Genomic DNA, 127,229 nt, shown 5'->3' on the forward strand with positions numbered 1-127,229 from the left:
TGATGGACTTCCTCTTCGGCCTCCATGTCCACATACAACTCACACACAGAGACATATACAAATAAGAATTTTAAAATCCCAAAAGTAACAATCAGATTAGAAAAATTAAGTAATAGAGGAATGACAAATTATGTAATATAGAAATTAGCAAAGTGTGATGGGTACCTCAAGGAACACACAGAACAAGTCTGTACTTCTAACACATTGATGGGACAAATAAATTAATCTAAACCAGAAGGACTTTAATCCCATTCACTGAGTGCAGTAGTCTTGTGAGAAAATGAAATTTAAACACTCTCCTTTTTTTCGTGATGTATAGGTACACAGATGATTTTAATGAAAAACAGACTTATCTCAACAGAGAAGGCTCAGAAGAGAAGAGCTTGTGCTTGCAGAAAACCCGGGTTTTATTCCCAGCACCCACAAGGCAGCTCACGACCATCTTTAGCTCCAGTTCCAAGGGATCCACTGCCCTTTTCTGACCTCCTCAGGCCCAGGTACACACCACACACACACACACACACACACACACACACACACAAACACACACACACACACAAACACACACACAAGTAAAACACTCACATACATAAAAAATAAAAATAAATCCAGTTTGATGAACCAATAGGTTTTGTTGGAGTTATTTACATGAACATGGGTGAGGGGTTAATTACAAGAACATAAACGACTCCAAGACATAAAACTCTCCAAGGGCTGGAGAGTGCCCTTTCCAGGTAACACAGGTCTAGACGTCTATCAGGCAGCTCACCTGGCCTCAAGAGTCTTCGTTGCAGCTTGATTTGTCTAAGAGTGTTCTTTGCTGCTTTCATTGCTTAATCTAATAGGGTGGGGCCTTGTGAATCTGGTGAGTTTCGGGGACTTCCTGAAGTTATTTTGCGTTGTTTACCTTCATGCCTAATGCACTTCCCTGCAGGATGGAATCCATCTTGGAGGAAGTTGTTATACAATGGTGGCTCAGCCCCTTCTAATAGTGACACCTAACGAAGTGCTTAGTTTCACTGCAACTTGATATGCCCTGGGAGGCCAGCTCTTTCCTTAGGGGAGCTAGGAGGAGTGAACTGGGGGGGAAGGGGGAGAAAGGAGGTGAGGGTACTTTTAAAAGTGCCTCACAGGTGTGTCCTCCATTTCTGGGTTCTAATTAATTACAGGTGTTGTCAAGTTAACAGCCAAAAAAGTCATCACTATTGGGGGCTGGAGAGATGGCTCAGAGGTTAAGAGCACTGCCTGCTCTTCCAGAGGTCCTGAGTTCAATTCCCAGCAACCACATGGTGGCTCACAACCATCTATAACAACATCTGGTGCCCTCTTCTGGTCTGGTGGCATACATGCAGACAGAACACTGTATACATAATAAATAAATCTTTAAAAAAAAAGTCATCACTATTGTAAAAATAGTCAGGAGGACACAATACCAGAGACGACACATGGTGACCAGAACCCAGTGACATCACTTGCTCAAGATACCCAAAGGACCAGAGCTCCCATAAGAGCCTGCTCCCACAAAGTCAGCTAGGGCTCCTGGAGCAGGGATCTTTAAGGCTGAAGGAATGTCAGATGAAAGAAGCTGAGACAGAAGACAGAGTAGAATCAGGAGGTCTCTTCGGTCATGTCAAAACAGCCAAACAGCCCCGAGTTTATTTCAGAACTTGCTTGTATACAAGAGCAGAACAAAGCACAGCACAGACGGTCTGTCAGGATCTAACCACAAAACCATTCCTGTCCTTGAGTGAGCAGCCTCCTCTCCAACATGCGCTTGCGGCCCGGACGCAGCCTTACTTCCTATCTTGATGTTTCTGAGGTTTGGCATCAGAAGTATTCTTTCTACTAGATACAGTGTTCTTTTCTCATGGGCAAAATGCTCTTTCCCTTCAGCTAAATCAGAAGTCTCTCACAGCCCTCAAGGTTATTGGAAAAAGAAGAGCAGGCAAGCTTGAACTCAAATGACTTATAAATCAGAATGGACTCCAGATGGAAACTGAGTCACACATGGGCTACCACAAACTCCAGGGCACCCACTGGCAGTATATCAGCAGAGATCAAGAACAATGAAGGGCTATTCACATTTTTATGAGTACTGGAGAGATACCACCTTGATCTGCCCTGCAGGTGAAGGGTCTCTTTGGCATCGCACTCTTGAACCAGAGACTACTATGACAGATTGGACCCCATCTTTTTATTAAATTACTTTTTATTTATTCTATGTGTCTCTCACATCATGCATCTTGATCCCATTCGTTTCCCTGTCCCTTGATATCCGCCCTCCACCCCCGCCATGCAACAACCACCCCCCACCAATAAAACAAAATTTAAGAGAGAAAAAGGCAAAAACTAGGAGGCTCATCATGAAAGTTACAGGGTGAACCAATGGGTTACAAAGTAAATCCCTCAGTCCATAATCTTTACTTGCAAGTGTTCATTGCAGAGAGTCTCTGGTCTGGTTGGAGGCCTCTGGTTTCTGTTTCATTATCACTGTTGGGCCCTCTCTGTGACTGACTTCTCTTGGGTATCCTATTGTTGCCCTGTGTTCTGGAGATCCCGCAGCTTTGGGTCTGCAGGGCCACATTCTTCATGTTCTCCAGCAGATCATAGATGGGTGGATGTTGGGGCATGTCACATCATGCATAGCTCTCATTCTGGGCTTGAGAGGCTGCAGGACTGGTCAACCTGCCAGTTCTCCTCGGTCCTCACCAAAGGGTAAACACTCCAGCATATGGCAGAGCCAGCTTCCAGGATCCCAGCACTCTGGAGGCAGAGGTCGGAGGATCTCAGAATTCGAGACCAGCCAAGTCTACAAAGCAAGTTCCAGGATACCCAAGGCTATTAGAGAGACTGTCTCAAAAAACAAACAAACGAACAAAATTTAATAGTTCTGTGAGGGCTATGCCTGGTTGCAAACTTGACTATATCTGGAATGAACTATAATCTAGAAATGGAGGGCATGATTGTGATCCAGATTTTTTTTTTTTTTTTGAACAGGATTTCTCTGTGTTACAGCCCTAGTTGTCCTGGAACTAGCTCTTGTAGACCAGGCTGACCTTGAACTCACAGAGGTCTACAAGCCTCTACCCTGGGAATAAAGGCGTGTGCACTGCACACCAACACCACTTGGTGTGCTCCAGATCTTGAGGCAGGAAGACGTGTGCCTTTAATCCAGACCTTAAGGCGGGAAGGCACACCTTTACTCTGGGCCCCACCTTCCGTTGGAATACTACATAAAGACTATGCAACCTCGCTCAGCCCGTCCATTCTTCCTTCAAGACCCCAGCAGACCAGCTGAAGCACCCAGCCTCCTGGGACTGAGTAGCACCTAGATTCTTGAACTTTGATTCATAACTAACTATTGGTAGACAGCCTGTAACTCATCTCAATAACTTTCCATAAATATGGAAATATATATCTATATATGGACGTGTATATATATGTATCCATATATATATATATAGAGAGAGAGAGAGAGAGAGAGTTAGAGAGAGAGAGAGAGAGAGAGAGAGAGAGAGATTGATTCTGTAAATTCTGTAATAACAGAGAACCAAATGCGGTCAGGGCTAGAACAAAGGCAGTAACTAAAGAGCTCTGACAGATGGATCTGTACGAGCAGCTTGGCACTGAGGAGAAGGCAATAAACAAAAAGATAAGGCATACAGGCGATGAGCGCTGTCCTGCCACCCAGACAAAAATCCAGATAACCCCAGAGCAGCGGAACTCTTGCACTAGCTTTCCCCAGCCCTGGACCTTACTGATGCTGCAGCCAGGGCTGCATATAACAAGTCAAGGAGCAAGCAGCAGAGAGAACCCAGAGACTTGATGAGAAAAGGAAGAAAGTGAAACTTGTCCTGGATGTCCGGGAGCGGCAGGCCTGGGCCCGGGGGAGTGAGAAAGAGGAGGAGAGCCAGAGCCACAACACAAGAGTAGAGGCTGAGAGGGAAGAAGAGAAAATATTGAAGGCAGGGGAACCCCCAAACTAAAGCTCAAGTGGAAATGTGAGGAAGGAGGATCAGTCCCAAGATGGCTACTCCAGAGATGTCCTCCTCAAGCTTTTAGAGAGGTACGGGAAGTTCTCAACCTGGTGATTTCCCAAAAGAAGGCAGGCAGCACCATAGAGGAGTTTGCAACTGTAAGGGCCGCGGAACCGGCTGTCAGAAGTGAAGTGGGCATGGTGGACAACCCTCTGAAGCGAGTATAGCCATGATGCGCATGCGCCAGCAGCTGGTTGCCCAGAAGCAGGAAGATGAGGGGCAGTCCACACAGCGGCCTTCCCACCCCACACACTTTTCTGAATCGTCACCAATAAACTTTCTCTTATTTTTTTGTTTGTTTGTTTGTTTTGTTTTTCGAGACAGGGTTTCTCTGTAAACTTTCTTTTTAAATTAAATCTTGTCTGGCTGCAGTTAATCTTGTGGTTAATCAGATTCCTCCCACACCTACTTCTTGCATCTAAACAGTTGCATAAATTGAAGTCTCTAACTCTGCTCTTGGGACCCTTTTCCTTCTACTGGGCTGCCTGGCCCAGCCTTGACATGAGGCTAGGCTATGTACCAAGTCATAGTTGATATCTCTGGGAAGTCTCTCTCTCTCTCTCTCTCTCTCTCTCTCTCTCTCTCTCTCTCTCTGAAGGGAAACAGGGGTGAATCTGGGGGAGAGGGGAAGTTGGGGGGAAGACTGGGAAGAGTGGAAGTAGGGAAACTGCAGTACGGATATAATGTATGAAAGAAGAAAGAATAAAAGAAAAAAATTAAAGAAAAAGGGCTTTTTGGAACTGCTCAGTCATCTATACACCCACTTACCCTCACCTTTAGGCGGGCCACTAAACCCATCCATCGTTCACCCCAGGGGTGTAACAAGAAAATCCCTGGGTCATTCTCTGCAGGGAACCAGATGAGGTGAGGACTGGATATGGGGGACACCAGTGAGGGGACACTACGGTCTGGATATAAGGGAATGAAAAAAAAATATCCCTCACAGCTGTGCCCTCCATTTGGGGGCATTAGTTAATTCCAGGTGTAGTCAAGTTGACAACCAAGAATAGCTATCACACATGTGAAAACAGGCCTGACAATTAGAGTTTGATCCTCGAAACTCATGCTAAGGAGGAAAGAGAGAGCAGACAACATAACATTGCCATATGACCTCTATCTACACAGTAACCGTGGCACGTATATGTGCATATACATGCATCATATATATACACATACATATCATACATATACACACATATGTACACATCATACACACATATACATATCGCACACACACACACACACACACACACACACACACACACACAGAGGAAGTTCTGAAATTCAAGGTCATCCTCAGCTGATAGGCACTTTAAGGCCAGGGACCAATGAGATACCTCAGCAAGCACAGATGCTTGTTGCCTAGCAACCTGAGTTTGGTATCCAGGGCCTGCATGGTAAAGAACACTGACTCCCACATGTTGTGCTCTGACCTCTACATGCATGCCTCTGCACACACACGGTAACACATACACCCATATAAATTAATGTAATTTTACAAATTGAAGAAAAAAGAAGAGAATTGGAGAAAAAAAATCCAGGTGGCTTACTAATCTAAATGGGAAAAGGAAATCTATAAATAAAAAACACTTCATTGGAAAAAGAAGATATTCATAACTTTGAGACTACAAAGAATTTTTTAGACATGGCACAAAGAACAAATTATGAAAGAAAATATTGATAACTCATGTTGCATTTAGTTACACTTAGGAGCTTCTTTTCTGCAAACAATGCCAGAGTGTGGACGGGAGCTTCAGAGCATGAGAAGATAATGTGTACACTACTGCCTTGTCTCACTTTTCTTTTAAGTTGGATCTCCTTCCATTGCCCAGGTTGGCCTTGAATTACTATGTCGCACAGGTTGTCTCAAATTCATGCTCCTCCTACCTCGGCCTCCTGTCACCATAGATAGAAAAATATTAGAAAGAAACCAGAAAAAGAAAGGATATACTAAAAGATATGCACAAATATATCACAAAGACCTTGCCTATGTGGCAGAAAAAGAAAGAAAAGAAAGAAGATCATTAGATATTTGGGAATGATGAATTTAAACCACCGCTCAGCCCACAGGAAGATAATACTTCTTTAAAATATATCAGTAGTAAAGATGGACACAATTGTGGGAAACCTGAGTCTTTAAACATTGGTGGGAGTACGGATTGGCGTAGCCTCTTGGGAAAACTGTTTGGCAATAGCTCTTAGTGGCAAACATATACTTACCCCATGACCTAGCAATTCCATTCCTGGGTGTGGGTAAATGTCTGTGTGTATGCACCCAGCCATGGGAAGATGTATAGTCATTTTATTCCTAAGAATCCTCTATTCCTTTGGCTGCTATAAGAACATACTACCAGCTTAGTAACTTAAAAACAAAGCGATGTATTCTCTCCCTGATGTTCAGGAGATTAGCGCCCTAAAGCCAGGCAGGGGATGTAGCCGTAGTGCTGAGCCCATTCTAGGAACTTGGCAAAATTTTACTCCTTGTCTCTTTCAGCTTCCAGTTCACAGACACGTGTGTCAGTTTTCCATTGCTGTAACAAAGGATCTGAGATAATTAACTTAAAAAGAGGGCGGGCTCATTTTGGCTGATCGTTTCAGATGTTTCCTTATTGGTCAGCCCACTGCTTTTGAACCACTAGTAAAGTAGCTCATCATGGTGGGGGTGTGAGGCAAAGAAAACCCTCATCTCACGATGAGATAGACGCACAAGAGAGACGGTGGAAGAGGCTGGGGTCCTGGTAGTCCCTCCGGGATGTCCCCTCCTATGGTCTCCCACTACCCCTCACCTCTTAGAGGTAATGCCACTTCACACTAGCTGCTGGGCTGGAGACTAAGACATTAAGACATGGGCTTGGGCAGGGATGTTACATGACTAAGCCTTAGAGCAACAACAACAACAACAACAAGACTGCCAAACCTAGCTTTGGTGAGCCAATGAGCTGACTAGTGTTACCTATGGGAGCATGGCCAGGGGTCACTTAGAAGAGAATGAATGACTCAAAGGCAGCTAGGTCACAAAAAGACCACTGCACTCAGGACAACTTCATCCCAGGTCTCTCCTCGCCCCCGGCCCTGCTACTGCCTTAATAACTTTGGCAACGGGCTTTGTGGATCTTGTAGCTTTCTGACCTTCTTGAGCCTCATAAATTGCTGAACCTTGCGGACTCTCATAAACCTCCCTCCAGGAGGGAATGCTTCAGTTTGAAGCTCGAATCTCAGCCTCTTTCTCCTGGGTTCCCCTTTTCTGTCTGTGTAGTCTCCCTCCGCTTCACTCCCATGCTCCACCCTCCACTCCGTGTGTTGGGGAAGGAAGAGTTTGCACATAAAGTAGGCAAGCCTCTACCCCTTCCCTGATCTATACCCTTCTCCCTAGTGTAAGGAGAAATTCTTCTCCAGCTATCTTGATGGTTCTAGAAGACTTTAGTGTCACTGATTTTAACTGATGAGAGCTTGCTGCCACGTGAAGGTGGGGGGGGGGGGGTTGAGAGAAAGTCATTCTAGGAATAGCGTACATATCAGGAGAGGTATACTTCCTAGCAGAAATAAGAGGGAAGGATTCCCCAAAGTGGACTCATATAAAGGATTATTCGGATGAGGGTTATCCTCGGGTTAAAAGTTAACATACTCCTACACGTATAGTGGCATCCAAAGAGAAGAGGAGTCAACAGGAGGTAAGGCAATCCACACCTGACCCTTGGCCAGCTCTGCCATGCAGAGGACTATGCCCAGGGCTCCCAGCAGATGAAAGAATAAATGCTAGCGGCCGATGTAATAAAGGCTGGGAAGGGAGCAAGCCCCTAAGGGGTGGCTTTTGATGGGACAACTCAAGGGGTTTGCTCTGCAAAACTTCTGCCTTCTCTGTTATGCCACAAATGGCTCTAGAAAAGTCAAGTGGGGCTTGCAGCTAGAAATAAAGAATACCCACTCCTCTGTGGTCCAGTGTTCTGCTCCTGATATACACCCCGCTTTACTTTTATAATAAGAATAAATAAATAAACACCGAATGAAAAAAGTGTTTGTACAGGGTAATGCTGTGGCAGCTGCAGAGATTTAATGGCTGAATTTGGGTTTGAGAATCATCTGTATCTCTTCTACTCAGCCGTTTTCTACTCAGAAGCAACTGGAAGCCCTAGCTAGCCAGAAATGGTGCCGCAGTGGTGAGATGCCTATTTCCTGTGCACAATAGAATAAAACAGTGTTCCATCAAAGTGCCAAGAGACAGACTAGGAAATAGGAGATGCAGGGAAGTCTTTGGTGTAACGGATGGAAGATGGGGTACATTTGTCTTATGGCCTTGGCATTAAAGAGGGGTCTAAAGCTTTCTCTGAGAGGTCTTGACAATACCTTCATGTAATCTATGACGCAGCCTTGTTAAAAAAAAAAGGCAATAGCATCAAGCTTACAAAAAAGACCTATGGGCATTATCTCTATCTGCTTCTGCCAGTTTTTTTATTTCAAAATTTTTGGGGGTGTTTGTTTCTTCTTCTTGGTAGTACTGTGCAGTACTTCATGAATAGCAGACAAGGGCTCTACCACTAAGCCACGCAGGGCAATGGAAAGAGACCCTGATGTGGGAAACCCACACTTCCTCATCCCTCAGTGAGTCAGCCCGAGAGACTCTTGTCCCTTCCTCATCATAGTTAGCTTTCGATTGCTGTAATAAACACCACGTCTAAAACAACTAGGGGATTCATTTCCATTTTACAGCTTATAGACAATCACCAAGGGAAGTCAGGCCAAGACTTCAAGGCGGGCATTGAAGCAGAGGACATGGAGTAGTGCTGCTGACTGACTTGCTCCCCATGGCTTAATCAACCTGCTTTTTCATATAACCCAGGCCTGCCTGCCCAGGGCTGGCACCATCTCTATGAGCTGGATCTGTCATGTCAATCATTAATCAAAAAAATGCTTCACAGACATGCCTGCAGGCCAATCTAATGGAGGCATTTTCTCAATGGAGAGTCCCTCGTCCCAGATATATCTAGGTTTTTGTCAAGTCGGCAAAAAAAAAAAAACCCAACCAGCTCTGAGTGGTTGTGGCTAATACCTTCAATCCCAGAATTCAGAAGGCAGAGGCAGGCAGATCTCTGTGGGTTCGAGGCCAACCTGGTCTACAGAGTGAGAACCACAGCAGCCACGCAGCCAGGGCTACACAGTGAAATCCTGTCTCAAAAACCAAAACCCAAACCAAACCAACAAATAAAAAACCAAAACCAAAAAAAAAAAAAAAAACAACCCACACATTCCTGAAACCTTCGCAACAGAAGGCAGGCAGTCACAGCCAACCTAGTGGGCAGGTGCCAAGGCAGCTGGACACAAGAGGCTGGCCAGCTATTTACCGGAGCTGGGTGAATGAATCACTCTGGGTGGAAGTCTGTCACCACCACACCCTGGAATCTTTGGAGAATGAGAACGGACAGCCATCATTACCAGACTCTTCCAGCCCCTCCCCTGGACTGCCACATCAGCCACCTCAACTCCATAGACGTCTTTTTTTGTTTGTTTGTTTGTTTGTTTGTTTGACTTAAACCTCCGTGTGGCAGCGACTGGCAACTGGGAGGGCAGTGACAGTGTCCTTTTGCTTGAATAGTTCCTCTCCTCCCCCATCTTAGAGGAGGAAGCTGCGGGCTGGCCACTACAAATCTGCATTCCTGATCGGAGCCCATCCTGGTCCCTGCCCGTAGAGAGGCCCCGGAGCCTTCCTGCTGTTGGCTGTGCTTCGCTTCTATTGCAGGAGGACAGCTGCTGCCCTGCCTGTCCAGTCTAACCTGCCGGGCACCAGGTCTGTGTGCTCAGAGTTGACTGAAACTCTTCCTCTTTCAGTTGGAACCAGGAGTAGGCGGGGCAGAGTGGGAGGAAGAGCTGTTCTCTCTCCCTCTCCACCCGGGCCAGCGCGGGAGGTATTTACAAACACTCCCGAAGGCCCGGGAAGGTAGCTGGCCTGCCTTTAGGACAACCAGCTGCCTAGGAGTGAAGCTGCAAGCGGTGGGCAGCCAGAGCCCCTAGTCTGTCCGCCTTGCCGTAGCCCTTGCCAGCGTGCTTGTGTATCCCTAGTCAGGTTACAGTGTTGTCAAAATGGGAGCAGATACATTCTCACTCAGTCACTCACTGAGTCTTGGGGACTGTGTGCTGAGGTCCCAAGAAAAAGAGAAAAATAACGACCCTGTAGGTCTGCAACTGACTAGGAAGCATCCAATTCCCTCTTTATTGACAAAGGTCTAATTCCCTCAGTCCTGACTGAGCCTAGCCCAGGGCAGCTCACTTGACCCCTGCTGGGAGTCCACTGTCAGAGAAAAATGCACCTTACCGTGTGGGGTGGTGAGGTGGCACTGCCCTCCCCCATCCTGTCAACCCTGTTTAGTCGGCCTCTGTGTGACAGAAACTCAAACACACAAGGTCACGATTGCTTAGGATTTCACAGTCCTAGCTCCATCTCACTCTCCTTATCCCTGTCATGAGTGAAGAGATGCTGTCCCCTGCTCCCTGCTCACCCTGAGAAACTGCCCAGTGCTGATTTAATCTTTGCTCTCTCCCTTGTGGAAGCAGCAAATAGATAGATAGATAGATAGATAGATAGATAGATAGATAGATAGATAGATAGATAGATAGATAATAAAAATAAAAAAATTTAAAAAAGCGTGGGAGCTCAGCAACATGGCCCACGTCTATAATCTTCACCCTCAGAGGGTGAGACAGGATAAAGAGAAGTTTGAGGTCAGCCTGCTGTACATATAGATACCTTGTTTTCCTTAAAAATAAGTAAATAAACCACTAGTAAAGATAAATGTTTAAAATTATTTTTGTTTTATGTGTATGGGTGTTTTGCCTGCGTGTATGTGTACCACATACACGTCTGGTCCCTGTAGGGGCCAGAAGAGGCTATCAGAGCCTCTTGAACCTCAGACAGTTGTGAGCTGCCGTGAGGGTGCTGGGAATCACACCGGGGTCATCTGGAAGAACAAGAAGTGCTCTTAACTGCTGTGCTATCTCTCTAGCCCCAATAATTTTGGAGGAAATCAGAGTTGAAAACTTCCTTCCAGAGCCAACGTGGGTGTCAGACCTAGACACTTGAAGAAGCAGGACAGCCAACTGAGTATAACCAGCAAGGATGGGCAAGGGGCAGGCAGATGGTACAGGGGAAAGAGCGTCTCCAGGGAGAAAAGAATAAAGGCAAATGGCCGTCACCTGCAAGTCTGGCACTGTCACAGCTGTCTGGTCACACTTTAAGGATGCTAATGCTAGCAGTTCTCCAGGGGCTAGCTCGCCTCTGGGTATAAATTCCCAAGACTGGTGTTGATAATCTATCTGCATGACCCTGCCACCTTGGCGGTCTTATGGTCTTATTTTTGCTGCCGCCACCTCCACCACCCTCCCCCTGCCTAAAGACTGAGAAACAGGGAAACAGGGGAGTTGAACAAGTCACCTGCCTTCAAGGTAGCTACAAACCTTGGAGAAATCTTTGTGCAGTGTTGGGGAGTATTTGTTTGGGTAGCTAGGACAGTCAAAAAGACAATGGAAGCAGCTCAGGCCTGGAGGGAAACTGTCTGGGCTGCAGGCTTGTTTATCCAGAAGTCAAGAAAAACGTAGGGGTGGACCCAAAGAGGAACGCCTTCAGGTCTCCAAGTGAGAAATTAATGCAGCTGGTGGTGATGCAACGCTGCAGGGGTTCCAGATGTTAGGAATGCTATTGACAGGTCGATGGGCACGGGCTGGAACCGAGAGGAGGGGGAGGGAAGCCTGGGGACCATGGCGGACCTGGTATCCTGAGAATGTGGTAGAGCAAGAGGCACAGTAAAGTCTAGCCCGGGAGGCAGGACACCAGGGTTCTAGTCCCAGCTTTAATGCAGGACACTTGGAAGTGTCACATATTTTCTCCTGAACCTTTCCTTAATCCTAAGACCTAAAAGACCTAAAAGCCTTCAGAGCTCCATTTCCAGTCTGAAGACGCGCCATGCCACAGGAGACTTCAGCCTTGGAAGGATGATGCCCTGAAACACACAGGGAAGTCACCAATCTACTAGACACCGGGAACAAGAAAGGGGGGGGGGGGCAGAGATGGAGCCCAGGACAGACGTAAGAGGCTAAGTAGGAAGAAATGGGGAACCGAGGGGATTAGTTTGGCAAACCCATTTCCAGTTCCCCCTTCTTGCTCTTCCTAACCGAGTCTCACCTTATTTGGTGAAGGCAGGTAGCACAGGCGGACCTATCACATCACTTACCCTCCATTCCCAGTTCCCCTGCTACCGTCCCTGGCGCCTGTCTTCCGTCAGAGCAGTACCCAGGGGACCAGAGCAAAAGGAGCAGTGCTTGCGGTCGTCTCATTTATCCTGACCACTTTCGGAACCTTCCCCACGTGTACGCAACTGTGCCGAAAACTTAAATGTATCACTTTCTTTACAGCAGTCCAAGCGATGACTGTTGCCTTTGTTTCACATGAGGAAACTGAGGCAAAGTTTTAAGTGATCTACACAAGGTCACACACCTACAGTTTGCCGATGCACGCTTGGTAATTAAGCATGATTCCCAAGCCAGAGTTTCCGCCTAGCTCCCGTAGCATCCTATGGACTCGGGCAGCTGAGGACCCCTTCTAGCATCGCTACCTCTCAGATCCAAAAGCGCGAGCCCACGTGACCTTTAGGTCCCCGCCTTCTCCAGGTCCCGCCCCGCTCTCGTCCCCCGCCCCCCCGGCAGGTGGCGCGCGGGCGTGGGGGCGTGGCGGGGGGCGTGGCCGGAAGCCTTAAAGCGGCCCGGGAGCCGGGTGGGCGGTCCAGATCGACGGCCGCGGCTACCTTGTGGCCTCCCAGCTGGGAGCGGCGTCGGCCACCATGTCCCTGGGGGCCTCAGCGGGTCGGGGTCTGGGGACCATGTGGTCCCCTACACACGTACAGGTGACGGTGCTACAGGCGCGGGGCCTGCGGGCGAAGGGTCCCGGGGGCACGAGCGACGCGTACGCGGTGATCCAGGTGGGCAAGGAGAAGTACGCCACGTCGGTGTCGGAGCGCAGCCTGGGCGCGCCTGTGTGGCGCGAGGAGGCCACCTTCGAGCTGCCGCCACTGCTGTCCTCGGGGGCCGCGCCCGCCGCCGCCGCCACCCTGCAGCTCACCGTCCTGCACCGCGCGCTGCTCGGGCTCGATAAGTTCCTGGGTCGCGCTGAGGTGGACCTGAGGGAGCTGCACCAGGACCAGCGCCGCAGGAAGACGCAGTGAGTAGGCGTGGGGCATCGAGGGGCGCAAGGGCGCTGGGGCGGTGCTGCTCCTGGCGGGGCGAGCGTGGCAGCCACCGCGCGATGGCTTCGCCCGCAAGTCTCACCTAACCCAGCTTCTCGTCCGGGTGTCACATCCCAGTTCTCCCAGTATGGTGAGCTTTTGGAAGGCAGGAGAGGTTTTGAATCCTCTGGGCGCCTCGAAATGCACAGTACACAGTAAGCACTAGATGAATTTTTGATGAATTGAAACAATATGCGGGTAGGAGAATTCCTATTAGGTTGGGTAGTGTGCGCCTGATACGCGGCGTTAGCTTAGGTAGAAGGCCCCTGGGTATTTTGTTAAGCTTGACGTTTAGAGCTGAAAACCCTTGGGGCAAGGACCAGAGAAAACTAATTGGAATGAAAACCCCAACACCGCAGAGCTGAGCGATTGCTGGGCGAATGGCTAGAGGAGGGGTGGGGAGAACAATGAGGGGGGGAGCAAAACAAAACCCAAAAAACCCCACCAGTCTGGTGATTGCTGACTCACATTTGCCACCTGGAATTGCCCCTCAGCATGAAGTCTAAAACAATTTGGTGTTTTGCTCGGGGTGTGTGTGTTTGGGGGGGGGGGGTCCTAATTAGTGTTAGGTGATGGTTCCAAGATCAGTAGAAGCGAGCATTGTGGCGCTCTGGAATTAGGTAAACTCTGTCTGGTAGGTGACTACTCACTAACCCACCTGTTGCTCCTCAGTTAAAGGTACTGACAGGGAGGGCATCCTAATTCTGCCGGAAAAGCTGGGTAAACCCCAGTTCACTTTAAAGTCTTACGGATTTATTTGTTCTTGTTCACTGGTCTTTGAAAGGGGCAGCTTAGCCAGTGGAGTATTTGATTCCGTTCATCTCATGTACCAAAGAAAGCTTAGGTTCGCCTAGCTGGTTCCTTTGCTTGTTTATGAGACGCACCTGTTCAGGCCCACAGATGTACAAGTGTTTTAACTTTTCCTTGGGGTGGGGCAGGAGGAGCCAGAGCAGCTTCAGTTGCCAGGCGAGGGTTGTCCAGCTTCAGCGTGCATGTGTCCAGTTGAAATACCTGATTCGTTTTTGTGGCCACAGATGAATAGGCATCGCTGAACTCAAAAAAGGAGAGCCTTGATGTGAGGCTGGATGGGGTGCCCCAAAACAACCACTACACGCCGTACTGTGCCTGTGGAGCGGAAGCCGAAGCCATCCTTATTTGCCATCTTGATTAAATGGCATTTGAGGGTTTTGAGTTGTTGACTGTTGACTCTTCATATTGCCCCTTTCCCAGATGAATGTTCGCGTCTCTGTTCGCTATCTGTTTCTTATATGACGATTTCATCCCTTTGCAAGATAGATTGTACCTTCCTGCCAGAGATGATGGGGTTTCCAGAGTCCTGGGCTCACATCTCCTTGGTCCTGACTCACATTGGGTTGCTCAGGTTCTAAACACCCCAGTTTCCCTATTTACAAATGGAGCATGCTGCTCCCCTTAATTGATGTTTGGAAAGGGCTGCAGCTTCCTGGGAGAATGAAGCCAGTGTGAAGGTTCAAAAGGTCCTGCGCTGCTGGCTGGGTGAGGGACAAAAACCTCCTTAAGCTCTCCTTCATCTCTGTATCGTTTTCTCTCATTTTCTCCAAGGTAATCCCCTAAGCCTACATGGTTGTTCCTGTTTCTGTCACATGAGCGGGTTACCACTTAGTCACAATATTGACTAGCTGGGAAATTGTGCTTACTTTGTGGGTTTTTATAACTGCCACGGACTGTCTTTGCTTTTCAACAAGAAGGTGATACTGCAAAGTTTCCGTCTACCGCTTTCTGGGGCTTTCCTAGCTTCTGGCTAAGCCTATCTGATCCCTGGAATAACAACTCCAAGGTGCCCCAGGTAGCTGAGAGTTGAAAAATAAGATATAGTCCGAGAGGTGTCAGTTTTAACAGAAAGAAATAGTTATTTATGGTTTGATTCCACCTTATGTGCAAAACATAGAAACAACAAAAAGCTAAAATCTTGGTCTGCTCTCTGTCTGTTTTGTGTGTATATGTGTGTGTGTCTGTATGTAGCAAAACAGTTACTGAACAAAGGGTAGGTTTTTTTTTTGTTTCAGACACAGAAATTTGAGGTCCATTATGTTAAGAGACAATTTACTAATCATTCTCTTGACAAACCCCTGTACAGCAAATTTATTTGCAGACAAGAGAATATGCTTTTTAGCACGATTCTGAATTTGCAGTCCTAAGTTTAGTGTGATGATACACACTTTTAAAGCAGCCTAATATATAGGCAGGATGCATTTAGTAGCAGGGAATGTATGGCCTTCAGTTAGGAATAGTAGAAAGGAATTGATTTTACTCTGATGTGTGTTAAAGACCTGATATTTCAGTGGATGTTGGAGCCAGTTAAGTACCCTGACAACAGCAGGCATGAATCCAAAGTATGGTCAGGTAAGCAACATGTAAGACCCTCAGCCCAGTTTTCTTGTCTCCTGTAGTAGATTGGTTTAAAACAAAAACAGACAAACCTTCTTAAGGGGCTAAAAGCAACAAAATTTGGGAAATAATCTCTTCGAGTAGGGCCGTTATGCAAGTAAACGCCATAAGATTTAGGATTGCCTTAATCTTCAATTGAGAGAGGAGAGAATGGTGGAGGGGCCATTTCCTGTATCAGTTGAGACTCCGATGCCTGTCTATGAAAGAGTTTGGATAGTGTAGCGGTGAGATGGTTTTAAAAGTTGTAAACGATAGTGAGATGCTGGAAAAGATGCTGTGAAAGAGTCTGGACTATTGGAAATGAGTTGAGGAGTTGTATTTCAGAGAGTCTGAAGTGTAGAAAAATGGCTTAGCTGACCATCAAGGTCTTGAAGTCACAAGGAAGCCGTTGGAGGTGTGCTTTGGGCTTCCTGTGCACATTTAAATTGTTTTATAGCAGGGTATATAAATTTTAAGCAATATTGTTACTGGTTACTACCCACCCCTCCTTCTTTCTAGAATTTCCCTTAAAGATAACGTTGGGCCTTCCTGGAACCATCCATCTCCCAGGCAACAGGGCCACCTCCTACACAAGTGTAGAAAACTGAGCTCCTGGCTGTCTGTAGATCTGTGATAAACACCCCTCCCTCATCTTGGCTATGGGATGAAATGACCACAGGAGGGGGCTACATCAAAGGTGTCACTAGGTGAGGATGGCATTCATTGTGATTTCTTGTGTCAGACGTTCAGTAAGAGTGGAGGAAGTTCTGCCTGCTCCACCCCCTTCTCATCTCTAAAGTATATCCGTTCTTTTAATAAATATTGATTTCCCCCCCGCCCCGATGCTAGGAATTGAACTCAGGGCCTGCTCTAAGCCACTGAACTCTATTCCCAAACCATCTAAGATACTTTGTGTGTACGTGTGTTAGGCTTGTGTGCATGGCTCATGTGTGTGGGTGTGCTTACGTATGTGCATGGGTGCGTGTAGAGGCCAGAGACTGACATCAGGTGATCTCAACACTGCTTTCTATTTTATGTGGCAGGCAGAGTCTCTCACTTGAACACAGAGTGTCTAGCCAGCCTGCTTGTTCTGGGGATCCCCTGTGCCCATCTCAGATTGCAGCTGGGCCTCCACACCTCCCTGAGACTCACGTGGATTCTGGGGATCAGAACTTCGATCCTCAGGGTTGTGAGACGAGTGTTTTACCTATCTCCTTCCACCTTGTTATTTGAGATGGGGTGTCTGGATGAACCTGGATCTTATTGATTTCCTTGAGTTGGCTAGCCAATGAGCTGCAAGGTTCTACCTCCTCATAGTTGCCCCAGTGCCCAGGTTGTAGACACTAGCTGCTTGTGCCTGCCTTTTGCATTGTGTGGAGATCCAAACTTGGGCTTTTATGCTTGCCTGGCAGGCACTTCACCAACTGAGCCCAAAGTACCTTTTAGGACCGTTGTGTGCCAGATGCTGGGTATAAAGTGCCAGAGGTGCATGGTGCTTGCTTCCAGGAAGTTGAGAACCTTGTTGGGAAGTAGATCGTAAACAAAGGAACACAAGAAAGAAATAATGTATTGTTCTCAGTCATGGAGAACGAAAGAACAAGCTTTCAGGAACCAAAGACTGGCACTGGACAGACATCTGGCAGTTAAGAGCATTGACTGCTCTTTCAGAGGACTTGGGTTCCATTCCCTGCACCCATGTGGTTCCAGGATTTCCGACGCCCTCTTCTGGCCTCTAAGAACACTGCCTGCACACGTGTGAACAAAACAAAACAACAAAAAAACTCACACACATAAAATCAAAATTGTAAAAAATGTCTTAGAAAAAAGATTCGTTAAAAAAAAAAATGAATAAAGCTAGAGAGGTGGTTCAGCAGTTAAGAGCACTGACTTCCCCTTTAGAGGACCTGGGTTCCATTCCCAGCACCTGCTTGGCAGCTCACAGCTGTCTGTAGCTCCAGTTCCAGGGGATTTGATGCTCTCTGTCCTCCGAGGATACTGCATGGACTTAGTGCTCTTACATGCACGCAGGTAAAAGACCCATACACATAACACAAATAAAAGGAAATTAGGTTTTAAAGAAATGATCACTAGAGTATGCTGTAAAGAAGGAGATTGGACAGCAGGACATAATGGCAGCTCTCATCTCAGTTACTAGGGAGGCCGAGGCAGGAAGGTTGCTTGAGCCTGAGAACTCAAGACTAGCCTGGACTGTGTAGCAAGAGCCGAGCTCATAACATAATAATAGGTAAGCCTTTGTTTTATGCATCTGGTGCTGGGAATTAAACTCAGGGCTTCTGCATGCCTAGCATGTACTACTGAGCTGTATCCCTAGCTATGAATGTTAGTGAATAAGATGGCCCTGGGGCAGGCTGAGAAAGAATCAAGAGGAATCCAAAGGGGACTGGGCAGAGGCTCTGAGGCAGACAGGTGTTCCTAGGAAGCTGGAGGACTGATTGTGTAGGGTAAGACGAAAGAGAAAGGAGTAGCTTAGCTTGAAAGAAATAGGAAGCCACCAAGTGTTAAATGCAGGATGGTGTGACCCAGTTTGAACATGGCCTAGTCTGGAATCCCACAGGGGAAATGGAAGGCCGTCGCAATAATTGAAGCAGTGTGATTGAAGCAGTGTGACGGCCATCCTTACGGAGATGGGAAGTAGTGGGTCCTTTCAGGAATGTTTTATAGGTTTAATTGCTCTGCCTCACGGTAGGGGTTGGGGGGGGAGTGATAAGATGAAACAAGTAAAATAAAGGGAGGTACATGCTGAAAGTGAACCAGGAAATCGTTCTGCTTCCTTACCCCAGCAATCACCCTGGTACCAGGGTGAGGTCACCATGACAAGGACAACTTTGGGCCGTGCCACTTGTGTTGAGTCTTCTGTTGAAATGACTGACTCGGGCATGCTGTTGAAAGCAGGGTGTGGCTGTGTCTGTCTACAAACGCCGGCTGTTCCAGAGCAGGCCAAGTGTGGTATTGTGTGACTGGTGTAACCTCATTGGTGTGCCCTGCGACGTTGATGATGTCATGGTTTCAAGGAAAACCCAATATAACACAACAGTGGAGAGAGCAGCCCTGTACAAAGACCAAGACCGCGTAAATGAGCCGTCTGTTTCACATCCAAGATGGCGAGTGTTGAAAAGCCTCGGGCTTTGCCATCTTGCTAAGTTCCTTTGCCGTGTTTCCATAGCTACCATCGAGGAAGAGTTTTATAAGTAGTGTCTGATAGGTCACTTGAACTGTAGCTCTTAACTTTGAAATATAATAATTATATTATAAGCAGTATGTGTACTCGTTAAAAAGGCATCAGCTCCATCATATAGTTGCTTAGTTCATTAAAGCACTCTGTCCTGGGAAGTGCTGCTTTTCCCTCAATCCTCCAGGAGGTACAACTAGCTCTGATTTAGCTCTAGAGGGCTAGGGAGTTCAGGACTGAGATGGAAGACAGCAATAGGAGGCTATTTGATCTTTTCATCTTAAAGCAATTCCCAGCGTGACCTTTTGTTCTGGACCCAGTGCAGGCCTCTAAATCTCAGGGCCTTTGAACTCCAGCAAAACTATGCCCAAGCCTTGTATTGGCAAGTGACTCTTTGTCCTCCACAGTGTGCCCTGAGTCAGACAGAGGTCATGCCTCCCCCCCAACCAAGAAACCATGCCTGAGGTATCTGCTTTCACCTGACCACTCCTGTCTTGTTTATTGTGTGATAAGGGACTTGGTCATTGTCCAGCCGCAGTGAGTGGCTCGCAGAGTGAATAGCTGAGGTACCTGCGGTCATGGTAGATGACATTCAAGGCTTTGGTTTGTTTGGCGAGTGGGTTGGTTTGAAACACGTAGTCCAGTCGGCCTCCAACCCTCCATCCTCCACCTCTGCCTCCTTTGAACTAGAGTTACAGGAGGGTGCCGTCACACCTGACCGAGAGAGCCTCTTTTCCTGAAGGAATGTGTTGATAGTCTGGTAAAGAAAAACCAAGGCTCTGAGTGTCCAGGGTGTCCCTGGGGAACTTGAGGAATGTGCCTTGGAAAAGAAGAAAGGCAGCTGTAAGGATCTCGCCTGAATGCCGGCCTTTGAGATACCCCAAGGGAAGGCATTTACAAGCAGCCTTAGGGAAGTATTGCTAGAGATGGGGCCACTACAATCTTCTGCTTTCTTTTTGGTTTTTCAAGACAGGGTTTCTCTGTGTAACAGTCCTGGCTATCCTGGAACTCACTTTGTACACCAGACTGGGCTTGAACTCACAGAGGTCCTCTGCCTCTGCTTCTCAAATGCTGGGGTTAAAGGCGTGCGCCGCCACTCCCAGGCACACTTCATTTCTTTGTGTGTGCTCTTCTGAGATCAAGAACGTCGCTAACCTTCAGAAGAACTAGAACTTCCAGAAAGCCTGGTCCGAAAAGGCCTCTTGTTATCACCAAGAATGTCTGGTTTGAAGGGCAGGTACAGCAGCCTGAGTCCTGGGGTGTTTGCTCAGGGCTGGGGTCTCTCAGCTCCGTTCTCTCGTGGTCAGTGAACGTGACCTGCAGTTCACCAGCATGGAATCTTTCACTTTTACTGATCATTTGTTATTAAGATGAGATTTTAAAATAAAACTCTTTGGGTATGTTTTCTTCCTGCTTTGAACTTGCCAGTGATTACAATATAAATCCCAGATCCTCTGCTCCCTTGCCAGGAGCTCAGAGAGGGGAGCGCATTTCACTTGTGTACAGGGTGAGGGGCGGATGGAATGGTCTTTGATGTTGGTCCCTGAAGTTTGTTTTCTTTTGTCTTGGCCAAGGCACGGGGGTGGGGAGGTAGGAGCATCAGACCAGGCTCTTTCTTCTCCCACTCTTAAACTCTTTTTGTGAGGGACATCACTGTCATGATAAATTCCTTTGCCAGGCCAAATGTTGATACTTGGGTGGCCGTTGTATCCCGGCGAGAGCTGAGGTCCCGGGTCTCATCATACAGTGGTGCCATTTGTGGCTTTCTTAAATACGATCAACTTCATAAGTAGATAACTTTAGAAATGATAAGTCAGGGTCTCTTTTGTAGCCATGACTGTCCCTAAACTGGCTCTGTAAACCAAGCTAGCCTCAAACTAGGAGATCTGCCTGCCTCTGCCTCCCAAGTGCTGGGATTAAAGGCATGTGCCACCACCACCCGGCCGAGTTAAAATTTCTAATTCTTAGAAAATATTTTAATAAGGGTGCTTGAATTATTGTTGTCTGCTTAGAAGCACCCTGACCTATATGTGCTGAAACCAACTGTGGTGCCCCTGGCACTGCTAATCCCAAGAGCCTCTGGGTCCCACCCACCCACTGGTATAAAAGCCATAAAGCCTTCAGTGATGATCTTCACATCCCCAATAAGTTCCAGAACATATACTTCGATCATGTTATTTTTAAGTTCTTCCGTTAAAAAAAAATCCTTACGGAAATTATGTATTACTAACTATATAGGTGAATGTTTTCCTACATCTTCAAATGCAAGTCCATCAATACTTAGGTTAGGTGGGCTTGTTTGAGTATTTGGTAACATACTTGGAACTGTTTGTCTTCCCCCATTTTAATGTCAGGAACCTCATGACCGGTCAGTTGTAGGGTACTCAGGGGTAGGATGTCATGCAGCCATTGGAATTGGTGGTATGATGATTATAAGGTGTGTGCCATACATAGGCTGCAAATAAAACTGCCCATGCATTCTGATTTCAGCTGAGTAGTAATTATAGCTAAGACTTACAGCAAGCCTTCTTCTAGGCACTTACATATAGTAAATCATCTAAACTTTATAACATCCTTCTGAGACAGGTACCCTCAACCTTGTCTCAGGGGGACCTGGAACCAGAGAAGGGGTAGGTCAGTTTGAAGCTGTTAACTGTACAGGAAGTAAATTTAGGGGGCGGAGGGTGAATGAAACAGTAGTTGTTGGGTTAGCACGGGATTGAGTGAGCTTCTAAAAACATACCTGATTTTTCTTTTTCTTGTAACATGCCTTTTGTGTGTATGTGAGGGGATGATTTTGTTTTTGCTTTTGTTTGTTTTTGGGACAGGATCTTGCTATGTAGCTCAGGCTGGCCTAAAACTCTCTCTCAGATCCTCCTGCCTCAAGTCAAAGTACTGGATTCCAAGTAAACTCCGCCATGCTCTGTTGGTTTGATCACTTTCTAAGAGAATTTCTAAAGACCAGACAATAAAAGTACCGAAAGCATTGTTTTACTTTAGTGTGTGTGTGTGTGATGTGCACATATAAAATTCAGAGGACAACTTGAGTCAGTTTGCTTCTCTCCCCCCATATGAGTCCCAGGGACCTAACTCTAGTCATCTAGGCCAGCCACAAGTGCCTTATCTGCTAAGCCGGCTCACTGCTCCAAATCCTTCCTCACCTGCCCTTCCTATGTTTTCTTCTTGTTGTCACTTACCAGCTCTTGGGACTGAGTTTGGTGACTCATAGTAAGTAGATTTTCAGTGCTACTAAAACGGCTGTTTTAGAGGGCGGAAATTAAAGCAAGAGCAGGAGCCGTCCACTGCTCGGGGTGGACTCATTCTTCCGGAGACTGACAGTGGGCAGGCAGAAGGAAGGTTCTGGAGTGGACAGTTAGCCAATGGGTAATTCTGTAATCAAAGCCGGGCCCTGTTACCACCTACCCACCTCATTCCACAACAAAACTTGCTGAACTGCACGGTGACTGTAGAGTACACACTGCCAACGTGATACAGGTCATAAGCGTCCCCGCCCTGCTGTCCGCACGACTGCTCCGCACAGTTGCCGTGCTATCCAGAGCACAGATGTTTGGATCTCAGCAGCCCACGGCGTGGCATTCTGCCATACTTATAATCCCCAGGGAAGACGATTTCTGAGCTGCTTCACAGGACACCTCCATCTAGGAAAAGACTGTCTTGCTTCCTGACACCCTTAGGGAGCTGCTCTGTTCTTCCTCCTGGAGGAGCCGTAACCCTCAGGGTCCTGATGCTGCTGGTTTCCGTGGGGATGACACTGACTTGTGCGGTAGTTGAGATTTGGCCTGAAAAGGGAAGTGTGTAGTTGTGCTGACCCTGAAGTCTAAGCCAGACCCGGAGACCTTGAAATGAACTCTGTGTGTCTAGAGTGGCAGAGCTGGTGGTGTTCTCTGCCTTCCCTTTTCTGGACCCTTCTGAGGTTCAGAGTAGATACACATGTATTAATTTTCCAAGACAGGTGTCTCTGTAGTCCGTGGGGCCTTAAGTGAGTCGAGAGTCTTGTTTGTGCTGTAGTAGGAGTTCGTTTTACATAGAGTATTTTTGCATGCTTCACAGTGAGGAAATTTCCAGAAGTTGGCAGCAGGTCTATTGGTGAGGTTCAGAGAGTAAAGGGACTTAACTGCCAAACCCTTCTGTACCCAGGAGCCCCTCCCAACCAACTCCTGTGATGTGTGCTCACCATGACACGATTGCCCCCATACATACAGTGTGTCCACACAAATAATAAATAAATGTAATAAATAAATGTAATTTTCAGATTTTTTTTTTTATGAAATAGAAAGAAGGCAGTCCCTGGCAAATCATGGGCCTCTTCTCCCCTGTAACTGCTATGCTAAGCGTATAAATATGCAATATATAAATATAATATATATAAATATAATATATATATATATAATATAAATATGCTTGCATGGGATCTTGAAGACCATAATTTCTGTACATCTGGTCACCTTCTGGAATGTGACAAGCATGTTCGCTCCAGCCCCAGGGTGATTCTGAGGCACTCCTGGCAGCCCTTTACCCCCTTCCCCTGTGTGAGCTTCATGTGTGTAGGGCTGTGATGGGAGAACTCATATTTTCCCTCATCTGTGGAGGAAGAGCCTGTCTTCAGCATCCCCTAATTCATCCTCCCTGTCCTTCCAACAAGAGCAGGGTTTGTTCACTGTGTGCCCAAGACCAGTCTCTCATGATCCTCCTGCCTCCATCTCCCCAGCGCTAGATTATAAATGTGATTGCTTATCTCCTTGAGAAACCACTGTGTTTATCTAGGAAACATAATTGACAACTTGAGTATTTTTAGCTGTCTTGTCTTATCTTGGAATCCTCACCTACCCACCCACCCCCAAAAAACCCTACATAAACACCATGAAGTAGATTATTTGGATAACTTATGTTTTTCAGTTGGGAGAATAGAAAAGGGGGCATTATTTCTAGGAGAAAGGCTAGGCATATAGCTTGGCGATGGAACCCTTGCCTCATATACAAAAATCATAGGATTTTATTTTTTATAGGTGAAAGACTTTTTTCATATTATGGGCTTACAAATAAACTTCTTGTGTGGGATTATGGCTTTCCTGCTGCACTCTGCCCTTTGGACAGAAAAATGAGCCCAACCCTGATCGAAAGATTAATGAACACTTCCTGGCTCTATGTGAAAGGTAATGCTGAACACCTACACTGCAGCCCTATGCTGTGTGGCCATACTGGGTCCGAGGTTAGTTATTAACTGCTTCTCGAAGGGGGACAGGAATTAAGTGAGTTAAGGAAAAATAAAAAAGACAAAAACACCAAAAACTCGTGTTGATAGTAATGTTGAAGCCCACAGCCGTAATCCGATTTGGGATTCCAGAGGACGTGATTCGTGAACTTTGTTAAAGGAGTTTTCAGGCTCAGAGCCTCAGCTCTGGCAGATCAAAGGCTTGCCCACTGCCCCAGTGTGCCCCTAAAGAGACAAGTAGTGCTGAAAAGCAGAAAGGGGGTGTATTCAACACAGCCACAGTGGGAAGAGGTCTGGCAGCCCTCAAGTCTGACCTGAGGTGGGTTTAAATACAGGGCAAATGGTATGCATAACTAAGCAGTCCCGTCATGGCGTGACCCCTACCCCCACCCCATCATCCATCAGCATTACCAGGCTCCAGTGTTCCCTGTAAAATAGTCATATGGTAAGTTGCCAGAACTCTGTGAAATCTCTTCCTTGGGAGAAGCTTCCTCCTCTAGCTGGCACCAGACTTCTTCCTTTTTCTTTCCTCACCGTGAGATTCCTGAGGAAATTTTAATATTTGGGACACAAGTTTCTTAGACTATCTTGTCTGTCCACAGAAACAACTAAGCAGGCTCATAGGCAGCCTGCATGGGTCTGAGCATGTTTGTATGCTTTCTGGTTGCGTAGTTTGGTGGTCTTGTGGGACACAGTGTGTGTTTTGGGGGGTGGGATCTCTGATTTTGCCTGCGCTTGGGACCCTTTTCCTCCTATTGGTTTGCCTTGTTCAACATTAATTGGAGGGTTTGTGCCTAACTTATTATAATTTGTAATGCTGTGCTCAGTTGATAACCCTGGGATGCCTGCACTCTCCCTCTGGGAAAGGAAGAGTGGATCTAGGGGAGAGAGAATAGACGGTGGGCCACTGGGAGGATGGAGGAGGCAAAACTTGGTCAGGATGTAATGCATATAAAGAATTTTAAAAAAATTAAAAGAACGAAACAACAACAACAAAAAAGAATATATTGTCTGCTGGTTGCCAGGCGATTTCACAGTGGCTTCTGGTTAGGCTGATGTCAAGCATCTCTTGGTTGCCTGGCTTTTTAGCAGGAGGGTTGTATTGGCAGAAACATTCCTTTCTTTGCTGTAGTGGGAACACTCTTGATGGCGTTCTTTGGATGCTTGCTCTACCTATGATTCAACTCTGCTTTTCACACCCCTAAAGGGAGGGAGCCCTGGAGCTTCCTTGGCTCCGGGCTGGTTAACTTCAGGTTTGCTTGTGAAGATAAGCAGCAAGAACAGCTGCTCACCTGTGGTGCTGGAAGTTTCCAAAGCCAGTCCCACTCCAGTGCTTGGGCGGCGGGTAATAATTGGTGGAGAGCATTCTGGAGTTGGCTACAAGGTTGCTTAGGTCCAGGTAACCTTTAGAAAGGCAAGCCTGCTATCAGGAATGGTCAGGTGGCATGTTCTGAAGGCTTTGAATGCATTTGCATGCCTCAGAAGACCAGTGGAGAAGCACGGGGGTGGGGGCAGGGGTGGGGCAGCCCCTTCTCCCTGGGTGGCCCTGATGCCCGCAGCCCCTGCTGTGGTCAGCTGAGCTTTTACATTCAACTTTCAGCCACTTCTCCTTTTCAGGTGCCTGCTAGTAATATTACAAAAGCCAGACACCTTTCATCGCCAAGGCAACCGTGTTTACCACGTGACTATCAGGGAAGAAAAACACAAATAATCCTCTGGACCTCTTGACAAATATGCAAAGTATTCCAGGCCGGGCCTTGCCCTAGAGCACTGTGCTGGAAAGATAAGGAGGCTTGCTGGGAGAATGAGGTTAAAAGACCCGCGTCTCCCAGCTGCCTCTGGTCCTCCCTCACTGCTCCTTTTCCTTGCCAGTCCTGCCCGGCATCTCACTTCCCTTTGCTGGGTCTTGGCTGCGTTTGTTGGTGCAGTTCGAGTTCTTCCTGGCAGTTGTGTGTGGTCACCTTACGGGTTATGACAGGTGGCAAGCTGTGTCTGAGTGTCCCCTCTTTCCTTTTATTTTGGGATATTTAAGTTGAAAGTAAATGAACTGGGCTATAGCTCTGCAGTAGAGCACTTGCCCAGCACGCAGGAGGGCTTGCATTTTCATCCCTAGCACCCCAGCAGCCCCTGCACACATACTCACTTCTGTGCATGTGCGCGCGCACACACAAAGGGGGAATAAATCTTAAACCCTCCTCAGAAAGGATTTGAAAATGAATCAGGAAATTAGCAAGCCTCCTAGCGGAGGAGAAGGAAGAGGAGCTCAGAAAATGGAGAAGCCTTGCTACTCTGCACCAGCATTGGGATCATAGCAATATCTAAGCCTCCTTTCCCTCACCTCCTGTGCGGCTCAAGTGCACACGCTGCAGGGCATGCTGCAAGTGCAGCTTCACAGCTCGGGGTTCTACTTCCCTGTGTGCAGGGTAAGCCAAATAGCAGGGGGAGGTTGGCCTCTGCTGAGCTGCTGCAGTTGGAGGCGAGAGAGGAAGTTGTGCTCATTTGGACAAAACCATCATTTCCTTAAAGTCTCGGCCCTGGGCTCTTAAGTAGGTCACTGAAGAAAAAACCAGAAAGTTCTCCATTTGTGAGATGGCCTGTGGCTGGCTGGCTCCCGGGAGGCCAGGTATTTGAGGTTGCTTGTCCCACATTGCACCTGCAACGAACTGGGCTCCCAGTTCACCAGAGATCAGGTTTCCAGACGGAAAATGAATGTCAAGGAGATGCCCCTTTCTGAAGTTTGCAGTCTGAGTACGTCTGGTACCCTGTCGTTTGCCGTGTCTTCAAGTAGCTTGCAAAGGGCCATGTAAAACACTTGAGTGATGTTTGAAACATTCTTTTCTGATAGCCAAGTCAGATGTGAGTGCTTTCCGGTCAGTTTTTCATTACTTCCAATTGTGGCAAAATGTAAAATTTAGCTTTTTATTTCTTATGATGCTGGGGATTGAACACTAGGCATCTCATAATGCTAGGCAAGTGTTCTACCATTGACCTACATTCCCAGCCTAAAATTTATCATTTTAGCCACCTCAAGTGTACAGTTATGTATCCGTTCTGTTCACATTGTGTAACCAACACCACCATCTGTCTCCAGAATGTTTTCATTTTTTTCCAGTTTAAACTAGAGTTTAGTACCCTTCGGGCATTGTTTCTCTGTTATGCCCGTCCCCCAAGCCCCTCAGCCACCATTCCACTTTCTATTTCAATGAATTTGACAGCTCTGGGTATCTAAGTCCCTCATGTAAGTGGAAGCATAATACAATATTTGTCATTTGTAGCTTTTTTTTAAAAAAATCCTCTTTTTGATTTTGAAGCTGTATTTTGTATTTTCTCTTTCTCGCTGCCAGGCTTTATTCCTTTCTGTAAGCTTTAATTTTTTTTCATAAATGTTATGTGTATTTGTGTTTTGCCTGAATGTCTGCTTGTGTACCATATGCATGCAGTTCCCGTGGTGGCAGAAGAGGGTGTTGGATCTCCTGGAACTGGAGTTACAGATGGTTATGAGCCACCATATGGGTGCTGGTAGTTGAACCAGGATCTTCTGGAAGAGCAGCCAGTGCTCTTAACTGCTGAGCCGTCTGGTGTTTATGTATAAATTTGTATAATAACTTAACTGTACTTGCTGAAGGAAAATATGACATTGGAATTAATTTGATAGAATTCTTCTCTTTATTTTGAGGTGGGGTCTTGCATTTTGTGGGTAGGGATTTGAGTGTTATTCTTTTTCTTGTTAAAACTAATTTTTATACAATATATTCTGGTCATGGTTTCCCTTCTCCCAGCTTCTCCCAGATCTTCTTACCCACCCAACTCCATGCTTTTTTCTCTCATTAACAAGCAGGCAAATAAAACAAGCACGTTACAATTCCCCCTCCCCCCAGAGGGATTTGATGGCGACATCCCACTTAAGACTGAATGTTTCAAGGTCTCTCATTCTCTGCATATTGTGCAGTTGTGGGTCTCTGTTAGTTCCTGTCCCTTTTTTTCTGAGATCGGGTCTCATTATGTATCCCTGGCTGACCTGGAACTGGATATGTAGGCAGGGTTAGCCTCAAACTCAGAGATCTGCCTCCTTTTGCCTCCCAGGTGCTGGGATTAAAGGTGTGTGCCACCATACCCGACTAAGGTGGGGTCTTGTATGTTCTTAGCTGGCCTCAAAGTCGTTTACCTCCCCCTCCTCCAATATCTGGGATTCTAAGCTGCGTCACTGTGCCAAGTTCTTTATTTTTAGAAAAATCTTTATTGGATCATTTTTCTAGATGATTATAAGAGTTGAGGATAGAGCTCAATGGTATAGAACTTGTACGGTATGCTCAAAGCCCTAGGTCCAGTCCCTAGTAAGATGCATTGGCTACCCTTGTGTAGCATATAGGTTTAAAAAAAAATCCTCAAAAATAAAAGTACAGGGCTAGGGATGTGGCTTGAGGGCAGAACATTTGCCTGTTATGCTCAATGCCCTTGTTCCGTCCCTTGCACTACAGAAATGAATGGATAAATAAAAACGTCTGTGTTATCCCCGCTTCCTGCTTCTCCCTGAGACAGTGTAAAAGAGCGTTTGTATGTGAGGTTGGAGCTGCTCTGATCCAAAGGTGACCTCTCGTCCTTTCCTCCTCTAGATGGTACACCTTGAAGTCCAAACCAGGAAAGAAGGACAAAGAGCGGGGAGAAATTGAGGTCGATATCCAGTTTATGAGGAACAACATGACTGCCAGCATGTTTGACCTCTCCATGAAGGATAAGTCTCGGAATCCCTTTGGGAAACTGAAGGACAAGATCAAAGGGAAGAACAAGGATAGCGCATCGGACACCGCTTCAGCCATCGTCCCCAGTACGACACCCTCGGTCGACAGCGATGAGGAGTCTTCCTCAAAAGACAAGAAAAAGAAGTCCAAGATCAAGACTCTGTTTTCCAAGTCGAATTTGCAGAAGACGCCGCTCTCCCAGTCCATGTCTGTCCTGCCTACATCCAAGCCAGACAAAGTGGTGCTCCGTCCCGGAGACTTGCAGTCCCGGTGGGATGATGACGAGGATGAGTCCTCCTCCACCTCGGATGGTGAGTCCCGTCTTTGCTCACTCACCCGCTTCCCTGGGCTCCCTGACTTTGCTCTAAGAAGGAAGAGGCGGGTCTTTGGGATTTAGTTACCACAGCAATAATGGTGATGAAGTTCACTAAGGCTTTCTTTCCTAAGAGAATACAAATGTCTTCTCCTAGGGTTTGGAGCTCACAGAATTAGTGCATTTGAGGGTTTTGTTGTTTTGTTTTGTTTTTTCCCTGCTGTTTGTCTTCTCACAGTCCTGGAGATCTGGCCCAGGACCTTGAGTATTCTGGGCAAGTGCTCTAATACTGACCCATACCCCCAGCACCTGTTGTATATGAAAAAATAAAACTATAGGACCGTCCATATTATAATAGGACCATGTCATATGTCTGATACTTCGTTAATTCCTTAGATGTCTGCTGAGCTTCTATCGTGTGCTTAACTCCCATGTGGTACGTCCCTGATGGAAGCTAAATAGTCCAGTCTCCTTAACCCGAATTGTGTATTTTGAACTCCAGCTTCAATTACTGAATCCCCTTCAGTCGCCAAATTCTGTTACTCTATCGAGAACGTTGCCTTTTCCATTGGTTTGACACAGAATATCTTCACTTCAGCATCACTGGCTGACTGGGCTGATAATTTTTGTGAGAAATCATCTTGTGCGTTGTAGGATGCGTAGGCAACACCAGTACCTTCCTATCGGTTACCATGATTAAAGATGTGTGCAAATGCTGATAGATTGACAAATGCCACTGCCCACTGCAACTACTTATTACCACCCCCACGTTCACGCCTCCCCTCTTCCTGTCTTTGCAATGCTGTTGGCATCATACATGGCTTATCAGTAACTCATCACCGAGCTGTGCCCCAAATCCCTCACTAATGGAGTTTCATTTCTTTTTCTTCCTTCTTTCCTTCCTTCCTTCCTTCCTTCCTTTGTTCCTAGAGCCTTGGGCATGATGACAAATGCTTTGCCTCTGAGCTCTATCCTCAGCTTCATTTTTTTGTTTAGTGTGTGTGTAGGTCAGAGGCTAGCTCGTAGGGGTCAGTTCTCTTTTGACTGTGGGGGTCCTGGGTATTTAACTCAGGTCACCAGGCTTTGTAATCAATACCTCCACTCCCTGAACCGTCTCTCCAGAACTTAACCTTCTGTGGTTTACTTTCTTCCCAGTCATGTCCCACAAGAGAACACCCAGCATGGATCATGCACAACTGAACCAGACCAACTTCAGCCTTCCCAAGAAAGAGGGGCTCTCCTTCCTCGGTGGCCTCCGCTCTAAGAACGACTCCCTTTCAAGATCTAACCTCTGTATCAACGGGAACCATGTTTATATGGAGCAGACAGAGGCCAAGAGTGAGGTCAGGGACAGCAGCCCTTCAAATTCCCCATCCCCGCAGGGCTTCCGGAAGAGACATTTATTCTCCTCCACTGAAAACCTGGCTGCCCGGTCTCCTAAGGAACCAGGGGAAGGAGGTGGCGGTGTAACCTCTGACAGACAACTGTCTGACTCCTCCACCAAGGATTCTGTGAAGTCCATGTCTTTGCCATCCTACCGACCTCTGACCAGCGAGGATGGTAGAGAGAGCTTGTCTCCAGCAAATGCGGAGACTCCGAAAGAAACGAAAGAGAGCAAGAAGCAGGAGAGCAAGAAGTCCTCTTTGCTTTCTCTGGTGACAGGAAAGAAAGATGCGCCTAAAGGTGGTGAAGGCGAGCCTCTTCCCACTGTCTCAGAGAAAGAGAAGGAAAGGCAGGGCACACGTGTGGAAGCCCAACTGAGGGAGGAAGACCCTGGGAGACGGTCAGAGAGAGATGTCATACCTGCTGCCTCGCAGTGGGGCAACTCCCTGAACCGCTTTGAAGATGTGCAGATCTCAGCCCCAGAAGCCGGCCTGGAGCCTAAGTCTGAACCGAAGCCACCAGTTCCCGCTGCGAGGAACCCCCAGACCAAAGCTGTGAAGCCTAGGTAAATTAGTTTTTTACATATGGGATCTTTTCTCTGCCACTGTCTGGCATTTAGCAATCTCCACTAGAGCAAACCTGGTCAGTTTCAGGATGTGTATGCAGAAGTCTGCTAGTCTTAAGTCATTTGAACCAGTCACCTCTGCTGACCTGGCTCGCCAAGCACAAAGAGCAGAGGTGTTTCTGAGCCTAAAGCCACAGCTCAGCCATATGTGGGCGGGGGTTGTTTTTCTCGGTGAGCTAACCAGACTCTAGTGAAAGGAGAGAGTCTGTGGCCGATTCTGAGCATTCATGGTTGCGGTGGGTATATGGGCAGAACCTGGGTTTAAGGTTTCACCGCACGCTGCCCAGTGGAGATGGCTGCCTTTCCTCCTGGCACTTGGCATCCGTTTGCTGGTGCCAGAGACCCTTGGTTCCCCCTTTAGTGTAGCTGTGGTCGTTCTTTGTGTCCTCTGTACCTGGTCATAAGCACCAGACTCATCACGAAGGAGCAGCCTCTGAGTGACATTCACGTTGACATTTCTCTGGTGTGGGGAGGGGGGCAGAACTCTTTGTAGATTGTGCACAGGTGTACTTTTCTCTTCCACATCCATACTTGTCACTTTGTCTAAAAGGAACTGTAGGCTGCCTGTTGTTCCAGCTGAATCTTTCCCTTGTGTGACAGATGTGCTTGGTGCCCAGCAGTGTCTCTTCCTGTGGGGAGAGTGTGTCTCAGTTGCGGAGTATTTGCTTAGCAAGTATGAGGCCCAGGCTTTGGCTCCCCAACACTGGAGAAACACAAAGCGATCGATCCGTTTGTATGTCAAGAATCACTGTTTGTATGTCAAGATCCTGTCTCAATTGTAAAAAAAAAACCTATCCCTCTCTATTGAGTATTTTTATGTTTCTTGAAATGCATCTGCAACTGACCTGCAGATTTTATTTTGTCCTTTTTGCAGACTGGACGTACCTCCAGAGACCCAACCCAAAGCCAGGCTTCCTTCCCCTGACTCTGCTCTCTCTCCTACCCTTCTTTCCAGCTCTCCTCAGGCCCCTCTCTTTTCTGACCTGAGAGGTGACTCAGAGACACAATCCTCTGAAAGTCCTTCTGCCTCCTCCTCTTTCTCATCTCCCCTGGCAGCTCCCCTCTCCACATCCACCCCAATTGAACACTGGCCCCCCACAGGCAAGGGGGAGGTTGATGCTGAAGAACCTCCCTTGCTCCTCAAGGCTGTCTCTCAGAAGGAGAGTGTAACGCCAGCTCCGAACACTGGTTCTTCTGCCTCGGGACCACCTTTTAAACACCTGACCATCCCAGTGCAGAAAGGAGCGGAAGAGTCTTCAGGGGGCGAGACCAGGGAGATAGGCACAGGGAAGGAAGCCGGCAGTGATGAGTCAGGAAAGAACCCCATGAGGCAGCACGAAAGACACGTGAAGGTTCCTGTCCCAGAGCAACACTGGGCCCCCTCACTTGAAGAGGTCCCGGACGTACCCTCTGGGCCTTCGCTCAGGAGTGGCAGCAGTGCAGCCCCTGCTGAGAAGTCCCCCACAGGGGGAAAAACAGACTCTGGGCATCAGTCTAGGTTTTTTGTGGAGAAGGGTCATGATGGTGGAATGGCTCGTGCAGGCAAAGAAGCAGCACCCCCTCTTCAAGAGGAAGAGGCGGCCTCCCTCTTTGATAGCATAGCAAGGAAGCACAAAGAGATCCATTCGAACGCCGGTGGAGGTGAGAAGAAAGTCAAGAAGCGTGTGTCCTTCTCTGAACAACTCTTCGTGGAAGAAGAAATAGAAAAGCACACTGAGTGTGAGGAGGAGGAGGACGAAAGTCATCCCCAGCAGCTGACACGTGAAGGGCCTGTTGCTGGAGGCAGGCTTGATGCGGACTCTCCTGAGTGTCCCCACACAGAAGGCGCAGGACAGGAACCTGTGACCACGGCAGCTCAGCCCATCATTCCTGCTGAAAGCGGGAGTTTCTCAGAAGATCCCACGAGTGAAGCCAGCCCAGCAAGAGGCACCCGACTCTGGAGGGTTGTGGAGAATGATGGCCTTACGACTCAGTATCAGAGCAAAGCCAGCGATCATGAAGGCCTGCTGTCTGACCCGCTAAGTGACCTCCCATCTGCCTCTGATGTGAAATCTCCTATCATGGCTGATCTGAGCTTGTCTCTTCCTTCCATTCCTGAAGTGGCATCAGATGATGAAAGAGTAGATGAGGCTGGAGATGGAGGAGAGGCAGGAGAGCTGGTTGATCCACAAGCAGGAGTTTCATCCATGAACATGTCACCTTCCGGTCTGGAGAAGGCAGAGGGGCTGAGTGGCAGGACATGTGAGTCGGTGCTTGTGGAGAATCTACATGACTTCAGGCCAAAATCTCCCAGAGTGGCTCCTTCCGAGCAGACAGCAGCACTAGGAATTGCTGAGCCCCGTCTTGGCCAGCGCTCAAGTGTGAATAAACAGTTTTCAGGCCCTGGTTCTGTCGAGGAAGAGGAACTGGAGCAGAGTGGGAGGCCAGGCTCGCCTCTCCGCACATCCCAGGGCTCTCCCACGCCCAGCTCCCCACCCTCTGAGATCTTTCCTGCTCCACACTCTTTGCCTAGCCCTCCGCATTCCAATGACCACCACACGAGTGTAGCAGAGTCTCAAATAAAAGCAACCCCAGAAGGCTCCGCTGGTAAAGTTGAAAATTTTGGCAAGAAGAAGCCACTTCTCCAAGCCTGGGTCACACCCTCAGAGATACATCCAGTCTCGGCTCAGCCAAGCGCTGGAGCTGGGGCAGCCAAGCACAGGTGAGAGCCAGTGGGGGAGATTGTCTGTGCATGGGAAAGCTGCCCTCTCTTTGCTTTTACCTGCAGAGACCATGTCTTCAAAACGAACGGATGTCCTGATGTCAGAATTTGCCCGTTTCGCTGGCAGGGCTTGTCACTGCAGGGCCATGTACTTTGTGCTTGGAATAACTCAAGAATCCAGCCGCGCGTGTAGCAAGGACTTAGTAGTCTTCAGAGATAACCTAGGAATGCTACCGCAGTGTGATGGAGCTCTGTAGCTGCGGAAGCGTGGGGCGCTTGTGTCTCCAGGGGCTCAGAAGCCCCCTGAGGTGGAGCGGCAGAGCAGAGCATGGCTGAGGACGTCCTCTCAGGACCGCTCAAAGAGCAGCTCGCGTGATCTGCGCTCTCCCTTACTGTAGCCACCTGCAAGGATGAGAAACTTCCTCTCTGTCTTCTGTATTGTTAACATTGTTTTGTTTGTTTGTTTTAAAAACATTTTTTTTACAGCACTGGGGATGGAACCTGAGGCCTTTTGCATGCTGGGCCAGTACTATGCCACAGAGCTACATCCCAGCCTGAGAGACTGTCTTAATGCTCTTGTCTCTGTAAGCAGACTGAGGGACTTAGTGTCTGTTGGTACCCCCACCCCTACTCCCCAAGCCAGAGATGAGCTTTGGTGGTTGTGTGTGGCTCTCTGATCCATTTGATGTTGAATTCCACAGGAGCCAAGGCGTAAGCTGGATGTTGGGCCAGAGATGATTCCCCCCACCCCCTGCTCATCTTGCAGGCAGTCACCTTTGAGTAGTTCTCAGCTTTGTGGTTACTGAAAGTTGAAGGATCCTTTTCTTGTCTTTCTAGGCTTCATCCCGTGAAGCCGATGAACACAACAGCCACCAAGATTGCAAACCCTAGCTTGGGCACTGCTGCCATCATCAGTGAGAACCTGATCAACGAAGCCGTTATAAAGGTATGAGTTCTGAGAATTTGGCATGTTTGCTAACATGGGCAGAGCTTGCATGTATAGAGTCACCATGACAGCTGGCCTCCATCTGTGCAGCTAGCAGGGGTCTGATGGGAGGAGAACTTAGACCAGCCTGGGCAACACAGCAAGATGCTATCTCAGAACAAACAACAGCAGAAGTTATAGACTTTGGGCGATTCTGGGAATTTCTTATGCAGACCTCTGATGCGTCTGGAGTGTGATAACCTCTAAGGGCCCCCAGACTGTCCATTGAATGGATAATTGCATTTCCTTATAATTATTCATTTTTCACTACATTCTTTTCTTGTCTCTAGCAACATGATTGCCACTGGCACTGTATGTTTGTTGAGTATGGTGGTGGTTTCTGTTTGTTTTGTTTTGTTTTTCTTAAAGACAAAGTTTCTGTAGCCCAGACTGACCCAGGCAATCCTTATGACTCAGTCTCCCGAGTGCTGGGGTTACACAGGTGCCCCCACCATGTTCATCTGGCAGTTCTCTTTAAAGAAAAGATTTCCTTTTCATTTCCTTCCTTCCCTCCCTCCTTCTCTCCCTCCCTCCCTCCCTCCCTTCCTTCCTTCCTTTTGTTTCTCGTGTAGCCTTAGCTATCCTGGAACTCACTCTATAGACCAGGCTGTTCTCAAATTCACAGAGATCCACCTGCCACCGCATCCTGAATGCTGGGATTAAAGGCGTGCACCACCACATCCCAGCTTCTTTTTTATCTTTAGGCAAAAATATAAAATCCTTGATACAGGCGTGCTGGGTTTTATCACTGTGTTTTAAAATGGTTTCCAACATTTACAAAGTTGCAGCAACAGCACAAAGAACTCCTGTAGACTGTCATCCGGATTCTCCGGTTCACATCTGACCCAGTTTGTGTCATCCCCTCCCGTCCCTTCCCCTCCCTCCTGCTCTTTCTCTATATACCACTGCAGTTGTAGTTTTAGGGGTTTTGTTTGTTTTGTTTTTTATTCTGACCCATAAACAAATTAAGTTGTATGTACTGTGTCTTTTTTTAGTTCTAATTTCTTGAGTGTGAATTATGTGCCCAGCTCTGGGTGTTTGTGTGGGTGTGCACATGTGTGTGTGGCGGGCCCAAACTTGTAGTCCGGTGTCTTCCTCTAGAACTCTTCATTTTTTTTTCTTTTAAAACAATTCTTTTTCATATAATATATTTCGATCATGGTTTCCCTCTGTCCCAGATCTCCTCCCAGATCCTCCCCACCCATTCAACTCCATGCCTTCTTTCTCTCTCTCTTTACAAAACAAACAGACAAGTATAAACAATACTAAAACCCAAAGAAAAAGCACATATGCAGAGACGCACACATCCACAAAATTGAAGTCCATAAAAACACAAAATTGGAAACAATAATATACAAGCAAAAGATTAATAAGATTAAAAAAAATCTCCAAGCAAAGCAATATGAGACAAAAAAATTCTACAAAAATACCATTGAGTCTGTTTTGTGTTGGCCATCTATTGCTGGGCATGGATGGGGCCTGCCCCTAAGTGTGGCTAGTATCCCCTGACACTCTCTTGTAGACACTAATTTTTTCCTTTGCAAATGGTTGCCAATTGGGGACGACTTTGTGGTTAGGGACAAGGACTTGAATCCACTTTTCCTCTTAGCACTGGGACCCCGTCTGGCTTAAACTTGTGATGGCTCTGTGAGTTCGTTATGTCTCAGTCCTGTTGTGTCTAGAAGGACTTGTTTCCTCGGTGTCAGGGTTGTTTTAGTTATCCTGGATTTTTGTTTGTTTTTTTGTGTGTTTTTGGGTTTTTTTGTTTTCCAAAACAGGGTTTCTCTGTAGCTTTGGAGCCTGTCCTGGAACTAGCTCTTGTAGACCAGGCTGGTCTTGAACTCACAAAGATCCGCCTGCCTCTGCCTCCCGAGTGCTGGGATTAAAGGAATGCACCACCACCGCCTGGCTATCCTGGATTTTTTGTGTGACCATATGAAGCTGAAATTGCCCTTTCAGTTTCTGTGAAGAGTTGTGCTGGGATTTTGATGGAGATTACACTAAATCTATAGAGTGCTTTTGGTAGGGTGGCCCTTTTCACTGTTAATCCTACCAATCCATGAGCATGGAAGATCTTTCCATCTTAGGCCTCCGATTTCTTCTGTGTCGCAAAGGTTTTATTCTACAGGCCTTCCCTTGCTTGATTAGAGTTACCCCCAAGATATTTCTTTTGTGACTGTTTGGAAAGGTACTGCTTCCCTGGTTTCTTTCACAGACTGCCGTTTGTATATAGCAGGGCTACATTTTGTTTGTTTGTTTTTAAATCTTATATTTTTGAGATACGGTCTTTTCCTAAGCCTGGCACACTGATCCAGCTGACCTGGCTGTCCATCAAACCTCGGGGATCCTGCTCTCTCTTGCCCTCCAGTCCTGGGGTCACAGGCACCTGCAAGCACACTCGACTTTTTCTCTGAGTCCTGGGAATCCAGACTCAAGGCCTCGGCAATCATTTTACTCACTGACCCATCTCCCAGCCTCTCCTAAATTCTTGAGTGTGTAGCTCCTGAGAACAAAGGGATTCTTCAAAATCCAGGAGTTTACTGCTGTTAACAGCCTTCTCATCTCTAGCATTTATTTCACGGTTGTCCCAACAAGGGAACAACCCTGTTCAGTTATTTGTGCCATAATCCAGGCACCAATCCAGGCCTGCCCCTTACTTTTTGTTTGTTTTGGCATGGTTTAGTTTTTGTTTGTTTGTTTTTTGAGACGTGTTTCTAACGTAACAGCCCTAGCCGTCCCGGAACTGGCTCTGTAGACCAGGCTGGCCTCAAACTCAGAAAGATCTGCCTGCCTCTGCCTCCCAAGTGCCTGGATTAGAGGCAAACCACCATGCCCTGTTATTATTTTTTAATCAAAAGGTTTTGCCAGGCATGGAAGCAGAGGCGGGAGGACCTCTGAGTTTGAGAATAGCCAGGACTATGCAGAGAAATCCTGTCTTAGAAAAAAAAATCAAAAATAAAATGTACTCCTTGTATCCTGTCACTTGTGAAAGATTTTCTTGTATGTATGTGTGATACTGGGCATGCTAGGCCACACAGTCCCAGCCCCCAAAAGCATTTGTTTTAAAGATTGTGTTTTTATTATTGTTAGGGTATGTGTGTCTCTGTGGGTGTGAATGCAAGTGCCCTAGGAAGCCACAGTCATTGAAGTCTCTGGAGCTAGAGTGAGAGGTGCTTGTGAGCCACCTCAAGTCCTGTGGACAAGCAGTGCGTGCTCCTCGTCACTGACCTTTATCTCCAGCCACTGCAAGTGTTCTGCCATGCTTGGTGGTGGTTGCTTTCCTTCCACCTCTGCCATCAGGAGCTGGATGAAGCGTTCATGAAGGGTTTTGGAGCTCGGAGTGGCTCATCAGTGATAATTGTTGCTGGAAACCATTGAGCATCTCCTAGCTCCATTCTTGACCTCTTGTAAAATGGGCCAATGAGGTAGCATTGCCTTCAGAGCCACCACCAGTGTCAGAACCATGTGCCTACAATGACTTAGCCCTGACAATTTGTACCTGCTGTAACTCCATCTACCTGCTTGATTCGCTGGCTTCTGTGTGGTAGTTGCTGATAGACACAGCAGCACTCTCTCCCAGGAGGTTTTTTGTTTGTTTGATTTTCTGCCGGGAAGGTTTTTTGGCTTTTGTTTGTTTGTTTTGCTGATATTTACTAGGAAGTTGGGCCAGAGGACAACATAAAGATGATATAATTAAACCTAGTCATCTTGCAGTTCCCCCTTCCCACTTCCTTTTAGTGCAGAATGCTTAGCGACTCTGATTTTAATTATTTTTATTTCATGTGCAGGAGTGTTTTGCCTGTGTGTATATTCACATTAATATGTGGGCCTGGTACCTAAGGAGGCCAGTAGAGGGCACTAGGTCCCCTGGAACCGGAGTTAAAGATAGTTGTGAGCCACCGTGGGGTGTTGGAAACCAAATCTAGTCCTCTACAAGAGCAGCAAGAGCTCTTAAACTGGTGAGCCGTCTCTCTAGCCCCTTGTCTGCCTGCCTGCCTATTTTTGATTGGTTGGCTGCTTGACTTGACTGATGTACTAGGCATTGAGCCCAGAGAGAAGCAAATGCCTCTTTTTCAGAAAGTAAGCAAGACCCTCGATTCCCATTTTAAGTCCTCTTCACAGTTCATTTAATCAAGGGTTTATCCCCGGGGACTGAGAGGGACAATAACTTAGAAAAAAGGCGCCCTTCTCAGTTTGCCTCTCGGGTGTGCCCACTGCTGCCCCCTCGGCCTGCCATAAATCTCTTGGTCTTGGACCTTCCCAAGTAAATATTCTAGGTAAACACAGAAAGCTCCTTGGAGACTGCTGTTGGCTTTCTAGAGAAGAGCAGCTTTGTGCTAAGCAGAAAGCAGCATTTGTAAAAATAACTTCAAAATAAGAGCGTTTGGGGAGAGGAAGCACAGAGCTAAAGTAAATGAAAAGCCTGTAAGGTCATCGCAACAGTGCTGTTTATTTGGGTTTTTTCCCTTGACTGTTGTTTTAAGGCCTCCATTAAAAAATCATTTTGTGTGTTTGACAGTTTCTCACGACTATACAACGTACTGAGATTATTTATGGTTACCTCCTAGTTCTCTTTCCCCGACCCGGGCCCTGCACTTGCCCCCGCTTCTGTGGCTCTCCTTTTTCTTCCTAACTAGTGCTTCTCCTACCGTATGTCCCGTCTGCCTGTAAACTGCCACTGATGTGTATTCGTGAGTGCAAGGCCATGTCCTCCCGCTGGTCTTCAGTAACACATAAACGGGCAGTAGTAGCGCTCGCTTATAACCCCAGCACTGGGGAAAGGCAGGAAGACCAGCAGTTCAAGGCCATCCTGAGCTAAGTGAGACCTTGTTTCAGAAAAAAGGTGGTGGAGGAACAGCAAAGAGGAAAGAAAAAAGAAAGCCGGGTGTGGTGACACACACTTGAATCTCTAGAACTCAGTGGTAGAGGCAGGAGGATCGGGAACTCAAGGCCAGTATGGGCTGCACGAGGTCCTGTCTCATAGAGAAGGCAGAGATGGAGAGGAACCAAGTTGTTATGGATTTAATAATACTGGGCCCACACTTGCTAAACACACACTCTGTCACCAAGCTACATGCTCAACCACTAATTAGTATTTCTTAATAAAACCCTTATACCCTCCAGGGCATGTTTCTTGATATGAAACATCAACGGACACTTTTTGGTTTTCAAGACAAGGTTTCTACAGTCCTGGTGTGTTGGAACTCACTGTAGACCAGGGTAGCCTCGGATTACAGAGATCTGCCTGCCTCTTCTGAGTGCTAGGATTAAGGGCGTGTCTTACCGCCATCTGGCAGTGGATGCCTTTTCTATGCAAACTGCATTTGACAAGAAAACTTCCCATCAGACCTTTTTATTTCCTTTGAGACAGGGTCTCACTCTGTAACCCTGACTGGCCTGGAACTCTTGATGTAGCCCAGGCTAGCCTCAAACCTGTCTACCTCTGCCTCCTGCCAGGATTAAAGGTGTGTGCTTCCCCAGCCAGCCTCAAGCCTCATCATACCTTTTTTTCAGCATAATTTAGTATTGTTAAATACATCCACATGTGTGTCCAACATCCAGAACACTTGTAGACATGAAACTGATTTTTAGGGGGTTTTTTGTTTTGTTTTGTTTTGTTTTCTACCGTGTCACCATAGCCAAGGCTGGTGGTCTAGAACTCGCTTCGTGATGCAGGCACTCTGCTGAGTGCTGGGATTACAGGTGTGTGCCATCATGCCCGATTTGAATATAGTGTTGGAGGTCACACACGCAGTGACTACAGGGGTAGAGCATTGTCGTGTCACACACAAAACCCAGAATTTAATCCTTAGCAGTAGGAATAAAAGCAGTGACCAGAAAGGGTCACCCTCTCTGAATAGATGTCCTCAACAAGCTGAGAGGAAAAAAAGCGGGGTTGGGGGAGGGAGAAGCAAATGTTGGAGAAATAGCCCAGCATCTCGATTATTCATGCACCATGTGACTTGGATTGAAGCTTGCTGTGTCTGTGAAAACAGCAGGCAGGAAGAGTAGGGTTCCTCTGAATGGGGTCTCCTTGGGCAGTTTGCTCCCTGGATGCAGGGGAGGCTTCTGTGCTGTTGTTGCTATTACTGTTGCTATCACTCTGCCCCTGGCTCTGCTTAGAGGTGGTGGGCTCTTGACTTGACTTATTGGTCTTCCTGATAGAAGATGAAGCTGGCAGGCCCTCAGGGCAAAGCCAGTTACTGCCCTGGGATTCTTTGGGCAGAAGTCACCTTGAGTTGCTCAGGAGTCCTGCTTCCCTGATTTGCAAATCCGCTAAACTACAGATTGCCGAACCCGCCTTCCTCCTCCCTCTTAAGACCTTGACGTGACTTGTTACTTCTTATTGAGTCCGTTATCTCTTATTTCCTTTTGGCTCAGTCTTTGGTTTGCAGTTAGAGTCTCCTTGTCCCAGATGATAAATGTTCATTAAAAGCAACTGTCCCAGATACACGCTCCCATCAGAAGCAGAAACAGTCAGTCTTTGGGACAGGCTACCACGTACCCAGAAAGAGGGTACTCAGGTGGCCTGTGAGGTCCATGGCCCGGTGGCACTTGGCTTTAGCTATACATGTTTTGAGAGTGTGGAGTAAGTTTTGGTAGGGTCTCAAAGGGCACCTAGGGGTAGCAGGCTGATACCCAACAGTGTTGGCAGGAGGGCGCTCCCCCAGATCTTCTTTCTGCTCCACCTTGGGGCTTGCTTGTCCCAGCTCTGTATCAATAGCTGATTGTATGACTCCAGGAGATTTAAAGGCTCGTTTCAAACTTGAGAGATCAAGTGGCTCATCTTCCTCAGCCTCCCGAATGGCTGGGTTCAGGTATGCACACTAGGATTACCTGTCACTGCTTTCTCCTTCTCCCACCAAGGTCTCATTGTGTTCCTTCCCACCGCCCCTTTTAGTGTAGATGGTTGTTTTGCCTGTGTGCATGCGTGTGTGTCCATGTGTGTGTGTAGGGGGGTGCTGGAGGAGGCTGAGAAGAGAGTGCAGGGTCCTGGGACTGGAGTTACAGATGGTTGTGAGCCACCATGTGGGTGCCAGGAATTGAACCAGATCCTCTGAAAGAGCAGCCATGGCTCCAACCCCTCATTACATTTCCTGACAATGTGAACCTAGAGTCAAGACCGGGGCTCTGACAGCTATGAACCAAGGAAGGTTTCTGCTTTTTAAGTGTTGTTTGTGGTACCATGGTACTTTTCTCAGTCAGCCGCCTGGTTCCAACGTGTGTTGAAGTGCGTTTCCAAGCCAGGTGTGATTGCACACACCTTTAATCTCAACACCTGGGAGGCAGAGCCAGACCAATCTCTGAGTTCATGACCAGCCTGGTCTACATAGCGAGGCGCTGAAGAATAGCAACAAAATGGGTTTCCGAGAGACTCCAGCGGCCGCTGACATTGTCTTCACATTCCTTTCAGATGTCTAGTTTCTCTGCTGGCTTGTAACCTTTTCCCTTCTCTTTCTCTCCCCCAAAGAAATACCAGCCGTCGGATCCTGCCTTCGCCTACGCACAGCTGACCCACGACGAGCTGATCCAGTTGGTCCTCAAACAGAAGGAAACCATCAGCAAGAAGGAGTTCCAGGTGCGCGAGCTGGAAGACTACATTGACAACCTGCTGGTCAGGGTCATGGAGGAGACGCCCAACATCCTCCGAGTGCCATCTCAGCTTGGCAAGAAGGCCGGAAAGATATGAACTGCAGGAGGGAGGTGGAGATGTTTTGTGATATTGTGTCCGGTGCCTCTTGAGGTCAAGGGTGTGTGGTCTGCCTAGTAACCAGCACACAGGCTCCCATCACCAGGTGTGTGCCTTGTCTGTCAAGAGTCAGTTCTTCTAGTTGAAACCAGGTTAATTACTACAATGAATCTTGTTTATACATTCCCAGAGTGTGTTTTTAAATGCCACGGTGCCTTTAACTAAATTGTAAATACACGATTTGATCCTGAGCCATCCATTCAGGGGGCACCATCGGAACTAACGTATTTTAACACTGGGGTTGTTGCCCTCTGATACCAAGATTTTCCAGTATGTATCCTCCATGAAGCCAGTCTTTGGCTGAGATCAGAAAGGGAGTTTACCTCCTTTCTTGGTGTTGGAGCAGCTCAGGTATGGCAGATGCTAAATTTTTACGTCTTATGAACATCTCAAGAGTCAAGGATTGTTTGGGTAGGGTGTTTTGTTGAGGCGCAGGGGGGCATTGTTCTGTTTTTAAGATAGGCTCTTGTCTAGTCCGGGCTGCTCTTGATCTCACTGTATAGCTGAGACTAGCCTTCTTAGACTTTGAACAAGCTGCCTCTTCCAGTTCCTTTTACCTTCTAGCCTTAAAAGTGTGCTCTTGTGGATGGGGAGATACAGTCCAGTGGGTAAAGGGTAGCTGCAGATGCTGGAGGGGCGAGGGGGGCAGGGACAGGCAGATTCCAGGGCCTCACTGGCCAGCCGTTCTAGCTGAAACAGGGAACTCCGGATTGAGTGAGGGACCCTGTTTTACTAACATGAAAAGCTACCTTAAACCTCTGCCCTTCATATTCTCCCACATAGGTGAGTGTGCGCGCGCGCTCACACACACACACACACACAGACATGCTCCCACACCCACAAGCACATACACACACTGTGCTCTTTAGATCCATAAGGCCATCTCCCGGAGATATGAAGGAATTCAGGGGCTCAGCTGTTAAGAGCACTAACTGCTCTGCTAGAGAGACCCAGGTTCAGTTTCCAGCACCCATACGGTAGCTTACAACTGTCTGTACCTCCAGTTCAAGGGGATCTGACACCCTCACACAGACATACATGCAGGCGAAACACCAATGCACATTAAAAAGAATGTCACTTTCCTTAAGTAGGAAAAAGATGGTCAGAGCCCCTCCTCTCGTGCTAACAGGGCTCTTGTTGCTGGATTGGCCTCTCCGATGCCTGGAGAGAGGACTAAGCGATCAAGATGCTTGCTCCAACAGTTGTGAGGTAGAGAATGACTAGGAAGGGTCCTTTGGCCATGTCCTTCCATTCCACGGCCTTGCTCCCATTTGCTTATCTTGCTGGTTTTCCTGGCAGCCTTCTGGAAGGGAGTAGCCAGAGTCCACTAATTCCTCAAGATGAAGGAGCCCTGGGCTAGGGCAGGGTTAGTACACAGTGGCAGAGCACTTACACCCTTGCCCCCACATTTGCCACTGCCACACTTGCCACCCCACCCCCAGACTTAACCACCCCCATTCCAGACTTGCATTTTGATTGCTACTTCCTAATTTGGGGGAGTTTTGTTGTTGCTATTTTGAGGCAGGGTCCCACTGGCTTCAGACTTTCATCCCTCCTGCCCTAGCTTTACAAATACTGGGATCACTGGTATGTGTCACCATGCCTGGTGGATTGCTGTATTTTTTAAAATAGATTTTTATATATATAACTAGTATATGTATATATAACTAGATTTATATATAAATCTAGTTATATATACACATATATACACATGTGTGTGTGTGTGTATATATATATATATATATATATATATTTTTTTTTTTTTTTTAAACCCAGCCCCATTTTCACCAATAGAGGGAATTTCACTGCTGCTCACCTCATCCTGGAATTAAAGTGTTTCCTGTTGCTCTTTTTTTTTTTCCTTCCTGGTTGTAATAAAAATCTCATGAAATCTTAATGTCTCTGCTAGGGCCATCACAGGCCAGTGGAATGGCCAGGGTGGAGACAGGGTGGAGGTAGTGGTTATTAATGAAGAATCTCTGTCTGTCCTTGTCATCCTGAAGATGAGGGGCATTGCTTACACTGGAGCACTTTAATCCAAAGGGCAAGACTGTCACTTGATTTATCTAATTACCTGTTAATAATCCACACTTATTTTTATTTAATCTCTCCTACAATACTAGGGACCACTGCAAATTTCTGAGGTGGTTTGTATTTTTTTTTTAGTGTTGAAAATTCATTAATATGCCTATAAAAGAAACTATATTCACTTGAACTCTGAAAATGTACATGTATATGTCTGTTCTGCATCATGTTTTTTTACTTGATAAAATGCATTTTTACTGTGATAACCTAAGTGCATGGGGGAGGGGAGGGCACTGGTTCTGTTAACAACAAACAAGTCTGGAGGCCTCTGCTGCTCCTAGGACCTTTGGTATGTTGCTGGCTTGGCACTAGAGAGGACCATCTAGTTGGGGTGAATTCCTGGGCTCTGAAATGCCACTTGGGAACTCTGGAGAATGAAGGGCCGTTTACCTGAAGGGCTTGACTGGAAAACATTGGCATTTCTAACCTTGCTGTAGCTCAGAGTACATAGAGGCCACAACTACTCAATAACTGTTCTTGAATGTGCACTTGGGGGCTGAGGGAAGATAGATACTAAGGGAAGCCGAGCCTGTGTTGAGCCACTGGCGGTAGCAGAGGTTGGTGATGTGGAGAGCCCTGGGGCTACTGAGGCTGGCCACTGGCTTGTGTCTGTAGCTACTCCTGAGCAGCCCTGGAAAGGCCTGCACTCTGGAAAAAAGGGGAGCTTTTTCCTTGCCCTTGACTGGCTGCCTCTAGAAAGCCCAGCCAGGGCATGAGGGAGCATTGGATTAAATACCAGCAGACTCCAATTGGAGGTCAGTTTCCTAAAAAACAGATAGCCCTTGGCCCAAGTGTTTCATATCGTCTTATTCTTAACCTTAGCACATGTCCTGGCCTCCTTGTTTTATTCCAGTATGTTACCCTTACTTCGGCAGTGGAGGAAGGAGCGAGCAGCCCTGCCTTGTGCCATGCTCCACAGCTGTGCGCATGCGTGATAGATGAGCCATGTGCTTCCAGCTTCTCAGTTCACCGGGCGTCAAGAGAGGCTGGTCCATGATGCTTTCCCAGTTGCTCTGTTGAGGCCAGAGTTCTTCGCCCCTGGGCTTTTTGCCCAGTCAGCCTTTCTTCTTTCCCTTTACTTTTTTTTTTGGTGTTTGGGGGTTAAACCCAGTGTCTTGTGCATGCCAATCCTGAGCTCTACCACTGAGTTACACCCGCAGCCAGCCCTCCACCCTGCTTTGTGATGTTTTTATCTTTGTCTCTTTAGGCCGGTTCTCACGTAGCCTAGGTTAGTCTTGAACTGATCCTCCTGCCTCCCCTTCCACGTGCTGGGAATATCAGGATGCTATCACTCCCAGCTTTTTCTTTTTTCTTGTAGTGGTGGAGTAGGGCACTGATTAAGGATCCTTCAAGACTGAAAAGCAGTCAGTTGCCTTAGATGGGAAACATGAACCCACGCCAACACAAACTCTGGATTCTCCTATCTACTTTGTGGGCTACTGAATTGACCACAGGCTCACTGGCATTTTGTTTTGTTTTTAAATTACAGGATTACTGTTTCCTGGGTGTTGCTTTGGGGATTTTAAAGTTGACTGGTATTGCTTTTTAAGAAATACCAAAGATGGGCAGTGGTGGTGCACACATTCAATCCCAGCACTCGGGAGGCAGAGGCAGGTGGATCTCTGTGAGTTCGAGGCCAGCCTGGTCTACAGAGCGAGTTCCAGGACTGGCTCCATAGCTACTGAGAAACCCTGTCTTGAAAAAACAAAACAAAAAGAAATACCTAAGGGATTAGGCGTGTAGCTCAGTTAGTAGGGTATCTGGTTTTCATGTACAAAGCTCTAGGTTTGATCCCACCCTCTCCCCACCCCCTCCCACCTCTGTACTACACAAACTGAGCATGTGATGCCCACCTGTAATCCCAGCCAGTACTTGGGAGGTGGAAACAACGTGAGCAGAGGTTCCACTTCATCCTCAGCAGCACAGGGCGGTTTAAATCAGGCGGGGATACGTGAAACCTTGTCCTAAAACTCAAAAAAAACCTTAAAATTTTCTAACACTAAATAAAATGATACTTCCTTTAAGAGATTTGCGTCTGTACTTTGCTTTGGGTGTGATAAAAGTTCCTTCTGTCTTGTTGGGAAACTTCCTGGGGTGATAGTATCCCAAGATGGTCTCTCATGTGAAGCCCTTCAGCGACCACCACAATTGTGCCAAAGGGTGCCTGAGCCCCTCTGGAGAGGACAAACATCTTCGTCCTGCCTTTTCCTGGTCCTCATCTTATCCCGAGGGACCATGGCTTTGACACCATGTCACTATCTACCCCAACATTACAGAGAGAAGTCTTGGCCTGGGGTTCAGAAGTACCCTGACCTGAGAAGCAGATCTCTGGTCAGTCAGCTGTGCTGACCCGATAGAAGCTATCAGGGCAGATGAAGGCGTCTCCTCCCAGGCTTATCTCACTCTGCTCACATTTCCATCGAGACTAAGTCTGTCTCAGCAGGAAGAGCATCTGCTGGCCTCAGGCGTGCAACATGGCTCATAGGCCTTGCTCCAGAGACTCTGGAGAGGGGCAGATACTGTTTCCCTCAAGCTGAGATCACATTGCAGAACCCATAATGCTCTAGGCTGGGGCCAGGGGCTTCTGTAGGAAGTGTCTGCATTAAGGAGTTTGAAAACAGGTTCATATTTATTCATATTATCGTCTCTCATTTTAGTTTTTTTGTGGTACTAGGAATTTTTATTTTTCCAAAGATTTCATAAATGACTAGCATTGTGAGATTTGGTTCTCTTGATCCCTCGTTAGCAATTCTTTCAGTTTGGTTCCTGCTACTATTGCCAAACTCGGTGCATAGTCAGCCTAGTGTTTTCAAATTCCAGCTCAAAGGATGACACTTGTCTCGGCTTAACTTGGCTATTATTAGCAGAAGGCTTTTGTGTTGGTGTGTGGGTCGGTGGATGGATGGATGGATGGATGGATGGATGGATGGATGGATGGATGGATGGATAGAACGAACATAAGACGGGAAATGGCAGTAGAGGATATGAACAGAATGAAAATGAAACTCCCAAATCTGAACTTCTGAGCAGAAGCTGAGGCCGCAGGGTCAGCAAGCACCCACCGTGACAACCGAGTCGTCTCGAGTAGTCCCCGGTGCTGTGACTCTGACCTACGCCAGGACATTTCGTCCTGTACAAGCAGATGCTCTTTACTAGAAAGACTCCTGTTTTGTTTTTAATCTCAACTCTTTTCCAGAGCCTCATGTTAAATGCTGGGTAACCAGCAAGATAGCTTTGCTCTAGAGGCGCTTGCCACACAAACCTGGGACCCGAGTGGAAGCCCACCATGGAAGAAGAGAACTTGTCCCTGTAAGGTCTCTGTCTCCACATATGTACCGGGGCGCATGCGTGCCTCTGTGTACAGACACTAATAATTTTTGAACAAATGCTTGATTTGTCAGCCTGTGGCACTATTGGGAGGTAGTTGACGTGCTCGGAGGGAGACGGAAAGGAAGTAATTTGGGTCATTCATTGGTGATATTGGTAACGCTACCCTTTCTTGGGTCTCTTTCCCGGCCACCACGAAGGGTCAGCAAAGCTCTACCATGTGTCCCAGCCATGATCTGGTGCTGTGATGCAAACAGAGCAGAAGAGCCAGGCAGTCTTGCATGAAAACCTGAAATCAGAAACCAAAGCAAACCTGCCTTTCCAGCAGATCCTACAGGGTTCTTTGCTCCTCTGGTGGGAATCACACAGCCACAGTACCTGTTTTGAGCCTACCTCATGACATGACCGCACCTCATGATATGACCACAATATGCAACAGTCTGTGTTTTGCGACATGAACTGATAAGGATTCAGAGGGAGACACACACACCCCACCACCCCCAGCTAACCACTACCCACCAAGAAGAGCCAGAACCTTTCTGACAGTTTATGACTGCCACCTATGGGCCAAAAGAGGGACTTGCTGAATGAGGGCTCCCTGGCCTCAGCCCACCTGTGGAAAACAACGTTAGAGGGGTGTTGTCCATCCTTCAAATCCAAAGTGTCAGCACACAGCTGTCCTTAGCCTAATAACCAGGCAGATGGGTCTGTGTTTGGGGCTTCTTTTTTTGCACCATCTTCAGGATCTCTGTGATCTCGCCTCTTGGGGCATCCTGACCATCAATCAATTCTGACCTAAAACTGGCTTAGTTGGCCCAGCATCTCCCCCACAACCCAAAATTCAAGAGTAAATGTGCTCAGCATTTTAATTCTCTGTTATTTCACACAGAAACCTGTATCCTGAGCCCTGGAAAGGGTCGTGTTGGAGACAGAGTTGTTGCCCCCGCCCCCAAGGTTGAGGGGAGAAAGCTTCATTTGTCCTTGCTTGTGGCCAAGTGCTCGGTTCAGGCTGCACCTTCACTGCAGAAGGGAGGTATTGAAAGACTGCTGCTAGTTTTGGTCAAGGCAGAGATACTGACTCTATTAGACAAATGCGACAAACTTAGACAAGAAAGCCTTAGCTGCCTGCGTCACATCAGAGCATTGAAGCGAGGCTTCAGCGTGGTGGGGCGGCACACACCTATAGTACAGCTACTCAGGGAGAGTCCAGGACTTCTGTGGGGATTGCTGCAGCCCAGGCGTTTGAGACCTCCTAACCTGTCTGACTTTGAGAATTAGAAAGGGAATCAGCCAACTATGGCTTGTTGTCCATGTTCATACAGATTTTAAGCCAAGAGAGAATTGTACATTCAATTGATGAATTAAAGAAAAATCAAAATGATAGTATTACATAACACAGAAATTACGTGAAATTCAAACTTTAGTGTTCATAGATGGAGATTCATTAGGCTGAGCCAAATCTATTTCTGTTCATGGTTATTTAGGCCTTTGGTGTTTTCACTTTATAGTAATAGCAGGGGTCAGGTGGTTTACACAGTCCAATTTGTCTTTGAAAATTCAAACATGTGCTCTCTGGCTTTAACAGAAAAAGTTTGTCACTATCTATTCTAGATCACTATAGGGTGAGGAGATAATATGTTTTGATTCCAGCAGAATTATGAAAATATCTCGAACTGGTGAATTGGGGTCCACTTAATTCAGTCTCCTCAGAGGCTTTGCATAAGACCTAAAGTTTCCTGGAAGTGAAGATCCTGATGAGTGACTAGTATTCCTGCTGAGAGCAGCAAAGTGCGTCCTGTGACCACATCTTATCTGCCACATGGGAGTGGTGGCACACTGATAATTCCAGTGGAGGCAGGAGGATGATGGATTTGAGATCAACCTGGGGTAGATTAAGGGTTTGTCTCAAAGAAAATTCAGAAAAAGATAAGAAAAAAATTAAGAGATATCTTTGGTCTTAGATGTTCAAGAAGTTGGGCATATTATTTTTCAGCCCAGGGCAGTGTGTGTGTGTGTGTGTGTGTGTGTGTGTGTGTGTGTGTGTGTGTGCACGTGCGCGTGTACATGCACGCAAAAGGGAAAGGTGACTAAGACCCAAGAGAGTCGTGCCCATACTGCACTGTGGCTGTCTGTGAGTACTGGAGAATGGACGTCCACTAAAGAGCTCAGGTGATGGAAAAGAAGTCCAGTCAGAATGGCTCTAAAGCCTGGCGGAACGGCCAGCCTGGGGTGACAGTAAGAATTCTCAGACTGAAACTGGCCTGCAGTCAGGAGCTAAGAGGAGCCCAGCTGGGACTGAGTTACAAACCTCGCTAGTGACTCCCACCAGATTAGAAGAGTCTAAGAATGATAGGATCTTGTGGAGGGCCGGACCACATTCTCCATTGCTTCTAGGAACAAAGGTAGAGATTGACCTCTGTGACCCCAAGGTGATGTAGCACACGCCTTTAATCCCAGCGCACGTGCTTGGTAACTCTCTACCGCTGCGTCCCTGCCTACTCCCGAGGCATCATCTGGGATAATGGGCAGTGGACCCATCCAAGAGTGACACGTCAGAAACGAGAACTGTTTCCTTTATAAGGGTTGGGTTCCATCTTATCTGGGTCTCCGCCATGTTGGCTGATGCCCGCTCTCCCAAGGGGCATTAAAGCTTTACTGCAGAAGTATCCTATGTGTACCGCGTGGTTCTTGCTGGCGAGACGGTAGCGCGGGACATCTGGTGCTGATACCCGGGAAAAAGAAGAACTTTGCACCGCCGGAGACCCCTTGGACACAAGGAGGATTCAAAACTGCAGGCATGCAAGCTTAGAAAGGTACGCTCTAAAGTCCAGAGAGCATATCAGAAACTGAACAGCAATGGGAGGTTATGCGCGCACCCAGATAAGTTAAAAAGGACCCTCCGGTAAAGAATGGGGGAGACAAAAAAAAATAAATAAAATAAATTAAAAAGGACCCCCCATGATTTTAAAAAAAGTAAAAATGGGGGAGAAGGCTGATTTACAAGGTCAAAAGCTTTATGTTATGTTATATGTGTTGTCTTTTGTGTACTGGATAGGAGAAAGATATTTAAACTTAGAAACTGCTAAGGATATGATGTTTTGGGAAAGAGGTTCTGTTTTCGTCTCCACAGAAAAGGAGAGCCTAAGGGTGTACTTGGGATTTATGTGGTTTGAATCACCGAGACCTCCTGAAATGTTGTAGTGTATACCCCTAAGAATGCAACGGCCCAATTTCAGCAGGAAGCAGCCAAAGAGACTAAACGACGCCCAAATTCCCTAAAAGATTAAATGAGGTCCTTTCAAGCCTGCTTCTCTGAGTTCCGCTTTGCTCCGTACACCGGTTTGGGCTCGGAGTGGGTGCAGCTGGGGCTGGAGGGCAGCTGGAACGGAGCTTTGCTCTGTGGCTATGGTGGGGAGCACGTTGCGCCGGCTCAATTGGTGCGGCTCGGTTGGTGCCTGGCCTGGAGGATGTCACAGCGGTGCCACAGGCAGCCGGGCCAGAAGGCTTACAATGTACCTAAAACTGTGAGGGTCTCTGAGGGTAAAATGGCTCTGATTCCATTTGGCTATGCTAAACGATGCTAACTTCAGGCAGGGCTGGTCGTATTTATCATAATAAAAGCGCAATTAAGGTTTAAATGCAGTAAACAGGCAGTACCGTATTACATCTACATAGTATGACTTAAGTTTTTAAGAACTGCTTAGCATTTTAAGAACTCAAGTCCTCCTAAAAGATTGCTGTGTATATGCTTGGCTTGTCTGGTGTTTCAGGATCCGCAGGGAGATGGATGCGAAGGGCCCTTGGATTTTGGGGTGATTGGGTCGTTGGCTGGATCTGTGAGAGTTTACAGTCGCTTTTGCTGTGGCACAGGTGTTGAGAGTTGGCTAGTAGGGAAGCGGCCCTGTTCGCCGCCTCTCCCATTGGCCCCTTGAGCCGCAGGCTCTGGCGCGGACTTTGAGTTATTGCCGGCCTGTGCAGCCTTGGTCTGGGTGTCGGCTCCTGCCACCAACACAGCCTCAGACCTCAGAGAACGAGGCTAGCCCCGCGGGGAAGGCAGGGGCGCCTGGGGGTGGAGCCGCCACTTCTTGGCTTGGGACACAGGGAGCTGCGCAGCGAGCAGGCCCAGGGCCGCACACAGCCCTTGGATGGCGGGCGGGCTCTGGAGCCCGAGGCCACCGTACCAGCAAGAAATACGGGAGCCAATAAATCTTAAATCTAATATCAACAAACAGGTCCTGGGTTTTTCCTAGGCGCCACTGGGGCAACACGGCCCATACCGTAAAAAACAGAGATCCCCATATGGGTTCCCCAATGGCCACGTCATCTTAGGACTCCAGGCTGGAAACAGGAAAACGGTTTTCTCATATTTTTAAAACAATAATCTCATCTGTGCCAGATTTAAAATAGTTTAATTCTAAGGCCTACTATAATGACACAGACAAACAAGATTGCTCTTTAGAACAGAGACCTATAGGTCTCTAAGTTCAAGACCAGCCTACTTCCAGTACTAACTGTGCTAAATTTTTACACTGAGTTTTTTAATACTCTTAAATGTTATTTTGGGAGAAGAGTTTGTTTGTTTTTTTTTCTAGAAATGCTACTATTCATGCTGTGGATTCATCTGTCCAGAGGCCTGAGGACAAAGCCTCTGCTATGGAGCTGTCTGGCCTGATTGCTGCGGAGCTGGCAGATTCCTGAGGGATGGTTCAGCTCCTGCCCTTGGTCTGTCAGTTATTGCTATGTTGTTGTTGTACATTACAATGTTGTTGTTGCTGTGCCATTGCTATGCTGCTGGATTTCCCCTTGTTTTGTCAGTTATTGCTTGCTATCAGTTTCCCTTATCCTGTCAGTTATTTCTGCTAAACACTATGGGTATCTTCAAGACAAGTTACAAAATGCCATGGTTATTTAAATTAAAAATTGGATAAATATCTATTTAAACAAAAAGGGGGGGAATAATAAAGGAACTGCCCCCGATGCCAAGAATGGCCATCACCATGGCTCTGTTCACCATAAATTTTTTAAATCTGGATGATAATGGCCAAAATGCTGCAACACGACATTGTTCGGATCCGCAGCGGCCCAAAGATTTGGTTAAGTGGAAAGATGTGCTTTCTAATGAATGGAAAGGCCCGGATCCCATCTTATTGAGATCCAGGGGAGCTGTTTGTGTCTTCCCACAGGATCAAGAAAGCCCATTCTGGCTGCCAGAGCGATTGACCCGAACAGTGAAGAGTGATCCACAACACACGGATTCGCCTGAGGACCAGGCTGCTGTTCCTCCTGCCATTTTGCAGATGGATGACAGAGCACCGATGGAGGACACTCTCAGCTTTCCCGAAGCTGTTACCAGTCAGCCATAGGATGGCGGTGTTTCCTCGATTTTTTACAACCAATAAGACTCTGGGCCCCCTCCCTACCGTCCTAGAGATGATTTATAAGCTTGGCCGTAGGACTCCAGTCCTGGGCCGTGTCTCTCATTCCCCTACTTCAAAGAATGGGAGGGGGTGGAAATGTTTTGGAACAGTCCTATACTATGGATTAGTGTTTCTCCTCTGGATGGTCTGCTGACTCAAATCCCAAAATCGTAGGGACAAAGTGGTTATTGCACAAGCGCTGGCTGCCCTGGAACAGGGGGCCTCTACTGATGTGTGGTTATCTATGTTAAAGCAGTAAGGTTTAAGCCAACCAGCTCCTGCACCCCTAGGACTGTGGTCCATTGCACAGGGTGGAGTGCTTGGCTTAGCTAGCCCTGAAGGTTGTCGAGCTTAAGAGCATCGCACAGAGAATGACCCTCTCTGAGAGATAAGTCGCTCTGCTTAAGGGTTTCCTGCCGTATATTCCCTTTCCCAGAAAATTGGCAGAGGGCAGGCCGGATAGGTTCCAGGTGTCATGAGCCTAGGGACAGATTCCGTGTAAGCCCATTTTTATGTTTTCATTTTGGGAAGTGCGACCTCTATCTTTACCTTCCTAGGGAGTTGCCTTTCTGCAAAGAAGTAAAAAAAGGGGGATATGTGGAGGGCCGGACCACATTCTCCATTGCTTCTAGGAACAAAGGTAGAGATTGACCTCTGTGACCCCAAGGTGATGTAGCACACGCCTTTAATCCCAGCGCACGTGCTTGGTAACTCTCTACCGCTGCGTCCCTGCCTACTCCCGAGGCATCATCTGGGATAATGGGCAGTGGACCCATCCAAGAGTGACACGTCAGAAACGAGAACTGTTTCCTTTATAAGGGTTGGGTTCCATCTTATCTGGGTCTCCGCCATGTTGGCTGATGCCCGCTCTCCCAAGGGGCATTAAAGCTTTACTGCAGAAGTATCCTATGTGTACCGCGTGGTTCTTGCTGGCGAGACGGTAGCGCGGGACAGGATCTGAGGAATTCCATCCATTTAGTGCTTCTCCCAGGCCCACCCAGGACAGTTATTCACAGCAGCTGAACCTTTATTCCCTCCCCAAGATGATCGAGCCTCAGAAATGCGCCCTCAAGGGGAGGTCAGCCAGACTGACAGTGTCCAATGGATGGACAGTCTGGGGTGGGGGTGAAGGGGACTCCTCCCAATACCTCTCCTTAAACACTCCCTCTTTAGTCTCCCTTCTAGAAAAATCCCACTGTCAAAACTAGCACGGCGCACATGGACCGTGCCTGGACTGTCTTCTCAGTGGTCTGTCTGGGCTGTGGCTGTGGCTGTCTGGAGCTGCCTCTCCACGTCTCCCTCCCAATTGCTGCAATCAGCTCAGGAACGCCTCCGATGGAACAGTCAGGGCAGTGGGTGGCCAGGAGCTCTTGCTGTCCAGGTAACCTAACCTTGCTTAGCGCAGTTAGAGACCATCTAAACAAGGTGGATAGATGGTGTCTAAGGAGCAGTCAGGATTGTCCTCTGGCCTCCCGTACCTGTGCATGCACACCAGCTTGACCACAAGTAAGTAAGTAAATAAAGTTGTTCTGAACACGGCTTGTTTAAACAGAAAACAAAAGGAGCCAACCCGGTGTGGTGACCTACGACTGTGGTCCCAGGATTTGAGAGGTGGGGGCAGAAGCAGCAGAAGTTCAGGGTCATGCTGAGTCACATAGTTCAGATCTAGTCTGGACTACATGAGACTCTGTCTCAGAAATAAGATAATGGGGCCAGCGAATGGCTTAGCAGGTAAAAGCACTTTCACACCAAGCCAAAGGACCTAAATTCAATCCCTGAATCTCACATAGGAACCAACACCCATAAACTGCCCTCTGACCTCCACATTTATGCATTGGCATGCATGTATACACACACACACACACACACACACACATTTTGATACTATCTTGGGCATAATAGATCCTGTCTTCAATAAAGACTTTGTGCGTGTGTGTTACTGCTGACAGACAAGTATTCCAACTCTGTGTTAGCCCTGAAGGTCTTTACTGTCAGCGAGTGCAATTAGGACATGTTTATAAAATAATGTGTTATCTCAGAGGCAGGCCAGATGGCTCAGCAGTTAAGAGTGCCTACTGCTCTTGCAAAAGATCAAGTCCTGTTTCCAGCACCCACATCAGGTAGCTCCTGACCACTTGTGAATTCAGTTATAGAGGAACACCCCCCTCTTCTGCACGAACATGCACCCACACACTCATGTGCACAAACCTACTTGAACACATACACAAAATTTAAAAATAAAATTCTAAAAAACAAAACACTCCCAATTGGTCACGGTAACAACATGCCTGTAATTCCTGCACTTTGGAATTGGTGGCAACAGGATCAAATAAATATTCAAGGCCATCCTTGGCTACACAGTTTGTGTGAACTTATGCTGGAATACATAGGATCCTGTATTTTTCAAGTGTTTTCTATTTTCATGTATATGTCTGTGTAAGTGTAGTGTGTGTGTGTGTGTGTGTGTGTGTGTGTGTGAGGGGGGAAGACAGCTAGACTATGGGTGCCCTTGGAGGGCAGCTGGGGTTACAGCCAGTTGTGAGCTGACCAGTGCAGGTGCTAGGAACCCAACTCAGGTCCTCTGGAATAGTGTCAATTACTCCTAACCATTGAGCCATCTCCCCAGGCCTATGGGATCCCACTGTAAACAGTTTGGAGAGCTGTCTCAGTGATTAAGAATGCTTGCTGCTTTTACCAAGGACCTGACTTTAATTCCCAGAGCCCGTCAGGCATCTGCCTGTAACTCCAGCTCCAGGGGATCTGAAACCCTCTTCTGGCCTCCAGCATACCCACATAGGTCTGCAAATACCTACACACAGACACATTCGGTATAATTAAAAATAAATCCTTAAGAAGAAACAAAGAAGGGCTGAAGAGATGGCTCAGCGGTTAAGAGCACTGCCTGCTCTTCCAAAGGTCCTGAGTTCAATTCCCAGCAACCACATGGTGGCTCACAACCATCTTAAATAAGATCTGATGCCCTCTTCTGGTCTGCAGGCAGACACACAGACAGAATATTGTATACATAATAAATAAATAAATATTTAAAAAAAGAAGGAACAAAGAAAACACACTTTTTGTTGTCTCATTTGTTGTTTGATCTTTTTCTCTTTTGGCTTTTTTTAGGGGGCCCAACCACCCAGCTCCCAAGTAAATCACATCTGGAGGCTTAGTTATGAATACCTGGCCTTAGCTTGTCTTATTTCTTGCCAGATTTTCTCAATTTATCCTGACTATCTTTTGCCTCTGGGCTTTTATCTTCATCTGTTTCTGTATACTTTACTTCTTTCTCTGTGGTTTGCTGTGTAACTGGGTGACTGCCCCCTGACGTCCTCCTCTCCTTGCTCTCTTGCTCCCTCTCTTCCAGATTTTTCCTTCTATCTATATAGATAGTGTATGTATGTATATATATACATATATGTATATATGTATGTATATATGTGTATATATATAAAGTGTAGGCCAAATGTGGTAGCCCCTGCCTTTAATCCCAGTACTCAGGAAGAAGAGAGGCAAACAGATTACTGTGAGTTTGAGGCCAGCCTAGCCTATATAGTGAGTTCCAGAACAGCCAGAGCTAAGTAGCAAACCCTGTCTTAAAAACAAAGAAAACAACCCAACAACTTAAAATGTATTCTTAGCCAGCTGCCAGCGTCTACCAATTCAGGAGCTAGAATGTCATCAGCCAGCATCTTAAACCCACAGAAAAGGTTTACCCACTACTGTCTAGCATGCCTACCTGTGGCCCCACCACTGTATTTGGTGAATATTTAGCTTTCTTTGTTCTAGAACTAATACACTTTCATACGGTGCATTGTTATTGGAGAAAATTGAATCTGTTCCAAGGCGCTAGTCCTCCTTTTTGGCTCTAGCATAAACTTGTCCTTATCCTCGTTGAGGTGAGAACTATGTTTCTTTGCATGTTACTCTCTGAAGACACCTAAGTCTATCACTCAAGAGTTTAATTCAACAGTGTTGGGAGCTGTGAACCGCCCCCCCCCCATCCTGAATTTCTTGTAAACAACTTGTGATGCTTGCAGCTGCACTGAGCATGAGACCCTCAGGAGTTCCTGAGGGCAGGGAAGTGGTTTCTGGTGTGTTTGGTTGGGGTGTAGCTATCAGTTAATGATCCCTATATAAGCTGCCCCTGGACGCAATAAAGGGGGGCATCTTGGCATCAAGAATGACCTGTGTCTCTGTCTGTGTGTCTTTGTATGTTTCAATCTCCAGCCCCTTGCCCGGTTCATGAACTGTATGGTAGCGCATAGAGCGCAGACGGGTGTGGTGCTCTACACAACAGTCTTATTTTATTTATTTATTTATTTATTTATTTATTTATTTATTTATTTATTCATTCATTCATTCATTCATTCATTCATTTATTTATTTATTTAGAGACAGGTTCCCAAATTGTTCTGGCTGGGCTGAACTGAGATGTAGACCAGGCTGGCCTCAAACTCTTTGTCTCCCCAAAATTAGGAATAAGGGAGTATGCCAACATACCTAGCTATTTTGATTTATTTGTGATAAGGTTTCCTAAAGTTCAGACTGGCCTCCAACTTGTTATATAGAGGAGGATGACCTTGAACTCCTGATCCTCCTGCCTCCATCTCCCAAGCACTAGGATTACAGGTGATCATGTCCAGCACAATTCCCTTATTTTATAGTTGAAAACAAACAAAAACAAAATAGATTTTGAGAGGGAGAGAGAGACAGAGCAGGAGAGAGCAAAAGTTGTTTGGGGAGGCAGTTCCGTAAAGCAGAGGACAATTTATAGCTCTCTCATAGCAGGGTGATCTGTTTCCTACTATAGTTACATTTAACATTCCTTACTACATCGGAAGGAAGAAACTGATTCCAGGTGACTTTTAAAAAGGGATCTGGCCTGGTGGCGCAAGCCTGTAATCCCTGCAAGTGGTAGGTGGGAGGCAGAAATAGCAGTATTCTAGGTCAGCCTGGGCTCCATAAGCAAGATAATCTTAAAATAAATAATAAATTAAATGATATAAAAAAAATAGTGTTTCGCTGGCCGGTGGTGGCGCACGCCTTTAATCCCGGCAGGCGGATCTCTGTGTGAGTTCGAGGCCAGCCTGGTCTACAAGAGCTAGTTCCAGGACAGACTCCAAAAGCTGCAGAGAACCTCTGTCTCGAAAAACCAAAAAAAAAAAAAGAAAAAGAAAGGGTTTCGTAGAGAGCAATTCCTTATCTCTGGCAACTCCTAACGTGGCCCAATCTCAAGACACCAGAGACCCTAAGACACAGGTAAGCCCAGGAACCTTCCTTTCGAACTCATGTTTCTACACGAGTCCACAGACGAGATCGGAAGTGGCGTGCAGCCACGGGGCGGAGCAAACCTCCAACCGGTTATCCAACTGACCGGAAGAGGAAGGTGCATTTGGAATAAGGTCCCCTCCCGCTTTCCTGCAGCCGGGCGTTCTTAGGAGTGGGTGTCCCCGGCGCTACCGCGTCTCTGGACAAATGCTGAGATGCCGAGCGGAAGCCGCTGCCCGGATTGCGGCTCCTCTGAGCTCGTGGAAGACTCGCATTATTCGCAGAGCCAGCTGGTGTGCTCCGACTGCGGCTGTGTGGTCACCGAAGGGGTCCTTACTACCACCTTCAGCGACGAGGGCAACCTCAGAGGTATCCTGGGGGTAGCCTGGTGTGGTGGAATGCTTTATCCCAGACTCCTAGCCCCCCACCCCCTTTCTTGGTCGTGCGCACAGAAATGTGGGAGAAGCTCGCTTTAAAAAAAAAAAAGTAGCTGGAGGAGGTGCTCTTCCATCTATTTTCCCCAGTACCTACTATGGTGCCTGGCATTTAGTGGGTATACCGATGGTGAATGAACAAAACGGAAAAGGTTTCGCTCCTCTTTAAGGACCTGGTCAGTGTTGGAGGCTTGTTGACAAATTATTCGGGAATACAACATGAACCATTTGGGAATAGAATGCGAACCATTACCCCACAGTAATTTTTAGCACTAACTGGCAAAATGTGCCTCCTTTTCTTCCACGCCATTGTTTAGTTCAGGGAGACCTTTGGGTCTCGACCACTTTGGGGGATTGAACGACCCTTTCCCAGGTGTAGCTCAAGACCATCGTGCATATCAGCCATTTACATTATAATTCGTAACTCTAGCAAAACTACACCTATGAAGTAGCAACGAAACTAAGTTTATGGTTGGAGGTCACCACAATATGAGGAACTGTATTAAAGGGTCACAGCATTAGAAGGTTGAGAACCATTGTGCTACCTCAAAATTGAATGCTCCAGAGAAAAAGCTGGGAAATTGGAATCACCAGCGTTGCTTTATATAGTTCTATACTGGCTGTCTTTGCTACTTGAAGACATAAAAAGCCTTTACTTTTACATCTTCTCTGAGATGGGAAGTAGACACGCGATAGTTTGAAATTTCCCTGGTTTTACGTGGTCAGAGGACAAGGAGATGATGAATGAATAGAGGCCACCTGTGCTATTTGCTTATTATTAATAATTTGTATATTATTTACAGAAGTGACATATTCCCAAAGCACAGGGGAAAACGAGCAAGTTAGCCGCAGCCAGCAGCGAGGTAAGAATCACCCTTTTTCTCCTCAAATTTTAGCTTTGCTTTGATTTATGTGATTCTTTAATGTTTGAATATTTGAATGGATGTTCTAATTGTATGTATGTATACCATGCACATGCCTGGTGCCCATGGAGTCAGAAGAGGGTGTTGGATCACATGGACCTGGAGTTATAGGTAGTTATGAGTTGCCATGAGGGTGCTGGGAACTGAACCTCAGGTTTTCTGCTAGAGCAGCAAGTGCTCTCAACTGCTGAGCCATCTCTCCATCCCAGAGAACCAACTTTTTATTATTCAGTGGCTTGAAAGAAAATTGTCTCGACGTCGTCCTAGTCCATCTGTGTATGTTCTTGCTGTCAGCATTACTGGTATTAGATTGGCTAGAAGAGAACCGTGATTGATGGGCTGTGTGCTTACAGCCCCAGCACTCAGGAGAGGCAAATAGACTTTATAGCTTACATAGTTTGTGTGTCTTAGAAACCCAAAGGAATAGAGGTAGGTGAAGGTTTGGGTCTGCATCAGGCTTAAAGTAGCCTCAAGAAGCCTTGGTAAAAGCTTGGCTTTGGAGCTGGGGGTGGGGGGTAAGTTGGTGACAGAGTATGCAGAGTATGCACCTATCATGTGTAAGGCTTGGGGTTCAATCCCCAGAACCAAAAAACTGGAACTTTGTCCTGTCTATAAGTCAGAATAGCTCATAAAAGGGTGGTGGATTGAATGTGACCTTCCCATAAATGTTCTGTACCTTTGGAAGGAGCATAGCTCTAAAGGCCAAGACTACAGCTCAGTCATAAAGAGCTTGCCCATAATGCTTGAGGATCAAGTCTAGCTCCAGTGCATATGGCCACATCAAGTGTCCTGTTAGTACAGAAGGCATTTTTGTTTTGTTTTTTGTTTTTCTTTTTTTTTCTTCTGTTTGTTTGTTTGTTTTTGTTGTTTTTGTTTAGACAGGGTTTCTCTGTAGCTTTGGGGTCTGTCCTAGAACTCACTCTGTGGACTAGACTGGCCTCGAATCCTCCTGCCTCTGCCTCCTGAGTACTAGGATTAAAGGCGTGCACCACTACCCGGCTAGAAGGGCAATTTGCGCATCTGCTATATATGACAAGTTTAACGGAACTAACTTAAGGCCTCGCCGAACTTCCTTTGACCTCTCTGCTTACTATGTGTTTTCCTAGATCTCCGTCGAGTGAGAGACCTGTGTCGGATCCTGAAGTTGCCCCCAACATTCGAGGAGACCGCCATCTCCTACTACCAAAAGGCCTATCAGCTGTCTGGCATCCGCGCTGCGAGGCTCCAGAAGAAGGAAGCGTTAATTGGATGCTGTGTTCTCATCTCCTGCCGGCAACATAACTGGCCCCTGACCATGGCCACCATCTGCACCCTGCTGTATGCAGATCTGGATATGTTTTCTGGCACCTATATGCAGCTGGTGAAGCTTCTGGGACTGGACGTGCCAGCTCTGTGCCTGGAAGACCTGGTGAAGTCTTACTGCGGCAGGTACTTGTCTAGGAGGCAACATGGGGTAGGCAGCTGTCCTGGCAGATGTGTGCTTTCACCAGAGCCTGTCTGTCTTTCCTTCCCAACCCGTGCTCACTACTGAGATCAATACCGTTTATACATTTCCAGGATGCTGTAATCTTCCCATCCCCTTTCTGTCACAGGACTGTGATAATGTTTTTCCTTAGCCAGCCTTGGCATAGGGCTGCTGAGTTGCTCCCCTCCTGCTTTATGAATGGCAGTCACTGGAATTACGTGGTAGGGGCCCTGTTCTGGCAGGATTGCCTTTATATGGAGTCCAAAGATACTAGTTAGTGGTCGAACAAGGTTTGAAGCTAAGGTTTTAGTGAGATTTTTAGTTGTTTGGTTTTAGACAATCTCATACAGCTCAGGCTGGGCTTGTATTTCTGATCACCTCACTTCCATCTTCCTACTGCTGAGATTACAGGTGTGCACCATGATCCTTGGGTTTGCCCTTTGTTTTTTGTTTTGTTTTTTTCTTTCTTTTAGTTTTTTTTTTTCTCTGACAAGTATACTTTAAAGCAAAACCAAACCACAAAAATGGCTGCCAAAGTTTGGTAGCACACTCTCTTGACCCCAGCACTTGGGAGACTGAAGCAAGAGTATTGCGTTCTAGACCGGCCTGAACTTGGTGTGAGCCCATATGTTAAAAGAAGCAAACAAGGCTCGGGGGTGGTGGCGCACACCTTCACTCCCAGCACTCGGGAGTCAGAGGCAGGCGGATCCCTTGTGAGTTTGAGGCCAGCCTGGTCTACAAAGCGAGTTTCGGGACAGCCAGGGCTGTTACCAAACGGTTGAAACGTGGTCATATCCTAAGTAGACACATGTAACGGTGCCCTTCCTGTAGAGCGAATGGGGACACTGGAACTGCCAGTAGGAAGGTGCTCGGCTGTTAGTACTATTCATCTGGCACGTCCCTGCCCCTTTGCTCAGTACCTTGCTCCTGTGACCTTGAGTGTCTCTAGGACAAAATAGCTTCCCCATCCATCTTGGGTAGACTACCCTGCTAACCCCGGAAGAACACCCTATCATTCACTTGACCTTCATTTTGGTTGTTTCAGCTTCAAACTGTTCCAGGCTTCCCCATCCATGCCAGCCAAATATGTGGAGGATAAAGACAAGGTACTGTCTCGAACCTTGCTGCTGGTGGAGCTGGCAAATGAGACATGGCTCGTGACTGGGCGCCATCCCCTGCCTGTCATCACTGCAGCCACCTTCCTGGCATGGCAGTCTCTGCGGCCTTCAGACCGACTGACATGTTCACTTGCCCAGTTCTGTAAACTGGCAAACGTGGACCTGCCCTACCCAGCTGCCTCCCGGCTGCAGGAGCTGCTGACTGTGCTGCTTCAGATGGCCGACCAGCTGGCTTGGCTGCAGGTCCTAAAGCTTGACAAGCGGACTGTGGTGAAGCACATCGGTGACCTCCTCCAGCACCGCAACATGCTGATGCGCTTGACTTTTCGAGATGTAACAGCAGAAGCGGAGACCCAGAAGCAGCAGCCGGGGGAACAAGGACAGCAAGAAGCGGAAGATAGTACCTTTGATTTGCCCAAGAGGAAACGCCCAGCCAGTCCTGCACCTCTCCTCCCACCCTGTATGTTAAAGCCTCCCAAACAGACCCATCCCAGCCCCTGTGTTTCCGTAGTGACTGGAGATGAGAACATTTCTGATAGTGAAATCGAGCAGTATTTGCGCACCCCTCAGGAAGTTAGAGACTTTCAGAGAGCCCAGGCTGCTGGCCAGGCAGCCATGAGTGTCCCTAGCCCTCCGTGATGCAGGTTCTTCCAGGTGTAGTCAGTAATTCTGACTACGATTTGCTAATAGGCCTGCCATGTTGCAAGAAGTAAATGCACATGACCATTGGGTATCCCTTTTTTATTTAAGGAAGCCAAGAGTAGCAGTTAATTGGACCCAGCACCCTAGAGATATTGGGAGGTGCATGGGATATCTGTGGGTGGGAAAATCCTGTCCCTTGGTGGAGGGGAGCACCTTGGCTGTCCACAGTCTGGGTTGGACTCCTAAGACTGCTGAAGATCTGCCCGGCTCTCTCCTGCCATGGTGTGAAGTCAGTACACTGCTGTTGTGAAAGAGGTGGTATCCACCATGACACAAGCAGGAGCAGCAATTCCTGGCCCATGTTTGCTCTGGGCTCCAGTGGTCTTAGGTGTCCACCTGCCTCCTCTACCTCGTTAACAAAAGGACCATAGGTGGACTGCGGCTGTCGCTCAGAGGGCTTTGCAAGATTTTAATATATTAAAACAAAGAGATATCTGCTAGAAAACATTCTATTGTATAAAACCAGAGCTTTTAAGACATGTTTTCTTTGGCACTTGGTTCCCTCCCTCCCCTTTTCCCGGCATATTGCAAAAAGCTCTCCAGTGCTAAGGCGTTGGCAGGGTATGTAAATAGCAGCCAGCATACGTGGGGGAGTAATACAAAGCTTCTCCTCTAATATTGTCTGTGCAGCAAGCATAAATAATGGGGCCCATCTCAAGGAGCATGGATTCTCCCCCACCGTGTTCTCTCACCTACCAGACCCGGGTTCCCTACTGCTTCCCAAGGCCCAAGAATTCCTCTACTTCCGTGTGGCTCTGTAGTAAAAAGGCATTTTAGGTTGGGGAAGATGGGGCTGGAGGTTTTAGCAAGTAGTGAAGGCACAGGGCCTCGAGCAGCCTGCACCCAGGTGCTCCCTCAGAGCCTGCTGGGGTTTCGGTGAGTTGGGAGATGGTTTGGCATTTCAGGTTCCTAACTGGAGTTCATGGCTTTGCCACAGACACCTCATGGAGGCATTTTCCCCAGTCCCTTGGAGTTGGACAGCTGAGAGCAGGCAGTGGGTATTGTCACTGAACAGCTGAGTGCAGCCCCTCTCAAGGCTATCGGACAGGTTGCGCTCAGATCCAAACCTCAGCTCCTCCCCTTGAGTCTTTAGGCACTTGGTAGCATTGCTTTCTCAGGTCTTGTTCTGAACTCTTCTGGAAGGATTGTGTACCACTCCCTAGGGATCACGTGTCCCTAATCGTGCACCTCTTTCACCTGCCCACCTCCTGCGGGACTCAGCTGGTCTTAGAGTTACCTACACTCCACGCCTCCCCCTTGCATAGTTTATCTGAAAAGGCAGCACCTGTTACTCGCCCTGGCCGGGCACCTGGCTCACCTGCTAGGATGGTTTCCCAAGCCAGAACTGGGGGAGAGGCCAGGGATCTTAGCAGTCACGTGGTGCCTCCTAAAGCTGGTGAGGAAAAGGCAGTTCCCAGGTTTCCTGAGCCTACCGGGGCTGGGCTTTGCCACTCCGTTTATGGGTCACCCCACAGACCGAGGGAACTTTTATCCCTACCTGGGAGGGCACACCAAGAACTTGACCATCAAAACTGGTCTAAGCTGATGTCTGGGATTGTCTGTCGCTACTGCTGAGGGATAGTGCAGACAAGTGGCAAGTATCTGCCTTCTCCCTTTCCCAGCCTGGGTAACTAAAGATGGTGAGCCCAGGGGCAGCCATCAGCATGGCCGCCTCAGACCTACACATAGGTAGACAGTTTGGACCGCCCAGGAGGATCGAGGAGAGTAACAAGCCGGTGTGGCCGGCCCACTCTAAATCTAGCCCGCCTCTGCCCTAGACGGTGGTCTCACTTTTCCAGAGGCCGGTCTTCATGCAGCCTCCTGCTATGGCCTCTGCGCCGGTCGCGCTGGCATCCTCATACTTGCCCCCCTTGGGGGCGCCGTTAAGACTGGTAGTGTTGAGCGGGTATGAGCGGCGCTTACTCTCCCTCTCCAGTGCACTGCCGCTGCCCTTGAGATTGTCACGGCTGGCGCAGCGGCGCTGCCCGGGTCGCCCCGTCTCAGGGATGGGCGCTGCGCTGGTGTCGGAGCCCTCCGACGGCGTAAGCATGGGCTCGCCCTCGAGTGGAAGGCCGTCGCCGGGGCTATTGCGGCTGCTGCCCGGATAGCTGTCGGAAGGGCTATTGTGCAAGCTGCCGCTCTCACTGGACAGCAGCTCTGGAGCTCCTGTAGACGCGCGCAGCGCCTTCAGCCGGCTCTTGCCGCCAGTGTCTCCAGCTCGGTGACCCTTGGCCCGACTCTTGTGTACTCGGCGCCCGTGATGTAGATTGTTATGGTGCCGGGGAGCTAGGCTGCCACGGGAGCCCGTGGGCTCTGGCTCTCCATCCCCGCGGGCAGCCACACCAGCCTCGCACACCTGACTCTGGGCCACCTGCAGATTGGTGAGTTTGCACAGGGGCGCCGGCGCGCGCCCACTGCTGCCACTTGGGGAGGAGGACTTGAGGGAGGCCGGTCCCTCCCCCAACACTGGGGATCCATCCTCCGCAGCAGTTGGTAGGGCCCGGGGTGGGGCGTGGGAAGCCGAGGGTGAAGCAGGAGGGCAGCAGGCGCGCCAGGAAGCCCGAACATCCCTACGCCTGGCACAGTGGTGCGTGAAGACAAAGAGGCCCAGAGCTGAAGCTGCCACACCATAGAGGCAGCTACACACCACTCCGGGCAGCCAGCGCTGAGACACCGCCAAAGCACCACAAGCCCACATAGCTAGGTACAGGAAATGTGTGGTCATCAGCGCCCCCAGCTGGACTCCTGGAGAATACACGCCATCACCATCCTCTGGAGGCGCCGGTGTTCCTACCCCTGCGCCAACCGTAGCCAAAAGGGAACCAGAGTCACTCAGAAGGACGCCACTGCTCCTGAGCCTGGTGGAACCCCTCAGGTCTTCCCCTGGCTCCAGAGACAGCCTACTGTTACCCTGCTTTGGATTCTGGGCCGCATGACCCCGTAAGTGCAGGCCCGCACATAAGAAGTAGATCCAGGTGATGGGCAGAATCAATGCCACCGGGATGTAGAAAGCGCCAAGGCTTGGACGCCACACCAGCCAGCAACTAGGGGGAGACAGAGGTAGTGGATGAAGAGTTTGGAGAGTCCAGGAGCTGGGGCACAGGCTTGGGTGGTCGATGAGGTAGGATGTGGGAAATAGAGAGGCGAGGCGGGCCCTGACTTAGTCAGCATGCAGACTGGCTGGGTGGACCGGCAGGCATGGATGGGGCTGGTGTGAAGGTTGGGGCAGGCAGACAGTGATGAGGAGGCAGGAGGGAGTGGCGCTCACTAGGGACTGTGGTCCCGGTAGTTGTGGATGCTGACCGCAGCGGTGATGCCGCAGATTATGAGGGGGATCCCTCCAGCAATCAAATAGAACCTGGGGGTGGGGGAGAGATCGTGTACTGGAGGTAAGGGAACCAGGTGCTCGGAACCCTCAAACTGACATCTCTGTCTTTTCCTCTGTCTCCTTAAAATCTGTGTGATTGGGGGAGGTGGGGTCGGGCTGGAATGTAAGGCCTCCTAAGGAAGGGCAGCTTCTTCGGAACTTGGCCAAGAACTGTTATAGAGGTCAAGGACCAAAATTGTTCTCTCCAACCCAAAGCAGTCTGAGTGAGGGATGTCAGGAAGGTTTTTAGGAGCCCTACCCAATCCCTTTGGTGTCACCTCCTTCCCCATCCTTGTCATGCCTAAGAAGCTCCCCTGCCTTTGGAGTGTGATCCTAGGGATCTTGTTACTCATCCCCATCCCCCATCCCCCAGCTTTGCTACACCTGTCTTGGGTCTTGCGGGCCCCTTCCCATAGCTGAGAACTGGAAGCACTTACCGGAGCATGGGGCGAGGACCAGGCGGGGCTGCATCCCCTTCTTCTGGAGGGGGGGCCCTCCAAGTGAGCTCCTTGTGGAGGACTCGAGCCTTTACCCCCATCCAGAGCAGCGTGGACAGTGAAGAGTAGTGCAGAGTGATGCCCACCTACAAGGTCAAGGCACTGAGGCTTGGGACCTGAGCTGCTGACTGGGCTACACCCTGGAAGTCAATGGCGGTGCATGTTCCCACTACTCCCATGCCTCCAGCATCCCACCCAGGTACTCGTCATACTGGTCCTTGCTGGTGCCCTCTCTGCTTCCAGCCAGGGCTCTCTCTCACACCCCAGGGATTCTCCGGGACCCAGGCAGGGCAATCTGGCTGATATGTGGCCTCTTCTCTGCTGTGGTTCCCCACTCTCCCCTTTGAAGCCCCATCTCCAGTGATCCTGGAGCTAGTCTGACCATGCCTGTCACTCCACACGCCACCCACCCCTTCCAGACCCTCCAAGGCTAGTACAGAGAACAGAGGAACTGAGGGCTATTTCCATAAACCTTATTTTCCTTGCTAGGCCCCCTCTTCCCCTGAAGTCACTCATTTTAGAGTCCCCACCCCCTTCTTACCGCTTGGCAAACCATTTGGTAGTTGGTGAGAGTGATGCCCCCCACGAAGACAGCGGAGGTCATGGCCATGTGGAAACACAGGTTCAACAGCATGTGCCAACCCTTCCGGGACACATGGATGGAGCTGCCCCGGAAAGAGTCTTTTATTAATGAGCCGTCCAACCCCCCACAAAAGCGGTTCTCAACCTATAGTTAGAGATGCCTTTTTGGGGGGGGTCACATATCAGATATCCTGCATATCAGATAGTTACATTACAATTCATAACAGTTGCAAAATTACAGTTATGAAGTAGCAATGAAATAATTTTATAGTTAGGGGTGTCACCACAACAGGAGGAACTGTATCAGAGGGTAGCAGCGTTAGGAAGGTTGAGAACCACTGCCCTACAGGGTCCCAAGACCACTAGGAGAGCCAAAAAGAGGAAGACAAATTATCTATGAGTATGTGTATAAATGTGCTCCAGGCCATGGGAAAGAAGGCCTTAATCTCCCCACCCCATCTTCCCCCTGCCCAAAATGTGTCCTTTAATCCCAGAGCCTGGCCAGGTCATGTGGACCTGCCTGAAGACGAAACACCCGCCCCGCCCCACCCACTCCCCCGCCCAGCAGCAGGCTCACCTGTGGTTAAGGATGTAGGTGATAATGGTGGAGAAAAGGCAGAGCAGCAGCAGAGCCGTGCAGGGGTACACGACAGGGTGCAACGCAGCTCCGGGACCTCCCACCTCCCGTGGGAATGCACTCAGCTCCTGGGAAAGAGCGGGTGGGAGGACTGAGCAGAACCTGTCTGCCCCCTAAGCCACTTTCTCTTGTCTTGACCCCTGCCAGCCTCGGACCTGCACCTGGATGCTTTGGTAGGAAGAATGCAAGCCTGAGGACAGCCACTCAAGGAGGTGACCTCAGGAGACACTGACGGCCTCGCCCGCCTCACCCCTTCTGGTGTTCTGCCTTTCTGAGGACTTCTTTTTCAGATGCCCAGCTGAAAGCTCACGGGCCTGGAGAGATGGCCCAGGGGTTAAGAACACTGGCTGCTCATCCAGAGACCCAGTGCTCAATCTCCAGCATCCTCGTGGCAGCTCAAACCACCTCTGACTCTAGTTTTGGGGGATGTGACAGCCTCACACAGATATACATGCAGGCAAAGCACCAATGCACATAAAATAAAAAGAAATAAATGATTATGTAGGAATTAAGATGAGCTAAGAGGAAGAAGGCTGCCACGATAGGCTGTGTGTCTGTGGGTACCAGCAGAAGCTGGGTCAAGGAATGGGATAAGGGAACGGACTACACATGTTCCCAGGTTGTTTTTCTTGGGGTGGGTGATGCACCCTCACCTGGCCCCAGGTTTTTTAACAGATGAATTCAGGTCAAAATAGGCATGCTAACATATGCATTGCCTATTATCTCAGCACTCAGTAGTAGAGGCAAGAAGATAAGCAATTCAAGGTCATTCTCAGCTACATAGTGGGCTGGGCTATAAGAAATCCTATCTCAAAAATCAAACCAGCCAACAAATAAAAGACACCAAAAATGCAGGACCTGAAGGACAAGCTAAATGGTTCCAGCTCCCTCTTGAAAGCTGGAGAGGCGTGGAAGAGGCTAGAGGGTCATTTCCCATGAACTTTGACATCAACAGAGCACAAGGCTGCTGTCCTCTCTGTATTTTCTTGTGGCTCCAAGAGATCAAAGTACTACAGTCTCTATCTCCCACACATGTTCCGTCACCTCCCTGCATTTCTGCACGCACGCACACACACCCATCCACACCATTATACACACCATGAGCACAGCCACGTTGCCCAAGTGCTGACAGTACAGGGAGCTGACATTGGGCTGGCTGAAGCGGAGCTTGCAGCCTTCGGAACTCCAGCCCCCGTGTCCCTCCTGGTTCCACCATGCTGCCATGGGATCCGCTCCTTCAGCCCAGTGCCGCAGTGAAACAGCCACCGGCTCAGTCAGGTTTCCCACGCCGCAGCCGCCTGCAGGTACAGGGAAGTCCGCATAGACACGTGAGACCACGAGGAAGGCTGCCGAGAGAGAGTGGCAAAGCAGAGCAATTTCTGCAGGGGTCAGAGCATGCAGGGATCCTGCTGACCCGGGGACAGAGTTAGATGCTGTGCGGGTGCCAGTCTACCTAGGGAGACTCGCCAGAGAGTGAGGAAGAGACAGGTGAAACCATGGGAGGCCTCCCTACCCCAGGTTCCCATTGGCTGCAGAGGGAGAGACAAGGAATCCCTGGAAGGAACAGTTGACATCTGGGAAGAGGGATGGATGGGGACAGGAGAGAAACCCGATAAAGGGACTAAACAAAGCTATGTGGGAGAAAGTACCTGTGACATGGATCATAGAGCCCCCACCCTACCTCCATATCTCTCCATTAAGACAGTTATTAACCCATGTGGTTGACAACATCCTCTGATGACATAGCATTTGGGCCTCAGAAAAAACTTGAGTTTTCAAGGATGACCTTCCTGGCCCCTAACTAGGGATTCAGATGAACATCGTAACGCCATAGTCCAGGCACCTTGCCCAGCTCATTTCTACTGCCTTGTTCAGTAGAAGTGTGCCTGTCGGCTGAAGTGTGCGCTCCTAAGGGCGAGGACCCAACTGTCTGTGCTCAAGCGTGTCTCAGTCCAGCAGCAACTGGCACATGCTAGGTACTTAATGTGTTCCCACCCGGCCTGAAAAGAGCCCATCTTAAGAACATCAAGAGATCCCAGAGTAGTGATAACCAAACCATCATGGCACACAGGACCCTGCATGGCATGGAAAAGAAGGCAGATATTATAAACCAACGATGCTTGAAGGGGCTCTGGTGTGCACGGTGGTGTTTTCAGAAGGTAAACCTGAGGTTCTGTGTCTGGGATACAGCGTGGGTCCCATTGTCGACAGATATTGTCTGGTGAGCAAGGCCAGGGTTTGGAAGGTGGAAAGAAAGAGGGACTCAGATGGAAAGACACACGGTTGGGGAAGAGCTGTTCCTGACAGGACAGGGTTACAATGAGCCACTCAGTTCCTGGGGGACCAGACCACAAAAAGAAAAAAAAAAAGTGTATCCTTCCCTCCTGTTCTAGCCTCTACCCTATGTGCTGTGTCTGGAAGTTCTGACCACCTGCTGGGACTTTTGTGTTGCTCCCATCTCTAACCCCAATGCCACAGTTGTCTTGCCTTGTAGGACACTCCTCACCAGGGCAGGTCTAGCAGTCTGAGGAGCCTCTGGCTGGGGTAGCTCCAGGGCATTAGTCAAGGGTTCCGCCACTTGGGAGGCAGAAGCCGCTGTGGGGCAGCCCACGGCCTTTTTCCTCCACATAACACCGAAGTTAATGTTGAGCTTCCAGGATATGCTCATGTAGTATCGCTTACCTGCCTGGGGCCCATGGGTAGCAGGGCAAGAAGTCCAGGGTTTGGTGTGGAGGGAAGGAATGGAGGCTTTGTGCTTACAAGCTTTCTGATATGCCATATGCTTAGGATATAAGATTGTCCTATGTCTGGGGTACAAAATCATGTCCTCCCAATCCTGTTCTCCACCAAACCCTTCCTCTACAGGCCATCCCCACTGCCACCCTCCTCTAAGGTTTCTGCTACCCTCTGCCAACTGTACCAGGGCAGTAGGGAGCCATGAACTGAACGGGAAAGGGAAAAGGCAGACATGCAGGAAGTTAGTCCCTTACTGGTTCCTGCAAATATGACTGGGGTGGCCACACCACGCCTCTTGCCAGGCCCAGCTGCTCCAGGACGGGAAGTGTTGCCGTGGCTGCGGAAAAGACGGCCATTTCTGAAGACCAGCAGTTGCAGGGTGCAATCTGGAGGGACTGGGGGAGCCAGGGCAGCCGGAAGGGTTGAGAACAGGCTGGGGGGCAGCTGGATGGAGGCCAGGGCCACGCTATTCTGAGGGGACATAGGAGGTCCTCAGAGATACTCAGCATCCCTGGGCTTTGACGTCTCCCAGTCCCTTCCTCTCTCCTGCCTCGCCCCTCCTCCTCCCACCTGTTGCCTCCTCTCACACCCACCTCCACCAGGAGACACCTCAGCTTCTGGTCCCCACCCCCACACCCTTCCCTTCCCCTGGTGCCCACCTTGATGTGGAAAGATGACAGAGAAATGTTGGGCCGCCCAGTGGTGCAGCGGAAGCGGAGCTGCTGATGGGCGAGGGGCTCAGGCTCCATCGGGACGGTCTGGCCAAGGCCACCTGGCTGCGCAGCCAACGCTCCTCCCTCCCTTCTCTGGAAGGCTGTGCAGGTCAGGCCCACATAGCTGTGAGGCTTGATGAGGTAGGCCTCCAATGCCACATTCCTTGAATTCTGGGGACAGAGGACTCGTCACCCACTGTCTGAGATCTAGTGGTCCTCTGCTCTTCAGATCTGCTTCAGCCACGCCCCTGACTCTTTATCGCTCACTGTCTTTTCAAACATAAGCCATGGGGTCACCCACCCCCCAGACACATACACCTCCCAGACACAGGTTTTCTCCTTCCCGTGGAGGTATCGTTCCTCTAATGCACTTCCTATCTTCCACCCGCTGATTCTGTCGCCCTCCACCAGCTGTCAAGCAGGATCTGTGTCTACCCCTCGCCATATGTCCCCGAGTGTCTAGCACTGTATCTGATACACAGACGCTCTGCTATAGTTGTACCTTCTACCAGTTTAGAAATGACAGCCTCCCAGCACTCGGGAGGCAGAGGCAGGCGGATCTCTGTGAGTTCTAGGCCAGCCTGGGCTCCAGAGCGAGTTCCAGGACACGCTCCAAAGCTACAGAGAAACTCTGTCTTGACAAACAAAAACCACAAAGAAAAAAAATGAAAAAGAAATGTCACCGTCCCCTTGGAGAACTTTCCAGCACCCCTTATTTCACTGAAAGTGCTGACACCCTGAGACAAAGCCTCCATTGTCCCTGCACCCATTCCCAGCACGCTCCTATTTACTTCCATCTGGTTAACCCCCAACTCGGTTCCCAACAAAGCTCACACCACAGTGCTACATCACAGCTGCCTTTGCTGCCTTTGCAGCTCTCGGACGGCTCACAGCTGAGCTCTGCTGGCCACCATGTTACCAGAGCGTGAGATGTGTCCCGGAGAGAGGCAAGCACTTCTGGTCTAAGAATCACCAAAAGTGGCCCAGTCCACTCTGAGGCCCCCCTCCCCACAGTCCTGGCCCCTGAAGAGTCCCTCCCATACGGTACCACAGAGATGTGCTGGGCGTGGGGGCTGAGGGCAGCTCCTCCGATCCGCTCCAGGGCACCCACAATGCCGCTGCAGGCTTTGTCCTCTCGCTGGGCCAGCCACAAAAGGTGCTCGTCCACCAGCATCAGGTTGCTGGCCATGTCCACCATGACCTCCACCAGCTGAGGGAGGGAGGGAGGGAGGGAGGCAGGGCAGTCACTGAGGGCAGGAGTGTTATTTGGGACCCAGGACTGGTGCATGGGCGAGGCCTGAGATGACGGGATGATGGCTTCCAGGGGGCCCAGAGGGTAGGTTGAATCTCACCTCTTTGATCTGGTCAACATAACCCAGAAATTTCTGGATCATCTGAGCCACGTAGACTACGTCCATCATGTCTGAAAAGCTGGCAGCCTCAGCGGTGTACACTCGCAGCTGGTGGGCCAGGGTCAAGGCATTGGAGGCATTGATGGGCATCTGGGGGTATGGGGGGAAAAGGAGATCAGGCTAGCAGCTGCTTTCTGTCCCAGGACCTAGGGCCACAGGGCAGGAGAGGAGCCAAGACCATGCACTGGGACCATCATATCATGTGATAATGACATGAGCCCCCCCCCCCCCCCCGTCATCACAACTCTAGGGTACTCAAGCTAAGCACCACTATCCCAAGGGTGATGATGTAAATCACTATGATGGCTAGAGTAGGGTACAGGCCTGGCCCCTGGAAAAGGCAAGCGGAGGACAGCACCCGAGGAAAGGGTGGCAGCCCATGGCCCTTGCTGTTTCCATTTATCCATTTATTTATTTATTTATTTATTTATTTATTTATTTATTTATTGAGACAGGGTCTCACTAAGGAACTCTGGCTGTCCTAGAAACTCACTACATAGACCAGACCGGCCTTGAACTCACTGAGATCCACCTGCCTCTGCTTCCCGGGTGCCGGGATCAATGGCGTGCACCGCCACGCCAGGCAGCTGTACCCACTTTTACTGCACAGCTGAGAATAGAGGTGCAGCCTCCCCTGTGAGGTCTTAGGCTCCATCCCAGCCAGTTCCGGGAATCAAAGTTGTGGAGAGGGTGTGCGCCCCGGTCTCACCAGTACAAAGGTGTAGAGCACCCGAGTGATGTCGTTGGTGTAGAGACAGTGGGAGTAGTCCCCTGGCTCCCAGCGGCCAGCTCGGTCACACCGGCGTGAGGCGCGGGTGCCAGGGGCTCCCCCACTCAAGGGCACAGAGGTGAAGGGGTACTGTAAGCAGGACTGGTAAGCCGTGATGCCAGCCAAGGTTCGCGGCCACCTAGAGGTAGAGGTAGGAAGCTGCCGTGACTAAGACTCCTGGAGACAAATGCCCTCCCCTCCCAACCCCAACCTAGGACTATGAGACCAGACCCCTGTCATAGTCAAGGGTGCAGTAAAAACTGTACTGGAAGCCATCAAGGGGTTTCCCAAGTTCTGCTTTCTCTGTTTGTTTTGACAATGTTATTGCAGGCAATATATGGGGGTGTAGTGCAAAGATCTGGGTTCACAGACAAGCTCTGTCATTTATCGGACGAGTTGCTGATCTTTTCTGGGCTTTGGTAGTCTCGGCTCTATAGTGTGGAGGATACTACCCACCCTGCATACAGAGAGGGTCTCTAGAACATTAAAATGTGTCACTGTAGAAAGCGTCTGTATACTAGAGTGGGAGGAGGCAATAGTCATCCTCTTGAGATGTGACAGCAAGATTGTGGGCTAATGACCAAAGGGAGTTCGTGGGACTGGAGGAAGAAGGCAGACACAGACGGGAGACCCTAGTCTCTCGTGTCTCAGAGGGTGGAGATGCGGGGGAGGAGTGGGGGGTTGCCATTGATAAAGCGAAGCGGCCCACCTGAAGTCCCCACGGTTGTTGGTCACACGCTCAGCAGGGCAGTAAGAGGCAGAGGTCTCCAGGACGACTATCTCCACCTTCTTGCTGGTGTTGCCTTGGACTGTGGACACGGAGCACTCCCACTCCCCTGAGGCCCACACGCCGATGTGAGACAGGGTCAGCTCACTGCGGGGTAGGGGTGGGGAAACTGGCTTGGTGTGGTGCGCTGGTGAGCTTTCTCGTCACCTTGACACAAGCTAGGGTCGACTGAGAAGACGGAACCTCAACTGAGAAAAGGCCTCAATCACAGTGGCCTGTAGGCGGCGAGTCTGTGGGAGCATTTTCTTGATTTGTGTTGGGTGAGAGAGCCCAGCTCATCGTGGGTGGTGCCGCTCCTGGGCAGGTAGTCCAGGGTTGTTTAAGAAAGCAGGCTAAGCATGAGGAGTCAGTGTTCCTCTCTGCTTCGGTTTCTGCCTCCAGGTTCCTACCCTGCTTGAGTTCCTACCCTGATTTCCCTTCCTTTTCTCCCCAAGTTGCTTTTGGTCATGGTGTTTATCACAGTAATAGGAGGCAAACGAAGATACTGGGTGAGCACGCTCAGGCCCAGCCCTGCCCTCCCATCAATGCCCCGGCTCCCCCAGCAGCTTATCAGCCTGTACCTGTTCTGGGACACCAGTTCCGGTTCTTCCATTAATGGAATAAGAAGAACGTGTGCACACATACTCTTCCATGCAGGCACTAATGTGTCAAATGCCACTTAGCCTCATTTAAACAAGCGTTTACTATCTTTCTGGGGGGAGGGCTTTAATTCTAACCTCTATTCAGAATTTATAATTGTATCTTAGCTCTCTATAATCTCAATCTCCCCGCCCCCATCTCTCAGAAGCATGTTTAGAGGGGAATGAATACCGCGGCTCTCCCTCTCCATGCCCTAGGCTAAAAAGGGACAGCAGAGCCTGTACCTGGTAATGAAGGTGCAGTCATGGATGAGGTTTTCCGCAAGGACGATGCCTGCCTGCTCATCACCCTCCATAGGGGCCCCGTTGTGGTACCAGTGGATGCGGGTATCATTGCCCAGGTAGCTGGCAGAGCACTGGAAGGGCAGACGGTCACCCTGGAACACCACTTGGCGCAAGGATGGGATGAGGTAGTGCGTATGAAGTTCCAGAGCCCCTTCTGTGGACAAGACCTCGGCGATAAGGCCTGAGCGCATGCTTAGGTGAGCCTGCCTATGCCGGGGAGCATCTCCAGTAGTGCGATCCAATCCGTTAGCTTGTACTTAAAGGGCAGCACGTGGTGAGAGTGGAATCCCACAGGGTAGGTCCTGACCCTCTGCCTCTAGTGATCTCTGGTTGGGAATGGAAGGGATCAGAAAGAATCCTCCCAGATGAGAAGAACACAGAGGAATACAGGGGGAGACCAGGTGAAAATATAAACAAGCCAGCAGTCCTAAAAGAGGTTTAGGCGTGCTGATGGAGGGCGACTCCGTGGACCTGAGGGAAGGAGGCAAGCCTGGGAAAACACGTCCATCGTATAACACACAGGGCCCAGAGAGATTTGACCTAGCAAGCTGCGGTGAGGGGCTGGCTCGCTGGGATCCGGGACAGGTTTCTCACCACAGCGGAGCTGGGGCTCATGGAGGCTGTTCAGGGCCTGGGCGTGCAGGGCACTGGGGTAGGCACAGAGTGTACGCTCCGACAGCTGCAGGGAGTGATTCCGGGCCCAGGGCAGCAGCCAGCGCAGGTGACAGTCACAGGTCAGAAACTCAGTGCCAAAGTCCCTGCAGGGTGGGTTCAAGGAACAGTGTGGGCTCATGGGGGTGGGGGTGAAAGTCAGCAGGAAAGGGGTGGAAAAGACAGCCTGGGGTACGTGCGTGTCCTGCTACTCGGGATATGATTTGGGGGCGTTTTCTGGCAGTCTGCACACTCAGCAGGCACGATGCAGGTTAGAAATGACCACATATTTGGCCCTGGTCAGTGTGCTGAGTGGAGAATTGGAGTTTGGGTAGGGACAGGGTAGGGTGGCAGGTAGGTAATATGGCTGCTCATAGGATTTGGGAGTTTCTTTAGGCCTGAGGGGAGGGTTGAGGTCTGGGCTTCAGAGTCCCCTGGGTTCAGGTGTCTCTTTCCTGGGCAGAGGAAGGGACCAGGGGACTGTTCCCGTACAGGGAGAGATACTCACACAACCTTAAGGGCTGGCAGCTCATCAAAGACCCCAGGCTGCAGACTGGAGAAGATATTCCCAGATATGTTTCTGCAGAGGGCAGGGAAGAGTGAGGTGAGATCTTAGGGTCTCCCTGGGCCAAGAAAGTAGAGAGCTGGAAGGAGAAAATGCAGGCACCGGAAGGGTCTGGCCCAGTCTTCTTTCTTCTTCCTCCCAAGCCCTCCCTTACCCCCTCCCCACTTCTCTCCTTCTCTCAAAGACTGATCTATCACTCACAGTCTCAGAAGTCTGGGGAGGCCTTGAAATGTCTCAGAGGTGAGACAGCCAATCCGGTTGTTGGAGAGATCTCTAGAGAGAGAGACACAATCAGCAAGTCCGCTAAACAACAGGATGGAGATTCACTTCTGCCAGAGACATTCAGCCGGAGATTATGTGGGCAGTAGGCTTGGGCCTAATGCCATAGAAAGCTGGAAGCACCCCCGACAACGGGTCCCAGCCAATGTACTGGATAGAGACTTGGTGTCTGAGAAGGGACAGGGAAGGGTGAGTACTAGGGGTAGTTGCTCATGTGGAAAATTGAGGGGGGGTGAATAAAGAGAGGGTTGGGAGTGGGGTGGGCAGGACTAGCCACTCACAAACGTTTCAGCTCTCCCAGACCTAGGAAGGCTCCAGGCTGTACAGTGCTGATGACATTGTTCCTCAGGTCCCTGTGGGAAGCAGTGGAGAGGCCTTCACACTTCTGTCCCAGGGCTACCCTGCTCCTTAGGTGGGACATCCTGTCACCACAGGGGCTGGCTTTTTGTGGCGCTTGACTTCCTTCTAAGTTGGCTTTCCTACATACCCACCCAACAGGTCTCTGTAGTTTGTCTGGCCACCAATAAAGAGAACGGGGTCAGAGAAATGTCTGCAAGCTGAAGTTCCGTGAAAAAGAACAAATCTGGGTTGAAAATTCTGCGGCCCAACTCCTGATTCACTTGCCTAAAGATGATGAAGAGTTGTGTTGCGGAAGGGAAGCCACAATTATCTTGGGCTATCTTTAGTTCCCTTCCTAGCCACTTAGCCTTTGTATCCAGCCTGACATTCTCTTGACTATCAGCTAAGACCTTTGTGACTGAGCAGATAACCAGCTGCCCCAGCCCCAAAGCTAAGAATGCCATCAGATAGCAGGGAGACCCAGAACAGCCCATTCCTCCACTCTCCTGTAAAGCCTACCCACTCTTGTCTCTAATTTGGTAAATGCATTGATTGGTGGATTTCTTTGTTCTGGGACTATAAAGTTGATGTCGCCTCCTCCGTGGTGGAGCATGTGATTTGGAGCAAGCTGAATGCCTCCCTAGGCTGTGCATCACCTGTGGCTCAGAACGAACTACCTCTTACTCTCTTTGGGACAAGAGCTGTGTCTTATGACAGCTTTTCTACAGGAAGCAAGAGATGTGATAGGAAGGGCTTTAAATGGCAAAACAGGGGCAAGGAGTGGGGAAAGCGTCCCGTTAGGAGTGAGGAGCCTAGATTTCCAGAACCAGCAGAGGGAATTTTACAGTTGCTGTATTCCTACAGCTCTCTCTCTATGGAGCCTGTGAGGCAGGGAGGTTGGCGGGCCAGCAATGCACTGTGCCCTTGCACAGGTCCAAGCTGAGGTTGCCAATCCGGGTACAGATGAGGCCCAGGGCCAATAAAGCCGGTGCAACCTAAGTGCCTCCCTAAGAAGATATCTGACCTTCTCACCGCTGTCAGGAGGTGGCAAGGAAGCTGCCTCCAGGCTGAATAGGCCACAACAGAATGGATCATGGCTCCTGGGAGCCATCCCATTCCACATGGAGGAGTGCACCCACTAGTGAGTCTCTGACCACCCCCCTCCAGTTCAGTGGCTCAAACATCACTGAGGCCGGAGTCCAACTCTTAGCCCTCCCTCCCCTCCCCAGAGGCTACAGTCCCCCATCCAACCATGGGGACATGCTGGTGCCTATCTGTTGGCCCCAGCCCAATATCTACCATACAGCTCTCTGCTCTAAGGGCCAAACTGGCCCATCATCTTCTGCATTATCTTCTATGCTGTGCACGGCCAGGGAAGGCTACAGATCTTGACCCACTTACCCAAGGCTCCATCAAACCCAACCTTTTGTCAACCAGCACAGATCAGAACTAGGCTGTGTAGAGCTCGATGTAGCACACCGAGTCATCTTGTCTGCTCCTACCTAAAAGAGCTCAGGGGAGGGAGCAGGGAGTGAAGACCGGGCCACTCCTGGGGAAGACAACAACTCTAACAAAGGTATACAGGGTCAAACTGGTTTCCAAGGCTCTACTAGGCTCTACTGTCCCAGCCAGTTTCAAAGAGAGGCAAGGTCTTGGGGACGGCTCTGAATTACGGACAGAAGAGGGTTAACTGTGCTGGGTAAGAGGAAATAGGTGTCCAGGATAGGGAGGTGCTGTCCTGTCCCACCAGGGGGCCTGTTTGTGCAGTCCCAGTTGGGGAAAGAAACAGAGACAAGAGGCAGTGATGTAATTTTTACTTAACCAGGCTGTATCTCAGCTCTGTCTCCCACCAGACTCAGAAGAAAGGAAACCCAGCATCGGGGCTCACCTTCCTAGAGAAAGCTAGCATTCTGGGAAGGTGCCCCAGTGCTGGGTCCACACAGAGAACGTGGAAGGGCCTGGCCTAGCCCTAGATTCCCTGCGTGCCACGTCAAGGGGACAGAGTTAGGTCCCCCTGCCCAGGACTGCCCTTCCTGTGTATCCCTCCCCCATTTTTGGCATCAGGCTCCACCCTCTCATCCCACCCTCCTCTGTTGATCCAGCCTGTGCCCCCTGGCCTCTGCCGGGGTCTGGCCATTCTCAGGGCTCTGCCTCCCACCCCCACGCGCAGGGGCGGGCAGAGGGAAACACATTCCTCATTGTGTCACTTCCCTTCATGGGCTGCCAAGGGGCCGAGGCGGCAGCCCCCCGCCCCTTCCCTCTTTGCTCACTTGTGTTTATTCTCATTTCCTCCCCGCCCCCCACTTCGTGAACCCCACCCGCCTGCCCCACTGATGCTCTGCAGATGGGAGCTAGGCAGCCCCGGGGCCCCAGCCCCTCTCTCTGCCCGGTTTCCTGCGGCTGAGCCACCCCAGGCCTCCCCTACAGGGCAGCCTCCACAGGGACAGGCATTCCTCCCTCAAGCGTGGCCTGGGGGTGACCAAGATGGTCTCTTGGAGTGCGTTTTCTAGGGGGTGGGCCAGCCCTGGGATACCAGGTCTTGGGGGCACAGGCCAAGGGCTGTTTCCAGGGCTGAATCCTGAACAGTCCATGTCTCCTGGTCCCTGAATAAGGGAAGTGGTTCAGGGCTGCACCTCCCCAGGGACAGGAGGAAATGCCACCCTAGGACCAGAAGATTTTAGAAATACAAGGCTTTTGTCAACTGACTGTTTCGAACCCTTCCTGTTTAGCACATTCCTGGGAAAAGCTGATGGAGGCCTGGACTCCCACCCCAGACGAATGTTCTACACCTAACGCTGGGCGCACGGTCTTGGTGGGCTGTGGAATCCAGGCTAAGAAGCCTGGCTTTCAAAGAGCTGGGGGTAGGGGCTTTAGTGGACGAGCACATGCCTCATGTGAGCAAGGCCTGGCGTTCCATTCCACAACGTGGGGGAGGGGGATGGGACACAAACGGACCACTGAAGATACAGTGGTGCATGCCTTTAATCCTGACACTCAGGACATTCAGACAAGTGAGTTCAAGGCTAGCCTGGTCTACATAGTGAGACCCTATTGAAAAAGAAAAGAAAAGGGAAGGAAAGAAAAGGACCCTTGCCCCAGATTAATCTAAACTGGTTCTCCATTAATTAGGTCACAAACGAAAGTAACCTGTCTAAGGTCACAAAGCTGTTCCTAGAATATGGATGCTATCACTCCCTTCTGCTTCCACACAGCTCCGCCGTGTACGGAACCTGGGAAAGAGGCTCTGCGTTGATGGAGTATCCACATCCCTATTGCCTTTGGCCCAACCTCGCTCATGTTCTAGGCACACCCTTCTCTGACTGTGGACGTCAGCATGGAGAGGACTCCTGAGGGCAGAAGTAGGGGGAGAGGTCCGAGGACAGTCACACCCTGTGTTGATCTTGGGGAAAATAGAGTCTCCAGAACCTGAGTGCAGGAATTCAGCAGGAAGAGAAGATCAAGGTTGGTTGTGGTGGTGACGCCCTGAGGAGGCTGGAGGAGGACAGGAGTTTGAAGCCAGCCTAGGCTATAGATCCAGAACTTGTCTCAAAGAAACAAGCAGAGGAGCCAGGTGGTGGTGGCACACGCCTATATTTCCAGAACTCAGGAAGCAGAGGCAGGCGGATCTCTGTGAGTTCGAGGCCAGCCTGATCTACAAGAGCTAGTTCCAGGACAGGCTCCAAAAACTACAGAGAAACCCTGTCTCAAAAAACAAAACAAAAAAGAAACAAGTAGAAGCAAAAGCAAGACAAAACAAAATGTCCACTAGGTGAAGGTTCCCAAAAGAATTCAATCATAGTAGCCTAAAAGAGAAAAATATCTAAATATCCGTCAATGTACACATAAATAAAAGATTTAAAATATAGTATGTTCGGTCAATGAGCTAGCTATTATTCACCCACAAAGAGGAATAAAGTGCTGATACATGTTAAAGCATGGATGAACCTAGAAAATGTCTCACTGGCTGAAGGAATCTAGTTATAAAAGATTACATATTCTATAATTCTATTTATATGAGATGTTCCTAACAGGCAAATCCATAAGGTGAGGAAGCAGATTAGTGGTTGCTTAGGTCTGGCAGAGGATTGGGGAGTGACAGCTAATGATTCAGGGTTTCTTTTGTGGATGATGGAAATGTTCTAAAATTAGATTAGCGTGGCGATCACACAATTTTCTGAACTATATCAAAGCCCATTGGCTTGTGCACTTTAAATGGGCGACATAAATTACATCGTGTCCGAGCTGTTGAGGGTGTGAGCTGACGTGACTGTGTGGGTGTGCGCTCACACACATCCAGGCAGAGCAGGGTTGCACGGAACTGGCTCCTCCTCACCCCCACAAGACCTCCCTGCTTGTAGGTCTGAAAACCAAATTATAGGCTTGCTGGCCACACAGCGACTTGTCCTCAGCCCTGCAAGGTTTCCAGAGCTCAGCTAGAAAGTGAAGCCTGGCTGCAGAACTGGCCAGAACACCCCTGCAGGTATAGAGGCTGCTGCGAGAAGAAGAGAAGGGGTCCTGTGGCCAAGGAAATCCATTATGGTCCCAGATTCTCACCTTCCCACCTCCCAGGACTTCTGGCCCACACCACTCTACAGATACTTATTGAGCACATACACTGTGCCAGGCACTTACGCTGACCAAGGCAAACAGGAGGACTGTTCCTGAACTTATGAGCCACCCCCTAGGGCTTCAGCTATACTGGAGTCCAGGGCAGCTTCTAAGTGTCATTCCTCCCCAGTGTTAGTGGGAAAGGAGAGACAGAGCCCGGGGCCTTACCCTTGGCCCCGCCCACAGATTAATAGAAACCACCTGGCCAGTGAACAGCCCATTCCCATGAGCATCTGCTTCTAATGAGTGCCCCAGCACCCGCTGCATACCAGCCCCCAGGGCTCATTAATCTCATTAGGCAATGACAAATCATCCCGGGCTGAGCAAGCTCCCCTCCTTGGGCCCTTTGCTCCAGCTACAGGCAAGCTACGGAAGGCCCATACCCATGCGGCACCTCACGCCCCCGTGCATCCTAAGTCCCTTTCCCTTGACCTCTTGTGGGGGATGTCTGTACGGTGGTCTCGAGGGTGGACATGGAGGCATCTCATAGGGCCCTGAAGAATTTCCTACTAACCTGTTCCTCATTGCATGTGATCGGTGGGGAATCAGGACAAGCATAAAAGGCACCAGAGGAACGAGCCCTCCACGTGGGGGCAGGGGTGGCTCTATGGTACACTGCCTGTCTAGCATGCCAGCATGCATTGAGCCCCAAGTCCCATCACCAGCACTACAAACAATGACAGAAGGGGGGCCTGGTGACCCACAGCTGATTGGATCCATAATCTCAGCCCTCCAGAGGGCAAAGCGAGGCACAGGTGGAATTCCGGGCTCTCAAAGAAAGAAACCAGGGCCTGCAAAATGTCTCTGCAAGAGAGGGTACTTGTCATTTGGCTTGCCAAATTGCATTTTATCCTCAAAATCTATGTGGTGGGAAAAAAAAGGTAGAATCTAGTAAGATGTCCTCTGACTTTCATATATATACTTTGGCATAAATGTAAAAAATTAAGACAAAAAAAGACATTATATTTCAAGTACATAACTGCCTGAGTAAGACTGACGTAGTGGCATTCCATCTGTATATTAATAAATAAAACTTGCCTGAAGATCAGGGAGTAAAAGCCTGGTCAGCCTTACAGACCAGGCAGTGGTAACACACACCTTTAATCTCAGTAGCCACACTAGTTTGTCATAGAAACCGGGCGGTGCATGCCTTTAATCCCAGTGGTGCACACCTTTAATCCCAGCCCTAGAGAGGACTGAAAGATAGGAGTAGACAGATCACACACACAGTCTCATTCTGAGATTCCTGAAGGCAGGACCGCCATTTCAGACTGTGGTCGAGGTAAGAGCCAGTGGCTGACTATTTTGCTTTTCTGACCTTCAGGTTGAACCCCAGTTTCTCTGAGTTTTTATTAATTGTGCTTCAGACTGAGAAGGTTGGACGGGTACACATAACAGGAGGCCAGGCTAACACTTTCATAGACGTCTTCAGAAGGGAAGGGCATGGCACTGTGTCTACGGAGAAGGCCTATGCTCTGAAGTGCTCTATCGGGGAACTCATCCATCCCCATAATGACTCCTCAGAGAAGAATTCCTAACCCCATTCTCCACATGCAAGAGATGCAAGGCATGCGGAAGCATCCAGAAACAAATGAAAGGAGTGGGATTTGATCCTAGGCCTCTTTATACCAGAGTAAGGCCATGCTTCGTTTCTGTTTGTTTTGAGGGGGTCTGGTGTACAGCTCTGTAGCCCTGGCTAGCCAGGTCCACACAGTAAATTCTAAACTAGCCTTGAAATTGCAATGGTACTCCTGCCTCTGCCTCCCCAGTGTTCTGCCATGTTTGGCTACCACACCTGGCCCTGGCTCATGCTTTTGTCAGTTTCTCCCACCCACCTACCCTGCCCCAAATGTCTTTCCTTTGGGTCTCAAACAGGCGTGGCCAGGATGATGGGCCTCAGGGAAAGGGCGCTTTAGGCATGTCTAGGTCCCTCTATACACACACTGGGCTGCCCATGGACTGCCTGTGGCAGACAGGGTTTCTGGTTCATCACACCCAGTTAATAGAGATGGTCCCCCCCCCTAGATCCTAGATCCACCACTAAGGTCCTCTTCAACACAGCCACCTCTCCATCCATTCTGCTTCCCTTCCCCTGCCCTTCCACTTCACATTACCACAGACAGCTCTGTCCACCTGCTTGTGACCCTTCCCACCTTCCCTCAGTCAGGGGCCTGAATTCCAAAGCAGATGACATATATATCTATTGCCCACTCGTGACCAGCAAAGTCACTGACACATTCACACAGAGAGAGAGAGAGACAGACAGACAGACAGACAGACAGACAGACAGACAGACACATGCTATCCTTTCATTCATTAGCGAAGACCTGAAGGGCTCTAGCGGGGGGGGGGGAGGGCAAGAGAGCATACTCCGTGGCTTTACCACTGCAGTTACCAGATCAGACCCCAACCCTCCCAGAGGACCTACTGTATACAGACTGTGGGATATGGAACTGACAGGGCCTCGGCTGCCCATGCCTAGACATCTGAGTCCCACTGGACAGAGAGATCAGTGTTTCCTGGGCACCGACTACACACCAGGCTACCGTGTCACAGCCACGATGAATAGGCCCACAGTCTAGGGGTCATCGGGTATGTTGGCTCCCAACCTCAGGCGAGCATGAGAACTGCCTTCCTGCTGGATAAAATTCCCAGGCCCTAGCTGACCCAATGACTTACCATCTTCAGGAATGGGACACGGGACTTACGTTACTTCTGGACCCTCTCTCTACCCCTGCACAATGGTTAGTCATACGTTCATCCATCTGGGCGTCACGGCATGTACTCACAGGCCTCGGTCCTTACGGGGAGAATCATTTGAACTCAGCATTTCAAGGCCACCCTGGGCCACACACTGAGACTCCCAATCAAATCAACCCACAAGCTACTCATGTTAGTTTCTGCAGAGGTATTCTGCAGGTGTGGGAATAGACCTTAAGGAGCTAGCTTCAACCATGCAGTTGGATATCCTGTAATCAGAGGAAGGCTCAGGAGGGGGAAAAAAACTGTGGAGAGGAAATTCTGTCCCAAGATAGCAGCATCTTTTCCTGTCTGACTTCCCAGGCTGCCTTAGATTCGGGCTTGATAGACTCCACAATCATGTAGACCTGATTTCTGAGAATACACATTCATCTTACCAGCAGCCAGTGATCAGCAGGCTAGGAAGACTGAGGTCCCCAGACCTGCCAGGAGGCCCTCCCTACCCTGCTGTGCACAGCATAGTCCTTTGCCCCAGAGGCCCTTCCTCCACTTCACTGAAGTTCTGATCTCGCCAGGCAACACTGCAGACATCACCCAGATTCCAGGAGTACAGGATGTTAAATCCATGACTAGCCTCATCTCTGTCCCCTTCCTAGTTTTACAATGGGTACCCCACACTTAGCAGCAATTATTGGTCACTTCAATCTACACACATACACACACACACACACACACACACACATACACACACACACACACACACTATTGCATCCCCCTGTTCTCTACCTACTCTGAGTCATTGGCCTTCTCTCCCTTGAAGTGATGGAACCCAACATCACAATTTTCTAGAACAGTAGTTCTCAACCTTCCTAATGGCATTTTTTTTAAACTTCCTTTTTTGAGGCAGAGTTGAGTATATTCTACTTGAACTCAGTATGTATCTCCAGAGAGCTGGAACTTCTGATCCTCCTGCCTCCACCTACCCAGTGCTGGGTATTTGGGGTATACATTATTATGCCAGTTTTATGGAGCATTGGAGAGTCTGGGGATTCATGCGTGCTGGGCAAGCAATCTACCAACTGAGCTTTAAGCTGCTTATCCTGGTCGGGAACTTCTGGTCTCAAAGAATTTCTTTGCATATATGTCTCCCAACACAACACATGCATTGCTATTTCCTGGGTCCTGTCAGCAGAGAGAAGGTAAACGGTATGAAGACAGGCACTAGGTCTGCTGGCTATAGTCCCATCGCGGGGATCAGGGTACAGCATATGGAGGGGCCCCACGAATAGCTGTCACACGAATGGAGTGAGTCATACAGGCAAAAGTCTCAGCTTAGACTTGGAATTTTATTTCACTCTTTATTTTTATTAGTTTTGAGATAGGGTTTCACTGTTTGCCCTTGCTGGCCCAGGATTCACTATGTAGACCAGGCTGGCCTCAAACTCACAGGGATTTAATTCTCCTGAGGATTAAAGGCATAGCATTTTTTTAAAAAAAAAAATAAAGATAAGGTTTCACAGAATCCATATAACCCAGAATGACCTCAAATTCATTTATAGGCATTTACAGGTACTGAGGACCAAATCTAAGGGTTTATGTGTTTTTTGTTTTTTGTTTTGTAAGACAGGGTTCTTTTGTAATCTTGGAACTCACCCCTCTATAGACCAGACTGGCCTCAAACTCACAGACATCTGCCTGGATCTTCCTCCCTAGTGCTGGGCCCAAAGGCATGCACCACCACTGCCCAGTCTTGTGCATTCCTCTTCACCAACTGGGCCTTTATATCCTTGCTCATGGCACACTCCTCTGCTACCCAACAGTTTGGTAATCAAGACATCCTTCCCTACGTCTTGGAAGACCCCCTGTGCAAGATCCCTGTCTGTGATGCTGGGGAGAGGAGCCCAGTTTGGTCCTTTGTATAGGAAGGAGGGAGGGTAGTCCTTGTATCTCCGAAGGAAAAGGAAGCAAGAGGAAGCAAGAAGACAGATAGAAGTTGCCAGAAGGGCCACTTGAGATTCAGAGACATGCTCAACTATGGGTGCCAAGAAGGAAAACATGTAAGTTTGCCTTTCTCCCAAAAAACCTTTTTAGAAATGTTTGGTGTCTTGCCCTCCGAAGATCAAGACATAAAGTCGGGTAGTGGTGGCACAAGCCTTTAATCCCAGAATTTGCGAGGCAGAGGCAGGTGGATCTCTGTGAGTCCAACGTCAACCTGTTCTACAGAGTGAGTTACAGGACAGTCAGGCCTACACAGAGAAACCCTGTCTCAAAAGAAAAAAAAATCAAGACATAAGCATAAGACAGCATAATGGCTCATGGATTAAGAGCACCAGAGTTCAATTCATGGATTAAGAGGACCCGAGTTCGTGGATTAAGAGGACCCGAGTTTAATTCCCAGCACCCATGTGGCAGCTCTCAACTGTGTTAACGCCAGTTTCAGGAGACCTAATACCCTCACATAGACATACATGGAGGCATAAAAATAAACAACCCCCCACAAATGATCCATTTCCAAATGCTTAATCACATATGGAAGAATGAACAAGTTCCTTCACTGGTAATCCCAGCACTTAGTGAAGCTGGAAGCTTGAGACCTCAAGTCCAATCCGGGCTACTTAACAAGAGACCAAGAGAGACTCTCTCTCTTTCTCTCTCTGTCTGTCTCTCTCTGTCTTTGTCTCTGTCTTTGTCTCTGTCTTTGTCTCTGTCTCTGTCTCTCTGTCTCTCTCTCTCCCTGGTATTTTGAGACAAGGTTTCTCTGTGTAGCCCTGGCTGTCCTGGAACTCACTCTGCAGACCAGGCTGGCCTCTAACTCAGAGATCTGCCTGGCTCTCTGCATCCCAAGTGCTCGGACTAAAGGTATGTGCGGATGGAATGAGGACCCAGGTTCCCTCTAGGACCATTCCACATCCTATATAAATTCAGCCCCTCAGGAGAGAATTTCTTTGAGCCTCAGGTGTGAGCTTGATGCTAGCCTCTGTCATTCTCACAGTTACGAGCTGCAGTCAGAAAACCCTGAGTTTTCTGACCCCACATGGACTTGGTCACTTTTGTCTCCCACCAAGCCACAAAGTTTCCTTCTTCACCTTGGCAGATTGGACAAACTCTTTCACCTCCACTGGGAAGTGGGTGGAGGGAGGAGGAGGATGCCTTGTAAGAAAGCTGAACAAGGCTGAGTGGGCATCTCGTCTCTGCTGCCCTTGAACTCTCTAGTCTCCACGGTGCCTCCTCTGAACATGTCTGAAAGATGTCCCCGAACTCCTTTATGGTCACATGGACAGAGACATCTGCGATCTCCACCGCACTGAACTCACACCTTCTTCGTTGATATTTTTCCATCACACTGATCCAAGGCTTGGGAACAAGACGGCACAAGATGGGGCCAAGAGTCCTATTGCACGAATTAGGGGTGTCCCGGAGGAGGAGATTAGAGATTGCATGGGTGGGGATGGGTAGAAAAGAAAGCAAGAATCAGTCCCCAGGAGAGAAGAGAGCCCAGGACAAGAGCCCAAAGTGGCAGCACAGGCTGGGTTCACAGGCTGGGTTCCAGAAGCACGGCAGTGGTTGATGCCCATCTGGCAGGTTAAGTGCCTAGTAGAGTCCCTGAGTCAGGCGTCCTATCCAGGCTTTCTCTCTGCTTCTCCTAGTCCTCCGACATAGTTGAGCCCTTCTGTGTCCTCACTGTGGTCCCTAGCTCCTGCTTAGCAACTCTGTCTCACAAATTGCTCCAGGGGCCCTCAGCATGGGATGAGGACCTCCAGGAGAGAGAGTAAGGACACTGCCCCAAACGCAGCTTTAAACTGGCAGGAGTGGGGGGGAGTCAGAAATGACTGAGCGCCCACCCTCAGTCCTCAGTCCAGGACTCTGCCCCCTCCAGGCTTTGTTTGTTGATTTGTTTTTCTGGGAGGAGGAAAGAGGGCTCAGTCGCATAAAGTCTCCCTCAGCCATTTCATGCTGGGCCCCCAGCTGGGCAGAGGAGGCTGGCTAAAGGGCTCACTCAGCTAATTGCTCATTAAAGAGCATTAATGAGTTTCCCTTGGCCCCACCTCTGCCTAGAACAGTGAAGACTCCCTACTTTCCTAGCTCACCAGGCAGCCCCTACTGAAAAGCCATTTGCCCCACCTCTTCCAGACTGGCAGGCTCTATTTGCTACCAAGTCCTATACTGGACCTAGCACTGCAGGTTCTAGCTTCACTTGACAACCCAAGTCCCTCCTCCTTCCCAGAGTGACACCCCCACCCTTTGCCATCATGCCACCCCACCCTGCCCCACGCACTTCTGAGTACTTACAACTTCTCCAGCAGGTATAGTCCCAAGAAGGATCCGTTTCGGAGCCCAGTAATCTTGTTGTTGCTCAAGAGCCTGAAGAGACGGGAAGAACACAGATCCGCGCTGTTAGATGCTAGCCAGTGCAAAATGCAGACGGAGTGGGACCCAGGTTCCCAAGATGCCACCATCAGCAATTCTACAGCAGGCACCCCCACCTGCCACTCTAGGACGTTGTGGGGAGACGCTGAGGAGCAGTCTAGCCATAGAGAGAGAGAGCCTCAAGTCATGGATTTCAACCAAGCGCACAGTGAAGAACCCGTAGACTGGATCTCAGTGGAGATGGGGCTCAGTGGATGTTAAGCTCTGATGGCCGGTTTCCACTTTGGAGCATCAGTGTCGACCCCCACTGAGCCTCTGCCATGCCCACCACAGCTCTGTCCTTGCAGAGGTCCTCCTTCCCTCAATCCAAAGTCCAGAGCAGAGTGATGGGGAAGAGTGGCCTCATCTGGGTCAGGTGGAGAAGAGGAGCCCTGAAGACCTACGTGAAGGCATGTTCCTTTAATCCCAGTGCTTGGGAAGTAGAGGCAAAAAGAGTAAGCGTTTAAGGTCATCCTCAGCTATGTAATAAGTTTGAGGCCAGCCTGGGCTGCCTGGGACCCAGTCTCAAAAACAAACAAACAAACAAACAAACAAACCAACAAAAACAAAACACAGAAGGAAAGAAGCAGGGGTTGGGGGAGCCCTGGTGGAAGAGGGCTTTCCAACACTCTCCTTGGAGCCAAGGACTCTACAGGAAGGTGACCATGCTGGGCCATCAAGGTCTCCAGTTCAGAGTGACAACACAAGGCTGTATTCACTGTATCCTTGCCTCCCCAACCTGTAGAAAGACTGACAGAGCCCTGGATCTGACAGACGGCTAGGCCTCCCTTGCAATGCCTGCTCTGACATTTTGTTTATTTACTATTTATGTTCTGGGGGACAGGCCCAGTCTCAACTTTGTCTGCACACTTGGCCTTTCTCTCCCCGACTTCTTATTGGGAGGAGGGAGTTCCAGACCAGCCACAGGAGGCTCAACCCTCCAGTTAATTGCTTATTAGAACGTCTTAATGAGGCCTCTCAACCCAAACTCCTGGCAGCCCTGGGCTGAAGCAAAGGGTTTCCCCCTTCTTTGTTCTGCCCTTACTAGTGGAAAACTCACTTGAAGGACCCAAGTCCAAACCTTACGACGACATCTCTGGAGCAGGCAGCCTCTCTGCTCTATGGTGTACAGAGGAAAGGGGCCAGGAACCAAACGTAAGAGCTGTCAAAGAGCTCCACCACCCGCCAAACCTCATGGGAGGGCGACAGGGAGGGAGTGACCCAAGGAGGCACTGAAGGACCCCCAGGTCCCGACTGCCCAGGGCCTTTGGAATTTTAGGTAAACGCTCCACCACTGGGCTACAGCCCAGGCCCTACACAGGCGAGGATGGAGGCAAGACGGGAGGGGGTGTCTCTAGATCAATGGAAAGGGATGAACACCTCATCTCTTCCTTCTCCCTCCAGATAGAGTGCTCCCAAATTTCAGTACAGTCTACTAGTCCTTCCAAGGGTGATAAGGAGGGGGGGGATGTTTTCCAGCAGAAGAATGACTTAGGGGAAATTGCTGAGTTTCTAAAATGCTACACACACACACACACACACACACACACACACACACACACTCCATATTGATATTCCAAAAAGCACTGGCACCCAGGAAGCTGAGAGAGAAGGCTCAGGAACTGAAGGACAGCTTCCACTACAGCGTAAACCATCTCAAAAAAAAAAAAAAAAAAAACCACAAAAAACAAAAAGAAAGAAAGGAAGGAAGGAAGGAAGAAAAGAAAAAAGAAAAATAGCATATCACGGCAGAACTGAGCTACAGCTCAGAGGAAGAACACAGAGTATGTACTTAATGTGTGTGAGGCCCTGAATTCAATCTTAATACACATAGCAAAATGAAAAACAAAAAGTACCTCGGACATTGGAAAAATGAAGAGCCTTTTAGCAAACTCCCTTTTCTTGTTTGATGGATAGGGTGATAGCACAGGGCTCCTGCTCAAATGGAGAAGCCACAGAGAACATTAGGGCTCAAGCTTGGAAAATGGATGTTGTCTTGGAGCAGGAAACAGGTCTGAGTTCTGGGGAATGTCTGAGGTTTGAGGATTCCACTTGGAAGAACGCTGACATTAAAATTCCTACACTAGCCAGTAGGGTGATACACGCTTTTAATCTCAGCACTCAAGAGAGAGAGGCAGAGCAGGCGGATCTCTGTGAGTTTGAGGCCTCGGGTCCTTGAAGGGCTACATAGTGAGGCACTTTCTCAAGAAAGATGGGTGGATGGTTAGACAGATAGTAAAAAGTCTCTGCACCCCAATAAGCCTCTCCACCGACACAATAATCCAAATTAGACCAAATCAAACCAAATTAGAAAAAGCCCAGGTTTAATGGATACAAACTCTCCCAAATGGCTTTCCAGCACCCCAGAGAGGAGACAGGAAAGGAAGACTGGAAAACCATGTGTTTGTTCTCTGGGGGGCAGTTTAAATATTCTATGGGAGTGGTCTTGAGCATCTCTGGGGAGGGGTCATCGTTTGGTGGACTTTCTCAGGGGGCGGAGTCTGGACTGAGGCAACTCCCAGGAGAGGGGGCTTGGGATGGAACTTCCACTGGAACATTCCAGACTCTGGGTATATGGATGCCAGGGGCTGGAGTGATGCTTCCACCTAGATAGATAGATAGATAGATAGATAGATAGATAGATAGATAGATAGATAGATAGATCTTGAACTGGCAAGATGGCTCAGTAGTTAAGAGCACTTTCTGCTTTTGCAGTGGACCTGGGTTTAGTTCCCAGCACCCAGCCATTCAAGACACCAGTTCCAAGGGATCTGGCCTCTGTGGCAATAGGCACCCACATGGTACATATACATACATGTAGGCAAAACCAAAAAGTATATATTTTTTTAATCTTAAAAAATGCAAAAGGCACAGTTGTTCTTTTTAAAAAAAGTTAAATCTTTAGTTCAGGTATGGTAGTGTATACCTTTAATCCAGCACTTAGGAGACAGAGGCAGGTGAATCTCTAAATTCCAAACCATTCAGGGCTACTTGAGTAAAACTATCTCAAAATAAGTAAGTACATATATACATAAATCCTAAAAAAAAAAAACCAAAAAACAAAACAAAACAAAAAACCTTTTTTTCTTATTCCTACACTAGGGGCTAGTAAGATAGCTCAGTGGCTAGAGGCTGCCAGGCCGGATGACCCGAGTTTGACCCCCACGATCAACACAGAGGCAGGAGAGGATGGTTCCTGCAAGTTGTCCTCTGACCTCCACACCCACATAAATAAATGGAGGGGAAGTCCTGGACTAACAAAACGGTGGTGCTTCCTCTTTTCCTGTTTTTTCCTCCCCATCTTTTTCCCTCCTCTCCTTGCATTCTCCTTAAAAAAAAAAAAGTATCGTGTGTGTGTGTGTGCACGGGACACACCGCAGCGCTCATGTCAGGGGTCAGGGGTCAACCTGCAGAAGTTGGCCGTCTCCTTCTGTCACACGGCTTCTGGGACCAGGCGTGGTGGTAAGTGCCCTGACCCTTTGGGCCATTGTCAGCCCTGCTTTCCTCCTCTTTTCTAATTTTATTATTCTTAATGATGTGTATGTGCTTCTGCTGTGTGGGTGTGAGCAGACGTACGCAGGTGTGTGCAGGCCAGAGGCATTGGATCCCCTGGAGTTGGAGTTACAGGTCCTTGTAAGCCACTTGGTGGTGCCAAGAATTGAACTCTGGTCCTCTGGAAGAGCGGCACATACATGCTCTTAACCATTGAGACTCCTCCCAGCCTCTTTTCCTTCTCTTTTGAGACAGGCAGCATCTTCCTTCATAGTCTAAGCTGTCCTGGAGCTCGTGATCTTTGTGACGCTACTTATCACATGCTAGGATTATAGGCGTGAGACTCCTCGCGCAGCAGAAAATGCTTGCTAACAAATAATTATATATGTATATAAATTAATATACATATAATAAAACTTATATATAATTTATATATTACATACAATATATTGTCTATAAATTCATACATATATACATATTATATATGGATGAATTTTTGAAAGATAATTGAATTGAAATCAGAATTCTAAAACAAATAAAAGTTTTTAAAACTCATACTCTCAAATTTCCAAAATGAGCATATGAGTCTCCAGGTAGGGATCCTGTTCAGAGGGGTTCATAAGTCGTAATGGGGTCCCCACATTTCCAGGCCCTTCAACCATCAGTCCTAATCCCTCTCATTTATCCCAAACCTGTAACTTAGAGCCGGCCCACTGAGATACAATGTGAACCACATGTGTGATTTTAAATTTTCTATCAGCCACATTTTAAAAGCTTAATAGATAGCTTAATTAATAGAATCTGATTTAACCCAACATACCCAGACCCTTTTCATTTCAATATGTGATCTATCTACATTATCAGCTATTTTATTTCTTTGTGTGTAACAAAGCTTTGTAATTTGTATTGTACTCCACCAGCACGCTCAGTTCAGACCAGCCACACTCTAAATGTGCATGACTAACATTGTAGGGTTCAGGAGCGTCACAAAAAATGGGGACCAGCCCGTGAGGAAGTTCAGAATGAAACAGCACATCTCCTAGCCTTGCCACCTCGGGACCACATTCCACCCTATTCTGCAGAGGCCTCCTGCAGTTGGTCCCCTTCTCCATCTGCCTCTGTGCTGGGGACAGCTGCAACCCAGATTGGCCTGACAAGCACAAATGCCATCTCCTAAAGCTTAAAACTCACATTTTAAGTGGAGTGTTGAAGTGGAGATCCCAGGCTCCACACACGCAAAGGTGGGCACCGGGCAAACAACTCTTTATCCTTCTCTAGGAGGCAGTGGCTGCTTTTGACAGACTCCAGCAGAGGGCTACATGGTTTGAGCCTCCAAATACCCAGAATTGGATTTTTTTCTTTTTCTTTTCTTTTTTTTTTTTGCTTTAGCTACCCTGAGTGGGCAAGGAATTTGACTTTAAACCTGCATCATCCAGAGAGTGTCTGCGGGTTTTGCTTTGTTTTTCTTTTCTTTTTTTTTTTTCTCCCTCAAGTGTGTGGACCTAGGAATTTATGTTTTACTGGTGCAGGGGACAGAACCCAGGGTTGGTCTTGTGCATGCCATATACTCTCAATTCTGGCGATGTTACCCAGCAGGTGAAAAACTGGAAGCCAATAGTGGGGTAGATGAGCACAGAAGACAAAAAACAAAACAAAACAAAACAAAACAAAAAAACAAACAAAAAAAACCCGCACAGTTCCATCCAATGGGAAGAAAAATGTTCCCACCATTGTTGACTGTGTCGTGGGAAGAAAACCGGGAAGCAGCCCGGGGATGGAGGAGGGAGCTAGAGTCTCCACAGCTCCATCCAGCTGTTCTAGACATAGTGCCAACGTGGGCTCTCCATAAACTCCCCAGTCGGATCGCTCCTCGCTCCTTGGGCTATACTTCTCTCACACTACTGCCTTGCGGGGAGCCAGTCTGGCGAAATCCCTTCCAACCGCACTAACCCTACAAGCCCCACTGAGACCTGGCTAAGCATCTTTAGCTTCTGGCCCCACCCACTCGTCCTGCCCTCAGCTCATACTTTCAGTGGGAAGGCGGGCCAGTCCCTGGGGTCCCCTCTTCTTTCTCTACTCCGGAGTTTGAAATCTGGCCAAATATTGGGTACACCAAGGCCATTCCAGAATCCTCTCCGGGTCGGAGGGTCCTATTTTAGGGAGGAGAGTGAAGAGAGACGCGGGCCAATGAGGAGGCCAGTGGAGCGAGTGGCTGGCATCCCAGAGAGCCCGTGTGGCCTCTGGGTAGCCACAGGAACTTACCAGATACCACTCCCACATCAAAAGTGACCCCAAAGGACTCATGTGGGCCTGCTCTATGGGGCGTGGAACCAACATGTGCCGGCACCAAAAGGTTCTCACGTGCCCGAGAAAATCAATGTATGGGTCAACCTCCCTTCTTAGCTCCAACAGACAGGATAGCGAGGACCCACACTCCCTAGGGGCCAGAGCATCAGTGGTTTAGACCCTCGCCGGCTTTGTAGAGTGTGGGGAAAGCCCTGGCACCATTGCCTGCTGCTGGCGTGTGGTAAGAGCGAGCTGAGCAGTGAGGGGGAGGGAGGCTGTCTGGTCTGTCTGCCTGCAGATATGCTACACTGCCCCATCCACGCCAAACCAGCGCTCCCAGATCGTTCCATAGGATGGAGCGCAGTTGCTTCTGGGTATTTCCAGGGCCTAATTATAGTGCCTGGAACCTAAAAGCTAACCAGTGCCTCTAGGACACAAACACTAAGCTGGGTGTGTAACTCAGTGATAAAACACTTGCCCAGTATGTACATGGCCCTGCATTTAATTCCCCAGCTTGAATGAATGAATAACTGAATGAATGAATGCTATGGATTTGAAGTTAACAAATGTCTTATTTGCATGACTATCATATGTCAACCTTTATCAAGGAGTAATAAATCTAGCGTTTAATGAAGGCTTTAGTCATGGGGGTGGAGAGATGGTTCAGTGGTTGGGAGCACTGGCTGCTCTCCCAGAGGACCCTAGGTTCAATTCCCAGCACCCACGTGCCAGCTCACTACTGTCTGAAACTGCAGTTCCAGGGGATCTGGCACCTTCACACCAGTGCACATAAAATACAGTTAGATTATTTTTTAAAAGATGAAGGATACAGGTCAGTGAAAAGATGGAGGATATAGCCCTTCCACGACTCTCTCTCTCTCTCTCTCTCTCTCTCTCTCTCTCTCTCTCTCTCTCTCTCTCTCTCTCTCTCTCTCTCGGACATATACGGTGCCCTGGCTCCTCCTGAGTTGCATTACCACTGCTTTGCTTGGCCGGAAGCCTCTCTAGGTCGTCCTGAATGACTTCAGGCAATAGAAGAGCCAGGTGGATCTTCTTTTTCCAGTCTGAGCCCTGTCCAGACACTCCCTTTAACCCTAACCTAGACACAGAGCAAGCCAAAGACAGCCATGGGTCAAGGCCAAGACCAAAGAGCCGCTGTCTCCTGACTCTTGCTTATTGGTTTCCCTCTAACTTGTCTTGGAGCTCTTGTCTCCTTCCTCTAATTATCTCTACAAGGGCACGCAACTTGGTAAGGAGTGGGCAAAGCTGAGGTGTTTGGGCTTAGATGGGAAAGGGATGGTTTTGCGCTCTAGAATTGAATCTACAGGCAGGGACCGCAAAGTGCTTCAGGTATTTGTGGAAGGTGATGAGGGAGACTTGGCTGGGATTTTGTGGTTCCCGAACTCTTACTGGAACACTAGAAACAGTGTTTGCTGTAACTATCCACACCTAGATTTTACAGGAAGTATTCTACAGGGGAAGGGGGAAGGGGTGGGAAGGTGGAGAAGGGAGGGAGAGAAGAAGAGAGGGACTTTCAATCTATCTTAAGGACTACCAACAACTGCCCATGATATCAAACCCTAACAGTGAAATCCAAACTCGTGGAGATAGAAAGTTCTCCTCCTTCAAAATGTAAACAGAGCTGGGGGTATAAAAGGTCTTGGGTTTGATACCCGAAGAGTAAGTAAATATATCAATCACAAAGGATTTGTGATTTGCTATTACTTTTCATTGATTTCTGAGACAGGGTCTCACCATGCCGCTCATCCTGTCTCAGAGGGAGCAGCAGCACACTGGCTGATCAATCGTTCATACTTACACGTAAGCTAGTCCCTCATTCTCTCCTCCCTAGATCTGCCCAGTTCTGTACAGCTGAATCCTCTCCGTCTCCAAGGCTATAAGGTCCCCGGGACAAAGAACATGTGTCACTCACCTCCTTCAGGGGATTTGATGAGAGTAGACACTGGCTGAGTGAATAGGGAGTAAGCAGAGCTCCCAGGAAGGGAAGGCCCAGTGGGAAGGAGTTCAATGCAGAGCCAGCTGTCCCAAGTCAAAGGTGGGTTTCTTTCTCCCTGCCATTCCTATACCACCCTATCTCTAGGACAGAACAGCCATCCTTTCCCTAGCTACATGGAGCCACTGCTCCCCCATCCATAGCTGCAGCAGACTGTTGGTAGATGGTCCAGGAAAGGTGATGGAAGACCTGGAGAGTCGATTTAGAGACCAAAAGTTTTACACTTCCTGGACCAGGGTGTCTTTACATGCTCTGTGGGGTATTTTGCTCAGTGGTCTCCTAGCTCACTTGTATTGGTTAAACCATTACTAGGAGGAGCAAGTCCCTTTCCCCCCAATGAAGATACGAACACCTGACTCCAGGCATGCCCAGTCTGCCTGCCTGTCCTTGGACCAGTTGGTCCATCCCCAAGTGGGAGTGGGCTGAGGATGCCTGTCTGGTGGGTGACTCTGACTCTCATAGCCAGGGCTCCTTATCTGGCTTTTCTCTTATTCCAGTTTGATTTGAGATTTTTCGTTGTTATTTTGTTTTGTTTTGTTTTTAAAGATATACATCTCTGGAGGCAGAGGGAATTAGAGGCCAGTGTGGTCTATGCACCAGGCCTGATACCCTTGGAAGCCAGAGGAGCGTGTGCTATCCCCCTGCAGTGGAAGTTATAGGTGTTTGTAAGCTGCAGGGTGTGGGTCTTGGAAACCAACTCAACAACTGCAAGGGCAGCAAGTGCTCTTCACCTCTAACCAGCTCTCCAGCTCTCGGCTTGGAGGTTTTTGTTTGTTTGTTTTGTTTTTAGATGAGGTCTTGAGCTGTAGCCCAGGCTGGCCTTGAACTGGCAACCTTCCCACCTCAGCCTCTTGGGTGTTGGGGTTACAAGCGTGGCATACCACATCCAGCTACTAGGGTAGCTTTTGGCAGTGGCAAAACATTTCCACTGGGTGTGGTGGCATACACCTTTAATCTCAGTGCCGGAGAGACAGAAGCAGAGGCAGGCAGATCTCTGTGAGTTCGAGGCCACCCTGGTCTGTACAGTCATTTTAGGCCAGCCCACGCTATGCCAGCCAGGACTACATAGTGAGCTCCGGCCTCAAAATAAATAAATGAATGAATAGACTAAAATAAAACAAATATTCTTTTAAAAATTATCTTCTTTCTCGTTTTTCTGTCTCAACAGGGATCGTATGGAAAGGGCGAGGTATTTTTTTTTTTTTAGAGCCCCTTCAGTCATTCAAACTCTAGTGCCCTGTGCTCTGGGTTCCGCTGCCTGGGGTCCTGAGAGAGCAGGAAGCCTCCCAGAGAGGCCTGGGAAGCCTCCCAGTTCCTCCCTCTGTTCCCCCCCCCCATTGCTCTGAGGTCACCTGCAGAGGCGACAGGGAGTCAGAAGCCCTAGGGGTCTATATGTGGTTGGTGGAGGAGGGCTTTGTGAGTTGGGGAGGGCAGAGTTCTGCACAGGGGACCCCAGCCCCTACCAGCCTTTCCCACCCTGCGGCTGGCGTTCATTCTAGTCTTGAAGCACAGGTTTGGGCCATTCCACACAATCCCCAGCAAGGCAGGAGCCCTGGTAGCTGTGGGGGCTGGGGGAAGAGGGGCGCCCATTCCTCCCCTTTCCTTTCCAGCTGGGAGATGTCTGGCTCCACTACTCCGGCTACAACTCCCTCCTCGTGTCACCCCATAGCTTGTCCTCACCTGGACCCATCCATCTTGCACACCCTGCTGTGCCCCCATTCTGTCTCCACTGACTCCCAGGGCTGGGGGAGTAGGACCTCAGTGTCCGCTCACTCCAGCTTCTCTCCCCCACATCGCCCTCCCCCTCCATGGTCTGGTCCTGAAAGCAAAGGAATGTTCTGGAGTTTGGGAAGGATGGGGGGCCCCTCAGAGGAGGGAGGAAGGGGAGGAGGCGACTCCGTCCTGTCAGTATCTGAGCCCTAAATAGAACGGAGCAGCCTGGCTGGGGCAGTGAAAATAAACAGCCCCTCTCCGCGGCCCTTCCTGATGGTCCCTCAGCTCAGGGCTATTTCCCTTCTCGATTTTTCTCCTCTCCTCCCTGTGCGGCCTCTCCCTAAGGGAAGATGGGAGAGTTCCCCCTTCTGGGCAAGCTGTGTGACAATGGGGAGCTCCCCTACCCTCTCTGGGCTTTGGTGAGGAAGCCAATAGGGGCTAAACCGAATGGAAGGACCTGGATGAACTTAGAAGAAACAGAAGAGGATCTTAGCCCAATGACACATGTGTGGAGTACATTTACAAACACTCTCTTGTCTTAAAAAGATGACCTCAAATGTAAGCGTCAACCTAAGACAAGTTCATATTAGACTAGTTTGCTTGCACTTTGGGGGTAGATTCAGAACCAACCACCACCAACGAGGTTGTCATGCCCTTCACCATTCCCACAAGAGCCCGCAGCTTGGGACTTTAGGGTTCAGAGGGTCCATGAGCACATCTTGGTTAATCCAGACAGGTGACCCATTCTAGTGACTTCCCTAAACATGTCCTAGTACCATTTGGGGCTGAAGTATATGTATGTCTTTGGGACCCGGCCTAAGGGATCTCTGTCTCTTCAGTGCAATAAATAATGCAATTCAAACCCTGGGGGTTCTGCGCTCCTCACAGGGCTCCCCTGAAACAGGACCATGCATTGCACCTTAATATCTGGCACCAGGAGTCTGAAGGATAGGGGTTCTCAAGGCCACAGAGCAGGGGCAGTCACAATCTCCAGCACCTGGGCTGGTCATCTACAGCCCCTCCTGAAGGTGGATGGGAGGAGTCAGGGATGACACGGGTTTCCTCCTGGCTCCTCCCTTGGGATGGGAAAGGGGGTCCAGAGGTTCATGAGGTGAGAATAAGAGCTTCACCCTGGAGGGCTTGGGAGAGTGCTAGAGTCAAACCTCCCTCATCTCCTCATCTCTGGCCTCTTCCCTCTTTTCTTTCCTTCTTTCTCTCCACTCTCCCCCTCCCCCTCCCCTGCTCACAAAAGCTCTCTGTACACAGCCACTTCCTCTGGCCGCTGTCTCGGAGCCCAGACCTTATGAGAACCATATGGGGGAAAGAGGGTAGAGGAGAAGGGGGTGGGGAGGCTGGCTGGGCCCCGCCCCTCTAGCCAGCATCTTTCCACTGCCCTCAGGCAGTGTGCTTGGTGGTTGGCACAGTTTACCCCACAATCTCTTAACTAGATCCTGGTGGTTGCATTGCCTGAATCCCAGGCCAGAGCTGAGAGTCCCAAGGGAGATCTTTACACAAGAGTCGCCTCCCTGAGGCAGGAGCATGGACAGGGTCCATCCATCAGGGGCTTCCCCCAACCTCCCGCTACCCAGGACCATCAGACCCCCAGCATGAGCGCCCAGCTAGTGCTGGGCACATTTGTGCAGAGAGCCCATTCTACCCTTTACAGGAGCCTCTGGGGTAGGCTGAGCAGATTGCTATTCTGCGGGGAATGACCAAGGACTTATCCCATGCCTACCCCCTCCCCACCCAGCCTGAAATGTTTTCAGGTTAAGAGGTCCTGCTGGGGGGGGGCAACGAATTTTAAATGTAGAGTTTGTGCCCACCGGATCCCAACTAGCAAGACCCTCATCTGGTAGAAACATTGAGACTCTACTAGTTAATCCGAACTGATCCACCTAGCGATCCCTCTAATCTCTCCAGCATCAGCTACAAAGCCTTGAGATGTGGGCCCCGGGCTTGCTGGTCTCTAAGACCCTTTTCAGTGCAGATGAAGTAGGAATTTATGGCACTGGCTTGTGTCCTCTGGGGTCCTCCTGGGGAGACTCCCCTCTGCAGTCTAACTCTCAGAGCCAAGGACCAGAAAACAGACCTTCCGCCACGGATTCCTCCCCACCGCAAGCCACCTACCCCGGGACCTTTCCCCTCAGAGAGGAGGCTCATAAAGGCTCCCGCTCTGGACATTTGTACCCACAGCTGCCCAGCAGACCGGGCTGTGAGGCTGGGGGTGGGGTGAGAAGCGAAGCAGGAAGGAAAGCCAAGCGCTCAACTTTCCTGGAAAACTGCTAACGAAAGTCCACCATGGGGGAAACAAAGCAGAGGGTGGGGGAGAGGGGACCTGCCGTCTACAGAAACAGAAGGCAGGGGTTGAGATAACAGCGCCGAGGAAGGATTTTTCAATGAGGTAAACAGGACTGTTCAAGCCCGCGCCTGCCCCCACGCCCCGGCAGACAGGGACCTTATCTGGCACTTGGAGTCCTAGCCCTAAGTGTCTGACAGGCTCCTATCTTGAGGGTTCCTGTGACTGGAAGCTGGGGACCCATCCTGGAGGGGAGAAGAAGGTCCTCAGTGGGAATGTAGCAAATGTCTGAGAGGGAGGACACCGCCACAATGCAAAAACAGCTGGCTCAAGTCCTGCCACTGTGACAAGCAAAAAAAAAAAAAAAAAAAAAAAAAAAAGGAAAATCTGTGTGGAAAAAAGAACAGAGAGGAGTTAGAGAGGGTGAAATGAATGTTCTGTTTTGTTTGAGACAGGATCTCCCCTATGTAGCTCAGGATGGTTTGGAAGTCACCATCCTCCACACGGAGCATGACTCCCCACTTAGAAAGGGGGTTTCCATACTCTTGGCACCACCCTTACCAGCCCTTCTGTCTCATCTCAAGATGCATTCTGGGGTGCACTCAAAGGCTGCTAGCCAGGGTGGGGGACCATTAGGATCATAAATGTGGAAAGCTAAGAAAAACATCTGGAGGGAGATTCAGATTCTCTCCCCGTCCAGACTGATGGATGAGCAGGCATCCCTGTTCAGTCCTTTGCCTTGTTCCACCAGGTGGGGACCAGTCTCCTTGGACGGTATTGGAAGGCAGCTAGGTGCATGGCCTGAGGGGGGGGGGGCGTTTCCTTAAGGAAGGGCTTGAGGCTGGGGCAGCAAAGGCAGTTGCGTCTGCTGCTCCTTTGCCCTGATACATTCTCACCAAGAACTGGTCTCCCTCCTTTGAGTGGCGTCGCTGGGAATTAGCCATGGCTGGAAAGCATTAGTGGCCAAATCATTCTAAGATGTACTGCAAAACCACTTTTCTATTTTTTCCCCTCCCTTCCTTCTGCCTTGACCATGTTAGGACTCCCTAATCCCCGCCAACAGACGTACAAGAGACAGCTCCCACACATGTGAGTGTGCAGAGGCTCGGGAGCATGGGCGATTACACAGATCACCTCCACCCCCAGCTGAACCATCGCCGTGCAGCTGTGTGACACAAACATCGGCCCAGCTAGTCCTCACAGCAAAAAACCTTCCCCCTCCTGAATGAAGTAGGCTGGCTATGCCCAAGCCTTCTGGGACCCTTAAGCGTTATCGGACACTCGGACTTGCTGTGAAAAGCCTGAGCCGCCACGGCCATTCCCCCCAGAACTTGCATCGAAGCAGGAGAGGGAAGGAATGCCGCCTCCACTGAAGGCGCACAGGCGTGTGCATGCACACACCCCAGCTGGAGAAAATGCAGGCCAGCTGGCTAACATCACAAGCTGACCAGTTGTGTCCTGCCAGGAAGCCGGCAGCCTCTGAACCCACCAGAGGACTTACTGTATTGTTCTGGGGACAATCGAATAGATGAAGCCAGCCTCAGCTCTGGGCGAGGGGTGGTTGGAGAAATGGGTGCCTCCGGGGTCAGGATGACAGGGAAAGGGAGGCGGGTTTTAGGCTGGATCTTGAACAGGAAAGTAAGGAGCCACCGCTAGGGCGCGACCCTCAACTCCACGTCGTGCGTGGAGCTTGGAGCACATGGCCGGCACAGGAAACCGCTGGGGTGCGGGAGGCTTTCCTCGTGCGGTTGCTGGAACTTGAGACTAAGTTAAGGGGCAGGCACTAGTGGCCAGTAAAGCAAGGGCTGAATCGAGCCCCAGATGAAAGGAGAACCGTGGAAGGAGGCCGGGAGGCACGTGTCTCCTTTCGGCTAGGTTTTTCTACTAAATCTTTGAGCAATTAAATCAATCGATAAACAATCAAGGCCTATATTATTTCCAGGGGGAGTAAAGGAATAGGCTGGGACCCATTGCTCAACCAAAGTTAACTTCCCAAATGCTCACAGTGGGAGAGAGCCCAAGAGGTAATTGGGACAAGGGGGCTGAGGGTCATTCAGACCAGAAACTCCGCCATGCCAAGGATAGACTTAGCGGGACTCACGCTCCTCCTGCCCAAAGAAGCCCGGCTGGGAGCAGTGCTCCGCAGGCCCGGGGCGGGGCACCACAAACTCAGTTATCCCAGTTTAAGGGTCCAGGCTCTGCAGCTGAGTCTAGGAGGGTCTCTAGAATTCAGTGCGGATTCTGAAGCCTCAGTAAGAATCACTGCCATCTAGGGGGTCCCTGCCCCCGATCAATCAGCCTTCCCACTCACTCCCACCCAGCTCAGGGTCCCTTAAGGCTGCTAGTGATAGTTCACTTAGGACAAGCAACACGGATGTCCCTCCAGCGTCCACTCGCACTTCACCTGTTCAGGTGAGCGGACTTCCGCGGTGCCTCTCTTTTTGGGGCACAGCCTGATTCCCAAAGCTCCGATCCTACCCCTACTTCAAGTTTCCCGACTGATGCCCAGATTCAGACTTTACCCAGTCTCTCAAGTGGCAAGATCGCCCCCTCCCTACTTTTAGGTCCCACTCGTTGTCCCGACTCAGCACAGGGTAGAGTACTCACAGGGTGATGGTGCCGTTTGGCAGAAGGCCGGGGTCCGGAGGTTCGGGGAGGTCCCCGCCGCCGCACACCACCCTCCTTCGAGCCGGGTTGTGGGCGCCACCACTTAGTCCCTTGGGCCGCTCCCCAGAGCACTTGCAGCCGCGGATGGGGACCGGGCAGCCAGGCGCACCCAGAGTTCCGGGAGCAAGGAGCAGAAGACACAGCAGCAGCGGCAGTAGCAGCAGGCGCACGGGCGGCACCGGCATCCTGCGTCCCCCGGCGCCCATCAACCCATCGCCCCGCGGGGACCTACAGCGCAGGGGCCAGAAGGCGCGCCGGCTGGAGGGACCCGGGCGTGCGGGAGGCGTGCTCAGCGGGAGCCCCGGGCGCCCGAGGGCGGGGCGGGGGGCCCTGGGCGGAGGCAAGGCTCGGGGTCCCCGCTGCGTCGCCCCGGGGGCATGGCTTGCGAGCTCCGGGGCCCGGCGGGACGCGGGCGCCACTGACAGCGCAGCTCGGGTGGCCCCGGGCGGAGCGGCCTGAGTCTCAGGGCAGCGCTCGGAGCCTATGGGAACCCGGTCCCCGCGCGTCGCCGGCTTGCTCCGTGCGCCGCTGAGACCTAGCGGATTGCGCCTGGCTCCTGCTGCTGTTGCCGCCGCCGCCGCAACTCCGTGCCATGGATGGGGGCAGCTCGGCGCCGCGCCGCTGCAGCCGCCAGCCCCCGCCCGCCTCCCTCACCGCCTCATCACTCTGCGAGGCCCTAGCGCCGCCCGATGCTCAGCTGCCCTCCTTCAAGTGCAAGCCTAGAAGCCAGCTTGAACAGCCACCCACTCCCATTCTCCCTGCACCAAAACTATTTTTCCATCTCGACTCTTTCTACTGGCCAGGACCCTTTCTTTCCACCACCCAGCTCAGACCTCTAAGGCAACCATCACTTTTCACAAAACCCTCTCATCTGCCTACACCCTTGTCCCTAGGACTTCTGCTGAAGTTCATTCAGGCTTGGCCTGGGATGTCTGGGGCTTCGTGTTCGGGGTTGAGCTTTGCTCAGGATCTAAGGTTTTTCTTGGCCTCTGACATGATGGGCCAGTCTAAAGTTGACTTTCACAGTACTGTTCCCACCCCCAAATTTCGATTGAGGTCACAGCAGGAGGACACAAGCCTGAGACAAGGAGGCCTTAGACCTTACCCTGTGAGCAGTGACCTTGCCCAGCAGGAGGTGCATGTCATTAGGCCAAGGAGAGGTCAAAGGCTAAAGCAGACACTGAGTTAGCCTTCAGTTAGTGCACACACGCTTGTGTGGTGGTGATGGTGGTGGTGGTGGTGGTGGTGGTGTGTGTGTGTGTGTGTGTGTGTGTGTATGTATTTGGGGTCGGGAAACGCTAAAGGAAAAGAGAGAAAATAAGAGAAGGCCCCACGGATCTATAATAGGGTGTATCACGAGTCAGGACATCCCGGACTAGGTTTCGAGGCCCGGCGATGCCTTTTGTTAGCTCTTTGACTTTTTCACAGCGCACATCACCTAGGGGTCCTGCTTGTCTCGTTGTCTATGAATGCGCACTGTGGCATGAGAAGGAGAGAGAGGGTTCAGTCGTGGGTAGGATCTAACGTTGACAACAGGGAGAGGAATGAAGTGCCCCTGGACACTGCCTTGAAAAGCAACAGCAGCAACAACCGGCAGGCTAGTGACAGATGTACTGAATTCCAACTGAAAAGAAGGCTGGAGCCAGAGGACCCGGGCACTGTCTCCTCAGTTTCCCCACAAACGATGACCTTTTCCTCTCTTAGCAGAGCCCTCGCTGCTAGTTAGCAGGCCAGTTTCAGGGCTAGGGCAGAACTGCTCCCCGCCAGCCGCACCTTGGATCTGCTGGGGTGCCTGGTGCCTTTTCTGCCACTGTGGGACTGGAGCCACCTCCCACCACCTTTGCGGGGAAGCAGCTTCTCTCCCCGGCCTGATGGCGGCAGACACTGGTTTTCTTTCTTAGCTTTCCCTCGCTAGATTCCCTGGTCAATCCCTGTGGCAGGCTCTGTTTCCTTAAACGTCCAAAGATAAATAAATAGTGATTGCAAATGGAGGAAATGAGAAGTGGAATGGACGTTCCCAGCAGGAGCCTTAGGCAGGCCTAACGGAGACTGCATTCCTCAGGAAAGGGGCCAGAGATGGGCGACACCAGGCACGTAGGCCAGACCCAGCTGCCTATCTAACCCCTGCGGGTCAGAGATACACAGAGAAGAGCTGAGAGGCCTCTGGCTCTGTCACAGCATCTGTGACTTCCCTTTAGTAAAAGACAAAGTCTCAGGAGGAGGCTCGTGAATTACAGATGGCATCTGCAGGCCATAGAGCGGAGGTGGAGGTACACCGTGGAGGGCATGAGACGCCTGGTGGAGACATTTACACAGCACTCCTGCTCTGATGGGCATCACTTTGACTTCGACACAGTGCACCCCCATTGGTATATATGGAGGAGGCAACCCAAGTCTCGAAGAGCAGGAATCTAAGCGCTCCTCAAGTTGCTCATTGCTTTCCCCCAAAGGTTGCATTCTCCTGCCTGTACTCGGGTACAGGTTTGATTGTGTGTGTGTGTGTGTGTGTGTGTGTGTGTGTGTGTATGTGTATTAGAAGACTGCTACCTGGTACTCACCTGTAGTCCCACTACTTGGGAAGCTGAGGCATGATAGTCACTTCAACCCAGGAGTTAATGGTCAACATTATGTGACTGTGTCTTAAAAGGAGCACAATGCACACACACCCAAGGGGCTCACACGTCCCAGCCTGGCCTGTAGCTCACTGCACAGCCAAGGATGATTCTGAACTCCTGGGCTTCCCAGCCACACCTCCCAGGTGCTAGGATTCCAGGAAGATGCTTCCTTGCCCAGCTATGAAGTTCTAGGGATAGACAGTACCCAGAGCTTCGTGCATGTGAGGCAAACACGCACTATACCAGCTGAGCCACATCCCTACCCGCCCACCCACCCCCAAATGTATTGTTTTGAGGCTTCTTTTTTGAGAGAGAAGGGAAACTCACATTTCATTCCCATTCTCAGGCAATCTAGTTAAGGAGCTGACCAATTAAATATATGTTATTGTTAGGAGGATCAAGAATTGGTCTTGACTGGTCGTGGCTACATATCAAGTTTGAGATTAGCATGGGATATCTGAATTCCCATCTCATGGAATGTAAATAAATACAATTATATATATATAATCTGTATACATCTATGTGTATGTATGTATGCATGCATGTACATTTGTGTTCAATGTATGTATAAAATATATTCATGCTAAATGCCTACCATGGTGTATGTCCTCTCAACATCATGCCAATACTATTTGTATTCTAGTCAGTCTCAGATGTTTTGTGCGACGAGAGACTTCCTTCACAGACTTTGCATTTACACACACACACACACACACACACACACACACTGAACCCAGGGCCTCACAGATTCTACACAAGTGCTCTACCACTGAATCATATCCCTCTCCTTAACTATACTAAGTAGACCTTGCGACAAAAGTTAGGATCAAGTGTAAGATGACAGAGTAGAGGGTTTGGGGAGCAGAAGTGCAGCCCACCTGTTTCTAGTAAAGTGAATTCCATAACTCTCCAGGAATTCACAAATGCTAGCTTACACCCCCCCCTTCTTTCTCCTCTTCTTCCTCCTCCTCCTTTTCTTCCTTTTTGATAGTCTCTTGCTGCATAGCTTCAGCTACACTGATACTCTCTGCGTAGCCTAGCCTGGCCTTGAAACTCAAAATCCTACAGTCTCCGCACCTTGAGGGCCTATATTACAGGTGTGTGTCACCAAGTCCACCTTCTGCCTTACTCTTTTTGTTTGCGTGTTTGTTTCAAGACAGGGTTTCTCTGTGTAATAGCCTTGGCTGTCCTGGAACTCACTCTGTAGACCAAACTGGCCTCAAATTCACTGAGATCCGCCTGCCTCTGCCTCCCAAGTGCTGGGATTAAAGGTGTGCACCACCATTGCCTGGCTACCTTACTCTTAAAAGAAGTTGGTGGGGCTTAACTAACTTCCATGTCTGGTTTGTTTTGCTAACACAATGACCATGTTGCTGTCAATGATATAATTTTGTTTTTTTTTTCTTAAGAACAATTAACATTACATTATATTACATTTATATATTATATATTACATTATATCACATTTATCCATCATAGGCACCTTGGTTCTGGTTTTCTGTAACACAGCAGGACTAGTTCTACTTATAACAATTTATGAAAGATTTCTGTCTTTTCTTTCTTTGTGATACTGGGGATCCAGCCCAAGGCCTGTATATGATGAGCAAGAACTCTCCCACTGAGCTACAGCCTAGATGACGTATTTCAGGACAGCTGTAAAAATACCACTACACAGGAATTATTAATACTAATGTGTAAGGAGAACAGAAGCCCTTTTGGTTTTCTGAAACAGGATCTGATGTAGCCCAGGCTGGCCTCAAATGACCTCAATGCCCGATCCCCCTGCCTCCATCTCCTGTGCGCTGAGATTATAGGCATGTCTCAGATGCAGCTTGGGAGCTGCTTATTATACTAATTTGACAATTACATATTGAAATCATAAACTACATTGTTGCACTGTTCTGTATACCCAGGGACAGACACTACATCTAAAAAGTTCTGAGTGTAGCATGGTGGCACATGGCTACAACTCTGCACTTAGAAGATCCAGGTAGGAGGACCCTGAGTTATAGACCAGCCCAGAGTGTGTACTAGGAGCTTGTCTAGAAGGAAGACGAAATAAGATTTGGTTCTTTAGTCCTCGCAGCAGAGGGAGGTCTGTCTGTCTATCTATCTATCTATCTATCTATCTATCTATCTATCTATCTATCTATCTATCTAATCTATCTACTTATCTACCTACCTATATGTATGGATGTGTGTGTCTGTGTGACACATGGGTGTGTGAGTATGCTTGTGGGGCCAAGAAGAGGTGTTGCACATTGTCCCGGTTAGTTTGTTTTGTCAATTTGACATAAGTTAGACTCATCTGGGAAGAGAAACTTCAACTGAGAAAATACCTCCAGCCAGGCAAAGTGGCACATGCTTTTAATCCCAGCACTTGGAGGCAGAGGCTGGAGGATCTCTTAAATTCAAGGCCTACTTTGTCTACAGTGCAAGTTTCAGGTCAGAGTTATTTATGCAGAGAGGTGGGGGGAGAGAATACCTTCTCTGTAGGGTTTTCTAGACCCCTTCTGTATTTTGCTGTCTTTCAGAGACAGGATCCTGGCAGCATTATGGAGAGGGAGTGATGGCAGGTCATTGGCTTGATTTGTAATGAGGCAATGGACCATTGCTTCTGATTAGCCCAGAGCCACTGTGAGGCACAGGGCTGATGCCACCCAGCCCTATTTCAGGAGGGCTTTAAAGTCATGGTTCTCCACCTTCTAATGTGGGGGAAGCACAGATTGAAGGTGAAGCTGGATTCTGGTCTTGCATCTTCATTATACTTTCTCCTCTGTGAATGAAGTTAAAATGAAATGTAAAAGTCATAATTTAGGAGGGAACTGTAGGTCAGGCAGCAGAGTGCTTGCTTAGCACACACAAAGCCTTGGGTTGGATCCACAAAAACACTTTATAAACTGTAATTTCAATACTCCAGAGGTAGAGGCAGAAGGATCTGGAGTTCAAGGTCACCCTTGGATAGATGGCCATGCTGGGATATAGAGATGCTGTCTCAAACAAAAAGAAACAAAGAAAAAAGAAACAAAGCTACAACACATTTAATTTAAGGAGTTAAACTGGCTTTTGTTTGTCATTCTAATTTTTTAAAAAAAATTCCTGTTCTCATTTATGTGTGTTTATTGTTCTTGAATCAGGCAGTACTTGATTCTGCAAAATGAGTATGCCAGCAAGCCAAGCAGACAAGGCTGAGCTTACAGACCCAGAGGGCTGAGGGAAGCAGAAACAGGAGAGGAAAGTGATTGGTGATTCAAAGTTCTTGATACAAAAAAAAAAAAAAACCAAACCTGTAGACCAATGAGTTAGAGTAAAACAACAAAACCCAGAAACAAACCCACATACCAATACCTATTTGAGCTGAGCCGAAGGAGTCCACCAGAAACGTTGGGAGAGAGAAGCAGCTTCAAGAAACGATATTGGGAAAACTGGACACCGTGCAGAGAAATGAAACTCGATCCTGTCTCTCACCCTGGACAAAAATAAACTCAAAATGGAGCAAAGACTTTCTGATGCAAGACCCGAAGAGAAGATGCAAAACTTTGATACTTTTAGAAGGAAACACTTGAAGATATAAGCATAATGGTCTAGAAAGATGGCTCATGTGTTAAGAATTAGAGTTTGGCTCTCAGCACTCATATTGGGTAGTTCATAACCACCTGTAATGCCCACTCTGAGAGATGTGACATCCTTTTCTGATCTTCTATGGTGTGCGTGCGCGCGCGCGCGCACACACACACACACATTCTCACCTGTGTAGCATTGGCTGTCCTGAAACTCACTCTGTAGACCAGGCTGGCCTCACAGAACTCACAGAGGTCTGCCCGCCTCTGCCTCTCAGTGGCTGGAATTGAAGGCATGTGCCACCGCTGCCTGGCTAATAATAACTACTTTTAAAAAGTCCTAAGCATGAGTAAGGACTTTCTGAGTCGGTCTCTACGAGGCAGGGGGTTGTAAGAACTGACATCATATTATAAAGCCAAGGACACACTCACAAGAATGAAGAGACAGCCTGCAGATTGGAGGAAAACCTCGGCATGATATTTATCTAACAAGGGATTAATATATAGTTATATGAAGAAGTAAAAAAATTTAAACAGAAATCAGAAGAGCATATAATCCAATTAACAAAGAGGCAAAGAACTGGGCAATGCTCTTTAAAAAGCACAAGTGGTCACTAAATGGATGGGGGAAATGTACACCATCCTGAGTCATCAAGGGACTATAGATGGAAACCAGACTGAGTGGAGGGTAAGCATCACATGCACAAGCAGTTTGGGAAGCTGAGGCATCTTGGGTTGCCTGACACTGGCCTGGGCTATATAGTCAGACTGTGTTCCAAAAACAAAAACAAGAAGAAAACCCCACTGTACTGAGACTCCCCCGCCCCCACTTCAGTCAGAATGGCTACCATCAAGAAAGAATCAACGGGGTGAGCAACTCAGTTGGTAGACAGCTAGCCTAGCATGCATGACACCCTGTGCTCAATCCCTAGCACCCCATAAAGCAAGCATGGTGGTACACACCTGTCATCCCAATACTCTGGAGGCAGAGGCAGGAGGATTAGGGCTCAAGAGTTCAGAGTCGTCCTTAGCTACACAGAGAGTTTGCGGGTGCCGGGGCTACGGAGACCTTGCTTTAAAAAGGAAAACGAGACAGGAGTGGTGCCAGCTATTAGCCCCAGCACTCGAGAGGCAGAGGCAGACGGATCTCTGGGAATACGAGACCAGGCCAGCTGGAGGTACATAATAAGACCCTGTAGAGAGAGAGAAAGAAGAAGGAATGTGGGGGAGGGAGGAAAAGAGAGAGAGGGGGGGATGTAGGTGAGAATGGGGAAGGGACACTCAAGCACCATGTGTGAGAATCTAGACTGGTGCAAATTAGTACAGAGTTTTTCAATAAAATAAAATAAAATAAAATAAAATAAAATAAAATAAAATAAAATAAAATAAAACCAGGACCAGCACACAGTACAGCTATGCCATTCTGTACATACCACAAAACAAATCAAGGCAGCAAGACTAACACTATCTGTCTACCCAGGCTTATAGCAGCACTAGTCACAATAGCCACACTATGGACCAGGCTGGGTGTCTACCAATAGTGGATAATGAAAACACGGTAGGAGGCAAAACAATTGTAAGAGCCAGAGGAAGCCTGGCAGTGGTGGCGCACGCCTTTAATCCCAGCACTCAGAAGGCAGAGGCAGGCAGATCTTTGTGAGTTCGAGGCCAGCCTGGTCTGCAAGAGCTAGTTCCAGGATAGGCTACAAAGATGCAGAGAAACCCTGAATCAAAAAAGAAAAGAAAAGAAAGAAAAGAAAAGAAAAGAAAAGAAAAGAAAGAAAAGAAAAGAAAGGAAAAGAAAAGAAAAGAAAAGAAAAGAGCTAGGGGAACAGGGAGTTTACTGTGAGACTGTGTCTCCTAGAAATGTCGGAAGCTACACCCATCAAATCTCACCAACATGGCTGACAAAACTTGACCCGAACAAAGATAACACCATAAACACCAACGGACATGGAACTTGTCTAACCTGGAAGGAGGAAGTCCATGAGGCCTCAGCTTCAGACAAGGAACAGGCAGTTGAGGAACGTTGAGAGGAGGAGAAAGAGTCAAAATGGTCGAAAAAGACCATTTGATTATCCAGTTCATTATCATACCAATTGATTATCCAATACCACATGGTCAGACCTGAAAGCATGATGACATCATACAGACTGAGAAGGTCATATTCATGTATTTAGGAACACACACCTGCACAAGCGCACACACATGTAACAACCACTGAAAGAAAAGGAATGTTAAGAGTTTGAAAGAGAACCAGGGGTGGAGGTATATGGGAGGGTCTGGAGAGAGAAAAGGGGAAGGGGAAATGGAGCATTATAATCTCAAAAAATTAAAAAAAGAAAATGTGGTACACATATACATATTCAATCATAAAGAACAAATGTAAGGCATTTGCAGAAAAATAGAAGGAATTAGAATATGTCATATAAAGTAAAATAGGTGGGGCTTGGAAAGACAAGGATAGCATGCTTTTGTTCATATATGGAATCAAGCTTTTAAAAAATAAAAAGACATGAGGGGGCTGGCAAGATGGCTCAGTGGGTAAAAGTGCTTACTGTACAAATCTGACGCATGAGTTCAGTCCTTGGAACCCACAGTGAAAGCAGAGACGGGGAGGTTGTCTTCTGACCTCCACATGTGTGCCATGACACACACACACACACACACACCACTTGCACAATTGCCATTGGTTTCTAAAACCAACAAATTTCCTTTGTGTCAAACCCAAACCCTTGCACATGTGTGTGAACGCAATCCTCCTGAGATACATTCCTGGTCCAGTCACCTATAGATTTTACTTAACAATTTATATTTATTCTAAGGAGGGGTGATCATGTTAAGCATTGAATCTGTGTGCTAGGCTACATGTTATTGGTCTCTCTCTCTCTCTCTCTCTCTCTCTCTGTGTGTGTGTGTGTGTGTGTGTGTGTGTATGTGTGTGTGTGTGTGTGTGTGAGAGAGAGAGAGAGAGACATGATCTCACTATGTACAATAGACTGGTGTCAAATCCAATTTGCTATTAGCTCAAGTTGGCTTCAAACAGCAGTTCCTCCACTCCTGCCCTGTCTCACCCACTGCTGGGAATGCCGACCTCACAGGTATGGTGTGGTACAGGCATGCCTGGCATATTTAGTTCCTGGTTCCTAACAGAGATCCTAAAATGCTTGGAATTTCTTGAGTGGGTGTTTGTTTGTTTTGAGACAAGGTCTTGCTCTGTAGACCACGTTGCCTCAATTAGACTGCTGCCCTCTGGTTTCTAGTTCTTGAGTGCTCAGTTTATAGGGGTGTAGCACCACAGTGGTGGCTTAGTTGATATCCCCCCTCAGTACCAGGGATCAAACCTGGGGCCTTGTGAATGTCAGGTAAACGCTCTACCCCTGAGCTGCAAGCCTATTCAGTTCTCTTTCTGCTCTATTTCGAAACAAGGTCTCATTAAGTTGCTCAGGTGGGCCCAGTACTAACTCTGTAGCCTGGGCAGCTTTTGAATTTGCCAGTCTCCTCTTAACCAAAGCCTTGGCAATGGCTGAAATTCTAAGCCTATGCCACCAGACCCCGCAAATGATTTTGTTTGTTTGTTTGATTCATTGGTTGACTGAATTTTGACTTTAGCTTTGGTTTGATTTTTCCAGATTGTAGCCATTTAGCTGTTACTTTTGAGTTGTGCTCCTTTTGATGTTGCTGCTTCTGGGGATGAAACCCAGGACCTTGCCCGTGTTAAGTACACATCTTACAACGTAACTATACCTGTTCTGTGGCTATTTCCTCAGAGATTAGACCTTCCATCCAAGAGGGAAGCTCATTAAGACAGATGATATTTAAAGAAACACGAAACAAGAGGATGTTCCAAGCACAGGTGAAACACTCCATCCTGCAAGGAAACTCATTAAGCTCAGTCAGTAAATAACTCAAGATAGCTTCAGGAAGTCCCTGAAACCAGTCAGATTCACTAGGCCCCGCCCTCCCCAAGTGCATAGATAGGATTGCTGAGACACTCTCAGAGCAATTGAGCTACATGCAAAGAATGTTCTCTCACCAGTGGTTCTCAACCTACCTACTGCTGCAACCCTCTAATACAATTCCTCATATTGTGGTGACCCCCAACCATAAAATTATCTCGTTGCTACTTTATAACCATAATTTTGTTACTGTTATGAATCAAATGTAAATATCTGATATACAGAACATCTGCTATGTGACCCCCGTGGCTCCCCAAAGGGATTTTGACCCCCAGGTTGAGCACCATTGCCCCTGCTGAGTTGCCTGCAGGCTGTGCAGTGTGCTCCTGGTCTCCAGCTTTCACGCATGGTCTTTGAGTCATTTCTGCTCCTATAAGTAACCCATACTTCTATAAACAACCTCTATAAAATTCATTGACTACCCAAGCTGGACTTTGGTGGTAGTCATACTTTGGTCTGTTGTCTTTTTTTGAGGTATGTAGACTTTTGTTCATGTCTCCCCAGGAATAATGTCACACAACTATTGTCCAGCCTAGGGGTTCTTTCATTTCTATGTCTTTCAGACTAACTTTGTTGTTATTATTTTGAAGATGGGATTTCTCTGTGTAGCCCTGGCTGTCCTGGAACTCACTCTGTAGACCAGACTGGCCTCAAACTCAGAGATCTGCTTGCCTCTGCCTCCCAAATGCTGGAATTAAAGGTGTGTGCCACCACCTCTTGGTTACTTCAGACTATCTTAATGTCCAACAAACAATCATAAAAACTTCTCTCATATGATTGACAAAGCATTCTTGAAGCTATCATCATATATTTAAACAATATTGATTAAGCATCAATAATGTTGCAGGCACTGAAGATACAGCACTATATCAAGAAATGTCTAGTTTCATGCAGCTAACATTACAGAAAGGGGAGAGAGACAACATGCAACCAACTGGATATGCACAGCCTAGCAGTTGAAGAAAAGACAAGGGGAATGAAATCAAGCAGGCTAAGGGATGGTGGAGGGGGGAAGGGCCTGTCTAGAAACGTGCTCTCCAGCTGAGTTCTGGAGGAGTGAAGGGGTAGGCTGTATGGCTCCAAGGGGACAGAGCATGGCCTGCAGAAGGAACAGCTAGTTCAGGAGGCATGGCGTGTTCAAGGATGCATGAGGGTGCAAGACAGAGGGAAGCAAGAGCTGGTCACAGTGACTTTGGAGACATAGACAGATATGGGGACTTTAGATTCTGTTCTGCATGAGAAGAGAGGACTAGAAAATCTGAGAAGAAGGAATATATGCAAGGAGAGAGAGAGAGAGAGAGAGAGAGAGAGAGAGAGAGAGAGAGAGAATTAGGGATTGAACTACATTCCAGGGTGTCCTACATTCTAGGCAGGTTCTCTACCACCAAGCTATGTCCCTAGCTCCGTTTATCTTGAGACAAGTTTTCACTATGGGCCATCTTGCTGTGCAGCCCAGGCTGGCCTCATACTCAAGACCCTTCTGCTCCATTTCTACTGTTGAAGTTATATTCATGTGGGGGAGAGATGTGTGTCCGATGGTGTGTGTGTGTGTGTGTGTGTGTGTGTGTGTGTGTGTGTGTGTGTGTATGGTGTGGTGTAGGTCAGAGAACAACCTTTGGAAGTGGGTTCTCTATTTCCTCCAAGTTTGTTCTGGAGGTTGAGCATTTATCCCCACTGAGCCATTTCCTGGCTGCACTCCAACTTCTTGAGAGATGGAATTATAGTCACATACCACCACCACCACCACTCTGGGTTCTGAAATAGATTTAAATTGACCCTCTCTTGGGGAACCAACAGGAGTGGAAGAAGGGGGACTCAGAGGAAACAGTAAGGAAAGCCGAACTATAGTCCGTCCGAGAAATGAGAGTCTTAGACACAGAGCTGCTAAAAGTGATCAAGAAAGGTCATGGTGGAGCACTCAGGAGGAGGAGCCTCTTAGCAAGTTCAAGGCCAACCTGGTCTACACAAAGAGTAACAGGACACTCAGGGCTACAGAAAGACCCTTTCTGAGAGAAAGGAGAGAGAGAGAGAGAGAGAGAGAGAGAGAGAGAGAGAGAGAGAGAGAGAGCAAGAAAGGGGGTAGGAGGATAGGATGAGGGGGAGAGGGGGAGGGAGGGAGGGAGGGAGGGAGGAAAGAAGAGGAGGAACCAAGACATTTGTAGTGACAGTGGAGCTCAGTGACACCATAATGTAAATATTTGGTCTTCTTCCCATTTCCTGGCACAGACTGTAAAATCCCTGGAGTCTCTGAAATAAGTGTCTTTTTGTATGCTAATGAGTTGAATGAAGACAGCTCTTAGAGGGGACTGGTTAGGAGAAAGGCCAGGACAAGGACTGACTGGAACTTTATGTCCCATCCACTGATCTCTGGTGAAGTAGCCGGTGAATCTGGTGAATCAATGACTTGATTGATCATGCGTATGTATCCATCCACCATAAAACCCAAAAGGGAAGGGTCTGTCAAGTCGCTGAGCACAGAGGACACAGCTCCTTGTCCTTCCATGACACCTTGCCCACTGCATCTTTTCATCAACTCAGCCAATGTGGAGGAACATTTTCCTGAGGTCTCTGAGCGGCTCCAGCAAGTTGATCAAACCCCAGTTGGGAATCCACACTTATAACCAGTTGTCAGAATCACACCTGGGACACAGGTTGACATCCAAATCAGGTGGGAGTCAGGCATGGCTGCACCTGTGCTTCATCCCAGCCTTTGGAAGGTGGAAGTAGAAAGGATCAAGAGTTTAGGGCTAGCCTGGGTTACATGCAAACAAACAAACAAACAAACAAAATGAACAACTCCCGAAGGCCAGTTGGTGTGGTGTATTTTATAATTCCACCACCAGAGAGGCTGAGGCAAGAGGATTATGAGTTCTAGGTCAGCCTGGGTAAATACAGGAAGATTATCTCTTCTCCCCACTCCTTCCACACCCATCTAAAACAAGCAAGAAAAAAATGTTGGGGGGATAAGTTCTGGGGAGCAAATCAAGTTTGGTTCTTGTCTTTGTTAGGTTTCTATTGCTGTGAGAGACAACCTAACCAAGGCAACTCTTTAAAGAAAGCATTTAATTGGGGCGACTCACAGTTTCAGAGGTTTAGTCCATTATCTTCATGGTGGATGGAACACAGGCAGATACGGTTCTAGAGAAGGAGCTGAGAGTTCTACATCTTGAGCCGCAGGCAGCAGGAAGTGTACTGAATACCGCACTGAGTGTAGCTTGAGCGAAGGATACCTCAAAGCTCACCCCCCACAGTGACACACTTCCTCTAAAAAGGCAGGCCACACCGACTCCAACAAAGCCACACACCTCCTAATAGTGTCGCTCCCTTTGGGGACCATTTTCTTTCAAACCACCATGGCGCTCCACTTTGCTAGGTGAGTGAAAGAAAAGGTATGGTCACTGCCTTCATGGATTTGATGGTCCAGTGACAAGGGTGACTCTAGTTAGAAACTGTGACAAACACTTTAAAGGAAAAGGGGAAAGAGGAGGTTTAGAGAAAAGAATGAGGCAGAAAGCAGCCAGTTTCCCTGGTAGCCCCAAAGGTGAGCCTCGGGCAGTAATGGGTAAGTTGACTGAAAAGACAAACTGGCCTTAGGCAGGCTGTGGGTTTCCAAAGCTTCCCCTACCCCTGGGAAGGAAGAGCCATGTTTGATGGAGGGTGTGGGGACAAAGCAAAGGCAGAGAGTTAAGTGTAGGTGTGCAGAAGCCCTGAAGACTTCCTGTTCCACAGCCTCCTGAGGTCATGGAGGAGGGGGCTCTTCTGGAGGACTGAGATGCTGTATTCGTAGGGGACCAATTTTACATCAGGTCTGGGAAGTCTGTGATCTGTCCTAGGACCCAGGGCTTTTCTCCCCAAACAGCAAAGAGGACCAGCTGAGGACAGACACCCTTCTTCCCAATCTCAGTGCAAGCAGATCACTCGGGTCCCTGAAGGAGAAGCAGCTGTGGCCAAAAGATCAAAGTGGAGGCCAGAGTTGTTATCGGCCAGCCAGACTTGAGGCTAGTGGGTAGGGTTAGGGTTTCTGTGATCTTCACTGTGATTGTCAATTTGATTACGATAGGGGAATGGGTTTGGTTGGGGGGTGGAAGGTGGCGGGGGAGGGTGATGTGGGGGTGGGGTGGGATGGGGTGGTTGTGGGGAGTTCAGTCAGATCCCAGCCAAAGCTGCTCAGCTCTGTGCTCTCACCTCCCTTTCACTTCCGGAAACATGACCTCTGGCATGACCGTCTCTGACATGAGATGATGGTGAGATAAAGGCATTCAATGACATGGAGGTATTTAAGTCCTCAGTGCCAGGGGAAGCAAAATGCAAGGAGACAATGTTCTTCTGCCTGAGAGGGGACAAGAGAAACACGATCCTGCAGGAGGGCAAGGGGATCCTGGTAGGTGATATGGGGCACATGTAGGGACCACCACCTTTGTCAAGATGCTGCCAGACAAGGGCTGCTGCAATACTCTCTCTGTGATACAATCTAGGAGAGCAAGGAGAAAGAGAGTCTGGCTTTCATCTTCTGGACCCCCGAGAGAGCACCCTTAAGAACAGTGCTGTCTATGCCAGTTCCACCGAGGTCGTCAGGAAGAAGATGACAGAGATCAAGTATGAATTGCGAGCAAATTGCAATGAGGAGGGCAAGGATGGCTGCACCATGGAAGGAAAACTAGGTGGCAACACCATCACCTCCCTGCAGCCACCTCCAGCTCCTGCCTGAAGCATCTAACAGCTCCAGACCCGCTCTTGAGTGTTATGGGCTATTCCTTTTCTGCTGGGCTGAGAGGCTGGGGAAAGTTCCAGAACAGGGATGGCAATCCCTTCACCCCAGTTGCCAGCCCCCCACCTCACCCCACTTTTTATTCCTGGCAATTCTGGCTTTCCCAAATTGCTTTTCACCTTCTAGTTCCCCATATGTTGAAGAAGACCAAACACCCCCACACCACATACACACACCAGGTATCGATGTCTGGGGGAAGCCTGTATTTTTTCTTTTTAGATTTATTTATTTATTATGTATACAGTGTTTGGCCTGTACATCTGCTTGCAGGCTAGAAGAGGGCACCAGATCTCATTAAGGATGGTTGTGAGTCACCAAGTGGGTGCTGGGGATTGAACTCAGGACCTCTGGAAGAGCAGCCGGTGCTCTTAGCCATGGAACCATCTCTCGAACCTGCCTGTATCTTGTTTAATGACATCCCTTCTCCTTATCTGTCTAGCCCCATCTCATGCTGCTAACTTGTAGCTAAAATAGCGACTCTGTGCTTATCTGTCTAGTTCTGTGTGTAAATAGAATGTTGTGCAACCCTTTTCTGCACTAGCTGGCTGCCCTCCCTTCTCCCTTGGTCTTGGTCACTCCTCCCTCAAGGGCTGCTTATCTCCTATTTGGTCACAGCAGTAAGAAAGTAAGTAGTAAGTGCAAAGTTACATACTCCTACTGCAAAGCCTTGGACCTGCCTGCAAGTTGGTCAAGGAACTCTAGGTAGACAGCTTTCATGAGTTGTCACGCACACGCTGGGGTAGGTTTTATCACGCACGCTGGGGTAGGTGTTTTGGTGATGCAGCTGCCCACGCTTCTCCAACAAACTCGTTGGTTCACTAGGCTCGACTTGGAATGAACCATCAGTGCCCTACCTGGGCGAACGGAGATTTGTTCAGTTCTCTAGGAAAAGTCACACGACAGAGGAGAAAGCTGTAGATTTTATCTCGGACAGGGAGCTGGGGAGAGAACACAAGAAACCCAGAGTGTCCGAAGGTGGTCCTGGGACGCTGGCCTAGGTTCGGGCTGAGAAAAATGAGGGGTGGATTTCTCTTTCGGGGGTGTGTGTGGAGAGCCGAGGTTGATGCAGATCTGAAAAGCTCGCCTGTCACTAAACCTGCTTCCAGCTCCTGCCACAAGATTTGAACTGAGCTAGCGGAGAAGAGCTTAGAGTTGAAAACAACAATCCCCTCCCTATCCTGCTCCCCCCCCCCCCAGGAGACTAACACTTGGAACTGATCCTGCCTTTCCTTCTTCTCGGATCTTTGTTGAAACTGCCACTCCAAGGAAGAGATTAGCCACTCCAAAGCTCCAGATACCTGTCTGTCTTCATTACTTCACTACTGCCGTGATGAAACACTGTGACCAAAAGCAACCTGGAAGAAGAGGTTAATTTGGTTTACAGGTCCACATCACTGTTTCATCGCTAAAGGAATTCAGGGCAGGAACCTGGAGTCAGGAACTGGTGCAGAGGCCATGGAGAAGCGCTGATTCTGGCTTGCTCCCTGTGGTTTTCTCAGTCGGCTTTCTCATAGAACCCAGAACCTCCAGCCCAAGTGTGGCCTCACCCACAGTGGGTTGGGCTCTCCCCCATCAAGCACTAATTGAGACAATGACCTATATGCTTGGCTACAGCCCCATCTTATGGAGGCCTTTTCTCAATTACGATTCCCTCATCTCAGATGACTTTAGCTTGTGTCAAGTTGACATAAAACTAGCCAGGACACTGTTGGTTGGTTTGTTTATTTGTTTTGTTTTGTTTTTTTTTCCAAATTCAGCTTTCATGTCTTGGCACCTCACCAGGCTCTCCCGGAGCTAGGGTTCCTTCCCTAACGTGCAGACCAGTTTTCTCTGAGTCACTACAGTTGCTTGTCAACACCATGCCCCAACCAGGAATGCACACACCTCTCATGCTTGGGGCTCAGACAAACACCTCCATTAACACACCGTCCAAGCTGGTTGGTAGCCTGGGAGCTCGGATTTTCAGGTTGGAGTGAAAATCCGTGTCCGTGTGGGCACTGCTGTCGCTTCTCTCCCCAGCCTGAGCGCTGCAACAGAAAGGTTTGGGTGTTTGCTGGAGTCTCGGGGTCCGTATTGCATTTTGATCCAGGCTGATCTTGCTGTCGGCTTTTTGTTGACTTTGTTTTGCAGTGCTAAACATGGACAAATGTGTTGTGCTGAACAAGTGCCCCGTCACTGAGCTACACCGCCAGCCCCATGTCCCACTGGGTAGTTAGGTCTTCCTGCATGAAGCTGGAGGGGCCAAAGGCAAGGCTTGGATGCCCATATTTGGGCAGCAGCTCAGCAGACTCAGAGCCTCCCCCCCACACCCGTCCGAGCTGGTTATGCCAGTGGTCATCCACGAGTGACCCACGCTGGGAGCCTGTTCAGAAAGTGGAGCTGTAGTTGCCTCCTCTTGGCCTCTCAGGGTCGGGTTTCAGCTATGAAGGCAGGCAAGCTGGCAGGCAGATATTCCCAAGGTCCTTATCTGCCCTGTCCATCAATGCTCTCCTTCTATGACTCCTTGCAGATCCCAGGGAAGGAGGACAAAGCTGCTGAGACAGCGGGGTGGGTGCCGCCTTGCCTTCCAGCTGGGAGCTCGTCCCACATCATCTTCACAGCAATGTCCTGTTGCTTGGGATATCAGCCCCTACTTAGAGATAAGGATGCTAAGCTCCCCTTGTCAGTAAGAATGGGGCTTAAGGTTATTTGTTTGGGAAGAAACCGATCTGCTGATTAAACTCAAACATATTGACATCAGCCTTCCGACAGCCATGCAACTTGTGTGTATCTGTGACTGTGCTTGTACATGTGTGTATCTGTGACTGTGCTTGTACATGTGTGTATGTATATCGCTGTGCATATATGTGTGTGTGTGCGCATGCACATATATCCATGGCTGTAAGGGTATATGTATGGACGTGCTATAGTGTGCTTGCGGATGTATGCATATACGGTATGACGCATGCTTATGGCTGTGTATGTATGTCTGAGCACGGACTGCACATGCGTGTATAGCAACTCCCCATTTGGCAAGGCTATCCTTTCTATTCCTGCTCTTGGGGGTATGTTCTCTAACTCACGATACAAAGTCCTTTTGATGACTGGGCTCCTTGAAGTGGACACAGTGAGAGCCCTGTTCCCCTTTTCCCCACCCCCTGCCCCAAGCTCTGGGCCTCAGCTTAGAGAGCTAAATGGCCCACTGGCTGCCAAGGTAGCCCTGGGCCTCACAGGTGAGTCCTGGCATGCTACAGACAGCAAACACCAGAAGAGAGCACTTACTTTGCCTACAAGATAAGAAAGTATGAACATACACGAGGAGACACACACCGATCCTGGAAGGACACCACACACATCCAAAGAGGGAAAGAGTGGCTGTCTCCATAGACCTGCGGCTTCCAGGCACAGCCTTAGAACAGGAAGAGAGCCAGATGCAGGCAGAGACATCCCTCTCATAAGGTTCTCACCTTAGTGTGAGGCTCAAGTCCCAGGGCACCTGCAGCAGTAGCCTCATGGTGCTGGTCATGCCCTGCCTCACTCAAAAGTGCTGGTCAAAAAAGTGGAGCAATACCAGAGCCGTGTGCACGCTACGGCCACTCAGGATGCAGCTGTTTCCAGCGGGTTGTGGGAGAAGAGAAACAAAGGGAGTCAGAGCGGAATACAGACTGAGAGAATCTATAACAGGGTGGGGGGAAGATGGAAGAGATGGCTGTGTTCATCCAAGGACCCCAGGGCAGTGTTTCTTATAAAGACTTAGGAAACAGGATGGTAATGTAGGACTATATTGGTGTATTATTTGGGTTTTAATAAATAAAGCTTACCTGAAGATCAGAGGATTAAAGCAGTCATACTAGTCACCATACAGGCTAGGAAGTGGTAGCACACACCTTTAATCCCAGGACTTGGGAGACAGAGGCAGACAGATTTCTGTGAGTTCAAGGTCACCCTGGGCTACACGAAATTGTATCTGTCTAAAAGAGAAACAGAGCTCACACAAAGGTGATTCCAGCACTTGGGATCCCCTGCCTTTAATCTGAGCACTAAGGAGGTGGAGACAGGAGCGATATGGCTGGGCAGAGAGAGGAAGATAATGGGGAAGAGACAGGAACTCAGTGGAGTGTGGAGTCTGAGGATTTGTGGAGACAGGATCTCGCCCTTTGGTCCGAAGATTTGGTTGCGGTAAAAGGTCTCTCTAGTGGTTGGCTGCTTTGCTTTTCTGATCTTTAGGTTGAACCCCAATATCTGTCCCTGGGTTTTTATTAGTTCTACACAGGGATGTGATTGGGATGTCTGGTGTTGTGGACCCTGCATAGCAGCTCTCTAGTCTGGGGAGTCTGGGGCCCAGCAGGAACCTCCCTCCCCTGAACCCTAGCCCATTCTGGTTGGGGAGTGCAGTTGGCAGAGGCTGCCTCCAATCTCTGGCTTTATCTTCCTGACACATTGAAACCATCAACGCAGGCCGGACTGCAGAGGCCTCGCTGTTGGGTAGTCTCCGAACACTGCGATTTCAGCCAAGGAAGACGGGCCTCCTGCATTCTCCCCACTCATCAGGGAAGAGGGGCAGGCCTTCGCAGTGCTCCAGATGCAGGCCTTATGAACTACTGTCTCTGCCATCTTCTGAGGCCATCTTCCCTTTCGGATCCTTGCTCTACACTCATCTTCCCAAGCAAACTTTTGCTGATGCTGTTTGCGACGGAGGAGGGTCTGGGTTGCTCTTTCCCGCCACCCCCCCCCCAACAAAGCTGTCCCATCAAAGCAGGACCCTTTGGTGCTTTGCATTCAGGGGGAAGCCAAATCAAAAGCAAACTCTGGATTCCTCTTGCTCGTGGCCAATAAAAACCTTGCTTCGGAGCTGGCTTCCTTTGCTGAAATCAGATATCCTAGTAATAAACAAGTCCTAAAGGCAGGGGGAGAGCTTTGCTTCTTTCTACTGAGTAGTTTTTCTTCCTTTAAAGAGGGCCTCTCCTATAACAGGATGCCTGGCCTAGAAACTTGAGCACAGAAGGTGGCCTGGTATGGCCCTGCCCTGCCCTGCCCTGTATCACTTCCCCACTACAGAACCTTCCCCTGGGCTCCTATGGGTGGGGTGGGCCCTGGTTCCCCAGACCTAGGCTGTTTAGCTCCAAGGCAAGTCAAAGGGGCTTGGGGAGAAGAGGGCCTTAGCTGTCTGGGGAGCTGGCAGCGATTTCTAGGGAGAGCTCAATTCTTGACTTTTGGCTGAGGGTGCTGTCTGAAGAGGGAAAGGGGAGTCATCCCAGGTGGGGGCCCCTTTCTTCCAAACACTCTTGCGTTCTTCTCCATGTTTCAGGAGGGTGAAAAAGCCTAGCGCCATGGTGATTTCCACTTCTAGTTGGCTTTGCACCGCCGGGGATGGAACCTTGAGCCTTGTGCACGCCAGGTAAAGTACTCTATCACCAAGCTACAGACTCGGCCCGCATGGCAGCCTTAGCCTTGCTCATCAGCCCTCCCTGGGTCCCTCTTCCTGTCCTGCCCAGTCAATATGTAGCAAGCTGTGGAGAGCGCCCTCCCCTGATAGGCAGACATCTCTCTTCTCCCTGCCCCCAAATAGGTTTTTAAACGACTTTGCTGTCAGAAGATGGACCAGCGCTGTTTGTTTTTCCTTCCGACACCATCTCTCGGGAGAGTTTCTGGTCAAGAGAATTATGTTGAGGCTGCAGATTGCGAGAGAATTGCGCCTAATGGGGAACAGACGGACAAGACACCTTTCATGTCCGGCCAAGTTTCTCTCCCCTCCTCTTTCTCCCTCTTCTCATCTTCCCTTTTTGGCTCCAGAATTGGCCCTGCTCTGCGCTTGTTTCTTTGGTACATCTGCTGAATAAGGTCACACGTTGATTTTATTTTGGAAATTGGCAGCCCCCAGTCGAGTTGAGCTCCGAGGCTGCAGAACCAGGCCACTGCTGGATGGCGACTGGAGGCAAACCTAACACGCAACTGGCACTGGGTAGCCGGACTCATTAACAGTCCAGGAGCGCGGCACTGCCCAAACTGCGCCACCTGCTGCTGAGGCATCTCAGAGGCAGGCTCGCGGAAATTAAATACAAGGAAGGCGCCGCGTCATCGCTCCTGTCCCTTCCAAAGGCTCCTTCAGCTGACCTGTCCAATCCTTTATAAGGGAAGGGAGTGTTCCGAGGCCCCTGGGGATGCTTAAGTCATTACAGGGGAACTTAGGTTTAAGCACCTTGTAAATGCCGACTCTAGCGCAAGCGCGGTGGGGAGAAGCGTTCGCTGTGTGACCGCGATGACCTGAGGGTGGAAGGGGAACCCCGACCCCAGCAAGCTGTCCTCTGATTGCCACATGCACACCTGTGCGCAAAGCGTGTCACGCACACACGTTGTAATTATAAATATTTTAAAAAGCGAACGTCTGCTCAAACATCCAGAACCACGGCATACACAAGTTGATACAAAACAGTTGGGAAAGAGTACGGCTTTCTTGGGCTGGGAATGTGGTTCCGTGGTAGTATCCTTGCTTAGCGTGCACTAGGATCTGGGTTAGATCCCAGAACAAAGCGAAGGCAGACGAGTAAAACATTTGGGAGGATGGCGGTGGTTTGGATTCCTTGGCCCTTACTCATGAGGATGATGTAAGAGCATCCAACTGATTTCATGGTAAGGACAGTCACAGTTCTCAGAGCAAACCATTTCCAACTGCACCCTGGCAACACCCCACGCAGCCCCCTTTCAGGAAAGGTCCTTCTCCTGAAGCTTTGGTAGGAAGCGTAGGAGTTACTTGCTTTCCAAAGTACAAAGCAGATGTCGACCCTCATCCCTTCCCTGTCTAGGTCTAGCCTCGGGTAACAGGGGTTGCTGCTGCCTCAGCTCAGGGCTTGGGCGGGGACAGTCTTGTACACTTGGAGCCCTGTAGCCTGTGTGAGAACCGATCTGGAGGAGGAGTGTGCCAGCCAGGGAAATGGGATGAGGGGAGACTGACTCTCCTCGTGTCTGGGCTTAATTCTCCTTCCTACTCACTCCCACGGCTTGCGGTTTCAGAGTTTGTTCTGTATTAAGATACACCAGTTCTCAGCTAGCACAATGGACCAAAAAATGTGCATTTCTTTCACAGCAATATGGCTTTCTGAAGTTAAAAGCTGCAAGTCTAACACACTATTTATCACTGGCTAAAGCCAGCAGTGGAGGCCAAATGCGACTTGGTGGCCTGCAGAGACCCCTCCAGGTGCCAGTCTTAACACTGCCGAATAATAACAGCAGCCAATGATAGCTTTTTCTGACCTTAGACAAGGTTATGTGCCTGTCCTCACTCCCAGCCTCAGTGCTGGATCCCAGAAAGGGATACTTACAGATAGCCTGGGTACCTGATAAGCTGTCCTGAGAGAAAACAGGGCTGGGGAGATGGCTTAGTGGATAACTGAAGACTACGCAAGCATGAAGACCTGAGTTCAAATCCCCAGAACCTATGCAAAGCCAAGCCAAGCACAGTAGCAAGCATATGTAACTCCAGTGTTTCTCATGCAAGATGGGATATGGAGACTGGAAAAATCCCCGAAAGTTTGTGGATCAGCTAGTCTGGCATAACAGCTATGAGCAACAAAGTGACCCGGTCTTAAACAAGGTGAGGACTGGACGCCACACGTGCGAGGTTGTCCTCTTATCTCCACACGCATGTAGTGGCAAGGGCATGTCCCTCGCTCACTCACATGAAGGTACACGCACACACAGATTAAAAAGGGAAGGAGAGCTGGTTCAGCAGTTAAGAACCCTGGCTGTTCTTGCAGAGGACCTGGGTTTGAATCCCACCACCCACATTTGTAATAATCATTTGTAGCTCCAGTTCCAGGGGATCTGACGCCCTCTTCTGGCCTCTGTGGGAATTGCACAAATGCAGTGCATAGCCGCACATGCAGCCAAGACATCCATACTCATATTTTTTTAAAGGGGTAGGAGCTGGAGAGATGGCTTAGCAGTTAAGAGCATTTGTTAGTCTTTTGGAGGACCCAGGTTCACTTCCAAGCACCCACATGGTGGCTCCCAACCATTCAACAATCCTACACCCTCTTCTGACCTCCATGTGTTCAGGCACACATGGGGTACACATATACACATTCAAGTCAAACACCCATACACATAAAATTTTTAAAAAGCTTAAATATTTTATTTTTAAAGAGAAAGAATACAGGAAGAAGACTTATAGACCAGGAAGGCTTAAAAAAGGGAGTGGGGTCAGGTACAGGGTTTGCATTAAGGTATACGATGGGGGGGGGTTTTACAAAAGTCATGAAGGTAGAAGGGACTGGCTGGGAAGAGTCAGGGACCCAGCAGGAGTGGGAGGTGATCAAGAGAGGGTGATGGATGGTGAATATGACCAAAATGCATTTTTCACATGCACAAGAATGTCACAATGAAGTTCATTACTGTGTATAATTAGTGCATATAAAAATGGTGTAACATGGTTAAGGTCAGGGTGCAACCTCAGGGCACTGCACTCACTTCATCTCCTGGGGCTGGGCCCCGTCACCAGTGCCACAGGTACGTGTCTGTGTGTCTGGTATCCTCCCAAGA

At 49.0% G+C, this 127,229-nt stretch overlaps 3 protein-coding genes and 2 pseudogenes across 5 annotated transcripts; 4 read left to right on the forward strand and 1 right to left on the reverse strand.

The window, feature by feature from the left end:
- Positions 1-2,638: 2,638 nt before the first annotated feature.
- Positions 2,639-4,662, forward strand: LOC125414282 (dnaJ homolog subfamily C member 17 pseudogene; annotated as a pseudogene).
- An 8,131-nt stretch (positions 4,663-12,793) lies between these two features.
- Positions 12,794-46,737, forward strand: Rab11fip1 (RAB11 family interacting protein 1). 2 transcript variants are annotated; one of them, XM_087901122.1, is made up of 6 exons: positions 12,794-13,239; positions 28,746-29,182; positions 30,340-31,132; positions 32,067-33,893; positions 34,731-34,839; positions 42,350-46,737. In XM_087901122.1, the coding sequence occupies exons 1-6, from the start codon at positions 12,863-12,865 to the stop codon at positions 42,566-42,568; spliced, it is 3,762 nt and encodes a 1,253-aa protein (XP_087757248.1). In that variant the 5' UTR covers positions 12,794-12,862; the 3' UTR covers positions 42,569-46,737. The 2 variants fall into 2 exon arrangements, with proteins under 2 accessions (XP_087757248.1, XP_087757249.1); XM_087901123.1 differs by lacking the exon at positions 32,067-33,893 and having other exon boundaries at positions 12,797-13,239.
- A 12,106-nt stretch (positions 46,738-58,843) lies between these two features.
- On the forward strand, positions 58,844-63,399 carry Brf2 (BRF2 general transcription factor IIIB subunit). Its single transcript, XM_048456509.3, has 4 exons — positions 58,844-59,097; positions 59,966-60,025; positions 61,192-61,513; positions 62,596-63,399. Exons 1-4 carry the CDS (start codon positions 58,944-58,946, stop codon positions 63,305-63,307), a joined length of 1,248 nt encoding a protein of 415 aa, XP_048312466.1. The 5' UTR covers positions 58,844-58,943; the 3' UTR covers positions 63,308-63,399.
- A 354-nt stretch (positions 63,400-63,753) lies between these two features.
- Positions 63,754-104,409, reverse strand: Adgra2 (adhesion G protein-coupled receptor A2). Of its 2 annotated transcripts, XM_048456508.3 has the most exons (19): positions 103,751-104,409; positions 89,226-89,297; positions 77,570-77,641; positions 77,211-77,282; positions 76,953-77,024; positions 76,388-76,551; positions 75,734-75,947; positions 74,793-74,957; positions 74,024-74,222; positions 73,255-73,404; positions 72,951-73,112; positions 71,849-72,073; positions 71,444-71,660; positions 69,552-69,751; positions 68,394-68,521; positions 67,776-67,899; positions 67,175-67,320; positions 66,639-66,728; positions 63,754-66,414 (listed from the first exon to the last, which is right to left on the reverse strand). In XM_048456508.3, exons 1-19 carry the CDS (start codon positions 104,014-104,016, stop codon positions 65,145-65,147), a joined length of 4,008 nt encoding a protein of 1,335 aa, XP_048312465.3. In that variant the 5' UTR covers positions 104,017-104,409; the 3' UTR covers positions 63,754-65,144. The 2 variants fall into 2 exon arrangements, with proteins under 2 accessions (XP_048312465.3, XP_085536887.2); XM_085680761.2 differs by lacking the exon at positions 66,639-66,728 and having other exon boundaries at positions 103,751-104,135.
- On the forward strand, positions 104,403-118,652 carry LOC125414281 (cofilin-1 pseudogene; annotated as a pseudogene).
- Positions 118,653-127,229: the final 8,577 nt, after the last annotated feature.

This window comes from Myodes glareolus, chromosome 23 (genome assembly GCF_982192425.1).
Source record: "Myodes glareolus chromosome 23, mMyoGla1.1, whole genome shotgun sequence".
Lineage (NCBI taxonomy): Eukaryota > Metazoa > Chordata > Mammalia > Rodentia > Cricetidae > Myodes > Myodes glareolus.

Bases quoted from the DNA above. Each gene is read 5' to 3' on its own strand.
- Brf2 (XM_048456509.3), top strand. From the start codon at position 58,944: ATGCCGAGCGGAAGCCGCTGCCCGGATTGCGGCTCCTCTGAGCTCGTG. The intron at 60,026-61,191 runs GTAAGAATCACC...GTGTTTTCCTAG, and splicing joins TAGCCGCAGCCAGCAGCGAG to ATCTCCGTCGAGTGAGAGAC. The intron at 61,514-62,595 runs GTACTTGTCTAG...TGGTTGTTTCAG, and splicing joins GTGAAGTCTTACTGCGGCAG to CTTCAAACTGTTCCAGGCTT.
- Rab11fip1 (XM_087901122.1), top strand. From the start codon at position 12,863: ATGTCCCTGGGGGCCTCAGCGGGTCGGGGTCTGGGGACCATGTGGTCC. The intron at 13,240-28,745 runs GTGAGTAGGCGT...TTCCTCCTCTAG, and splicing joins CAGCGCCGCAGGAAGACGCA to ATGGTACACCTTGAAGTCCA. The intron at 29,183-30,339 runs GTGAGTCCCGTC...CTTTCTTCCCAG, and splicing joins GTCCTCCTCCACCTCGGATG to TCATGTCCCACAAGAGAACA.
- Adgra2 (XM_048456508.3), bottom strand. From the start codon at position 104,016: ATGGGCGCCGGGGGACGCAGGATGCCGGTGCCGCCCGTGCGCCTGCTG. The intron at 77,283-77,569 runs GTGAGTGGCTAG...CTCTCTCTCTAG, and splicing joins CTGGGAGAGCTGAAACGTTT to AGATCTCTCCAACAACCGGA. The intron at 75,948-76,387 runs GTGAGAAACCTG...TCTTGTCCACAG, and splicing joins TGAGCCCCAGCTCCGCTGTG to AAGGGGCTCTGGAACTTCAT.